The sequence below is a fragment of the Perca fluviatilis genome, chromosome 11 (assembly GCF_010015445.1).
Source record: "Perca fluviatilis chromosome 11, GENO_Pfluv_1.0, whole genome shotgun sequence".
NCBI classification, from domain to species: Eukaryota; Metazoa; Chordata; class Actinopteri; order Perciformes; family Percidae; genus Perca; species Perca fluviatilis.
In genome coordinates, this window is record NC_053122.1 from 29,482,958 (window position 1) to 29,627,136 (window position 144,179).

At 40.4% G+C, this 144,179-nt stretch overlaps 2 protein-coding genes and 2 long non-coding RNA genes across 6 annotated transcripts; 2 read left to right on the plus strand and 2 right to left on the minus strand.

The window, feature by feature from the left end:
- Positions 1–25,690: 25,690 nt before the first annotated feature.
- On the minus strand, positions 25,691–27,840 carry LOC120568801. 3 transcript variants are annotated; one of them, XR_005640788.1, is made up of 5 exons: positions 27,822–27,840; positions 27,357–27,410; positions 26,995–27,077; positions 26,628–26,797; positions 25,691–26,375 (listed from the first exon to the last, which is right to left on the minus strand). It is a non-coding gene; the product is annotated as an uncharacterized LOC120568801 (long non-coding RNA). The 3 variants fall into 3 exon arrangements; XR_005640789.1 differs by lacking the exon at positions 27,822–27,840 and adding an exon at positions 27,569–27,786; XR_005640787.1 differs by lacking the exon at positions 27,822–27,840 and having other exon boundaries at positions 27,357–27,786.
- A 5,342-nt stretch (positions 27,841–33,182) lies between these two features.
- LOC120568652 (palmdelphin-like) lies at positions 33,183–63,092 on the plus strand. Its single transcript, XM_039816304.1, has 9 exons — positions 33,183–33,215; positions 45,216–45,261; positions 45,417–45,497; positions 46,375–46,478; positions 50,293–50,407; positions 50,515–50,539; positions 50,620–50,691; positions 53,762–53,922; positions 59,352–63,092. Exons 2-9 carry the CDS (start codon positions 45,217–45,219, stop codon positions 60,351–60,353), a joined length of 1,605 nt encoding a protein of 534 aa, XP_039672238.1. The 5' UTR covers positions 33,183–33,215; position 45,216; the 3' UTR covers positions 60,354–63,092.
- Positions 63,093–70,501: 7,409 nt separating this feature from the next.
- si:ch211-153l6.6 (cyclic nucleotide-gated cation channel beta-1) lies at positions 70,502–103,106 on the minus strand. The gene is made up of 8 exons (XM_039814653.1): positions 102,975–103,106; positions 93,187–93,550; positions 92,150–92,742; positions 89,432–89,646; positions 76,108–76,317; positions 73,505–74,067; positions 72,844–72,935; positions 70,502–71,563 (listed from the first exon to the last, which is right to left on the minus strand). Exons 1-8 carry the CDS (start codon positions 103,104–103,106, stop codon positions 71,471–71,473), a joined length of 2,262 nt encoding a protein of 753 aa, XP_039670587.1. The 3' UTR covers positions 70,502–71,470.
- Positions 103,107–104,687: 1,581 nt separating this feature from the next.
- LOC120567627 lies at positions 104,688–105,589 on the plus strand. Its single transcript, XR_005640599.1, has 2 exons — positions 104,688–104,720; positions 105,362–105,589. It is a non-coding gene; the product is annotated as an uncharacterized LOC120567627 (long non-coding RNA).
- The last annotated feature ends 38,590 nt before the right edge of the window (positions 105,590–144,179 follow it).

A 144,179-nucleotide genomic window follows, 5' to 3' on the forward strand; every position in this document is an offset into this window, starting at 1 on the left:
CCACTTAATTTCCCTTCAGTAATCAGAAGAAGGTTATGTGGTAACCTGGTCTGACTCTCATCTTTAACACTGAAATACTTAGTCCTATTTATTAGCTCTCTCCTCTACACAGTAATAATAACTTATTGTAATCTAGAAGGTAGTGATGAGCCAAACTATGTATTTTTAGGTGGAAGAAGTTTCCATGGGTTATGCCTCCTGTACAACAGTTTGTTTTCAATTCAATGTTAGGAGTGATATCAGTAATTGTATAACATGTATGGTCTACTTGTATATGGTTATATATATATCTCATAGGCTTCTCATTGGTGAGTGTGCAACGGTGGAGCGTATATTGGCAGTGGGCTGTCGGTGATTGGTGCGCGCAGGGGGCCCGGGGGGCGGTTGTGCTCATAAAATTTCTTCAAGGTTGGCAGGTCTGCAATGACAATCTTTTCAGGACTTTTAGTAGAGGTCATGACATGTAAGTAAAGCTAATTGGGTCATTGTTAGACTTTACAACACTGAGTTAAGGGGGGGTGCAGTCTTATTTTGGCATTGGCAGACTGCTGAAATAAGACTGCACCCTCGTAACACATTACATATGTTAAATATGAATCTGATTTGTTTTTATTGACAACATATCTTTACACAGACAAGTGGATTTGGTGAAATAAAAAGTATTGCGGTGTCGTCACGTCGGGTGCAGTCCTATTTCAGCAGGCAGTCGTTTTTAATATACATAGAATAAAACATCTACTCATTTGATGGTCAAAAAACACAAACAATCACAAAACTGGAACAACTAGTTATTAGGGGTCGGGGATAAAAATCGATACAGCAAAGTATCGCGATATTTTCTGTGGTGATACTGTATCGATATATAGACGAATATTGATCTATTATTATATATGTGTTGGTCAGTTTGTCTGCTCAACAATCCCATTTTTCAGCAATAAAACTGAAGTGAGAAGAAACAGAGAAATGTATCTTTTTAGATAAAACAGATGTTGACAAAGTTTCCTTTAGGGGACATCATTTGAAATTGGGAAAAATTTGAAGCTAGAAAAAAAGATAATAAATTGGAATATATTGCAGAATATTGCAATATGTTTAAAACTGCTATAACATTGTATCGTGACGTAAGTCGTATCAAGAGGTGATTCCCACCCCTAGTAGTTAATACATAGAACATTAATCAGAAACTATTTAGCTTATTTATTTTAATCAGGTAACTTAAAACAGGTTCATGAACATGTTTGTTATAGTGTTTAACATGTTTTTTTTTAAACTTTATTTTTTGTTTTTTGACAAGAAAAAAAACGAAGAAAAAGAAAAACCAGACAGACAGACCAAGGGACAGCAAGCAAAATTGTCATTGATTAACAGAAATGCTCAACATCTTGTAAAACAGGAAAAGAAAAGGAAAAAACAAAAATGAAAAAAGGGGGATAAGACATATACATCTCACTTTGTATTCAGATACGATGTCCAGTTTTTCCAATATACTTCACATTTCCTCCTGACATGTCTCAGAGAGAAAGTCAAATGTTCCATAACATGAATTTCCCGAACTATTTCTATCCATTCAGCAATTGTCGGGGACTCTTTACTTAGCCATTTCCTAGTTATTGCTTTCTTGCTACCTACTAATAGTATTTGTAACAGATATCTATCTGTCTTTCTCAGCCCTGTTGGTAGATTTCCTAAATACATAACGCTGAAATTAAACTCAAGCTCTGCACCGATTATTGACCTAATTGCCGTCACCACCTCAACCCAATACAAACATTTCTTTCATATTCCTTATTTTTAAGTAGTTTGTACCAGATGTTAAGAGGGACTGCAATCCAATTAGTTAATTTGATCAGATGTTTCTTCAGGAGAGATTTTTCTCCCAGTATAGATTGGAGAGGTATGCTTATTTGACTTTGCTCTAGGACCTTCCCTTTTGCATCACACTCAGGGTCACACCAACAAATCAGAGAACGTAGCTGTGCTGCTCTATAATAATCTTCCAAGCACGGTAGAGCCATACCACCTTTGTCCTTGGGGAGATGTGATGTTTGAAATCTAATCCTTGGTTTTTGTTTTCCCCAAATAAAAGATGAGATAATTCCATTCCACTCACTGAATTGTTTGGGAGGCACTTCAACAGGCAGTGATTGAAAAAGAAAAAGTAGCCTGGGTAGTATATTCATCTTTATAGCATCTATTCGGTTGTACATGTTCATTGGTAATAATGACCAACTATTTAGGTCTGCTCTAACATCAGCTGTTAAAGGAATGTAATTGTGGCCATTAATGGCAGAGACTTCTTTAGGTATGTGTACCCCTAAATATTTAATTGTATTATTTTTCCATTTAAATTGACAGATTTTATAAATGCTTTCTTGTGGTTCGTAGTTGAAAGTAAGCGTTTGAGTTTTATGCAGATTTAATTTATAGCCGGAATATAAACCAAATTCTTTAAGAAGAGATAATAATTTGGGCAAACTTGCATTAGGACTGGTGAGTGTCATGAGTATGTCATCCGCATTTGCACATATCTTATATTGTGTGTCTCCCATTAATACCCCCGTTATATCTTTGTCTTCTCTAATAGCCTGCGCCAGAGGCTCTATGAAGAGGGCGAAAAGAGTGGGACTGAGGGGGCATCCCTGTCGACATCCCCTTTCAAGACATATTGTTTTGGATAGGTCCCCATTTATTTTAATTCTGGCCATAGGAGAGGCGTATAGGGAGTTCAAACATATAATCACCTGGTCATCAAAACCAAAGCGCCTAAGGACCAAATATAAATATTCCCATCGGACAGAGTCAAAAGCCTTTTCGGCATCAAGACTTATAACTACAGATTCCATGTCACTGTTTCTCATATGGTCAATGAGGTGGAGACCCCGTCTCACATTGTCCTAGGTTTGCCTGTTTTTTTACAAAGCCTGTCTGGTCTGTGTCTATCAGATCTGGGATTATGTTTTCCAGTCGCTTTGCAAATATTGACACATATAATCTATAATCTATGTTTAAAACTGATATAGGTCTATAAGAGCTGCAGTCTGTTTTGTTTTTACCCGTTTTAGGAATTACTGAGATTACTGCTTGTCTCCAGGACAACGGGGTCTTGCCACCTCCCAGAACATAGTTAAAACAATCTTTGAGCATTGGTGTTATTGTTTCCCTGAGGGTTTTATACCATTCTGATGGGTACCCATCTGCACCTGGCATTTTATTTCCTTTCAATCTTGATATTGCCTTGTTTATTTCATCGTCTGTTATCTCCTGGGTTATTATTTTGTTCTGTTCTATTCCTACAGATGGTAAATCCAAAGATGTTAGAAAGGATGATATGACAGCTGACTCAGTTGTCCGAGGCTGGGCATATAATTTTGTGTAGCACGTTTCAAAGGCATTTTCTATGTCTTCCAAATTATGGTACATCTCATTGGTCCTGGGTCCTTCACTTTATGTATATAATCTCTCAGCCTGTTGTTTCCTTATTCTCCTAGATTTAGGGCCATTCTCATAGAAATTTTGTTTAATTAGTTTAGCTCTCTTCTCTACTTGGTTTTCATATAGGTTGTGTAAAGTTTGTTTAGTCTCCAGTATGTTATTTAGGATATTAGTGTCATTATACTCCATATGTTTACTCTACAGTGATTTTAACTTTTCAATCAGGTCCTTAATTTGTCTTTCTTTTTCCTTTTTCTTCTGGGCCAACCACATCATGAGTTTACCTCTAATAACTGCTTTTGCAGCATCCCATAATGTACTAGGAGACACTGCTCCATTATCATTATGGGTTATATAATCTTTAAATTCTGTCTGTATATACTTTTGACACTGAGGGTCATTCAGAAGGCTAGTGTTAAGTCTCCACAAAGTCTCTTTGGGCTTGTTGTCTAAATGCAATGTTAAGTACACCCCTGCAGGGTCGGAAATGTCTCTTACCCCTATATCACAATTTATAATCCTGTGTCTATCTTAATTTAGCATAACAAAATAGTCAATTTTTGAATACACGGAGTGAGGGTGGGAAAAAAAAGTTAAATGTTTATGATATGGGTGGAGATCCCTCCATATGTCTATCATTCCTATTTCTTTAAGCAGTTTTTTTTAACATATAACGCTTCAGGTCTTATATTTTTTGTTCTATTTGAGGAGTCCAAGGATGGCTGTAGCTGGATGTTCCAGTCCCCCCCCCCACATATCAACACACCTGACGTTTCCATAGAGATCATATTAAAAACGTTCTTGATTAGCTGTTTATCATGTCCTGGTGGTCTATAGACATTCATTAATGTAACTTCTTTATGGTCGATAAAACCTTTGAACAGTAAGTACCGCCCCTCTTTGTTAGTAATTTGTGAGGAGAACTGGAAATTTACGTTATTTGAAATTAGTATAGCTACCCCCCTCGCACCTCCTCTTTCGAAGGAGGAGTAATATGATTTCTTTTAATAATAATTTTTGAAACCCATTTTCGGCAACTTTTCATGTTCAATATTTGAAAGATGTGTTTCTTGCCAGAAGATTGTCTTGTTTCTCCCTTTTCATCTTGGCAATTACTTTACTTCTTTTTATAGGATTATGTAATCCGTTTACATTAAGGGTGATTATTCTGTATTTTTGATGAGGCTTTTCAGTCAGTAGAAAAGAAGAAATGTTTACCAAAATGTTTAAGCATCCTTGGAGGGCCTGAACAAATGAACTTCTGTCTGTGAATCAAAATGAAACTTAACACATAAACACGAATGCTTAATATTAGTGACTTCCATCTCTGAAGTATAAATTCTACTTCCAAAACAGGAGGGGAAGCCCTACATCTGGAAGGGGCCCCTCTAAGTGTGGACCAAAATGTCTGACTACATGAAATCAGAACAGTCCACATAGAAAAAAAGACATAAATTCCCAGATGTGGTCAGTTTCAATTGCTCAAGCTTATAGAAGGAAAAAGGTCTCATATTACCTCCTAGAAGTACAATCCGACGTAGAAATATGGTAGGCTACACTCTTACGGCCTTTTCAAAAGCTACTCAGTCACTCATAGCGCCTTTGTTGCATTGAAATCCTTTTAGTTTCTCCCGGTTGTGTTCCATGCGTGCCTCCCGGTGACGACTTGATGTAGCACCTGCCGTTTCCCAGGGAGGTTGTCTCCGTCTTGCAGTGGGTGTAGCACCGTCTTCTGCCGAAGTCCTGGTTCTGCCGTTCAGCATCAATCCCCTTTTCTTCAGGTCATCAGTCGCCTCTGATGCGCTGTTGTAGATAACTGCACCGGTGTCGAGAAACACTCTGAGTTTTGCTGGGTGAAGAGTCTGAAAACGGAGTCCCTGTTCTTTAAGCGCCTTTCTGATGGTGGAGTAAGCGTTTCTTTTCATAACTATTTCCGTTAGGTAGTCTTGTTCGAAAAACACTCTTCTCCCGCCGCATTGGATGTTATTCTTTTTCCAGGCAGAGCGGAGCACCAGCTCTTTGGTTTTATACTCCAGGAAATAGACAACCATAGACCTCGGGTTAGCACCTTGTGGTGGTTTGGCTCCAAGGGACCGGTGGCAGCGTTGTATAGCAAGGGTGGCATCGGGGAGGGACAGCTCCGCTTTAATAAATGTCTCTAAGAACTCCTGTACATTGTCTCCCTCGGTCCCCTCTGGGATCAGGTGGATGCGTATGTTGTTTCTGCGTGAGCGAGATTCCAAGTCCGTCAGCCGGGCTTGTAATTTCTCTTGGCACTCCAAAGTGTGGGAAAGCCACTCACTGTTTTCCCCCTCTCATGCTATAAATGACAACTTTTCCTACATGTATAACCAGTATTTATTTCGGGGGAGTAAGACCGTCTGGGAGCCTCTAACTTATGCTGCTGACCGCGTATGCGCCATACCGGAAGTCCCGTGTTTAATATGTTTTATTTTAATTTTCTACCACCATAAAAAAAAACAGCAGAACCATCAATGAGATTAATTTGTTTCTTTGCTCATTAAGTCCAAATTTATTAATTTAATTCCACTTGAATTCATGTCATGGAAATGTATCTGTACCAAACTCTTGCATAGTAAATTGGGTTTGGACGGCCCTGTCCATGGTGAGTATTTATAAACCTTACTCACGCTTCGTGTTGCTCTTTCATTTTTAAGGTAACATCCCTGTTTCTGGTCCAGCCAGTGTGGCTAACTGTGGTTAGCTTGGTGCAGCTCTCCTTCAGCTGGCCGCCATGAACAATGTTCTTTTTCTCCAGAGACATTTCCAGGACAAGACACCGGGCAGCAGCCGGGACTTATGGCCCGCTTGTACAGTCAAGATGAATATCTTCTTCTCCCATTACGGTCCTGAATGATGCAAGATAAACACTGAAACATGTCTGTTTAGTTCCATCTCCCCCCACCAAACTCCATTATAAATCTAACAGTATAATGTTGCTGGACTTACAGGCATGTGTAAACATTGTTAAACATGACAAGAAGGAAGAAGAATTATGACCAAGAAAGTCATAAAAAATCAAGTCCAAGCACTCAAGGTTGGTTACATAAAGTGATAAAAAGGCCTTTATTAAATAGAGCAAGACATTAAAAATACACCAACGCGTGTTGGCTTGAGCCTTCCTCAGGGTGTACTGACACAAAAGGAACATCAGAGTGATTATAGCTTGCAGGTGTGTATAGGTGAGAGCATGATATGCTCACCCTGGCCTCCAGGGGCATAACACCACAAACCCAATACACAACACATGGAACAAAATGTAGCGCTTAGGCCCCCATCTTCGATCAAGTAAAATGCAGAGTACAGCCAGCAAAACATGGCAACATATACTTCAGTGTTTTTAGAAACATATAAAGAGGATGGATGAATTACAAAAAAATTGTTAAACATGAATTTAAGTTTTTCTTATGAATCGTTGCTGCTTTCTGATTAATTCAGCATAGCTTTATTTAAAAACACTTTTCTTTTCACAGATAGAATCATAATGTGCTTTATATAAAAACATAAAAGATAATACATATTAAAAACTAAGTAACACAAAACAAAGTGAAGTACAAGTAGAAAGTAATTCATTCAAGTGCAGACAGTTTAACTGCCGTACTTCCCTAGATGTTGTCTTTATAATCTTTATTTTGTTTGTCAAAGAGGACACTATGCTACGAGATCTAATGGATCGATACCCACATTGTTGTGTGACAGTATGAACAGAGACTTACGTTTGAGATAATCTATTGATTGCATTAAAGAAAAGTCATTTTTTTGGTTGGCTTGTTTTTAATCGGCATCCGAAATCTGCAGAAACCTAAACAGTTGGTGAACAGACTGAACTTTGATTTAAGCAGCTGATCTTCAGTCAGTGTTTCTGTCCACAGGAGAGACTATCAGTTCTGCAGAGGACACAGAGACACTGAGGAACCATAGGGGACTATAAACCCTGGATAAAGAGGTTGAGTGAATGTGGTGTTCAAGGTGTGGAGGTGGATCAGTGAGTCAGAGGAGACTGTGTAGAAGGACAGAGTGCCAGCAGGACAGTCCACATACACTGCTACTCTGTTAGAGACAGAGGAGCAAGTGAGGGCTGTTACTCTGTTATTGTGCCTGACAGAGTAACGTCCATCAGAGCAGAATAGACTCCAGGACTGATCATTCGCTCCAAACCAACAGTCATTAATGTTTCCTCTCCTTCTGATTTCTCTGTAACTCACTGATATATGAACCCTTTCTCTCCTCTCGACCTCCCAGTAACAGCGACCAGTCAGACCATTTCTACACAGCAGCTGAAACCAGATGTCTGGATGATCAGGATATGACTGATCCTCTCACACATATGTCACCTTCCTGTTGTTGTCAGACAGTTTGAGTTTTCTGTTTACTGTGTTTGTGTCCAGTTCCAGTTCACAGACATCTGATGGAGAGAACAAGACACAATACAGCTGCAGGTTATCATCTGTTGATTTATTAACAACTTCACTGACAATTACTAAAAGAAAATCATTTACAGTTTAATTTCATATTCAGCTGTGAATGTTTAACAAACTTTAACTTCAACAATCCAGTTATAACAATTCATGCAGTTTATAAATACATATGATAGTGATTTACAGATTTACAAGTTTTAAAAGTATTTGTGGTATTTGTGCATATGTGTCATATCACATTGTACATCTGGTCCCAGGTCTCAAGTCAGGGAGGAACTGGAAGTTAAATCCACCTCAACTCACTTTATTCTATATCTTTGTGATATCAACTATGTCATGTTGTGTTTGTGGCTTGTAGTTGAACAATGATTTATTAAAAACATCCGGAGAAGAAAACTGAAGGAACACATCAACTTATATCTGTCAGACTTGTGAAGTATGAGTTTAACCGTGTCAATTTAATGTATAATTTCGCCACTATAGGGCGGTGTTTACTAGAGTCTGAAGTGAAAAGTGCCATGTGCATTGCTATGCCTTCAACCTAACACAATAAAATTCAGTAAACTGATACTGGGGTCCTGTCAAATGCATTCTGACCGATGTACCGAAGCTAATATTCATACCAAAAATCTGCAAATACAGTTCATTAAACTTCCTCCAGTTTAGTGACAGTCTAAAGAAACAAAGTTTGCTTTCTGTTGGTTAGACTATTAAGGAAATATATTAATTATTTCTGTTGGATGACTTTGTTCAGGTTGTTGCATTTGTGGATTTTAAATTTGTTGATTGAATTCTAACATCTTTCCAACCAGTCCTGACAGAAAACAGATCCTGACTGAAACTCTGGGAGAAATTTATCATTGTACTTCACTCAAGAAAATGTACAAATCTAGTGTAACATGCAGCTGAATTCTCATGAATCAAACTTTAAACACACTCACACTTCCTCACACCAGGTCTCAGTCTCTGCAGTCCACCATGGTCTGTCCTGCAGGAAGAAGCAAAGTCAGAATCAACTTCATACACCTTCACTTAGATCCTCCATTAAACATGAACTAGAGTTAATCAGTTAGTGACAGATAAACAGTGTGAGAGCTGCTGTTGTCTGTCCATCTGTCCATACATGAGAGTGTCCAGTCTCCAGTTTGGATCCCTAAGTCCAGCTGACAGCAGCTTTACTCCTGAGTTTCCTGGATGATTGTAGCTCAGGTCCAGCACTCTCAGAAGGGAGGGGTTGGAGCTCAGAGCTGAGGCCAGAGAAGTACAGCCTTCCTCTGAGACCATACAGCCTGACAGACTACACACACACACACACACACACACACACACACACACACACACACACACACAGTCACTGTAAACTTTCTAGATTAAAACAATCCATGTTAGTCGTTCACATCCATCCACTGTTTAAAAATGACTCTCACACTAACGGAGCACAGTGTTGGTTCAGTACCCTCTGTAAAGGAGGAAGGGTTAGAAAACTCAAAGGAAACCTAACCAAGTACTTTTACTTGAGTACAATATTATAGTACTCTCCCCATCTCTCTCTGACTGACACTGATGAACTAACTATCTACCTATCTACCTACATGCAGCCCCAGAGAAACAGATGCATAGCATGTTGTCTATATGGGGTCCTAGTATCAACCTATATGCAGCCCCAGAAAAACAGATGCATAGAATGTTGTCTATATGGGGTCCTTGCATCAACCATGATTCCTGCATTGTCCCTTCAACGCTCATAATGAGAGCCATTTCTCTAGTTAGAGCGCTAGTTAGAGTTTACCATTGTCCTGATCACCGCTGTGTACATTCCGCCGGATGCTAACGCTAAGCTCTCTGACTTTTTAAATAGCAGCATTAGCTCCATTAGCATGTAATGTGTGCAACCAGGGGAGCTAACACACTGGACAAGGACTACTAAAACATCAAGCGGGGCTACAGCCTTAGCCCATTACCACAACTGGCCCAGTCTGACCACCTGTCACTGCTTTCAGTCCTGGCATACACCCCTCTCAGGAAAACTGCTCCTACCATCACAAAGACTGTTAAAACATGGCCTGATGGAGCCTCTCAGCTGCAGGACTGCTTTGACAGGACCTTTTGGGACATTTTTGAACATCCAGACCTGGATATGTTTACAGACAGTGTTCTGTATTATATTAAACTAGTGCTGTGCCCATTGAAAACGGGCTGATTACTTAGCCTGTGGTGTTTAGCATTTATCAAATCCAAAGTGTACCCCAAAATGACTTACAGAAGGACCCTGAAGCACTTAATATGCAACTCCACTGTATCCTACTATCTATTGACTTAGCGTAGGCTACGTCTACATCAGAGGAAGACATAGGCGCCAATACCGTGGGTGCTCCGGAGTTCGAGCACCCACGGAAAATACCAGCACCCACTGAGCACCCACGTGTGCCAGACTGCCAGTAGGCTACATTTATTTAAAATTAAACATTGCAATTGGTGCTAAGTGGAGCGTCTGTCATAATGTGATTGGTTATGTCGCTGTCAGTCCCCTGCTCCATATCCTATCCACCAATCACAGCATCTCTTGGATGAAAATGCCTCCGCTCCCCCTGTCCGTTATGAGAGCTAATCAGCACATATCTGCGATTATCAACCACCAGAACCGGAGTGTGTGTGTGTGCGCGCAAAGAAAGACAGAGAGAGAGAGAGAGATACACACTGTACAGATACGTCTGGCTTTATAAGATAGATAGCCTGCCTATAAGTGACATCACGCTCTGTCTGCACTTGTTGTAGCTGGTTGTGCCTTGCATGTGTGGGATTCTGAAATGTCGTGAAATTCGGGAATTGTCGTTTGTTTATTCAAAAGTCAAAGACAGTCCAAAGTAGTGCTACTTTGCACACATTTTAGCTGCCAAAGCTCCGCTGCTCTCTCTCTCTCTGCTCCTGCTCACTGCTCACTCATTGAGCAGAGGGGGAGGGGCCAGCGGCTAGAGCGGCAAAAGCTAATGTGTGCTTCTTTTACCTGTATATTTAAGCAAAATTTTGCATTTCTTATCCAAACAACGCCAAAGTTGGCACTGCACTTACTCGTGCCCATAGCAAGACACCTGTCAAGTTTGAAATCCATCAGACTAACGGTTTAAGAGATATGCGCTTATCACCCAGACAGACAGAAAGACGTTCCTGGAATTATAGATAGCTAGATAGATAGATAGATAGATAGATAGATAGATAGATAGATAGATACTGCATAGACATTGGCCCTCATTTATCAACCTAACGTAGAAACCAGCACAGATATGAGCGCAGAAATCATCTTAAGACAGGCTTCACGTGTGATTCATGAAACGTTCGTATCACACCAATCAGAGCATAAGAATGGTCATACATTGATAAATAATGCGGCTGGAAACAATCGTAATTTAAATATCACGTCCCTATATATTCTCGGTTTTGAGGCCTCGCCCCTACAATTTACGACATGGCTAGACATAATCCAGCTAAGAAGCGGCACTTTTCAGAGGTGGAGACTGAAACCCTGATGTCTCAGGTTCATTTGCACTAACGTGTGTACTATTTGGCAGCCTGAAAACTGGTATTAAAGGCTGTAGAAAGAATGTGGAATGGAAAGAGATCACTGATGCCGTCAACAGTGTTGCCGTAGTAAATTGGACTCCAGCTGAAGTTTATTTAATTTATACATCCTTGACACATGTATGCTATAGTCCTAATAGTATTATACAGGCTTATATTGCAATTCCTTAGGCCTACATGGTGTACCTATATTTAAATAAACACACATTAGCGGAGTTTATGCAGTGTCTTTTATTTTACTCGTGTTTTTTCATGAGTCAGAGCCAGGCAACAGCTGTGAGGGAGAGCTCGTGTCCTCCGCCCCCCGTGCTGGACCACCACCTCGACCCTGTCTCCTGACAGCAGAGGGGCTGGAAAAACAAGCCGAAATATGTTGGTCAATGGCAGAAATAAATCGTTCACTATGGTCATTAACGACACTTTAAATGAGAAACGAAAACCTGAAGAATAAATAAAAATGTCATGTTTCCTGTATTGAGTATCGTTGCCAAACATAACACTATACCTTTTAAAAGCGAGGAATAATATCCTGTCTCCTTCGTATAGCCCCCAGTTGGGGCTGTGCTGGACACTGCTCTCTGGGCATCGGGTCATCTGGCTCCATCGCTACATTTATGGCACCCTGTTTTCCTGCGAGATGTTGTGCAGAACCCTACAGGCTAAGACAATGTTGCAGACTTTTTCTGCCGTGTATCAACTCATGACTTCTCCTTCTCCTGTTAAACTGATTATATGCTGCACCGCACGTCCACACTGACTCGAAAACTTGCGTACACAAGTTCAGACCAGACATGAGATCGCAGCCTACTCTCACGTTCAAATTGATAAATGCCTTGTGTTCGCCTGTCCTACGCCTGTTTTAAGTCATACGCACATTTCATAAATGAGGGCCATTGTCACAGTAGACAAACGCATCCAGGTCTACCCCAACCAGAAGCCCTGGATGTCAAGGGAGGTCCAGCAGTTGTTAAAGGCGAGGAACACCGCCTTCAGATCAGGTGACGGGGCTCGCTACAGCACAGCACGTATCAATCTGAAGAGGGGCATCCGAAAGGCCAAGTCGGACTACAGGAGGAGGATCAAGGACCACTTGGACAGCAACAACAGCAGACAGGTGTGGCAGGGAATCCAGCACATCACCAATTACAGGACCAACCCCGGGGCTGCGGAAGGGATGCCTTACTGGCGGAGGAGCTGAACCACTTCTTTGCCTGTTTCGAGGTTAAGCCACCAGAGGCAGCCACACCACATCCAGCAGCCCACAGCGACACCATCCTCATAATAGAGGAGCATGAGGTGAGGCGTACGCTGCGGGCAGTCAACCCGCGGAAGGTAGCCGGCCCTGATGCAGACGCACACTAAAGGACACTGTGGACCAGCTGGTGGGGTCCTTCACTAAGATCTTCAACCAGTTACTCTCCCAGCTCCATCAAGTCCTCCATCATAATCACCCTGCCCAAAAAAACGAACATCACCACTTTTCAACGACTGCCGGCCAGTAGCTTTGAAAAACTGGTCCGTAGTCACATCATATCATTCTATCCTCCCCGCTTTGATCCACACCAGTTTGCCTACAGACTTTAGCTCTGCTTTTAACACCATTGATTACACAGACTGGTGTCCAAACTGTCCGACATTGGAATACCACACTCCACCTGCCTCTGGATTAAGGACTTTCTGATAGACCACACTCAGAGGGTAATACATCCACAGCCCTCAGACTCAGCACTGGCAGGGCTGCTTGCTGAGTCCCCTCTCCTATACCCTCTACACCCACGACTGCACCCCTGCTCACCACAGCAACACCTTCGTCAAATTCGCTGATGACCCCACGGTAGGACTCTGTAAAGCCTTGTCCACAGCACTCTGGTAGAAACGTGTTGATTTGTCTCTGAACACTTTAGACCACCAGGAGGTTGTTTGTTCTTCTGCCAGCAGGTTGACTCCAGACTTGATGAATGTCAGATGGACACGAAGAGCAGCAAGAAACTCCTGAACACTCAGATGGACGAAGCAGAATACCTTGTCCTGGTACAGTCCTCTCTCCTCTTTAAAGATCTGTGTGAACACTCCTGAGTACACTGAGGCTTCTCTGATATCGATGCCACACTCCGTCAGGTCTGATTCATAGAAGATCAGGTTGCCTTTCTGCAGCTGCTCAAAGGCCAGTTTTCCCAGAGACTTGATAATCTTCCTGCTCTTTTTATTCCAGTGTGGATCTGTCTCATACTTGATGTTCTTCACTTTGGACTGAACCAACAGGAAGTGGATGTACATCTCGGTCAGGGTCTTGGGCAGCTCTCCTCCCTCTCTAGTCTTCAACACGTCCTCCAGAACTGTAGCTGTGATCCAGCAGAAGACGGGGATGTGGCACATGATGTGGATGCTTCGTGATGTCTTGATGTGGGAGATGATTCTGCTGGCCTGCTCCTCATCTCTGAATCTTTTCCTGAAGTACTCATCCTTCTGTGGGTCAGTAAACCCTCAGATCTCCGTCACCATGTCAATACACTCAGGAGGGATCTGATTGGCTGCTGCAGGTCGTGTTGTTATCCAGAGGGAAGCAGTTTCCCCCTGATGAGGTTTGTCAGCAGCACATACACTGAGGTGGACTCTGTAACATCAGTCAGGATCTCAGTGTTGTGGAAGTCCAGAGGAAGTCGACCCTCATCCAGACCGTCAAAGATGAACACGACCTCTTCAAACCTGCAGATTCCTGCTTCTTTGGTTTCACTAAAGAAGCGATCAACATGTTCCACCAAGCTGTACTTTTCCTCTTTCAGCACATTCAAGCCACATCACCCCCCCACTCACAAGACTAACAAATCATATGTTGCTTTGTAAATAATCCAAAAGGTTCTTAGCTGTTCTATGTTGTTATAAGGGGAAAATTATGTTAAATAATATACAATAAATCGCTTAACCAACCTTGTGTGGCATATCATCATATGTCAGGTGAGTAAAACCCTTTTCTTCTATGTTATTTTCTCCACAGGTACTCTCATGTTGCTGTATCTCAGATAAGTATTGTATGAATAAAAATGTATTTATAAATTTGCAATAAATTGCTTGTATATGTATATCTTACATTATTATCTTTTCAATTTTCCAGGTAAGTAAAATGACATTTCTGCTGTGTCACAGGTGAGTATTACCTATTAGTAAATCATCACCTTTCTGTAGTCCCAGGATACCCTTTTAATCACTGGAACAAATATGTAATCTTCCTCTAAGGTGTCTCCCTGTCCGTCTCTGGTCCCAGGCAGGGCAGGCCGAACATGGCCCCCAGCAAGGGCGTGCGATGAGCGGGGCTGTTGTTGCGGCTGACATCATCCCTCTGGTAGAAAACAACGGGCCGTCGGGCAGTGGAGCGGGCCCAAACAAGGCCCCAGCAGCGGTCTTCCCATAGGCGACCCCCCTGGCTCATCATGGCGTACCGGTTACCTTAGGCATTTTTGTTTGTTTGTGTCTTCGGCACTTAAAAAACTACTTATTTAATGCATTACTCCCAATTTGCTTATCAACATTATACCATGGGTGTACATGAGTATTCGTTTATATTTTTACCACAATATGTGGCAGTAACTTTCAATGTGAATATTTAGCTAATATTTGAACAATTACGTTATTAGACTACCATGTTCATTTTTAGTAACACGTGGTAAAATTAAGTGTTTGAACCTGTATAATAATATCAATATCAACTTTTGTGGAATACAATTAAAAATAAATACAATTAAAAATAAATAACATACACCTTCTATTTCATACTGACTCTAATCACAGGATAAAGTGACAGTGGGGCTTAGGTGGTGATTAATAGCAGGATGAAATGTTGGTGACATGTCTCAACAGTGATGTTGCTAAAAGGACAACTAGCATAGGATTAAGGGGGTTACATCTATAGCTTCTTGGTGTTAAACACATTAATCAGTAATGCATCTCTAATATAGAGTATTAGTCTGTTACAATTTTGAACTGTTAATTTAATAATACATTTTTTTTTAAATCCATAACTGGGAAATAGGTCCTGACAGAACAAGATTGGCCATAATTGTTAGATAAATGTCTTTATAAATGTTTTTTTTTTTTTAAATAGTCATATTCTGACTTTGTCTTCATCTTCCAGATTCAAAGTCTTTGGAAGGGTAAGTCTACAAATTATGTTAATGATATGTATTATAAAATTCATATTCCGTTCACAAATTACATTCACTGAACTTATTGCAAAATCAAGCAATTGCCTCTTTACTGTTTTGATCCAATGTATGATTGAAGTGTTACCTTAATTTCTTTGAGCGGTGTATAAATTGATTTTGGGGGTAGTCTGATTTTACTTAACATTTGCATATCTTTTCTAAATGTATTCATAAATGTTAGAATATTTATTGTTAATCTAAACAGGATCTGTGCATAAACACAGGAAAATTATTGTTATGATAATTACATTACAGGGACATTTCTGATGTATCACGGGGGCAGATGTGAGAGTGGCTCCATTGACAATGCAGTCACAAGGCCAAAAAATGACAACGCATACATGGTTAGAAAATACTATATGGGGAGGAATGTGTGCTCTGTTCAAAATAACTAACTGGAGTTTCAGGGAGAACGTATTGGAAAGCGAACTCTGTATCTATGTATCTTCACCATGATGGGTGATACTATTCCCCTGCCCCCCTCCAGGCCAAATCCACCAGTCCTGATTTCAACCTCTGGGCCTTAGCAGATCCCAGGTAGTCAAAGAAAGAGTCCCAAATCCTGAAGAATGTGAAGGGTTTGTCCTTTAAGGCTGTGGAAAAGGCTTCAAAAGGGATGATGTTTGTCACGGAACACAACCATTGATTTAGGGTTGGGGCTTTATCAGAGATCCACATGAGTAGAATACACTTCCTGGCACTGTGCAGCAGACTATGCACCAGTTTTGTGTTACGAAGATCAGCAGGTAACTCATCAGGCAGACCCAACACACAAGTCCTGGCTCCCAGATGTAAAGGGCGCTTAAAGATCTTATCAAGTTGTTGAGCAATTGTGATCCAAAACTGCTGGATATGGGGGCAGCTCCACAAACAATGAAAAAGTGAGCCAACAGCAGATTGACATTTAGTACAAAGATCTGATATGGCAGGATTCATTCTGTGTCTGACCTCAGGAGTAATATAAAGACAATGTAAAATCTTAAATTGTCTCTCCCAGGCTGAATTAGAAGCTAAGACATTGGATGGCTGGTTGCACAGGGCAGCCCAGTCGACAGTGACTTTGTAATTTAAGTAGTTGGGCCTTCACATGATATCTTTTTGTACATAATAAACTTTTTATAACCTGTTTTAACAATCTCTGACACACTTCAGGAACAGAAGGCACGAGGGGTTCCCACTGAAGAAAACAATTCTGACATGGAGCTGGATGAGTCTGAGGATGCTGAACAAATACCACCTGAGACACAGTCACCTGATTTAGAGGTTGGTGTCTTTTAGTTGTGTTTTGTGAGATGTTGTAAACACTGCCTTTTGTCCAATCATTTACTGATGTTCAGAATTTAACAATATTCCTCCATAGACCTCGCATCAACAAGATGTAGAGGAAGAGCGCCTACCAAAAGCTGTCATCACAGACATGGTACACGTCATCGTCACAGACGAAGAAGACGATAAACAACTAGATACACAGTCATCTGATTTTGAGGTTGGTGACGTTAGTTTGCGAGATGTAAACACTGCTTTCTGTTTTTGATTAACCATGTAGCTGCAAAATTTGATGCAACCTTTTCTTTAAAGATATGCAAATCTTGTCAGTGCCAAGTTGTCAAAGTTACATATTGTTATCTTGCTACTCAAAGTGCCTGTTGCCTGTTTTATAGTCTTGTTTGATGGCCTAATATTATGAATTAATTTGTATGAAATGTTGATATCTTAACAAAGTCCAGGAGGACTGAAATCACTGCTCCTCTGTCTTCTATGATACTTATACCTGCCTCCTAAACCCCCCCGTCACACAGTCCAGCATTATGAATTATCTGTCTCCCACCCCCCATTACTCCACCATTTAACCTGAGACTTTCTAATGAGGAGACACAGCACTCAGAAATAGAAATGCATGGGGTTTAGTTACTAATGCCAATATGGCAGTTGTCTACAAATATCCCGCTCCTTCCGCGGCCAAAAGTCGACATGTCAATACATCGTTCCAATCATGTGTTTTTATCTCACCGCTGCCGCGAGGTTGGTGTCGCGAAGTCTTGCGCACACACAGTTATGCCCAAAAACGATGCCCGATAATTGCCCAAAATGCGTAGCAATATGGCCGCCGAACGGAGGGATGTGCCTAAAAGGAGTTTGATTTAACTATTGATTTAACTACTGATGTTCCCTTTATCCACAGGGGGGTGCCAGTGGACATCACTCTCTAGTTAGCTCTGCTTTAAGCATTTCAGGACCAAGGCCATGCTAATAAGCAGCTACCAGGGGTTATAAAGTCTTTATAACCCCTTGTAGCTGCTTATTAGCATGCAAAGGAAACAAGCGGTTCAATTTAACAGTGAAGACAACTAGTTCAACGTGTTGTACCCTGCTACTTTCTTTGATCCTGACAGTGCTAACAGTGGGAAGTTAAGTTATTTACAGTTAATTCCAGTGTTGTGAAGTCAGAATTCAAGCATACAGTACACTCCTGAATTACTGGCACCTTTGGTAAAGTTGACTAAAAACAGGTATAAAAATAATCTGTTGCTGAATTTCTTGTAATCTCAAAGTGGGCAAAGTGTTTATCTTAAACACATTTATTTCTTTATATTTTCCTTTTTCTCAGAATAAATTTGCGTCCCTTTAACATTGTAACATTCATGCTGAGATTAGAATCAATAACCCCGAAAAAAACATGTATACCTGTTTTAGTCAACTTTACCAAAGGTGGCTATGATTCCGGAGGGTACTACAGTGCCTTGCGAAAGTATTCGGCCCCCTTGAACGTTTCGACCTTTTGCCACATTTCAGGCCTCAAACATAAAGATATAAAACTGTAATTTTTTGTGAAGAATCAACAACAAGTGGGTCCCAATTATGAAGTGGAACGAAATTCATTGGCTATTTCAAACTTTTTTAACAAATAAAAAACTGAAAAAGTGGGCGTGCAAAATTATTCAGCCCCTTTACTTTCAGTGCAGCAAACTCTCTCCAGAAGTTCAGTGAGGATCTCTGAATGATCCAATGTTGACCTAAATGACTAATGATGATAAATAGAATCCAGCTGTGTGTAATCAAGTCTCCGTATAAATGCACCTGCTCTATGATAGTCTCAGAGGTCCGTGTAAAGCGCAGAGAGCATCATGAAGAACAAGGAACACACCAGGCAGGTCCGAGATACTGTTGTGGAGAAGTTTAAAGCCGGATTTGGATACAAAAAGATTTCCCAAGCTTTAAACATCCCAAGGAGCACTGTGCAAGCGATAATATTGAAATGGAAGGAGTATCAGACCACTACAAATCTAACGACCCGGCCGTCCCTCTAAACTTTCAGCTCATACAATGAGAAGACTGATCAGAGATGCAGCCAAGAGGCCCATGATCACTCTGGATGAACTGCAGAGATCTACAGCTGAGGTGGGAGACTCTGTCCATAGGACAACAATCAGTCGTATACTGCACAAATCTGGCCTTTATGGAAGAGTGGCAAGAAGAAAGCCATTTCTTAAAGATATCCATAAAAGTGTCGTTTAAAGTTTGCCAAAAGCCACCTGGGAGACACACCAAACATGTGGAAGAAGGTGCTGTGGTCAGATGAAACCAAAATCGAACTTTTGGCAACAATGCAAAATGTTATGTTTGGCGTAAAAGCAACACAGCTCATCACCCTGAACACACCATCCCCACTGTCAAACATGGTGGTGGCAGCATCATGGTTTGGGCCTGCTTTTTTTCAGCAGGGACAGGGAAGATGGTTAAAATTGATGGGAAGATGGATGGAGCCAAATACAGGACCATTCTGGAAGAAAACCTGATGGAGTCTGCAAAAGACCTGAGACTGGGACGGAGATTTGTCTTCCAACAAGACAATGATCCAAAACATAAAGCAAAATCTACAATGGAATGGTTCACAAATAAACATATCCAGGTGTTAGAATGGCCAAGTCAAAGTCCAGACCTGAATCCAATCGAGAATCTGTGGAAAGAACTGAAAACTGCTGTTCACAAACGCTCTCCATCCAACCTCACTGAGCTCGAGCTGTTTTGCAAGGAGGAATGGGCAAAAATGTCAGTCTCTCGATGTGCAAAACTGATAGAGACATACCCCAAGCGACTAACAGCTGTAATCGCAGCAAAAGGTGGCGCGTAAAAAGTATTAACTTAAGGGGCTGAATAATTTTGCACGCCCAATATTTCAGTTTTTATTTGTTTAAAAGGTTTGAAATATCCAATAAATTTCGTTCCACTTCATGATTGTGTCCCACTTGTTGTTGATTCTTCACAAAAAATTACAGTTTTATATCTTTATGTTTGAGGCCTGAAATGTGGCAAAAGGTCGAAAAGTTCAAGGGGGCCGAATACTTTCGCAAGGCACTGTATGTATATATATATATATATATATATATATATATATATATATATATATATATATATATAGTCAATGCTTGAATTCCGATTTTCAAAACACTGGAATCAACTGCCCACTGTTAGCACTGTCATGATCAAATAAAGTAGTAGGGTACAACACGGACTACTACCTATAGTAGCAACTGTGCGATAACTCATTAAAGCCTTTGAGATGTCCCAATATACGTAATTAATGGAAAGTTCTTTGCTTCAAACATAAATTTTGTATATCGGGACACTTCAAAGGCCATTAGCCCTCACATCACATGTGCTCTCTTCCTCCATGATTCAGGAAACACTGCCACTGAATACGCCCCCACAGCAGCAAGAGAAACTTTACTGCTTATGCCGCCAGCCAAACTACGAACATGACCCCTATGTAGAATGCAAGAAATGCAAAGACTGGTTTCATCCATTTTGTGTTGGAGCACGGACTCATGAAGATCTGCAATGGATTTCTCCTTGGTTTGTCCAAATTGTTCTACTCAACCCCCAAAAAAGCCTAAGAAAGCAGCTCGTCGACTATTCAGTAAACAAGACGGTACATCTTCCAGTAAACAAGAAATCATAGAAGACAGGGAGGTTTGTGGCAGGGATGAGAGGATAGAAGACACAGACAGCAACACATCTAGCGCTGAAGTCTCTAGAGGGTCAGACTCTAGTGACGAGTGCTATCCGGTGTTGGATTCACGTAGGGTACAGATTTGATCATTGGCAAATTATCAAATATTAATAAAGTTATGAATATGGTTATTAATAACTTTATCAAATCGACAAACAATCAAAACGGGGCACCACCTTGCAAGTCAGGGACCAATAATCAAACTGTGGAACAGTCTCATTTCTGTAAAAATCCTTTAAAAGGAATTAAAGGAAGGGGTGATTTCGAGCACGACCCGTTCGACCAGCAATTATCACAACAAATATACAAATAATCACCAGCAACTGCTAATTAAGTATAATCGAATTTATTAACGTCACAATTATCAGTAGCCAATCAATAATCCTTCAATAATAAAACGTATATACATTTTACAATATCACAACCAAACAAAGCAAAAACAAAAGCAGCATGTCTTGTGGACACGTCTGTGTCTGTGTGTGTGTGTGTGTGTGTGTGCGTGTGTGTGAGTGTGTGTGAGAGAGAGTGAGTGAAAGAGGAGGGGGCGGTGTCGAAATGTAGTTCTAATACAAAAACAAACTCCAAAAATGGCTACTCCTGTGAGCTGCACAAAACCATTTAGCCTCAAGAGGGCAGTCGTGGTGCTGAGTGCACAGAGAGGAGCTGAAGAAGCCAAGGTGGGGGTTGCTAGGCAACGCGCACGTTTATACCATATGCTAAATCACCCATTAGCTCTATACAAACCCCACGTGGTTAAGTTTGCAGCGTTAGCTCGGGAGCTACGTGGCTAGCTTGTATGTCCGTGTGTGTGTTAGTAAAAGGAACAGAATAAAAGAGGAAAAGAAAAGAAACACTCTGATCTTAGTTATAGATAATGGCCAGCTCCCTCAGCCACCCAGGTCTGGACCCCACGTGTAGTTAGGACAGACTGAGACTTTTGATTTACCGAGGGAAACGGCCATAACCAGTGGCTAACAGCTGATTCACCGCGATTATCTCGCGGACAGTAACTGTCAACTACTTAACACAACAAAAAAAAACGTGAAAAAAAAAAAACACCCCCCCCACAGATTAATAACCAGATATGGCCAATACATGATTACAATCAGATCACATTAATGGCACAAACGGTATCGAACCCTTTGCTCATTAATAACAAACCAAAACGCACTAGTTCTAACATCTGCCCAGAACTGTGTAAAGCCTTACGGTGTTCGTTGTTTGTCAGTTAAATCTCTCGCCAGAGTTTAACGATCCGTTTCGCCCAGAGCAGTGGACGGGACGTAATCCATGTCGACAAGCAAGAAACAGAACGCTGTCCTTTTCTTGAATCCAGGCTGATTAAAACCGCTGCAGATAGAGGGAATACCCGGCCAGTATTTCCTCGGATCCCCTTTGTATATCAGACCGATAAAATTGTCCCAGCTCAACTCGACCAGCGAGGTGATGCTGGCTAGCTAGTCCGGACTAGAGTGCTTCCTGTAGTGACCTGGGTCACCATGGAAAGAGCGAAGAAACACACAGTGCCGACAGCTTTTATCCTACCTCCGCCTCCTAGTGGCGGGGTGGTGCATTCAAAGACCCGACAGCCAATGGGAAAGCGCAACCTTCTCACAGGTGTGAAGCAGTTCTTTGTCTCACCACCAGTCTGCCTTGCCCTCCACGTGTTGAATGTAGAATCTCCATCTTAGGGACTCTGCTTCCAAGTAGCAGCCTGTAGGAGTTTGGTGAAACCAGCTTCTTGGTCCCCAACACCGGCGTGTTACCAAAACCCTTTTTCACGAGCTGAGTGGGAGGATATCAAACTATCATCCTTGTTAACCTTATATGAAACAGTTGATTTACGTAATACTTTAATTTAACATGTTTGATAAGAAAAGGGAAATATTAACTGTATTATTGCTTTAAACTTCCATCACAAATCTGACTGTCTCTATTTTGTATCATGAAACATGAAGAGGTGGAAAATCACAAATTCTTTAAAACAATTTTAATTAATTACATTTATTTATTAATTTACAGTCATGAAGACCTCCTGGACCCTGCCATCCGTACCAAGTGTGTGAAATCATGACAAGCTCCCCAGGGAAGATCTTTTCCCACAACTCAATTGTAATGACTTGCTCTATATAATGGCCGTGGGGGCGTTGTTTTACTGGGATAAAAGTCTTATTCTAATCTCTAAGTGATATCTTGTGGTATGTTGTGGAAAATCTCTTTGGTGTTCGGTGATGAAGCTGGAAAATAAGTTTGTCTGACACGCTGGAGTTCTCTAAGTTATTTTCTTTATTCTTTTGCAAAAGAAGGAGACAGTTTAACAGACTGCAAGCAATCTGAGAAAGTGTGTCAGTGAACAAAGAAACTTCAGGGTTTTTATAGCTGAGCATGAGATGGGAGGGACTGTTTTCCTGCTGACACTGCTTCTTGTACTGCTGAGTCTTGAGCTTTCTGTGGAAGGCTTCCTCGAGTTGCGGAAAACCTACTCGTGTAGAGCTGAGCTTTGAGGCTTTCTGTGGAAGGCTTCCTCGAGTTGCGGAAAACCTCCTCAGCCCTCTGCTTCATGTAGAGTGTGCATGAGGGAGACAGAGGGGGCCGCATAGGCTTGCATGACAGATACAGGAGAAGCTATGATCACTTTTTTAGAATAATAGAGTACTATACTAAATCCTTATTATATTATATAGAAAACAGAGTAAATATTGTATAGTATAAAGTTAATATATATAAAATTATGAGAATATAAAAAAACATGGAGTAATGGATAAAATATGAAAGAAATATCACATCAGTATGACAGATAAAAACTTTCCACTACAGATACCATGCAAATGTTTTAAATAATACATATTTAATAAGAATGTAGTGTTAATGCTTGTTTACTGTGAATTTTGAACAGGTTTGTTCTTAATCTGTTAGTGAATTATGTTTTTTGGGTATTATTACATCTACCATGGATCTTGCTTACAGCAAATGTCTCTTTTGAGAGAATCTTCAGCACCAGGGGGAGTTCAACTCAACACACACAGACAGGATCAATCATTCCTAATATGGAGACAGGTTCTTCCCCAGTTCTTTTACTTTGCTTCTGTTAAGGAACGACACAGGAGGAGGGACCCAAAAGCAGACGGCCAACACAAAAAGTAAAGGTAAATGTTTTAATGCGTGAAATATATACAATAAAACGTGCTGGTGCCGTAGAGAGAGAAGGGCAGGTGTGAGGAGCAAGCAGGCAGGCAGGCAAGGAAACGAACGAGCAAGGCAGGCTGTAACCTGAGACAAACAGAAAACTAAGTTAGCCACACAAGCAAGAACACAGAAAATACAGGGAACTAGGATTGCCACTATACCACACTTGTAGACTGTACGATCTGGCAACGAGTGGCTCACAGAGCCAGCCTTAAATACTGCAGGAGGTTGATGAGGGAATGAGCTTCACCTGGAGCCACCTGCCAGCTGAGCCACACCCACAGCAATCAGCACAGGCTGCCATGATGACATCATGACAGCTTCAACCATCCGTCACCATTTACACTGCAGCCAACTCAGAGCTGCTATATCACTAAAGTTTCCCTACAAACAATATTGCTTGCACCCATACAGGCTCACAAATACGCAAACACAATATTGTGAAATATGTAATGTTTAGGTGAAAATGTCCCTGCTGCTATTTTTTATGATCCGCATAAATTTATGCTATTGCAGCACTTAAAGTAAAGGTATATATATACCTATATATAGGTACTTGTATTGCAACACTGCAGTTCAAATCTGCAAACTGGATAAAGAACCTTTATATTGTTGGGTAGTTCATTTATAATAAACCATATTTAATATATATATGTGTGTGTTTTCTGTGCAAAAAATCTTGATGACTTGTGTGCTATGATTATATGAAGTGAATGCATAGACCCTCTGAAGCCTAAGCTATTTTTTTTCCATATTTGGTTCGTCTTGTCTCCCTGTGTAATAATGCTTGTATAACCTCAACCCTATTATGCACAATCAAGTTCTAGACATCATTTCTTTCAGGAAGACCTGGGCTATCAGGATATGTATGCTGCAGGGATGTCACATGAATGTATACATGGTAAATGACTATAAAGACAAAAGAAAAGACTAAACGGAAATGAAATCTCACAGAAATGTATTTAAATCACACAGAGAACAATAAGGATAACATATTTTCCTTCCTGGAGCCTCAATATGTGGGTAAATCTATCCATGTCCTATATGTCTTCTACTACACCTAGCCAATGTTCCTTTGTAGGTAGGTCTGCTTTGTACCATGCTCTGGTTATAGTTTTCTTGCTTGCGGCCAGCAGTGCCTTGGTCAGGTACCTGTCCTCACCCCGTGTGATTCCCTGTGCCAGATTCCCCAGATATAACACTGAGCCGGTCTTAGGCACCCCTTAACCTAACATCTCCTTCAATACTCCCCATACTTCTTCTCAATAACCTTTCATCTTTTGGCACTTCCAAAATATATGCGTGTGGTCCGCCCCTACACTGTAAGAAGAAAACTGTGAAATCTACAGCAACTAGCAGGCAGCAATTAGCTAGTTGCTAAGTTGCTGTAGTATATTCTACAGTATGCTTACTGTACATCTAATCACTGTAACAGTAACTGTATTTATGGTAATAATCACAGTACTGCACTTTTAATCACAGTACATATTAGACTACTGTGGTAGGTATTACTGCATATAATTATTTACAGTATTATTACTGTATTATATTTACAGTATTTTATTTTAAATTTAATATATTATTTTATTTATCATTTTAATTTATATAATATTTAGTTTTAATACATAAGGGATAATGTATAGAACACTGGTCATTATCGGTAAAATAAGTCCCAGTGGACTTGAAATCATATTCAAATCAATGGTGAAGAGCCTTATAATAAAGTAAAAATAATTACATACTGTGAAATACCTAAACACCTAGCTGGCTGAGGAATCTGGCCAAAGGCAGACAGTAATATTATCAATCAATAAGAACAGAGCATACATTTGGACCCAAGCAGAAAGTGAGGTTTAAAAACTTTATTCAACTATTAGAATTCATAAAAACAAACGGTAAAACTTCATCCAAGCGTTCACATTCTCAGATATACAGGATATGACACATAGACATATATATGAAAAGCATGGTCTATCAATGTATCATACTCTACTAGTATTAGTAAAAACCAACAGTAAAACCCAACATATCGGAAAGATATGAGAGAGAGGAGCATGTTGTAGTTAGACAGAAGTGTGTGCGAGGGAGGTAGAGAGAGAACATGCATGTGTGACAGAGTAGTGTGTGTGTTTGTGTCCATGTCTCTGTGCGTGTACATGTGTGATGTGCTAGTCAGAGAGGAAGGGATAGAGAATCCATGTGGGCAAATACATGTGTGCGCATGAGTGTGTGTAAGAGAGTCAATGTGTAGTTTGTAAACAAAACCCAACCGGTTTGTGTGTGTGTGTGTGTGTGTGTGTGTGTGTGTGAGAGAGAGAGAGAGAGAAAGAGACATAGAGAGAGAGAGAGAGAGAGAGAGAGAGAGAGAGAGAATGTGCGCATATGTTGTAGTGAAGTCCTACCACAAGAACAATAACTTCACCCCAGCATCTATCAGTGTGTGTGTGTGTGTGTGTGTGTGTGTGTGTGTGTGTGTGTGTGTGTGTCTGTGTGTATGAAAATGGAGCCTGAGTGGAGTGGACGTCTTCTTTACTGCAATGGAAAAAAAGGTAAAAAGGAATTAGATGCTTATGTAGAAATGTATAAGCAAGACTGACTTTCTCATGAAAAAGTCCACTAATTGGCTCTCCAATGTAAAAAAATGTAAAATTTGAATGCATGAAAAAATATAGAATATAAGAATATGATAAATGTAATGTAATAAATGAAGGTACACAAATAAATTGTTGGAGGATATTAAGGCAAATGGAATACTTCAAAGTACACTTCATAAAGGGGTCTTACCTGGCCTGCTCTAGGTATTCTGCCAGTCATATTCAATGAAGTCCTGGATTAGAGCGGCGACATGTTGATTCAGGGACTGATTTTTCCGTTGAACCTTCTTTCCCGTGCTCTTGCTGGTCTGGAATTTAGCAGCACATTTACTCCGTTCTGGATTTATCTGGACAAAAAAGCTGTAAAAAAAAAGAAAAGAAAAAAACGATATTATACATCACTATTTTTGCCACTTTATCACCACACAACAGTAGTCCCATATATTAATCCAGTATTGAGTCTGCACTATGACAGTGGTAGCAAGAAGACTGTAATGAACATTTAAAGTGAAAATAGAAATATATAAATAAAAAAAAGACAGTCAAAAAGCTCTTACCGTTGGACAAATTCAAGGGACGTGGCTGCCTCCAAGCATGATTAGCCTCGGAGTGCTAGGCAGGGAAATCTGTGCTTCAACATCTGCCGGTGTGAAAGTTTAAACAGAAATAAACACAAAATGTTGTTAGAAAGTATGCAACTATAAGGCAAGACATGCTTTTTGTACATGTGACTCTGTAATGCGCACACTGACTTAAGGTTACAAGGACATTTTGCAACACCACAAGGAAAATTTACATTTGCACGGTTTCTATGCACTTTCACGTGTTTTATGCAGCTAGGGATTGTGTCTGTAGAGAAAAAACAGTGCTTGCACTTAAACCCCATGACTAGTTTTAAACTGTGTTGTGTGAAAATTACCTGAGTCGGTGTTGTCTTTCAAACAGCCTGTAGTGTCGTTATCTCTAGTGGAACCTAGCAATGGACAAAAACGATTAAATTCTGTTAAAATTAGGTAACTATCTAGCTAGCTAGCTCTCCAAAAAAGACAGATACTGCGTATTGACACACAAAATGAGCGAGTGAATGGGGCTAGTTAGCTAGTGGGTAGTACTGATAGATTTTCGACTTACACGAATAAAAGATCAACACACATCACACACACGCAAAATATATCAAATCTTGGGTGCCAGCAGGAGTAAGTGGAGCAAATGTGTTTGCTAACATTAGCTGGCTAGCTGGCTACACAAGCACACAGCCACCCACTCGCGCTAGCAGGAGTAAGCTTAGCTAATGTGTTTGCTAACGTTAGCTAGCTGGCTACACAAGCCCACACAGTAGGGTGACCCAAACGTCCTCTTTTGCCCGGACATGTCCACTTTTTACCTACTGTCCGGGGCGTCCGGGGGGGTTTTATAAATTCATGAAAATGTCCGGTTTTCACTGTTTTTCATGGGACCATTAAGCGTGTACTTAAATTGACTGGCGCTTTGCACAGTGTACTACGGTACTTTGTTGTGTGACGTAATTCCCGAGCGGCTGCTTTGTGGGCGGCTCTGCGACGCGCACATACACAGGGACCAGAGCAGACAGCGGAGCAGCATTACACACAAAATGCTGCAGCGTTTCCTGCTAAAGTTTTCCCACCGTGGTCAGAAAACACAGAGGAGACCCTTTGTTTCTCTCACTATGACTCTAGAGTCGTACTCGCTCGCCGTCACTCTCCCTTAATTCTTCCTCGCTCTATCACCCACTCCCCACACACACAGACATGCCGGCTCGACACACACACCAGCGCACAAGTATTAACATCAGGCTACGGCGAAAGCTCTGCGTGGAGCAACCATAACAAACATAAAACAAGACTTAGTGCAGCTTAACAGTTGAACTGCAAAAAAAAAATGTCCCACGTACCGTCCCGGTAGGGACCGGACTAGTGGGAGGCAGAGTGCACCGTGTGCAAAACTGGCATATATGTTTTAGGGTCTTTATTATTTATCTTATTACATTGAAAAGGTATTAAGACATATTTTGTTGTAGCTGGATTTTCTAACACAGAAGAGGTCATATTTAGAACATTATTTCATATTATTTATTTATTTTAAAAGAGAGATATTATTTTGTTACAGGTTGTTACAGATTTTATTTTATTACAGAAGTTATTTTTGCACCATCGAGGCATAATAAAGCATGTTCATTAACCATTAATTAAGCCTGTCTGAATTTTTGTCTCGAGGCCGGGCCAAGCGCCTCTTTTTTGGAAATCAAAATATGGTCACCCTACCACACAGCCACCCACTCGCGATTCAAACTAATTTTCGACTTACATGAATAAAAGATCAACACACATCACACCCACGCAAAATATAACAAATCTTGGGTGCTAGCAGGAGTAAGTGGAGCAAATGTGTTTGCTAACATTAGCTAGCTGGCTACACAAGCACACAGCCACCCACTCGTGATTCAAACTAATTTAAAAAAATCTAGCTAGCTATATTAATCCAGTCTGATGTATATTATTATGTTATAAATTAATAAAATCCATAGATATATATATGGTCCGATACTCTTAGCTTATTAATGCCGTATAACTTACTAACTGTCACCAAAGTGAGGAAGATGCTACTTACATACTCTAATGCAATCTCTGAAGAACTTTCCGGCTGCGTGGCTTGGCTGTGGAAGTCCGATAGATCCCGCTCAAAATTACTGTAATATGATTCACAGGATAATTGTATTTTACACCTTTTTATCCATGATCGCGTGAAAATCTACAGCAACATACTGTATACAGATATGCAGTAGGCATTTGTTCAGTATACAGCAATAATGCTGTGAAAACTATGGAATCTTGTTACAGTGTATCTGTCCACATTGCCTCCAACACCTAGTCTGTTCCGGGGTGAACCTTCCTTTCGTCCTTGGGGTTATGAAATATTTAATAATATTCGTCCACCCAAACTCCCTCCATACCCTTGAACTAGTGGTTGAATTCCATACAATGCACATATTGTACCACTCTTCCTCCGTCATCTCAATCCCCAGTTCTCTCTCCCACTTTTCTTTTATGTGCGTTGTTGAGTTCCCTCTACTCTTCAGTAAAGCTTAATATTGCATCGAAAACTGCATCCAGGCAGCAAGAAAATGCTACTACTGAGTCTGATAAAACATTGTTGTCTCTAAATGTTCTACAATTATAATCATCATTGATGAACGTATGGCAAAGAAGTTTATATAGTTTCTAAACAGTACTCTGCGTTAAAAATTATTATTTTCCCTTGTGGATGCAATTCTCGGCAGGGATGTAAAACTTGGCACAACACCTGTTCCCATTGATGACAGTCCGTCTGCGGCTGCATAGTCTCGCTTTGCCAGACCATCCACACGCTGCGAAGTGGAGGAGGGTCTGGCTAGCCTACATAGCATTCAGGGATGGGAGAAATATGTGCTCTGGTTTATTGGCATTTCTTTAAACCAATCACAATTGTCATGGTCAGTGCTAAGCTCGGCGTAGAGCCGCTGCAAAATAGTTGTGCGAAAGAATACTCAGATTGGACACATTGTCTAGCTAGCTGTCTGGATTTACCCTGCAGAGATCTGAGGAGCAGTTAACCATAGTCCTCAGAAATCCAGCAAATTTTAAATTCCAACACAAAGAAAGAGGAAGGAAATGGAAAATACATGCATCCGGCAGAATTTCTTGCGGCACCAGAGCAATCCCGGAAGTGGAACGTCAAGGATATAGACTAGTGGCTGCAGGACCTGGAGCTCACCGCTATAGCAATAATACACAAAAATATTAAGACATTTCTGTGATATAAGTCATTATTACAAAATACTGACTGGTGTGTTTTAATCCAATAACGTTAGTCGAACAGCTCCACTGTAGTCAGTTTATGCTGTACCAGTATGCTGACCAACAAGTGTTGTGTTAAAGAGATTTGTGTTTCCTGCAACTTGCGATCTAATTGGAATCAGATTTGACCTTAAATTTTCCGATTGGTTGGTTTTGTGGCACACTTGTAACGCTGTGAAAAAAAATTTAGAGAGTGTGTCAGAGTTGAGTGGGCACAGAGTGAAGAGGTTGACAGAGAGGGAGACATGTATGGAGTTAGAATCATGCCAAAACCTCACACACACACAAAACGTGTTTTACTCACACCCAACGATTCACAAACAAACTCAGTGTGGTTTGCAAATACAAAACATCATTCACAAACTAATGCATTTTGTTCTGCAAATAAGAAACCTACCTATCAAACAAATACAGTATGTTTTACACATACAAAGAAACGTATTTCTTCAATGACAAAAAATATCCTGCAAGTACAAACTAAAATCTTTCAAGTACAAAATAAAATCCTTCAAGTACAAAACAAATTCTACAAGTACGAAAAAAAAAAATTCCTTCAAGTACAAAAAAAAATCCTTCAAGTACAAAACAAATTCTACAAGTATGAAAAACTGTCACGTGACTTTTGGCGCTAACTTTCCGCCTTGCTGATCCACACACAAATGAAGGTACATTTTCTAACAAATGTCCTGTAATTTGCACTCCACAACAGCAGGTGGCACTGTTAAGTCAATTTAAGCCTACCAGGACCATACATATATACACACAGATTTTTTTAAACGTTATTACGGTGCATAACTTACTGGAACAAAGCTGAGCAACGTGTTGTTGCTGATGACAAAACCACTGATTATATAGATGTATATTGAAGCGATACTGGCGTTAAAGACCCGCTGATCGTTGTCTGATTCTCTGAAATGAATGCTGGCATTGCATTGTGGGAAATCGGCTTTGCATGCGCCCAACTCTGATCATATCTGTTCGTCTTACCGTACATACTGTAATATTTCACCAGTAATAAGACCAAAATAATATTATTAAAATAAAGAAATGCATATTATGATAATACATATATATTGCTAGATGTAGTATTATAGTTTAAAAATATCAAAACAACAAAGCAATCCAGCTTCCCTGGCCGAAATAGACCGAAATAATAACATTAAAGAAATACAATTAAACTATGATAAGATCTGGTGAATAAATGTTGATTAAAACGAGCGGGTGTTGGGCGGTAAAATTCCAATAATAGAAAAACTGTATACAGCTTCTCTGTACAGTAAGAAAAGTGCTGTGATCAGGGGAATCTGTGCATAGACCACGGATGATGATGTCATTGACCTACGTACCGCATCCGTGGGCCCGTCTGAAGATTTTCCGTGAATCTGTGAAACTGCCACAGTTTTTGAGTTAAGGGGCCGTGTTCATTTCGCAGAATTCTGGGAGACGGGCGCGCCTGTAGGCTACTACGAGCAAGATCAACATGCTGGATTTCTTTCCAGTTACCCGGCTTCACATAACCTGTTGATCTTGCGGTAGCCTACAGGCAGCCAGTCTCACAGAATTCTAATAGCCGTGAATGACCACTGCCTTTAACTCAAAACTGTGGCAGTTTCACAGATTCGCCGAAAATATGTAGCGACCGGATCGCGATGCATGTAGTGTTATCATCCGTGTCCTGAATTCCACTCAATCAGAGCACGTTTCTTTCTGTACAGAGAAGCTGTATACAGCTTTTGCTATTATTGGTATTTTTAGCCCAACAACCGCTGCTTAATCAACATTTATTCACCAGATCTTATCATGGTTTATTGTATTTCTTTTATATTTTTTTTATTTTTTAGGAGGAATTTTTTTTTATTTTTAAACTATAATACTACATCTAGCAACATATATGTAGATATTATCATAGTATGCATTTCTTTATTTTATATAATATTATTTTGGTCTTATTACTGGTGAAATATTACAGTATGCGTATAAGACAGAAAGATGTGATCAGAGTTGGCATGCAGCCGATTTCTCCACAATACCGGACATTTCAGAGAATTATTAATTTAACGCCAGTATCGCTTCAATATACATCTATATAATCAGTGGTTTTGTCACCAGCAACAACACGTTGCTCAACTTTGTTCCAGTAAGTTATGCACCATAATAACGTTTAAAAAAATCCGTGTGTATATATGTATGTTCCTGGGAGGCTTAAATTGACTTAACAGCGCCACCTGTGGTTGTGGAGGGAAAATACAGGACATTTGTTAGAAAATGTACCTGCATTTGTGTGTGGATCTGAGGGTACTATTGTGTGTGGATCAGCAGCGGAAAGTTAGTGCCAAAAGTCCAGCACGTGACTGGTACAATTTGTTTTAATTTGTTTTTTTGTACTACTATTTACAAGGAATTTTTTTTTTCGTACTTGTAGAATTTGTTTTGTACTAGAAAGATTTTAGTTTGTACTTGCAAGATATTTTTTGTCATTGAAGAAATATGTTTCTTTGTATGTGTAAAACATACTGTATTTGTTTGATAGGTAGGTTTCTTATTTGCAGAACAAAATGCATTAGTTTGTGAATGATGTTTTGTATTTGCAAACCACACTGAGTTTGTTTGTGAATTGTTGGGCGTGAGTAAAACACGTTTTGTGTGTGTGTGAGGTTTTGGCATGATTCTAACTCCATGACTGGAGTTTTTTTTTGCGAGTGTATAATTTCTGTTCAAAATGTAATGTAATGTGCTTTCAAAATATAGTTCTCTGCGCTCAAAACATACAATTACTCGCTCAGGAATAAGGCATATATTTAACCCCATAGCCTACCAACTGTCAATCAGCTGTAATACCGTAGCCCCGCCCACCTGCACCTGCAGCCTGCTGGTCTCGAGCTTCCCCTCGAGCACAGCCTTGCAGCCACAGAGGGAGAGACAAGGTAGGCTAATTGGTTCTCTTTTATAGGAGCACTGGAGTTAGAATGTGTACCACTACGTTATTTTTAACATGCATCAACATTGTTTCATAGTTCCAAATAACTTTTGGAGTTTATTGTTCCTCTCTGCCCAGCAGAGGAGTACACTTAATGAATATTGGAGTTACATAAAAAGTCATGGCAGGTTTTAAATAAGAAACATGTGAGTGGATGTGATGAAGCACACTGCGGGACTGTTTGATATTACAAGAGAGAGAGAGAGAGAGAGAGAGAAAGAGAGAAAGAGGTAGAGATTATGTTCAATTTCTCCTGGCTGGGGCTTAGTGTGTAGACACTACAGCTCCAACAGGATCTCAAACCTTACACACTTCCATTCTTATTGTGACAATGGTAAATTGACTTCACACTAGGGCTGCTCTCCATCACAGAAATTCTATATTTGCTATTTATATTTCTATAGTTGATTTAATGGACAGATCTGTAAAACAGAGTTTCTCCACAAAGAATCATGCAAATGCACCACTTTACATCTTTACATCTTGTGTTTACTACAGCTGTGCTCAAATGTTTCTTGGAAATAAGTAATGCAGCACAAGTGTAAGAGTAGTGTAAGATACATGAGGCAGCTGGATTTGGCAGGTATACTGCGTGCTTATGTCCATACTGACAAATGACATTTACATGTTGAAAAGTGTGTGTAAAATATACAGATATACAGTGGATGTTTGGTGTTACAGAATTATTGACACTTTTATTGAATTTTATTAAAGTAAAAGTTAGGTTAGAGCCCTGTGCAGTGATAATATGATGCCAGTGACATAAAGGAAATGCTCTGTGAAGCCATAGATAGCAGATAGTCGCTACAGAGCGCATTGTGTGTGTTGTGGAGCAGATGGCTAACAGATTAGCAGCCTCAGAGCAGATTAGCTCACTTTACCCATTACTTTACTCACTGACTCATATTATCTCTACTCTGCTTTTATTTTGTAAGAGTGATAAAAAAAAAAAATAGAGCTGCACAATTATTCGCAATGTTATCGAAATCGCAATATGGAATAGTGCAATATCCAAATCGCAGGGCAGTTATGTTAAAGGCAAAATCTGTGTCAAACCATTCTGAGTTAAGTATTGTGCTGTAGAGACACCCCAGCCTATGCATCCTATCCTACAGACTAAAGAATACATCTTTGCTTGGTACAGATCCTCACAAAAAAATCACTATAATCAGTTACTCTGCTCTGGTTGTAGAACTGTGTGAGTGACGGGGGGGACAGGGTGCCTTGTCTGAGGGAGTTATTAGGACAGGAAGATGTAGTCCTCTCCTTCACGGTCTGTTAGGGGACCTGACCTGAGGCAGTGGGTCAGTAGCATGTTAGCATTGTGTTTGTTAAGTAGAGACGTACAGTATATGTGTCTGAACCAGCCACATGGAAATAGAAGCAGTAAATGCATATGTTTCTTTCTAAGAATAGGCTCCACCCCTGACCCCCTTATTCATGTTTAAACCCCCACTCCAAACACTTCTGACCCACATCTATATGAAGCACTCTCCGCCTCTCCCAATAAATACAGCAGACTCCCAAACACTGGTCCATTGAACGTGTGTTTAGGAAGAAATCAAACATGGAAGCTGGACTTCATATGCTACATGGAGGTGTAACAGACAGCTTTTGAGGTGACAGTGCGCGTCCCACACGTCATATTAAAGTAATACTCAACAATAGACCGAAATCTAGGCACAATACAGTAAAAAAATCTTAGAACAGGGGTCTTTAACGTTTTTTAAGCCAAGGACCCCTTAACTGAAAGAGAGACGGATCAGGGACCCCCTACTACATATATTGTATAAAATGAAGTTGCATATTAATCTGGTCCTACAATAACTTTTAGGGCCGCCTAAAGCATTTATAGATACCTTTTTTGCATAGAATACAAAGCTATTCAAATAGCCTAATAATTGTTGGCATGATTTTATAAATCATGTTTTAATGTTAACCCTTAAATGTGAAACAAATGTGAAACAGTCAATCCTTTGGGATGAACTGTATCTGTGGATGGCTACCTTAGTGACTACATTACCTATAGGCCAGTAAGCCTACCATCAGTGGGGATTTATATTTGCTAATAATATGTTGGAATCATGTTAAGACTTTTTAATTTTTGAAAAAACTTTAAAAAATTTACAATTTGGAGACCCCCCTGGATTGACTCGGAGGACCCCCTGGAGATCCCTGTCTTAGAAAGTTAACAACTGTCTTGTACATATCAAGCCTTCTATGTCTGTCCCGCTTAGTCTAAATGCACCCCATGTGCATTTAGACTCCACGTTCTCAAATCCAGGATTTGGGATTTTTACATTTAAACATCAGGAGCTCCAACATCAGAAACTAGATCATGTTAAAATCAGGCGGAACCAGATATATTGGTGATCACTGAACCATGGTTAAAGCAGTGTGCTAGTTTTCTCAATCGCTTTGGCACAATCGTCCAATGACTACTACAAACTATATGACCATTTATATGAGCATTAGGTCAGTTGTTCTCATGACTATAGTCATTTATAATTGCAGTATTGAATAAGCCTTGCAGAGCAAAATAGTTTGCATTCATTTGCTATTGAATAATTACTCTCAAATGCAATTATACACACGTTCATTGTGCAAATCCCTACATGCAAAATAGAGCAACCAACAATCACAATAAGCTGTGTCACACACACACACACATATATATATATATATATATATATATATATATATATAAATAAATATTTTATATTTAAATAAATATTTTATATTTAAATAAATAGATTGACTATTAAGCACAAGAGGCGTCACTTAATGTAGTTTTTGTTGTCCAGTGGGGAACTAGAGACGGGAAGAGCACTATTTTGGTGTTGAGAAAAGACTCATTTTCCGATGAATGTATTAAGCTTAAGCGACTTTTAGTTGCTGAACTCGGTCAAACTATATGACCATTAGTGTTGACGAACTGACCGAAGAGCCAGTTAATTAACCCGACTCTTGTCACTGAACCGGGAGAATCGAGTGCCATACGTCAATGAACCGACTCACTCCTGTTTTTTTTCTTTTACTTCATTCGTGCCGTCGTGTGTAGCTGGTAGTAATCTAGCTCATTAGCGCCTCCACTGGAGTGGTGGTGGTAGAATCAATCAGGAAATGAGCTACCTAGATGCCTAGACCGCGCACCAGGCTACTGAACGAGACCGAATGTAACCGTGCAACTGGCCGGCCCGCTCAAGTCTAATGTAACCGTGCAACCGGCTGGCCCACTCGAGTCTAACGTAATCAAGCGGTGTCTTGGTTCTCGGCAAGTTTGAGTTATTAACCAAGCCTTGTTTCTGGTGCATCTTAGATGATTGTGTTCATGGCAATTCACACATTATCGATGGGGAAGTACAGTACATCACATACAAATACACGTCATGTTATTTTGGTAGTTATGTTAAGTTAAATGTTAGAGAATGTTGCTACGTGGTAGGTAGGCTGTCACGAGGAGACCGCTCACTAGGCTACAGAACGAGACCGTAAGGACAGTAACCGAGGGTAATGCATGAGTCTATATTCAACCGGGTGTCTAGGTTCTCGGCAAGTTTGAGTTATCAACCGATCCCAGAAGCCTTTATTTCTCGTGCATCTTAGATGATTGTGTACATACAAATTCATAGACTACATTATCGATGGATATCACATACAAATGCACGTCATGTTATCTTAGTAGTTGTGTTAATATAAATGTTTGTTACATGATAGGTAGGCTGTCACCAGGAGACCGTGCACCAGGCTACTGAACGAGACCGTAACCGTGCCTAATGCATGAGTCTATGTAATCAAACAGGTGTCTAGGTTCTCGGCAAGTTTGAGTTACCGATAGCAGAAGCCTTTATGTCTCGTGCATTTTAGAATTGTGTTCATGGAAATTCATAGGTTATTACCAAGGGGAAAGTATTATATCACATACAAATACACAAATGTTATCTTGGTAGTTATGTTAAGTTAAATGTTAGAAGTGAATGTTGCTACATGGTAGTTAGACTGTCATGAGGAGACCGCCCACCAGGCTACCGAATGTAACCGTGGCCAGTGCGTGAGTCTAGTGTCGGTCAGTATGAGTGTGTAAATAATATGTCGAGACCGACTGTAACCGCAACCGCTCGAGTCTTCCGCGGTGTCTTGGTTCCTGGCGGGGGAACGCGATTTATTTGTCAATTAATTTCTCCAATTCAGAAAGTTTTAGTATCTTTCTATTTTTCTTATGATGGTGTCACTTCTTTTCTGTGTTCTTTTGTTTTTTGTCTTTGTAATTTGAGTAGATGTCATTGAAAATAAGGGTCGACCCTCAATGATCTTTGAAGAATCCCTCCAATGTGCTTATCAGATTAGTTGTGCGTCTGGCAGTGCAGTGCTGGGGAGTATGACACGTAAATTAGGGTTAGGGTATTTTTAAGATTCTGGCGGTTTCAAGGTCATCACGGTATTTTTTTCTTTTGTATGACTGGGCATTTATATAGGTTTGTAGTTTCTTATTCTACTGTCAGGAGTACTATATATGTATATGTATGTATATATATATATATATTAGGGCTGTCGCGATAAGATTAAAGGCAGAGCATTTTTTTTAATCACATGCCGCCATTTATTAATTTATTTTCACTTCACTCGGCTTCACGTCGTGCCTAACAGGCTACTATTTTGAACCTTTGCCGCCCTTTGCCATACTTCCTTGTAACACATCCTGCTGCTGAAGTCTGCAGGCATGATGGAAAAACACTGCAGCAACACAATTCTGAATGGCGCTTTTTATTTTCCAAAACTCCCAGAAAGCCATATGCACATTGTGTAAAGCCGAATTTAAATATCACCGAAGCACGTCAAGCTTGAGCTACCACCTACGAGCTAAGCATAGTACAGTTAACGTGACTCAGGTTGATGCTAAGTAGCACTATTTTGGAGAGGGCTACTTGCCGACCTGCGGATGGAACCAAATCCCAAAAAATTACTACCGCTCTTGCAAAATGGGTGGCAACTAACTGCAGACCTGTCAGCATCGTAGAAGACTCGGGTCTTAAAGACTACGGTTGGCATGTTCTGACCTGTCTTATACCTTGCTAGATTCACACATTGTTCTTCTGTTTACAGTAAATAAATAAATAATAAACAAATACAAATCTTAAAATCAAGTTCATGAAGTCATATTCTTTGCATTCATTTGATTCCCAATCAAGATACACTGGTAAGAATTGCTTTCCATTGTTAATATGTACTTATAAACAGTTCTGAAATGCAAAATAATAGAATTTTAATCACGTGATAAAACATGTGATTTTATTCACTATAGAAATTCACTTTTTTTTTTTTTTTTTTGGCTTGACATTGAATAATATATATATATATATATATATATATATATATATATAAAAACAATAATACTATTATATATATAATAGAAGTATTGTTTTCTCTAACTTAAACTCTCATCAACAATACCTTGAGACACTTGAGGCATCTCAACAGACTCAATTGTAATTTTAGATAAATCTTTACAGTATGATTTTTTGCCACTAGATTTTTTTATATTCAAAGATATTTTATTTAATTTGAACCATGTAGCATAGGCAGTTCAACCATCATTAGCATTCTGCATTAGATAATTTAAATTTGAATGAGATAAGACTAGGGTTGTAACATCTGCGAACATGTTTGGAGAAAGGATGTTTGAAACATTAGTCAAATCATTAATATAGATAAGTAATAATAATGGTCCAAGAATAGACCCTTGCGGAACCCCACAGAGCAGTCTGGTTTTGCAGAATAGTAACCCTTTACACACACAAACTGACTTCTATTAGAAAACATAACTTTTTAACCATTTGTATGTAGTATCATGAAATCCTTATACAACTTGTCCAATAGAATGTTATGATTGACTGTGTCAAAAGCTTTGGAGAAATGTATGAAAATACTACAGGTAAACTCATTATTGTCAAGTGTAGCGGTATCTTTGTCAATCAGGTGAATCAGAACCACATAGGTAGAATGATTTTTCCGAACACCATACTGATGTTTATAAAGAATAGAATTAGAATTAAGATGGAACAGAATCCTTTTATATATAATTTTTTCTAATATTTTTGAAAAACATGGTAAAATAGTCTGTAGTTAAACAACACGGATCATCTGCTTTAAACATAGGAATTACTTTAGCAACTTTTAAATCTTCAGGCACTACCCCTGTTTTCACAAACAGCGAAAATATGTGAGCAAATGGCTGCACTATAACCTGTTTCACCTGTTTGACAATACATATATTATCATGGCCAGCAGAAGATGGTTTTAGTTCATCAATTTTGTTACTTATTTCCTGAATATTTGGAGGCTTAAAGTAAGAAATAATGGGAAAGCTCCTATGAATAAAATTCACTGGATTACCGTTGCGGTAACTCTCAAGATAGAGCCTTACTTTCTGTTTTGATACAGAGGAGTTATCAGCACTGTTACGTTTCTCCGCTATGTTTCATTCATAAAATAGTGATGCCATGGCGGCAGTAAAAACGGGGATACAACAAAATATATAGTTTTTATACAGACTTTTGTATACATTATATATTCTAGTGTATTATCATAATTTGTTTAACATGTGCAAATATTTTTTTTTTTACCTCAACCTCAAAACAGATAAAGACTTGCGCCCCCCCTGTGATCTTTGCCGCCCCGTGATCTTTATTTTTTGCTGATCTAATTCAATGAATATATTTATTTCTGTAAGACTTTTAAACACCATGTGTAAGGGGTGTGGGATTTGAGATATATTTTCGGTACATTTTATTCTTTTTCCTCAACAGTTTTAATAACTCAACTGTGAACCAAGGCTTATTGAAATCTTGACTGTGTTTCTTGGTAAAACTGCCAATTGGAAAACCTTCATTGAAACTACAGCTAAAAACTTTCATTAAATGTTTATATGCAAGTTCAGCATTATTTTCCTCATATAGATTATCCCATGAAAAGCTGGCAAGCATGTCTTTAAATTTCAAAATATTTGACTTACTTATAATTCTTCTGTGTATGTTTTTTTAAAGATAATCTTTTGGGCATTTTCGGCCTTTATTTTTATAGGACAGTTGAAGACATGAAAGGGGAGAGAGAGGGGGAATGACATGCAGCAAAGGGCCACAGGTCAGAGTTGAACCTCTATATATGGACACCCGCTCTATTTCCTTGGTATTTTTACCTCAATTTACTTTTATTGAAGAGTACTGAAAGATGGGGAAATGATCTGACAAGTCAGAATACAAATCCCCAGATCTCATAACTTTGCTCAAAGAGCAGAGATGTTATCAATCAAGGTTGCTGAGTTTTCTTTGACTCGTGTAGATTTGTGTATAACAGCAAAAAAGTAACTAGAATAGAGGGTATTCAGAAAATCAGTAAGGGTATCTACTTTGTTATTCAAGAGGTTAATATTAAAATCTCCTAAGATATAACAACGTTTTTTCTCATTATTTATCAGCTCAAGAGAACTAACCAGACTCTCATTAAAATGAGATTGCAGAGTCAGGTGGGCAATAAATAACACCAACAATAATATTTCTTCCACCAGAGACACCAGAGAGCGCTAAAAAAACCAGATTCTACCTCAGCTCTGTCTGAATTCAGAGAAAGATTATCCATGATTTTAAATTCATAATCAACACAAATAAACAGTGGTACTCCACCTCCTGTTCTATTCTCTCTTACATAGTGAACTGAATTGTATTTTGGTAATTTAAACATTTCTTTTGTGCTTTCTGATAAAGCAATAACAGAGAAATCATGTTTGAGTGAAGATAAGTAATGAAAAAATGTATCATAATTGCTCGAGAGGCTTCTTATATTGAGGTGAAAAGTAGAGAAAATATTAGCAGGCATAGAAACACATAAATCATTAAATTGGTTTGAGGCTTCAGATGATGAAAAGAAATTTTGGTCTGGGTCAACATCAAAATTGTAATTGTCAATTGTAGAAGGATCAAAGGCAGTGTTTCCCACAAATTAGAAGGCAATCTGCTGTGGTCACCCCGTGTCTGACCGGGGGGGGAATAATTCCTTCGTTCATAATTCGTTACACAGAACTTAATTTTCATCATCTAACATCTAACACATCTAACACCCTATACAAATTCCTCCACAGCTGTACAAATTTCACACTTTTTTTAAATTTAGTATAACAGCCTACTTGCTGCAAAAAGTTTCTAATGCCCTATAATAAGGGAAGGCCTCAGGACAGGGTCCATTGATGGAGATCCTCAGGTAAGCTGCCAGGTGTTCTCCTTGAAGTTGGTTCCTGAGGTCTGTTTTCACCTGAAGATAAAGCAAAATGCTAATTGATATGAATACAAAATGCACCAATAAAAGACATTGGGAATTTCAATATATTGCTATTACCCTGTTCACTGTTGAGAAATCCCTTTAGCAGTTTACAGAGGAAACAGGGATAACCAGAGCAATGCTTGCAAGAAGGCTCAGCCCGGGGTAGAGGTTGGCCCACTCATCAAACTCACTCGCCAGTAAACTCAAGAGCTCCTCCTGGTTCTTGTTCTTGAAAGATAAGGGTTTGTCATGGCATTAGTGTGTGTGTGTGTGTGTGTGTGTGTGTGTGTGTGTGTGTGTGTGTGTGTGTGTGTGTGTGTGTGTGTGTGTCGGTGTCGGTGTGTGTGTGTGTTATGACCAGTCAAGTCAATTCACTCACCTTGAATATCCCAGTAAGGACATGGTTCTTGAACAAGAGTCACTCCTGAATGACTTCCTTCTCACGTTGAGGGCAACATTTCCTGGAAAAGTGTCTGCAGATGAGAGGTGTTCATTGTGTTGTCTGTTAGTGCAGCTGCTTGTGGCCCAAAGACATGGAAGGCTCCAAGGATGTCCAGATTATGGAATCTCTTCTCCAGATTGGTTTCCAGGCCAGTTATGTAAGGGTGAATGAACCTACAATGACCATATCAGCATCTTTTTAGGAAGAGCCTACACTCAGTTTTGATAATAGGCATTAAGTGCCAAACCAGAGAGTATGTTCAGGACTACTACTTATCTTTTTAAAGGTTTTAAAATGTACCATTGAGGCCTGCACTAATCAATTTTTAATCTTGTCACATCTATGTGAAGACAGTGAAGTGCATGAGAAGTAGCTTCACTGTCATTTTATATGAAAGAGCTCATCGATAAACAACTGAATAAAATACATTTAAAAGTAATGATTAGTATACTGTGTGTATATGTATACAGTACAGGCCAAAAGTTTGGACACACCTTCTCATTCAATGCGTTTCTTTATTTTCATGACTATTTACATTGTAGATTCTCACTGAAGGCATCAAAACTATGAATGAACACATATGGAATTATGTACTTAAAGGAATATTTCACCGCTGGAAAGCTGAATATATCTTTAAATTGGGTCACTTATGTAGTAGAAATGTGAAAAAAAAATTGAAATTGGTGCCTTCTAGGCCGAGAAAAGCCAGAAAATGTGTTTTGGTCTTATATGGATGAAAAACACCAAATCCCAGAATGCACCTGCTTCGTTGCTTTGAGTCCACTCCCAAGCCACGCCTACCGCTTGACAGACCCGGACAGACCGACAGAAGCATTCAACTCAACTCAAGCGTGTTTTATTGTCATTTCAACCATATACACGAAACAACGTTTCATCGTGACTCAAGTGGCGTTACACATTTAACATATATAAAAACGACATTATATAAAAACGACATTATATAAAAACGACGAAACAGGCTACATTTAGTACACACACTTTATAGGCTCCGTAAAGTTCAGCTAACGCATACTAGCATTAGCGCTTGGTGGGCTGTAAACACCGAGCATAAACACAGCCGTGAATTAGTGTGTAATGTAGAATGGTCGGCATTTAACAGTCACAAACTCCACCAGCAGTTAGCAGTTAAATGGATACAAATCACCACATTTCTGTGCCACTCGGTGTTAACACAGCCCACCTCTTTTACCTGGCGACAGAGCATCTCTAGCTCGGAGGGCTAGCAGGCCTGGTAGCTGGACAGTCCGGTACACTATTCAGGCATGTTTCCACAACAAAAACACAACAGTCTCTGAACTCACGTTGGGAGTGTCGTTGAAGTTGGATGTAGTCCAGTTTGTGGTCTAAATGAGCGGACACTTGAAAGCAGGATCCGTAAAGTTCAGCTAACGCATACTAGCATTGGTGTAGCTAAACACAGAGTATAAACACAGGCGTGAATTAGCGTGGAATGTCGAATGGTCGGCATTTAACAGTCACAAGCTCCACCAGCAGTTAGCAGTAGCTAGTTGGATTTTATTTCTACACCAGTCCACCTCCACGGGCGGGGGCAGCCTGGTAGCTGGATAGTCCCGGTTCCGGGTACACTGTTGTTCAGGCATGTTTCCACAACAAAAACACAGCAGTCACTGAACTCACGTTGGGAGTTTCGTTGAAGGAGGATGTAGTCCAGCTTGTTGTTTAATGAGCAGACACTTGCAAGCAGGATGGCTGGGACAGGTGGACAGCTAGCGTTAGCTTTCCACCTAGCCGATGAGGATGTCCCCTAGCCGGCTAGCGGCATTGAGCGACACCGCTGGTCTCCGTGCAGGCGAAGCTCACGTAGTGTGCTGAGTATTCCGTCTGTAATAACGTTTCCTCCATGTTCTCCGATCTGTACCGATGTATCCCGGTGTTACACACGTCCGGTAGTTTGAATGCAGATAATTGTTGTAAATGTTTTCTGCTGAAAACCGAGAGCCTGTTTAGCGAAGATTCAAGATGGCTGACAGTCCTTTTCATTCGGAATACCTCGGCCAGACTCGGCAGTCTAACCCCCTGTGGGCGTGTTGAAAACATACGGAAGTAGATCCTACTACTGGCTGTAGTCCTTTGCCTCTGGCCCAAAAATCTTCCAATGACGCAAAAATCGTCATTTTACGTCATCGGAAGATTTTTTCCAGGCCCCAGATGCAGAAGTCTCTCGTCTCAGGGGGACATGAGGGAGGGAGGCACGGTCATTCAGAAATACTATCGGGTTTCTACTGATACAAAGCTGAATGCTAAATCGGTGAAGTATCCCTTTAACAAAAAAGTGTGAAATAACTGAAAACATGTCTTATATTTTAGATTCCTCAAAGTAGCCACCCTTTGCTTTTTTGATAACTCTGCAAACCCTTGGTGTTCTCTCAATGAGCTTTATGAGGTGGTCACCTGAAATGGTTTTCACTTCACAGGTGTGCTTTGTCAGGGTTAATTAGTGGATTTTTTTCCCTTATTAATAAAAAAGCAAAGGGTGGCTACTTTGAAGAATCTAAAATATAAGACATTTTTTCAGTTATTTCACACTTTTTTGTTAAGTACATTATTCCATATGTGTTTATTCATAGTTTTGATGCCTTCAGTGAGAATCTACAATGTAAATAGTCATGAAAATAAAAAGAAACGCATTGAGAGAAGGTGTGTCCAAACTTTTGGCCTGTACTGTATATATCCACCTGTTTTTATTTGCATTTTCATTGTGAGCATATAAAAAGCCTGAGTGGAAATGCCATAATTTCAAAAAAAGTCCTGAAATATAAATTATATATAAGTTAAGGGGGGGAGGGCGGAGGTGGTTCATGTTAGAATTAATAAAATAAACATGACAATGTTATAAAAATGAATGAAGACATCCATTTTGGGTTGGTTATTACATAATGCACCATATTACAGTTTCGTTAAAAAGAAGTGCAACTCCCACATTTTGTAACAACCACCGCATTGTGTTATCGTTTATTACAAAATGCGGGGAAATCTATTACATATTGGGTTATGTTTTTTTATTACAAAATGCAGGAGATTATTACGTAATGTGGGGGTTATTACAAAATGAAGTGAATAGTTATTAGATTTTGACATTGTTATTACATAATGCGTTGTAACAAGGTGTGTAAGAAATGTCCCGTGTGTCTCTGATGTGTCCTGCAACAGAATGGAGGAGGCTGCCCTGCTGAAGGAGAGGCTCCACGCCATCACCGTAATGCTTTTCTCTACTCATACCTACTATCATTATCTGCTACAGTAAAGTAACGGTTTATATCTGCACCACTCTGGTAACTGTACTTTCCATGTGTTGGAGTCCTCGGTCCCCACTCTCTAATCTCATGTGAGTGTTTGTCTTTAACGGAACAGGAGAAGCGTCGCATTCAGGAAGACATCAGGCAGAGGAAACTGGAACTGGACCGAGAAAAACTCAATCTACAGCATCTAAAGGTTCACTACGCTCATTTACACGTTAACATAGTCTCAATCTATAAATAGTCAGCAATAACACCAGATTACCCATTTGGGATTATCTCTTATTAGCATGTATAATCATGCTGTCCATCTGTTTGTCCACAAATGGTCCTATCATTAGGGATGTAACCATACACCCAACTCACAATTCACTGCCATTCACGATTTTAAATTTTTTCACGTTTTTCTTTAACTGAATGAAATGACTCAAAAATATTCCTTTATTTATATAAACTGCAAGACAGCAGATGTGTCCTCTTATCATAAGTGCAACTGAAATAGTATTTTATCTTAAATAACAAAACTAAACAAAAAATTAAACAGTCAGCTTTTTTATTGCTAAGGCCATATGCTCAACTTTAAATGATTTATTTAAAATGTAATAACTCATAAGAACAACTCTTTCCAACAGTAATTTCCTGTTAAACAACAAAATGAAAAGGAACACTAGATGGCAGAAGGGTGTTTTACGACAACATTGAACGCAACACAACCTTACGAGCCAAACTCAAACACAACACCAGTCCCGTCGCCGTTATTATCCGACAGTGGTGTTGTCCATGCTGTCTCAAAGGTCAGCGAGACTCCTCTGTGTCTTTAGCTGCAGACTGTTGGACGACGCTGTTGGAATCCTTTCCAGTGAAATGCATTCACACTTTACACCGTTTAGCCGTCATAATTTTAACCGTGTTAAAGTCAGCTAACGTTACTAGCTAACAGCAGGCTAATGTTACCTGCTGTGTTAGCTAGCGTCACGGTTCGCTAACAGTTTGATGTACTCTAACATCTGGTAGCTGTAGCTGGGAACCTGAATTAATCCACATAACTGTGTTCTTTCTTCTGAAATCATCAGAAGAAAGCTCTGAGAGAGCAGTGGTTGCTCCAAGACTCAGCTTCCCACAATGCAGCAGGCTCTGACCATCAGCAGACCAGAGCACTGCAGCTGAACATCAACAGGTACACACACACCCACACGCATTCACACACACAGACACACACACACACACACACACACACACACACACACACTTTTGTTTTTATTGAATGTAGTTTACAAAAAAATCAGGTAAGCAATGATAGCACGTGAACAACAAGTGCACAAACTTATGAAAATAATAAAATAAAAAATATATATATATATACATATATAGAAACATACGAAGCAATACAAACGAGAAATAACAAAAAAATATAAAAGAAATAAGAGACAATACAAACAACAACAAAAATTAAAAAATTAAAATAAAATAAATAAATAAATAAAAAGTACAAGAAGACATAAATTTACAGTTAGTCAGAGGTTTAAGGGGAAAAAAAGCGCTACAGTTTCCACAATTTTAATAATTTTTTTGTTATCCAATGTTCTAAGTGACTTCAGTAGAGATTTAATTACCTGAATTATCGTAGAAACATATGATCTTGCACTCAGCGCAATTGCCTTTGTACACCGATGCATGTATCATTTCTATTTTGCACCCGACGCACAGCGGACTTTTCCCTCCACAGACGCAGGTCGGTAAATTAGGGAATGTATTTGTGCTCCCGGGGGCGGTTCAGCGAAAAGAGAAGGCGTGTTCCAGTGCAAACGTTCTCTGGTGCTATTTTGCAGTTTCAGAAAACAATTCCGCCAGGAAAAACCTGGCCTAAAGTCAGTGGCGCTAGTCTAAAGTCAGTGGTGCGTTATTCAGATGCTATTTTAGGGGCGCATGCTTGGCCATAATGTAGCGTGTGCACAACGCGCATATACTTCTCTCATCTAAACGGACGCAGCAGTTCCCATTTTTGCAAACCATACATAATTACAAAGAAAAATATTACTGAAAATGCGCTTCAGGTGTTTGGATAGATCAGGAGGAACTTTACAGTACAGTCCTCAAAAAGTCGCAGCATTCTTTGTAGCTTGTTGTGTTTTACACAACATTTCCATGAATCATGGATGTGTTGATGACCTAAATGAGGAAATATTAGAGGACTTAAGGAGACGTGATGTTGAACTACGGTGGGATTGGACACTCCGGCGGAGTCTGGTCTGGGAGTAATGCGCGATGCGCTCCTGGTGGAGCGGGTGGACGGAGATGGAGTGGAGGGAGGAGGAAGGGGCACAACAAGTGCAGGTGGTGCGTTTGGAGGCCCATGCTCCATGGCTGCAGCAATCCTCTCCAGACTTGAGGAGATGTGCCCGAGAGGCCGCAGCAACATCGCAACCCGGCCAAGACAGGTATTTATTACTGTATCTCGGACAGCTCCTGCTGGCGTGTGCCAGGCATATCCGCCATTATAATAGCAATCCGCCATGGAACAAGCGCGCCTGCTCTTAAAGGGAATGTGAGATGACGCTCTAATTGGTTATTTTCACGTTACGCCCAAACCACACCTAGCTACTTCAGACCAACCCATTTTAGATTTGCATCGGGCGCAAGAGTCATTTATCCCGCCGGTATAATAGCAACAGCACCCGAGATCCGCCCACAAAGCTACTTGCATTTTGCGTTTCATACTTGCGTTTCAGATCGTTAAAATATGGCCCAATATCTTTAAGGTTAAAGGAGTAGAAAAAGTTGGTGGGTTCAAAAAAGTGAGACTCCAAATCTGTCCAAAATCTTTTGGAGATTTCACAATATCAATGTCAATGTCAATGTCGGTAAATCTTGTTTCAATATTCTGTTTACAAAATGTACAGGAAGAGTCAATGTCGGTAAATCTAGCAACAAGGTGATTAGTAGGGTATATGTTTTGTAAAATGTTGAGGTGCGCTTCCTTAGCTTTGTTAGAAACATACACACACACACTTTTTAGAGCGCTTAGTTGCAGATGACATCATACGCTCATTTGCATATTGGTGACATCATAGCTTAGTGATTGTCGGTTGCAGCGAGGGAGAGATAACTAATACAAGAAGCAGCAGCTTGTCACTAAAATGAGAATAGCTGGTCCACCTTAAAGCCAGCCCACCTTAAGTTAGTGAGCCTGAGCTGAAGTTGTCGTTAGCTCCGCGGCTAACATCAGTTAGCAGCAGGACACAGGAACTTGTCTGTGGTCTTGGACATTTATTCCACGACGGATAAACTGTACAGAGACTGCACTGCTACGCTAACAGCATTAGCATTATGCTTCACACTCACCGACACGCACGCACCTCCCTCTCTCTCCACACGCTGGCTAACGTGCGCCGCTGTGTGCGCAACACACATGTTGTGTGCGCAACACACATGTTGTGTGCGCAACACACACGTTGTGTGTGTGACGCTTGTGTGTGTGTATATGTGTGTGTCAGTCAGTGCTGTAGTACTCAAGACGGTTTTTTTTAGTTTCTCAGACTTGTCCCAGACTTGGCCATTGGTCTCACCAATTCCAATTCTACTGTGGTTGGTCTGGACCGAGTCCAGCACTATCTGCAACATCCTCCTTCAGAACAAAACCGTTGATGAAGCACTTCTTCATAGAACAGGTTTTGGTTTAATTCAGAAAACATCTCCATTGGTCACCTGGTAAATACCTGGCTGCTTCATATGAGGAGGCATCAATCATTTTCATTTTGGCCGCAGACATTTTCCATCAGCAGTCCAGAATGTTCTTGTTCCACCAGAATTAAAAGACTTAACATCAAAAATGTGAAGTTGCACTTCAGCTTTGTGTGACTTAACCCTTGTGTTGTCTTCCCGTCAACCATTTTTCCAATGTTTTGGACGCCTTTTTTTCCACAGTTTTTGCTTTTTCCAACGTTTTAACCCATGTGCTGTCACATTGACCTGTTTTCAATTTTTGTTTTATATCATAAAATATGGGACGTAGAAATAAGAAATAATTTAACAATTTAAAACGTAAAACAACTGTCAAAAACGTGAAGGGTTAAATAGTAAAAGTTTTCTTCTTCACATGTTCAGCGCTTATTTCTACGTCCCGTATAAAAACTATATAAACGATATAAAACTAAAATTGAAAACGGGTCAATCTGACCCGAAGTCAACACAAGGGTTAAATCAGGGGTCTTCACCCCCAACCGGCACCGTCAGACACCGCCTACCAAGAGTCTGGATCTGTTCAAGGTTTCTCTCTAAAAGGGAGTTTTTGCTCGCCACTGTTGCACTGAATGCTTGCTCTTGAGGGAATTACTGAAATTGTTGGGTCTTTGTAAATTATAGTTAATATAATTATCTGTAAAGTGTCTTGAGATAACTCTTTTTATGATTTGATACTATAAATAAAATTGAATTGAATTGAAATTCAACGTGTTTTAGGCCAGGGACACCTTAGCTGAAAGAGAGACCGAGTAGGGCCCCCCCTACTGCACAGATTATATACAATTGAGTTGCATATTAAACTGGGCCGAATGGATGAAAATAAATAGTTATTATTCATGCATCATGTTGTAAATAATCTGGCCTAATTTGATCCTCCAGTGTTGTTACTCTGCACTTGCTTTTTGATCATTACAAATAATAATGCAACATGATCTTATAATAGGAATGTCTCTCTCATCACATAAATGATCAACAGGTAAGTGACTGTCTCCCATTTGGACTCGGTCTTGTCTTGACTTGATACTGGATACAGGTAGTCTTGACTCCAGCTGTTGTGTGTGTGTGTGTGTGTGTGTGTGTGTGTGGCTCACACAGTTTCTCTCAGATGCTCTCCACATTGTTTTTATTTTCATACTTAGGCACTGCGCCTAAGCTGTATAATGGCAGGGTAACCTGAACACACATACACACACACACACACACACACACACCAATATATGACCTAAGGAACCTGCGCTTTCTCCCATTAGGATAGAAATGGAGGTGGAGTCTCTGGAGGGACAGGAGTCGATGATTTCTGCCAGGGAAAGTTTCATCCTCAACAGACTGAAGGCTGTGGAGAAAAGTCCAGGGGACATTATCAAGGTACACACACGCACGCACGCACACACACTCACACGCACACACATACACAGAGCTGTATTTTAGTGTGTCCATTCTGTTTTATTTACTGATTTGTGTCTGTCCCGTAGGAGGCCCAGGACAACTTTGTTCCAGGTAAGTGATGACATCATTTGGACATTTTTACCAACACCAAAGATGGATCTGTGTTAACATTTCTGATTTCTGTCCCACAGAGCCATTCCATGTCCCAGAATCCCTCTCTCCACCAGCCAACCAACTCCCTGAACCAAACACACCAAGAAAGAGTGAGATCATTTTTACACATTCCTGTAAAGCCATTCAAAGCTCATTGTACTTCACTGCTTATGAGTTTGGATATACACAGATTTATAAGTTCAGGGTTCACTCATAACATCCTGAAGTCTGAAGGCAAACAACCGTAAAGGAATAGTCCACTGAAAACCTGCATTTTGTAAGTATCAAACACAGGACAGCAGATGTAGCCTCCTTGGATTTAGTTACAATGGCTTCCAGTTAGGACCAGGTTTACCTTTGTCACTTATCGTTAGACAAATGTAAGCCAACTACGCTAACGTTAAGCAGAAGCTGTGTATTCTGGCAAAGACAGGAGTGTTCAGAACATATGGAGCATACTGGACAGCCGAGAGACGATTGTTCTGCAGATGTTTCTATGGACATGTCCATACTTTGTTCCTGAATATAGGCCAGCACTAGAATCTACGTAGACTGATCACCTGTTCACTTTAAGGAGTGTTGTAGCTTAATGGGTGGTTCATTCATTTATATTTAATTATCGTAGAATGCCTGCACTCTACTTTGGCTATCAGAAATAATTTGTTGACTATTTTAATATTGATTTTAACCAGGATTTACCCAGAATTAGTTTAGTACACACTTAAAAGATTAATAAAACTGATAGACCATGTTGATTCAATTACATGATCTGAATTTTTGTTGCAAAAGTAAGTCCATAACTCGGTTAAAGGTGGCGTAATATACTTCAAACATACAACATTTCTGTAAATGTAGCTCTTTAGAAATGAAGAATTCATTTAACTACAAAGAATATACACTCCTAAATAAACACATGCATATATATATATATATATATATATATATATATATATATATATATATATATATATATATATGTGTAATGAAAGGTGCTATACAAATAAAATTGACATTGACATCTATAGATGAAAGAATGAAATAAATGAAACTGAGTTGATTAGACTGCAACTTGAATGGTCGGCCAAGACATAAAACTGCAAGGCTGTAATGTTAGTAAGCTTTTGCACCGTGAGGATTCTTTAAATAGCTTCTGTCTGTGCCATTCTTCCTAAAAGAAGTTTAGTGATGCTGGACAAGGCTTCATTTAGTGACTCCATATTCCCAGATACTCAGGGTTTGAATATCACCGTGCTTGAATACCAGTTCTGTACATGCTACCTTCAGCCAAAGGTTGCTCACCAACTTTGAGTTGCATATCATGTTTACAAGGCATGGCTATTTATATCCATGTTAGGCTTGGGTGGTATCTATTTTTTATACCTTCATACCTTCTTGACTCTATTCTTAGTTTACTGACTGACTACCAGTTGAGGGGGGCCTCTGCCAACATGGCTGCCAGCGATCAGAAACCTGGATGAGATGTTTACTCTCCACAGTATCCTGGTTTCCATTCCAGTACTGCAGCTTGCTAGTTGGCTTTCTCAAAACCAGGATTACGGCTTATCCAGATTTAGATGGACAAACACAAAATGATCATACTGCAAACACCTGAACCTAATGTTGCGTTCCATTTGCCTCGGAAGTCAGAGATGAGAACTTAGACTGACGCCACCCCCCACGTTAAATGCATTCCAGTTAGAAGTCAGAAAAACGGGGTAGCGGGACTCTAGCCAGGTTAGCCATTGTGAGCAATACCAGTTGATGACAACATATTATCCGGTATTTTGTGTGGCAACATGATTATGGATAGACAAAGATGGACAGTACTGGTTTAATGAGCCTGGCAAACTGGAAAGTAAGAATTTATGAGTCCTTAGCTGAAAATGTGGAACGGCCCTTGAAGTGGGATTTCCGACTGTCCAACTTCTATCTGTGGACATGTTGCTAAAATATGTGTATGCAGAAAATACAGCATAATAGGGCTGTGTATTGGCAAGAATCTGGCGATACGTATCACGATACGATACGTATCACGATACGTGGGTCACGATTCAATATATTTCAATATATTTCGAATCTGTGCGTAAGGCGATATATTGGGATTTTTTTTTAAGTATAATCTTAGAAAAAATAATATTTAAAAAAGACATGATGTTCATAAAATTCAAAGAAGTTTACTTTAGGTTAACAGAAAATCAAACTGGCAGTTTGGGATTGTGGTTCACAGGTTCTAAGGCCGGTTACACACTGCCGGCGTGGCGTAAGCGTGGTGTTTCTGTTGCGTGTCAGCTGCGTGGATTTTTCTATGTCTTTACACACCAGAAACGTGTCTGATGCGGCGCTGCTGCTGCTAGCCTTGTCTGGACACATGTATGTTTCCCATTGATAAAATGGAATACCATGTTAAACATAAATATATACTGATTTGATTACAGCAAAGACAACGTCGGCAGTATTGACGGCAAAACAGGCTGCAGAATATTTCGTTTTGTATTGACAGGTGCAATATTAGAAAATCGATTTTGTTTTTTAAATTACATTCATATATCTGTATCTCTCTCTCTCTATATATATATATATATATATATATATATATATATATATATATCAAAACCTAGAGGCTTTCAAACATCAACATGTCATTTATTAATATGCATTCATGTCTAAATGACATATAAACATATTTTCCTATTCTATTTTGCCTGGAAACGCTTCCAACACGCTCGCGTCTCGTGTGAAAAATAGGCGTCGGTCCTATTTCTAGCAGGCACGTGAGCGTCTGAGACGCGCCTCTCACGCAGGCAGTGTGTAAGCTCTAACCTGTTAACATGGGAGCTGAAATATAAACGGACATGCCACGCAGCTGACATGCTTGCGTGACGTGTCCAGTGTGTAACCGGCCTAAGTGAGCTAATTTTGATATGCTAAAGTAGGCCAAAGTTCAGCCACAGGTTGTTAGCTTCTAGCAAAAAGTCAGGCACTGCTAGGCACTGTTAGGCACTGCTAGGCACTGTTAGGCACTGCTAGGCACTGCTAGGCACTGCTAGGCAAGGACACTAGTGGTGCGTCTCAGCATAGCCATCTAGCGGTAGGAGGTTTAAACACAACATAAACGTGAACCACTGTCTTACATGAATATTTGGCCAACATAACTGTGTTTGTCTTCCTTCTGTGTCCCAGCTCTATTTGCCATGGAGATCAATGTGAGTAAAAACCTGCTGACTGGGACGCGCACGGTGCTTTCTACTGCAACAGTTCCTCCGGAGGAGTTAGAGCAACACACCGGGCGCAAGGTCTACGACGATGGCAGGAAGTGTGTTTACGCCTTGAATTCACAAGAGGTATTCATTTATTATAACCTATATTTATGTAACACTTTTCAAAACAACCTTCATAAAAAAACTAACATAACCCAAAACTATAAAAATAGCAAAGATTATGCGACCAAAGTCTTGCATTTTGCGACAATTTTTCTCAGACAGTGCAAGTATTTTTTTTCAACCACTCGTGCAACCTGCAAATTTAACAACTCAAAACTTTTTTTCATTTAATGTTGAAATAACGATGTAATTTACAGCGCAAACAGTCCAGCGGCCTCCAAGCCCCTCCCTCTCGTGATGACAAAGCGCCAACGCTTCCCTTCAGGCTCAGAGGCTAACATCAGTAGCAGCATGCTGTTAGTGTCAAAGCACCCCGAATGTCATTAATCAGAGTCTGCTTGTTCACTCTCCCCACGGCAGAGCTAACCGGAGCTAATCGTTAATCGTTGCTACTGAGCCTTCTGTTCCCGTTCTCTCCGTACCAATTAACTGTATTTATGGCATGAGCCCGAATAAAATCCGACATTTTCTTAAGCTGGCTGTAAAAGTTTTAAACTGCAACTCAGAGTTGTTTGAACAGAACTATGTTCAGATGAGAGTGCAACACGACACCTGCATAGTAAACGTTACAAAACAGGATCCCAAAATCATGGATTATTTAAAAACAATGATCTATAACAAAATGAATACACTTTGCATAGACTTAGTCTAATATGGTTTAACAGGAGTTAGGAGGAAACATGCACAGTGTTGAGATTTATATATATATATATATATATATATATATATATGTGTGTGTGTATATATATATATATATATATATATATATATATATATATGTGTGTATATATATATATATAAGCTAACAAAGAACTTGAGTTTTCAATTTGAATAAATAATTCTATATTTTCATTCAGTTCATAATGCTACTTGTTCTGATGCTGAAACAGTAAAGTGACCACTGACCACTTGAATGTGCATTTGTTTAATTAAAATGTGACTGTGAACATAAATAAGACATCAGGTTGTAGTTTCTATATTTATCATCAAAGCATTATCAGTAATACAATTAAAATGGGGGAAATGTGAAAAATTGCGTTGCAGGCCCCTAAGTTTTCTGCCTGTGCCCCTTTTCACATTTTCATTTAGAGGCTACAGTACTCCTAGTAAAACAACTTAGTCTGGAGCCCTGGTACAAGACAGAGTAGAACTTAAAAGTTACAGGGCACATAGTCTTTAAAGTTTATGAAAATGAGTTTTACATACAGTATGTACAGTGCTCAATGTGTATATATTTAAACATTTCTGTCTTAAAATGCATTAAAATAACATTTATTGGGGTTAGGGTTAGGGTTTTGTTAGGGTTTTCTATGAAGTCGCTTAAAAATATTGGTAGTCGCGGGTCACATTTTTTTTTGGGCTTGTTTCTAAAGTGTATTTGCTTATTTGGGCTTGTTCCCAGCTCCAGCAGATATTTTCTGTATGTTATTTAAACGTAGGAGTTTGTCTTGCCTGTTCCCTCTGTCCCTCCCCTTTCCCCATACACACAGGAGACAGCAGAGTTTTTTTTTTCCCCACCCACATCCTGCTTCTAATTGGCTCTGACCCAGATGGCAACGAGTACTAGCCAATCAGAGGCAGAGCAGGTCAATCTGTTTTTTTCTGTTTAGGAAAACGTCAGTGAGTGACGTTTAAATGAAAATACGCTTGAGTCGCGACTGATGGTGACTGGACTGTAGAAGAGTTTTTGGAGGAACAAATGTCCGGGACAAAGTGCGCAAAATACGGGAAGAAATATAACAAAGACTGGGAGAAAGAGAAAGGAGTAAAAGAATGGATTCAACCCGTAGTGGGGGACGACTCAAAAGCACTGTGCAGAGTATGTAAGTGTGAAATACGTGGCACACCATGCAGACCTCGTACAACATGCTAGCACAGAAAAACATAAACAAAAAATGCAGCACCGTTCTCCACAATGAGGCTTATGGAGATTGGGTTCACGGTCTCCAAACAGAACGAGTAAAGACGGAGAGCTGAGCTGAAGGTAGCCACCTATGTAGCTTAAAAATAAATAAACTACTGTGTGTACAGTTTTGCAAAACTGCGCACAGTTTACCAATCTGTCCACATGGTTATAAATTGACAATCTGTACCCACAGTTTAAAATCCGTCCCCACGGATTGTAAAACCGTGCACACAGTTTATTTAATTTTCTCTTCCCGGAACCTAGGGGGGCTCCATCGAAAAAGTCGCTTGTTTTGGGCTTGTTTTCACAGGCCTGCTTATTTGTCTCGCAAGATCTGGCAACACTGGCGGTCTCACGGCAGTTTGTGTAATGGTGATGTTAATTTTAATCTATTGATACATGTTCACGGGGACGTTTTTTTTTCGTGGTGGCCAGCACGAAATGGTCTATACGGAGATTAACGGGTAAAGCAAGCGCCACACCCCAGGGGAGGACGCCTCACACGCCGGGAGACGGCAGCGGGTGACGCACGACAATAACGGGACGGTTAACGGGGAAACAAAACGCCATACGCGGGACGCGATCCCGGCCTCCTGGGTGAAAGTCCAGAATTGTTTGACCCATCCACCACCCCAACCAACCTCCTTAAGCGGATTTTCGGCATTTTATACTACTCGCTACCGTAGACGTGCTGTGACCACGACATATGCTTCCCATTTAAATACATTAGTTTACATTTTTGTGCTGGCCTACACGAAACAAATGACAAAAATGTCCCCGTGAACACGTATCAATAGATTCAAATAACGTGACCATTTCATGTACTGCCATGAGACTGGGTTGGTCTATATGGCTAGACTATGGAGAACGACTGGGAGACTGAGGAGGTGGGAAATCATCAAATTCTTGACGAACCACAGCCTTACAATTTTGAACCAGTCAGGCGTGAGAGAGGGGAGGAAATGCCAGAAATCATGGCCCTCGAAGAGTTATAAATGCATGGTTTGAGGAAAATGAGTGGAGGGTTGGCCAGGTGTCCTGGTGAGTAAGTAGCTTACTCTCATTTCAGGCAGGATCACGGTACTGTTTCACCTGTTATCACTTCTTAATCCAAAAAAACATATAACCAACCTTTCTGCTACATCCCTATCCCTAGGCGATACAGTTATACATATATATATTTATATATATATGATTTGAATGGCCTCGTTTGGATGAAGATTAGCTTAATTCCTTTTTTCAGTTTTTTAACAGTTTAGTGGTATGTTTTTTTTGTTATGAGCTTACATCCCCCAACTAGTGATGGTCAAATGAAGCTTCGCAAACCAGTGTCTTTACTTTCTGAGCTCACTAGATGGCGCTCTCTGTTCAACGAAGGGTTTGAAAACCCATTGAATTGCCATTCATTTACCTTTTTCTTTGAACAGAGAGTGCCATCTAGTGAGCTCAGAAAGTAAAGACACTGGTGATATTTCGAGCCTTTTTAGTGGTATTAGATAACGACTTAATTTGAGTGTCCCTATGCCCCATATAACTAGCATTGTAAGCTAACCAGCGGTCCGCGGTAGCCTCGTCAAAGCTCCAAACTCATTCGATTAGCATGAAAACATGTCCCAGAGAGCAACAGAATAGGTACACCTCAGTTAATAACCCCTAGGTTCGTTTTGCGCCGGAATTGTCCTTTAAGCCTTAACAGCAAACACACAATCTCCACTGTTAAAAGTACCAACTTTTCATATTATATTCAGCATTTTGGTATGAGAAACCATACAAAACAATGGTGGCTGGTTCTAATCTTTATGTTTAATAAGCACATTGCATTAACTTTGTAGAAAAACGAGCGCCGTGTAAATTCCCATACTGTCTATGGAGATTCCACGTTGCACGGCGTTCGACTAGTCATGACTGGATTCCAAGATGGCTCCCGCAAGTAAACATGAACGCGACTGTCTTTATAATCTATCTTTTTTGATAAACTATCTGTACACTTACAATGTTGTCAATGCTTTGGTTCACATTTAGGGACCCTAAATATGCTAACGTTAACGTGTGGTGATATTTCGAGCCTTTTTAGTGGTATTAGATAACGACTTAATATGAGTGTCCCTATGCCCCATATAACTAGCATTGTAAGCTAACCAGCGGTCCACGGTAGCCTTTCATTAGCATGAAAACATGTCCCAGAGAGCGACAGAGTAGGTACACATCAGTTAATAATCCCTAGGTTCGTTTTGCGTCGGAATTGTCCTTTAAGCCCTGACAGCAAACACACAATCTCCTTTATGTTTGGAGACTAGATTAGTGGACTACAAGAGCAGTGTTTTTTGTAAGATCTGAGGTTGAGTATGCTGTAGGTACATATGGGCACAAATGTGTTGTGATTTCTCAGAGACCCAAACACAGACTCAGGAGTGATGAATGAAAAGAAATGTATTGTGATGAAACAGCAGATTGGAGGTGGATGAATGATGAGGCTACATTTTGAAATCACCTAAAGGCCAACTGAAAGAGGACAAAGTGGGGGTTATGCGAACTCTCTTTCCTGTTCCAGTCTGTCTGTAGCATGCTTAGAACATTCTCAAAGTCAGAGAATGCTAAAATGATTTGGTTTTGGTTCCATCTTGTGTTGATCATTCTATGTATTCTATTTCCTCTTATTTTCATTAGTTTTTGCTATTGTCATGTGTTTTATTTTCCATTAATTATGGTATTCTATCCTGTTTTTACATTGATTCCCTGTTTTTATGCTCATTTTATGTCATGTTATTCCGTTATTGTAAAGCACATTGTGCTAAAGTTATTATTATTAACATTATAATCAAAAGTTGGATTGAGTAAGATAGATAGAGGATAATTCCTGCATTTCTGCACTAGGGTAAACAGAGGATGCCAGGTTATCAAAGGTTTCATCAACCCTTGTGTTGTTCTCCCATGTCAAAATTAAAACATTTTTTATACGTTTTTTGTAGCATTTTTCGACGTTTTCTTCACTTTTTCCCCCCACTACCACCAGTATACACTTCCACCAATTTGTTACCACTATTATTAAGTTTTTTTTTATAGTTAATAAACCTCATGTATCCTATATGAAATTTGTATCTAATTTTAGAGTTAAAAAAAATGCAGAAAGTATACATTTTTATGACTGATAGTTAAGATCAGGGGATGCTGTATGGATAATCACAGACTGTTAAAGTTTGGTCAAAAATTGATTGAAACATCCAAAAGTCAATGAGTATTGAACCGATCCTTACTTTTACTTGTGAAGAGCGTTTCATGGAACCATCTGTGTTAACTTTTGGACAATTTGGTTGAAAGAAACCCACATTTCTGATGTAGAAACTTTGAAAACAGGTCAAATTTGACCCAAGGACAACATGAGGGTTAAATTGTGATGTGTTTAATGTCTTGAACAGGATTGTTTCAAATTGTTGAGTTGTTGTGTTCTCCCAATAATAACCCATGTTCCTTTCTACTTGATCAGAGCTGTGAGTCGGAGCTGTCAGCCAGCGAGGTGGAACATTTGCTGAGAAGCGCCACAGTGCATCGCCAAGCAAAGCAGCTGAACCCCGGCGGGAGGGAGGAGCATTGCTTTTACCACCACCAAGATGAGAGAGACACAGTGGGAAGGCTTGACCTCAGAAAGCAGCGAGCATATCTGGCTAACCGTCTCCTCGGGAACAACATGGCGGAGAAAGACTTGAGCTGCAGGGAGACGTGGCAGAGGAAACCAGGGCCAAAGCATCGCTGTGCTCAGCTGGAGAGCCATTACAGACGGCCCCAAGAGGGGAATAACCACAGCAATAACCTTGGCAACCACAAGGGGGCGGGGCAGCACTATGGCAACCAGAACGATGGCCACTCCAATTCCTACCTAGTGAGAAACGGTCACCGTGTTGCTAGCCACCACGCACGCAGCAGCAGCATCCCAAGCAACAGTATGGCCAAGGGAGGCCCTCTTCCCAGGTCACATGACCAGGAAGCAGTGTCTGCCTACCAACCGCAGCTCTGCTACACTCCAGCCAATCATATTCCTCTCAGCGATTACATCAGCGTGGACGAAGAAGAAGTGTACTGCTACTGCAGCCACGATGCTCTGTGCAGCGGCAGAGTGCCCTCCCCCCTCTACGCAGACGACCCCACCTACACCATACTCAACACCATGGATACCACTGAGCCAATCACGGCCATCTTCATGGGCTTCCAGACGGCGCAGGATGACAGCAGGCCGGCTAGGGAGTGTGAGGACTCGCTGAAGGCAGAGCTGGTCATCATTGAGGACACCGAAGACAGCGAGTACGACCACAGCACGAAGGAGAACAAGTGCTACGTCCAGCCTGGGGACAAAAGTTATTCAACAGGAAGCTCAGCCAATGGAAACTTTGGACGAGTGGAGGGAGTTGGAGACAGATGGACAGAGAGACGGATGGGGCCAGGTATCAGAAAGATCCAGAAAAAACACAAAGCCTGCTGTACAGTCTGCTAACAGCACTGACTGACACATGGCTGAGTGTCCAGTCTACTAACAGGACTGACTGATACATGGCTGAGTGTCCAGTCTGCTAACAGGACTGACTGATACATGGCTGAGTGTCCAGTCTACTAACAGGACTGACCGATACATGGCTGAGTGTCCAGTCTGCTAACAGGACTGACTGATACATGGCTGAGTGTCCAGTCTACTAACAGGACTGACTGATACATGGCTGAGTGTCCAGTCTGCTAACAGGACTAACACTGACTGACTCCACTCATTAACACCACAGCATTCATTCCATACATGCACTGCATTGTTTTGCTTGATTAGTTTCCTGATATTTTGTGAATAATCTGCTACTATGAACAGGTCTGACTCATGTTGTGTGTTAAGGGTTTTCGGCGTAAGCTATGCAGTAGATGGAGTACATGCGCCTCCTTAAACAAGTAGCTACACATCGGGGGCTACGGCAGCACCACGTCACGACAACTACTGTGATTCGTTACTTTTGCTCCAGGCTAACTTTTTTCCTCCCGCAAATGTTTGAAATGTAGCAAATAAAACAAGGAAGGTGTGTTTTCATCCACCTGTTTTTATTCACGCTTTCAATTTAAGTGGGTAAAAAGGCCCGGGAACTTAACTTAGACCCAGTCCCTGCAGTCCAAATACAATGAGTTCCCCAAAAGGTTTTTAGTCCCTGGGGAAAGTTCCTGCGGTTCGAAGGGGCTTTAGAGCTAAGCTAGTGAACATAGTGGAGCATTAATCAGCTAAAGAGAATATCAGACTTACATCATCAGGTGAACACAGACATGACTCCAAATAAATGCTTGTTTTGCTCCATGTCTGCTTGATATGTTAAAAATATGCGTTTGTTTCCTAATATATTAGCCTTAATAACTTTGTAAAACGTCGCATCTGGCAGCGTGTCATGGACATGTTCTGCCAATAGGTGGCAAAAAAATCTATTAATGCAGATCAAATACAACATTACAAGGTACATACAAAGGTATCCACCCAAAAAACCCAGTACCAAGTATTATCAAAACTTCTTCAGTCAAACCATACCAGCATCATATCTTTTTTGGACCCAGAGCTAGAAAAAAAAGACCATCACCGCAGGGGTTGTTTATTTGAATGCGGCGTGTGATTGGCCCAATACTGCAGCAGCTACAACCCAGACAGACTGATGTGGTGGTGAAGTTGAGCATGGTGATTTTTTTCCCCCAAAATTTGTATTATGAAATACGAGGACTTCTGGTGATTGGCTTCGGTTTGGCCCTCTTATTACGCATATGATACATTAGCACAGAGACTGAGTGTTCATGACATTGCAACTCTCCAATCTTTAATAACAAACAGCTGCTCATAGGGTGTAGGCCAATTAGTTTTTCACAATGGGAAAGGAGAGGTATCCATGATGTGACGGGATGGTCTCAGATAATTTCAAGACCTTAAAGACAGCTATAACTTACCGGGCACTTCATTCTTTTTTTATTTACAGCTTAGGGCATCCCTCAAGGCTCATGGTATTCCGTGGAATCAGCCCCTAGAACAACACCCATTCCATAGAACCATCAGTTCCAGAGGTGCCTCTAAAGGTTTAGCCTCCACACTTTACTCAAAATTGCTTGACACTTGTTATAAGACTCTCTGTAGACAGGCAATGGATAGGTGACATCCCAAACGATCCCGACCATCAACAAATTCAATTATGTGCACAGAACTTACCTAACTCCAAGGAGAATGCACTTCATGAAAATTGTACCTAATTCCCTTTGTTCCTTATGTTCTCTGGGGGTCCATGGAGCCTTTATCCACATGTTCTGGGAGTGCCCGCCTGTAGCTCAATTTTGGAGGGAAGTAGCCATATCAGAAGTGAATTGTTTTGGCAGGCTTAACAGCGGCTAAGAAACTCATTGCAATGTGTTGGAAACAACCTGACAAACTTTCCATCACTCATTGGGTTGTCACATTTCTCGATGTTATCCACATGGAACAATCATATGCTCGTACAAATGGGGTTAAGGCAGACAACCTTGATCAAAGGCTCTGGTGTAATCAGTAGGTGTGTTTCCATCCAATTGTCAAGCAAACTTTTAAAATGTTGCAAAAAATAAAAATAAAGAAAATGCGAATAAGAAGCTTTTCTATCAACTGGTTTAAAGCGAATAAACTAGACTACGCAAAGCGTAGTTTCTTCACAAGTTGACGTTAAGCATGGTTGTAGATAGCAAACCGGCTTGCTAAATCAAAGAGAAGCTAAGTTCTTTGGCTAAATTGAGAGAGGTAGCATTGTATAAGTGGGCCACCTGTGGGTTGTGGCAGAGGTGTCAGCAAGACAACTGTTCATCGATGTGTATACGCGGTGTGCAGAGCCACACGATTCAAGCTGTTGAAACAATTCGTCAATTTACCCGAAATGGCTTCCCCCATCCTCAGTCATGTGAGTTACATGTTCGCTACGTCACAACTTATTCGGCAAAGCTGTTTCCATCTCCCATTTTGCACATTAACTTTTTTTTTTTTTTTGAAAAAGGCAAAAACCACCTCAAGTGAGCGTAAAAAACGTTTGCGAATTTGAGGACGTTTTTTTGAATTTTGCCATTTCCATCAACATTTTCTAATGCGATATTTCAAAATACGGCTAAAAATACGTTGATATAAAACACAGCTTCCATTAATCAGCAGGTCTTTCATTGTGACCCTGGAGGTCCTTGGGATGGGGTGGGAGGGTTTATTTAATTTTATTTTTATGTATTGTTGTTATTGTTTTAATTGCATTGTTTTCTCTGTCTGTTTTCTGTCTTTGTATTCCTACTAAAAAAATAAAACCGTGATAATACAAACGTAGTATAATTACAGTACTGTGTCTCACAATGTATCAATAGAAGAAAGTTTAAAGGTGGAATCATACTTTTCAAATTCTTGAGTTCTTATCAGAGTTAGCCCGCAGTGAATATTGAATCTTCACTGAGCCTCTGCATTGCACTGCATTTTAAAGGAACTACTAACGCTCCGTTAGTAGTCTCCCCAGTGTTTCCCACAGATTAGAAAGCAATGTGTGTGAGTAAAAAATGACATTATTATTTATAATATGTTTATTTGATACACAACTGCTACATATAGTGTTTTGACCTCGACAACCCAACTGCATTTTACCGCAAACTTGGGACTAGTTAACCTTCTAAAGCAGGCGCAATCGCTTGTTTGCTAAGAGTCGCTTTAACACACTGACAACATTGTATTCAGAATATAAAATATTTTTATACCACGTTTTAATATGTAATTGTGTAAAGGTGTTCACGAGATAGATACCAACCTTTCGTGAACTTGTGAATTTCGCCAGCCGTCTTTATGGAGACAAACGCTGTGTGCACAGTGGGCTCAATGGTGTTTTAACTCCAACGTCGCCTTCCGGTCAGCTAACAATCACCTTAACCCTAAACGTAACTTCTTTGACATAACCATTGCCGCGCTGCCTGGAAGGCGATGTTGGGGGCTAAAAACACCAAAAACCACACGGTAGGAGGAGCTGTGTGTGTGTGTGTGTGTGTGTGTGTTTGTGTGTGTGTGAGCGAGACACAAGTGACAGAGAGACGGAGGAGAGCAGGGAAAGGAAATGCAGAAGAACGTATTTTAAATAGCGTTTAAAAAAAATAAAATAACGAAACGCAATGTGCGATGGCCGGTGTTGATAGTGCGGCGCACCGCCACACATTAGTCTTTGTGTGGGAAACACTGCTCCCAGTGAACAACAAGATGGTGTCCTGCTAATAAGGAAGTGAAAGAGCGCTGTATATTTGACGGAGTGGGCAATTCAGTGTGGCAAGATGCTTCCATTCATATGTTGGGTATCGAAAGAAGTTGGAATCAGTATCACTATGGTAATGACAGCCAGCCCTACAGTGAATGTCAATAGAAATAAATTCTCCAACCACCTGCACCATTATGCACTTCTCTGCTCTCTGAATGATTACCTATTCTCAATTAACGCATATTATACTTCTAATGAATAAATGCATGTATAGAGTGCACTATGAAAATGACTATAAACAGAGTATTGAGGAGCTTAAATTTATTGTCATTGTGCGACACATGATAATGAGATGATCAGTGTAAATAAATAGAGCAGATAGTGTGGCTCCCTCTGCTGGTGCTAACACCTAATAACTCACAGTTGACATACAATAGATTTCTTCTAATTTCTATGATGAGCTCAACAAAGTGAGACAGGCCTTTATTTCTAATTCCATCTGTTTGATAAATATAATTGTTTTAAATAAACTATTTGAACCCTTGTGTTGTCCTTCGGGTCACCAAGGAAAACGGGACGGGTCCCGGTGACCCGAAGGACAACACAAGGGTTAAATTAAACCATAGCGTTCCAGCGGAAAGAGATCATTCATTTTTTAAGAAACATTTGCAAAAATATCGCCATATACAACAACAACCAGAAGGGCGACAAAGCAATTTGGGTCAGAATTAATCGAACACCACCATTGTGTCAGTTTGAACCCTGTAAATGTATCAGGTATTTATTTCAAATACAGGTACTACAGTATTGCTGGTAGATTACAATAAGAGCATATAGTAGTTTTGTAAAAACACATTGCTGGTTTGCAGCACACCAGTATCTGATTAACGTTACAGACGGTAGCTATTTGTTTCTAGCTCCAGGCTAACTTTTTTCCTCCCACCTCCAGCTAGCTAGCTGTGCTCTGCTCTTGTCAGCTAATCTTGTCAGCTCATCCTTCTGTTTCTTCCAGTATCGGATTCTCCTGGGGTCAATGCCGAAATGTCTCGCAGCTTTTCCACCTGAGTTTTCCTCTGCATACTTTTAAACTTTTTAAAAAAATTTTAAATAAAATTTTCGTCTGGTTGCCATGTTCCTCGTTTTCAATAAGTTGTTGAAAAGTCCGTCACTAGCACTAAAAGAGACCCGTGTTACATACAAGTAGCTACTGCCATCTATTGGCACCTGTACGTTACTCCAAACTACACTTGGCTGAGTAACACATACAGCCGCATTGACTAAAATACCAGTAGGACAATAATACTTTAAATGAGTACCCATAATCCAGAAAAACAAAGTTTGGAAAAAAACATGAATATATTGTTGAATCTGTTAAATTAAATTGGTAGAAATGTACATTACGATGAACTTGAATTTTATTTGTGCTTAATATTATATGAAAGGCACTTAGGAGATTATCCACACAATTCTTTTGCCTTTATTTGTCCGTGTTGACCACGCCCCCGGCCACTATCAGAGGCCCAGCGTTTAATTGACTACCGTTTTTTATTTGAGGAATTAAGGTAATCCAAGAACTCTTTTTCTTTTGTTTAGACTAATAGCTTTTTCCAGTAACTGCTGATGATGTCACGCTTTTAAACTAACTTCAGTCTCCCTCTTTCATTCCTTCAACCAGCTTATCCAAAAACCTGTTTATATCCAAGTCTTTGATAATGTTTAAAAGTAGCTGTGTTTCTCCTTCTTTTCCTTTGGCCATGCAGCTCTACTCGGCTGGTTGGTTTGTGTCCAACAACCATAGCAATGCCAACTGGCCGTGAACTGTCACAAACTTCAGTAAAATCCCTGATTGGGATGCAGATTCTGAATGTGTTGTATACATGTCCAAAGAATGCTTCTAAAACCTGAATAATATCGGCCTATCCCACGTCTTAATTGGAAAATTCTAAATTCGGAAAAGAAGGCCTTTTTCAGAATATTAAAACTGAATATGCTGTTTACATCTATCAAATTTGGAATTTTGTCATATTCCGAATAATAGTGGAATATTGGTGTGGATGTAAACGTACTCTACGTTTGAACTGTGTATGTCTACAATTTCTACAGTATGTGTAATGACGCTAATAAACTTTCTGTGTACTATGTGTGTGTGTGTGTTCTCTCTGTGTGTGTCTGTCTGTTCTGTGTGTGTGTGTGTGTGTGTGTGTGTGTGTGTGTGTGTGTGTGTGTGTGTCAGGTACAGAGGAGGAGTGAAGAGGAGGCCTTGACTGACCCTGGATCATCTTGCTGGCTTCACATAGCTTCAGGTTTTGCCATGATTGCAAGAAACTAACAAACCATATTCTTCCATATTCCAACGATCCTGCTTTACCTACTGTCTCTGCCCAGATTTTGTAAGATTATTTTTTGGGCATTTCCAGCCTTTATTTTTGACAGGACAGTTGAAGACATGAAAGGTGAGAGAGAGAGAGAGGGAATGATATGCAGCAAAGGGCCACAGGTCAGAGTCGAACCCGGGCCCGTTGTGTCGAGGAGTAAACCTCTATATATGGGCCCACTTACCAACTGAGCTATCTGGGCGCCCGTCTTACTCCACTTCTAATGTTGCTGTTCCGTTCTGTGCAACCTCCATAATACACTCTGTTCTGTTTGTGTGACAGCTAATTGTGAATCACCAGAGGCCCCACCATACCATATTATCACCATCATGTCAAGATACGCTATTTAAACTTATTGCCATATTCTGCAATATATTGCAATTAATTACCTTTTTCACAACTTGAAATGATGTCCCCAAACATCTGTTTTAGAGAAATTTGTCAAACATTTCTCTGTTTGACAAAACAACTCAACTGCACCATCCAGTGGACTGAAAAGGCAATTGATTTTATCATTCTTGCACCAAATTTCAATTCTCCTGGGCAATTTATATGATGAAAGAGAGCTTCTTGGCGTCTGTGTATCGATACAGTATGGCCATGTAAAGTATGGTCATGCTATGCTGTATGGATCTACAGCTAATTACTCTTTGACCTCTAGATGGAATGACGGAGCCTTCTTTATCATTGCTGGCTGCTGCAGGCTGTTTAAGAGTAAAGTTGCTTGTGACTCCCATCTTGGCAGTACACCTTCAACAATAGTGATGTACTGTAGGGTAATGACATCTAGGACTGGCTACATGTGTTGTCAGAATGATCCATGTACACTGGTGGTGTGACATGTCCAACATTTTAGAGGATTAAAGTGTCCAGAGAAGAAACTTTGACATGTTGTAATTTGGGAGTTTAGGTCAGATATATTTGGTTTAGTCAGGAGTCTCTTCTCTGCATGTAGTATTTTATCATTAATATGTTATCACACACTGAACTCGGAGTCTAATGGCACCATCACTGACCAGGTGATCAGCTTCCCACTGCATGTTCCCTGTGTGGTTTGGATGGATTTACTTATAGCACCATGCGTTTGACTTTGTCATGGTGTACATTAGAGCTGTCAGTCTTCCTCTATAATACCATTTAAATAAACATTTTTTTTTAATTCGAATATGTAATGGTCAAATGCAGCTGTTTTTAATATGTACTACACTACTCAGGCTTATGCATTGTTAATGCCACTATCAGCATGTGGTAGTTGTTACACGTTCTGTCCCCTAGAGGGACTTCTAACATTGAAGGGGACCTACATCATGGCGCATTGCACGCAACTTTGTTAACATTCATTTTCCACCACGAGCATGCAGCGACAAACACAAATCAACACATTTTATTATTATTATTTTTATTTTATTTTTTCTTGTCTTATTTCACTTTTATATGTTGTATTACATATGTGACATATATGTAATTCCTATGTTCGTATCCAGAGGGTGGGTTGGGGTGATGGGAGGGAGAACAATGTGAAAAATGTTTGCTGGGTTCTGTATAATTGTTGTACACTGTATAACTTGATGTGATTAACAAACTGAAATTCAATAAACTCATTGGGAAAAAAAACTAAAAAAAACACAAATCAACAGAGAACTCTGTAATGAAACATTATCTAACAAGTGTACTGAAGCGGCTCTGTCATAAGAGCTAACGGTGCTCGGTTAGCACAATGACATGTTAGAAAGCACAGCCGAAACGATTTGTCATAAACTAGCTAAGTAACAAACAATACATTGAAAACTAAACCAGTGCTGTCACTACTATTTTAGTGATTTATAAGCAACCCGTTTCTTGCGGATTGTCACGTTACTGAGAATACAGCTGTTAGAAGGTAATATATGAAGTCAAAGCTAACTCTGACAGCTGTAGGGCAGCTAATGTTACTATAACTTGCGACGCAGTTAGGAAACCAGAACGAGCTAACTAATGTTAACATAATGACTTTGGTTTGATGGATGTCGATTTTGAAGTCATGTTAAAACTATTTCCCTGTCCTTCCGATTTCCAGCCGCCACCTGTCACTCCCGCGTTATTATGGATCCCGCGTAACTTCAATGCAAGTCCTGCCCTACGAAGCAGCTTGATTGGTTGTGGTTAGGCATTGAATAAATCAATAAAAAAAAAAATTCAATAAAGACACAGGGATTTTACTACCTGCTTGGATATCTCACATGCAAATTCAGAGTTGTATGGTGTAAGATGGGTCAGGTAAATCAATGGGACTTGTACAGCGCTGCCCAGACAAAGAGAGCATCTGAAAAAGTCAGACTGCTGAAGCCTCATTAACTTCAGCTAAACTCTGCCACAATGAGGACTACTTTGTTCCTTGCCCCTAACAGTGTAAGCTTATTGCACTTCAATCATTTTTTAGCCAGAATGAAGAAGACAATAGCGACCAACAACTCTTTCAACAGCAATAACAAATGGATTGCACTATGATAGATTTGAAGAAATTGAAACCTAGTCTGGCAGAAAATACAGATCCAGCTACATCGTCAGGTTGCACAGTGACACACAGCTCAAATCGAGTAAATCAGCTATCAAGGTGGTTTGATCCCTTGTAGTATTTGTCTACTGTAACACATCAAAGCTTACAGCACATCCAAAATATAGTGATGCTAAATCTCCCATTTCTGAGTTGACTTGAAGGCGTCTTTATTGGACAGCAGAAAGAAGTTGAGTTTATTGAGGAAAGCAGAGAGTGAGCCTGTTCTGGAGCTACAGAAGCCAAACTGATGTACAGTAAGGAGGATGGATTACTATAAAACACACATGCACACACAGAAGTCATCTCCTATAAAACATGTCAGACTTCCAATTCAATTCATTCTGACACAATATATTATAAACCTTTTACAAATAGAAGCTTTAAGGATTCATAAGCGTTGCTCAAAGTTATAAATATATGCAGCAAAAATACAGTACAAGAAATCTCTTTTTAGGATAGGACATAAAAATATGTAAAACTCTTTACTAGACTAGAATAGAATATGGGATTCTCAGTTATAGTAAGCTATTTTGCTGAAAGAGCAGAGCCACAGACACACAGAGTTTGGCCAGGTTGTAGCAATCGTATCTGGACTGTACTATATGCACCATGCCTACACTGTTACACCATTTAGCTGAAAATATGTGGTAATGACAGCTCGTTTTAAAGCTGAAGTGCAGAGCATTTGTCTCCTCCCTCTGGCAGTGACAGTAATAACACAAACACCGTTGAAGTGCTTATAGTCTGGCTTAGTTTCGCTTTGCCAGACCTTCCTCCACAGCGCTGCGGAGGAAGGTCTGGCTAGTCCACGTTTATCGGTGTTTTAAGCCCCCAACGGAAGGCACTAGGATTAGGCAATGTTTATGGTTATGGTTAGGGTTAGGGTTAAGGTTAGGGTTAGGGTTTGGTGCCTTGAAGTCAACTTTCGCAGCGCTGCCTGGAAGGAGACGTTGGGGGCTTAAAACACCATCGAGCCTAGTCCACACAGCGTTTCGGGATGGGAGAAAAACATGCTCTGGTTTATTGGCTTTTTTTTAAACCAATCACAATCGTCTTGGGTGGCGCTAAGCTCTGCGGTGCCTCTGCAAAATAGCCTGGGGAAGGAACTTGTTTTGGTGGAACGTGTACGTTCAAAGGTTGATTTAGTCGTGCAACAGAAAACTCAGATTGTACAGATAGTCTAGCTAACTGTCTGGATTTACCCTGCAGATGTCTAAGGAGCAGTTAACCATAGTCTTCATAAATCCACCAGAGTTAAAAATGCCAACACAAACAAAACGGAAGGAGCAGACATCGAGTGAAATCCGCCGGAATTTCCGACAGTAAGATATAGACCAAGGCTGGCTTGGTGTTCAGACTGAATGGGAATATTCCCCTAAATATTCACATACATATTTTTGATGCAAAGTCAGAGCCTGCATTCACCTTTCTTCAGAAGCCAATGGGCAAACAGAGTGTAACAAAACTAATGTACCATTAGGCAACTAGCTGATAAAGGTTTTACTGATCAGTTTTATTCAGGTTCAGGGTGTCCATGCCCTGGTGCGTACGCCATACATTCCATGCTAATAAAATGGTAAATAAAACTAGCATGACTTGCAATTTTGAGACTACAATATCCTCAAAAAGGTTTTTCATGACCCCACAAAACTGCTGCCCATTCTGGATTTATCTGGGTTACAACCAATCTCTTCCAAAGAAAAGGCAAACCATCTGGTCTGTGCGACTGTGACCCAAATGGTATTCAGTTAGCAGCTAGCACTGTTTAGCCAACATGGCTGACATTGAAACCTGGAACATCCAAACTCTTTTGATCAATGGCTCATTAAAACGTTTCACTAAGGCAGTGATTTTCAAAGTCTGGGTTGGCACCTTTAAAAATAAAATACAAATTGAAAAGAACACAACATGCTAAACCATTTTGCATGTACCTTCTCAAATCTCTGCATAGCTAGAACATTTCTGAATAAACGCTGTACGCTATTAATCTACTTTAAAATACAGACTGAATTAATATCTGAAATTAAAATGACTGCCCAGAAAAAGTTTGAAAGTCACTGCATCATATTCAGTCAGTCATAAAAATCCACAAATATCAACAGTTGAACTAGTCCCATAATTCATAAACACCCACAAATCAAAGTGCTGTAAATATTAAATATTGAAGCAGAATACTGCTAAATTTACATAAAATCTGGGTCACACGTCAAAAAGAGTAGTATTATTATGATTGCAATTTTATACTCAGTTATTATTGGGACAGGGATTCTGGGAATACAGAGGTATCATATATAAGAAACTGTGACATACTGTTTCCGACATCATGCAACAGACTTTTCCAGACATTAAAGAATAATGGAAACCCAAACTAGATAAATGAAGAAATAGTCCTCTTCTCATGAGGCATCCTATAGACACTGCACTGCGTTTGAAATGGCTGTCAGTTGAGCGTGGTCGTTGCTTACTCCTTCTTCTGATTGGCTAAGAGGGAGGCCTCCCATCGCTGCGCCATGGCATTCTGTCGTCTTGGCACAGAAGAGAGGGAAGAGGGGAACTGGAGGGAGGGGGAGATTTAGCTGAACCACTGAAGCCAATATGGTTGGATAGGTGGATATGGTCAGATGGATTATAGGATGGAGGGGTGATGGACAAGGCAAAAGAGAAATAAACAAAGGATGGGACATTTCCAGGAATTATTAGACTGATGACTGCAAGAGTGATGGGTTGATGAGTCAAATTTGCTAAATTGTGAACTTATGGATTAAATAGTTAATCAGTCAACTGATTAACAAATCAGAAAGTTCACAATTAATAAATGTAACAAATGAATGAGTAAAGGAAGAAATCGTCACCCAACATGGAAATTGCAAAAGAACAAATTTGAAAATGTTATGATTTTCATGCCATATTAAATGGACTGTTCTTATATAGCGCTTTTCTAGTCTCAACGACTACTCAAAGCGCTTTAACATTGTACAGGAACCATTCACCATTCACACACATTCATACACTGTGGCCGAGGCTGCCGTACAAGGTGCCACCTGCTCATCAGATAATCATTCACACACATTTACACTCCGATGCGCAGCATCGGGGGCAACTCGGGGTTCAGTGTCTTGCCCAAGGACACTTCGACATGGGACTGCAAGGCCAAGGATCGAACCACCAACCTTCCGATTGGCAGGCAACCGCTCTACCACTGAGCCACAGCCGCCCCTAACATTCATTAACATGAAGCAATCCAACACAGTGAAATATAACCAGCTACTGTGTAACACTATACATTCCAGAAGTCATTATATTGCATCTTTGTATCAAAATGTTGGAATAACTATCACTGTAAATCAAATGTTTCCTACCAGGTGTACTGTGTATGCCATTAAAGCTGCACCCATTAATATTTCTGTATAATTCATGGATCAATGCAGAGCAGTTTAGTGTTGAACATCATGGATAATTTAACATCTAAAAAGCCAAATATTTTTGTGAGGAGTTGGATGGGGATCATTAAAAGTATGTCTTTTCTTTCTACTAAGTGGCTTTCTACAAATGTGCATATATGCATGACAAAATACAGACTCTAATGCCTGCAACAAAGTCAAGTCAAGTCTGTTAATGGTTTGAAATCTTGTCCATTAAATCCTGATCGATTTACAGATTGAGTACTCTTTATCCCATCACTTAAGTGGATATACATACAGATTTTCAGACTTCCTATTCAGCTCCAAACAGAGGCTGCAGAACGCAACTTTGTCTCCAGATAGACAAATACTGTAGTGTGTGTGTGTGTGTGTGTGTGTGTGTTTGTGTGTGTGTGCGTGTGTGTCAGCCAACCTTGTGGTCACAAGACATACTGGATCGTTCCATTTTACGGGTCCTGGAGGGGGACGAAGGGGAGGAGACACATCTGTCTGAAACCTCTGGCACTGGAATAAAAACAAAGGGAACAAAAAGACCATTAAATCACACTGGGAAAAAACAATTATCTCATTAACCCTTGTGTTGTCCTTCGGGTCACTGGGACCCGAAGGACCACACAAGGGTTAAATGATAATTTAATAAGATTATCATCCAGATTAAAAACCAGATTTGGTATGGTACAGCAACTTTGGTGCAAACTAGCAAACATAAGATCTCCAAGATGTTAGAATTGCAGGGAAGGTGATTGGCAACGCACAGAAACTACTTTGCAGTATATTGCAAAGTGCTGTACACAGGAAGGCTAACAGAACTGCAGATACCTCACACGTTTAACATTTCAAAATGTGGATTAAGAATGGTAAAAACACACCATCATCTGCAAACCTTTGAATTATTACTGACACTATTTGGATTCCCCAACTATAAATTCATGGAGTTAAGGCAAGGGACACAAAATGGCTATCACTAATGGTGTGGAGGGGAGGAGTTATACATTGTTGGTTCGGGTGAAATCTATGAGTGCTCATTTCAGCGGAACTACTACGCAACAGAAATGTTCCTGATACTTACGTACCGTTGTAAGTGATGTTATCGCTGAGGCCTGGAGACACCAGCACAGTATCGTACCTCTCTCTCCCTCTCCTCCACATCTCCTCCCTCTGCCTCCTCCACTCCTCCTCCCTCTGCCTCCTCCACTCCTCCTCCCTCTGCCTCACCATGCGGATCTCCTGCTCCACCAGCGACTGGCTGCTGAGGGAGCGCAGCTTGAAGAATGGATTGGACGAGAAAGTGCTTTCCTGTGTTTCCATGGACACAGGGGCGGAGCTTAGGCAGAATTCAGAAGCGCTGCGAATGATGAGATTGGAGGTTTCCACGACGATGACATTGGCGGAAGACACCGCATCCTTGATTGTGGACCAATCGGAGAGGCCCCCGATAGCAGAGGAGACTAAGCGGTTCCTGGAGGCGGAGATGGAGCAATCGGGCTCCAAGATGATGACATTATTGGCTGTCATTTCATGGTAGACAGATCGGGGAAGGGAAGAGGAGCAGGAAGGGGATGGGGAGATGGACAAGGTAGGAGTGCGGCAGGCTGGAGGTCTAGGTGGAGATCGTCCTGTCTGCGGGGTCGAGCCTCTGAACACAGAACAATTGGACAGGTTTCAGTTCAAAGGCACACTTTATCTGTTTCCCAGTAGAAGGAGACAGGCTTTTGAATTCTGATACTCCTTTTGTTGGATATTTGATGCAATATTCAATATCCATGTTTTCAAATCTTTTTACATTATATAAACAGTGGATCTAATGCGTAATGTGAAAGGTTTTACTCAAAGTGACAAAGCAACAGAGAATTATCATGAACTCAGCAGTTCTCTTCAGACTACTTCAGTTTGTTTAAACACAACAGGCAGCTGTTTTCAGCAACAAAAGCTCTGATTTTCCCACAATACACAACCTCATACCTGCAAACTCAGAAGGGCTGAGAAGGAAGGAAATAAAGGGAAAAAACAACATTTTCCTAGTGATAAAACAATACATTTAAAACGGTTCCTGAACTGAAAAAATTATATACAGTACAGCCCAAAAGTTTGGACACACTTATTAATGGGGTTGGAACCATCAGTTGTGTTGTGCAGAAGTCAGGTTGATACACAGCCGACAGCCCTATTGGACAACTGTTAGAATTCATATTATGGCAAGAACCAATCAGCTAAGTAAAGAGAAACGAGTGGCCACCATTACTTTAACAAATGAAGGTCAGTCAGTCCGGAAAATTGCGAAAACTTTGAATGTGTCCCCAAGTGCAGTTGCAAAATTGAAGGCATACTGAACCAGCATGGCTACCACAGCATCCTGCAGTGACATACCATCCCATCCGGTTTGCGTTTAGTTGGACCATCATTTATTTTTTCAACAGGACAATGACCCAAAACACACCTCCAGGCTTTGTAAGGGCTATTTGACCAAGAAGGAGAGTGATGGAGTGCTGCGCCAGATGACCTGGCCTCCACAGTCACCAGACATGAACCCAATCGAGATGGTTGGGGGTGAGCTGGACCACAGAGTGAAGGCAAAAGGGCCAACAAGTGCTAAGCATCTCTGGGAACTCCTTCAAGACTGTTGGAAAACCATTTCAGGTGACTACCTCTTGAAGCTCATCAAGAGAATGCCAAGAGTGTGCAAAGCAGTAATCAGAGCCAAGGGTGGCTTCTTTGAGGAATCTAAAATATATATATGTTTTCAGTTATTTCACACTTTTTTAAGTACATAATTCCATATGTGTTCATTCATAGTTTTGATATCTTCAGTGAGAATCTACAATGTAAATAGTCATGAAAATAAAGTAAACGCATTGAATGAGGTGTGTCCAAACTTTTGGCCTGTACTGTATATATATAAAATTAAATGATTTATTAAAAATGTAACAACAATAACTTATAACAATAACTTATTTCACCAGTAAATTCCTGTTAACGACAAAAAAAAAAACACTGAATGGGAAAAGGGTATTTTACAATTACTTTGAATGCACCACAAGGCTGGCAAGGCGAGGCTGAGTTCACTTTTTGCGAACATGCCATAACAACTTTATAATTGTATACGTCAGTGTTGTGTGCTCGTTCCCCTGCCATCAACTGGCCAAATAAGTTATAAAAAAATGGTTAATGCAGTTTTAGTTTTAGTATTTTCCCAAAGTTAAGCACTAATGACAGAATAAGGAATACCATTTACAAACAATGCAGTATTTATCAAATCTTTACGATAATCATGTCATCACGCATTCAATTAGCTGTGTACCACACTGTTTTTATTACAGCCTGATGAAAACGAGGGCTCTTGGAATTGTCTTTCACTCATGAACTAAAGTCAAACTGGTTTCATTTCAGAGCCTGTGTAGTTTTTATAGTGATTTTAAATAGTATCCCTACCTATACACATGTACAGGTACAGTAAAAACAGTAATGTTAGTCATCCTGTAAACATTTCACTGCAAATATCCCATTACCAATTCATGTCACAAAACCTTCCGTTTCCCAAAGGCACAAATGGCTTAGATGATCTTGGTCCAATTTAAAATCTGTGAGCTAAGCTCATACTCTTAAAATGCTTTAGGTAAACACCACCAAGACTACATTCTGCTGCTTTGTAGGCTTCTGCAACTTGATAATTTGTTACCTGGGTGTAGTTAGGCCCTGTGTAATCATCCCCCTCTCCCTGCGGTGGTGTTCCTCTCTCTCCAGAGTCAATCGGATCTCTCTCTCCACCGCACTCTCTGGCTCGTCCAGCGGGCTGCGGTAGGACAAATCATCCAGGCCCGAGTCCTCTGAACTGGGGGACAAGGTGGAGGACAGGGGCGGCTCCCTGGGCACTGGTGGATGGATCTCCCTTTAAGAGGACAGGAGGAAACCAAGCTTTTTTCTCTTCTGATCCACATGTACAGTAGTAGCCATGTAAAATGTTTGCTCCCAGCGATTATCCACTGGGAGTGTCCCCCCTCATCCTGTCCTGACAAGGCGTGTCAAGGTTCCACAGTTAACACGGCCATCCAAGCGCCATTCATTCAGTTGCACCGTGTCACCATGAGAAGGCGCTTCCTTGCCCTGTTTTGGCCATGTTATTAACAGGATGTTTCCCAGACTTTCTGTAGTTGCTGAAACTTCAACAATGTTTGCCGTCCCTCAGCTGTCAGTCGTTATTAATCACATTTCTTTTTTAGCTTAATTTACCTTAACTGAACAGCTTCAGAATCATTGGAATGGTTATATGATTTTTTTCAAGTTGAATGATGGTCGTCTCGCTTCCCCCTAGCGCCTGTGAGCGCAAAAACCACCCTTACAACTTTCGGCCGGCAAGCCACCGGCCTCAGCGTCAGGAAGTATGGTGTGATATCAGGTCTCGCGATGTAACAAATTGCTTCACGGCACTGCACACATACGCCCATTCAGGAACCGGCTAACAAGGTAGCGATGGAGTTTTTCGCACTACCGTCATGGCTGAGCCAGTACAAAATAAGCAGAAAGCTAGGAAAGCATTGTCTGAGGAACAGAGAAAGAGGAAACAGCAGACTGACCGAGCGAGGAGTCAGACACAAGTAAACATAGGAGCTGCTAAATATCTATTCCGAAGCTGTAGGGGGAGCTCTATAGAGAAACCTGCGAGCAAAAAGCCAGAAAACAGCGAAGAAATGGCCAAAACTGCATAGCACCCCTTTAACAGCGTAAACCCTGGACGTGCCTGGAACACCTAACTAGCGAGGCGCCCAGGGGGTATCCTTACCAGAGGCTCTACTCTTAATTCCTCAAGGATGACTGAGCTTCTCATCCTATCTCTAAATGAGACGCCAGCCAGCCACTACTGAGAAAACCCATTTCGGCTACTTGTACCCGGGATGTATCACCCAGCCTTCACGACCAAGTCTTTCTCTGTCACGACAGAGGCTGGAGCCCTTCAGGCCCAGCGGTACCCTGCGACTGACTCCAGAGTCTGCTTCTTCAGTCCGATGGCAGAATACTCCAACCAGATGGGGGCCCCAGGCTTCCTCCAGGCATGGTGTGACCCTCCTCCCAACCAGGGTCAACACATATAGAAGTTCAATACACCCATGTAAATACTCACAACTTCCTGTCTGTCTCTTTCCTATCTTTACCTTTACCTAAAGACAAATAATCTAATGTTTAGAACAGGGGTCTTCAACATTCTTTAGGCCAAAACCCTAATGCCAGGATCAGACTACACAAATTCAGCCAGATTTTGACCTGACAAACACGTCGCAGTCAATTGTTCAAAGTCGTGCCTATGAGACATAGATGCCTATGAGACATAGATGAGTATCAAAACTTTTGGTAATGAAGAGAACTGAATACTAAGTAAATAAAAGCAAAGCAGCTTTTTTTAATTTTATTTTACTTTTAGGACCAATGTCATCTGTTACCAAGTATATTTTACAAACAGCTTGACAAAGCCAATTCAAAAATGTAGTTCAGTTGTAACAAGTACCGTATTGACCCGAATTTAAGACATATTTTTTTCCTATGAAGATATCAAAAAAATCATGGTTGAACTATATTTGGGGTCTAACATTTTAAATACCAATATATATCCACAACAACAGGTGGCGCCAAATAGCCGTAAACTGAATGTGCTTCTCATGACCAGAGCCGTCAATCCAAACTCACACAGTGTGAGGAAGCCTGAAAGACAAAACGGCTCAAAAGTAGGCCAAGTTAGCAAACAAATGAGAATTTTTTTTTTATGCTAACTTTAAAATAATGCTGATAAACCTAGCATAGTCGTCAAACAACTGCCAAGCAGCCAATAAATCTGGTGTAGCTGAATGTAATGTACAGAGATGGTGAGTCCAAAAAGACCATCTTAAAAGGTCCCATGGCATGAAAATTTCACTTTATGAGGTTTTTTAACATTAATATGCGTTCCCCCAGCCTGCCTATGGTTCCCCAGTGGCTAGAAATGGTGAGGGTGTAAACTGAGCCCTGGGTATCCTGCTCTGCCTTTGAGAAAATGAAAGCTCAGATGGGCCAATCAGGAATCTTCTCCTTATGAGGTCATAAGGAGCAAGGTTACCTCCCCTTTCTCTGCTTTCCCCGCCCAGAGAATTTGGCCCACCCATGAGAGAGAGACATCATGGCTTTCAAACGAGCAAAGTGACAGTTGGCCACCTTGCCCCCCCCCCTCCTCCTCAATAGCTACAGACACAGAAATGGCACATACTAAGGAAAGCTCATTGTGGGACTGGCTCTTGTGGCTGTAATTCTGCACCAAGGCTGAATTTTGGGAAAGAGACTTCAGATACAGTATTGGGGGACCTCTAAGATTTATATAAAAGCATCCAAAGAGCACCATGTCATGGGACCTTTAACGCCAACAGCCAAAGAGAAGCATACCCAAGTCACCTAGTTTAAAGCCAGCCTTGGCTTGTGCGAGCGAATGATAAGCTGTAATGGGCTGTGTTTGCGGCGGAGGACAAGTCTCGGCCTTTAAATTGCAGAGAAGCTGCTGTCTTTCCAGCGCTTTGATTAACTTAAGAAAAAAAAACTCATAACCCCTAGATTCGGCAATGCTGACTAAACAACAAACAAGATTTGGTCTTCAAAAAGTATTTTTCCAAAACTGAGTTTTATCCAACCCTAATCCATATTGAAATGAACACTGGTAGTCAATCAAGGCTGGGCCACATGACAGGGGTGTGACAAACCAGGAAAGGACATGTCATGAGTAATAATTTCCGAAGGTCTCCGTTTATGCCCGTCCAGACTACTGTACAAAGCAACCAGGGACGGACTGACAATCTGTGTGTTCTGGAAAAGTCCACAATGGCTGTCCAACCGACGGCCGTCGGCACAAAAAAAAGTCTATTAAAGCGATATTAACAGCCAACAGCAGGGGGCGCAAATACAATCACTAATATGCTACGTGTAAAAAGAAAACTGAAGAAGAAGAGTAGGCCTACATCATTAGACGTGAGTTAATTTCACATCAGCAATAAGGCATGGATACCCGCCCCGAGGCCGACTGGTCCCGACGGTCCCGGACGGTTCGGACAGATATTTAGAGATTATGGTCGGGGTCGGGTCGGGCTCGGTCACATCAGCGCGATAAGGCATTTGTTGTAAAATGGTGCTGCGGCTCCTTTTAAGAGAGCTCAGTGCGTTGTGTGTGTGTGTGTGTGTGTGTGTGTGTGTGTGTGTGTGTGTGTGTGTGAGAGAGTGTGTGTTGTAAGTGGGCAGAAGATAGAGAAAGAGGAAGCAGACGTGTTGTAGGCTAGATGCAACCGGAGCCGAGTTGGTGGATATTCATGTTATAACGTCGGCCCTGGAGGTAACGAGTCTCCGCTGGTTTTCTGATCACAGTCGGAAGCGAAGCGTTCAGGAGAGGTTAACCCATTGAACATTTTAACAGCTTATTAACGTGCGCTTGTTGCCCCGTGTGCACTGATGCGCTCATCTGTTGACATTTCCGAATGCCTTCCTACAGTTGCTTAAAGGGGTGATAGAATGCAAAACCGATTTTACCCTGTCATAGTTGAATAACGACAGTTCGGTGGGTAAATAGGACATACATAGAAGTTCAAAGTCCCACTGACACCCCTTTACTATGAAAATCTCATATTTTGAAACTGCCGCTGAAAACGGGCGAATCCCAACAAAGCTGAGTTGCTTACGCAAGCGTCTCAAAATCCGGAACTTTAAGAGAACAGTCACGCCCCAATATTTACATAGGCTACACAACTGACCTGAGATCAGGTAGTCTTCTGAATCTAGCTAGGTCACGCAGATCTCTGCTATTCCATTACAAAATTCTCTTCTGAAACTTTTTTATGCGAGAAATCAACCATATAAAGCTCAAATATGGGCCGCTTTTAACGAAAAGAAGGCTAATTGCAAATTTTCTCCGACTGTGTGTCGGAGTTTAGTGCCGGTGTTGGTGCTGCCTGGGTTGCTACATCGCCATCCTGACCGCAGTGTCAGCGAGCTTGTTATGCCCGCAATCTTTTACCGCAGCCCACAGGTTCCAGTTAATCTTATAATGGGTATGTGTGTTGAGTTATTTAAACAAACAATCGGGGAAATAAAGCCTCTTGTCCGCGAGTCTCATTGATAGAGCCGCGGTGAGATGGAATCCATCAATGAGAGCTAGCTAGCCTCCTCCTAACTCTGACATTCACAAAAATACATTCAATTGATATCCGAAATCGGACAAGTGTTAGCTAAGCTTTGTAAGACCTTGAGGAACCTGTAATATTCATGCCGTGACGAAATTCAAACTGTAAATATACTTTAGTTATGCGAAAGTGAGCAAGCTGCGATATTTCCCCATTGTAATGAATGGGACATATAGCAAGCAGCTGCTCGTCCTACAAAGACGCCTTGCGTTCATAAAAATGCCTTAAAATCAAATCGGACACAACGGTTAGCTTTATAAGACATTGGGGAATTATGTTATATAAGTGGCGTGACGAAATTCAAACTGTAAATATAATTTAGTTATGGCGAAAGTGTAGCTAGCTAGCTGCGGTATTTCCCCATTGTAATGAATGGGACATATTGGAAGCTGCTGCTGGTCCTACAAAGCATTTCGCGTCCGCTCATAAAAATGCCTTAAAATCAAATCGGACACAACGGTTAGCTTTATAAGACATTGGGGAATGATGTTATATAAGTGGGGGGCGAAATTCAAACTGTAAATATAATTTAGTTATGGCGACAGTGGCTAGCTAGCTAGCGGTATTTCCCCATTGTAATGAATGGGACATATAGCAAGCAGCTGCTGGTCCTACAAAGACGCCTCGCGTTCATAAAAATGCCTTAAAATCAAATCGGACACAACGGTTAGCTTTATAAGACATTGGGGAATGATGTTGTATAAGTGGCGTGACGAAATTCAAACTGTAAATATAATTTAGCTATGGCGACAGTGTAGCTAGCTAGCTGCGGTATTTCCCCATTGTAATGAATGGGACATATAGCAAGCAGCTGCTGGTCCTACAAAGACGCCTCACGTTCATAAAAATGCCTTTAAAATCAAATCGGACACAACGGTTAGCTTTATAAGACATTGGGGAATGATGTTGTATAAGTGGCATGACGAAATTCAAACTGTAAATATAATTTAGTTATGGCGACAGTGTAGCTAGCTAGCTGCGGTATTTCCCCATTGTAATGAATGGGACATATAGCAAGCAGCTGCTGGTCCTACAAAGATGCCTCGCGTTCATAAAAATGCCTTAAAATCAAATCGGACACAACGGTTAGCTTTATAAGACATTGGGGAATGATGTTGTATAAGTGGCGTGACGAAATTCAAACTGTAAATATAATTTAGTTATGGCGACAGTGTAGCTAGCTAGCTGCGGTATTTCCCCATTGTAATGAATGTGACATATAGCAAGCAGCTGCTGGTCCTACAAAGACGCCTCACGTTCATAAAAATGCCTTAAAATCAAAGTGGCGTGACGAAATTCAAACCGTAAATATATTATAGTTATGACGGCAGCTGGCCGCGGAGCCCCGTAGTGCAGTATCCACAAAGGGTGACTTTGCCCTGGGTATGGTGCCCAGCAGGCTGCCGCTTTCTCGTCAGACTGTGTGGATCTCCTAAAGTCCGACACGTCTTACCAAATTTGCAATTAGCCATCAAATTTTGTAAAACGGCCCATATTTCAGCTTTATATAGTTGATTTCTCGCTTAAAAAAGTCTCAGAAGTGAATTTGGTAATGAAACATTGCAGTGTCTGGAATATGAGATTCTGTCGCTTCTCTAATGTATGTGTATTGGGGATTCGCTCAACCAATCAGCGCGCGTCTCTAATATGTGCGTATGGCAAGTCGCTCAACCAATCAGCGCGCAGCTCATCTAAATATTCATGACCATACCATATTTGGAAGAAAAGCTCTTGTTACAAATAGGGCCAAAACACAGGGATGCATAAGGGCCAATAAAATATCAACCAGGCCATTTTCAGCCCAACCAATGTTACATACCCCATTAGGAGACCATAAGGAACAGTGTGAAATACCCTATATAATCATTCTATCACCCCTTTAACAAAAGCGGGCTTTCCACACAAACAAACATAGCCTACATGTGTCATTAGTATGAGAGGAAAAAAAATGAGATTTTAACTGTGTCGGGCTCGGGTCAGGCTCGGACACAAATTTCTTAATACCTGTCGGGCTCGGGCCAGGTTCAGTCACGGCTCTGTCTGACGCGGGCCGGCCTCGGACAGAAAAATTCGGCCCGATCCGAACTCAAATCAGCAATACTGGTAAGTGCCAGGAGCAGGAAACATTATAGGCTGCCTTTATCCCTATCTTAGCAAATTGCATAGTCAGCTCAACATGAGTATGCATCATGATTATGAAAATGATCATGCCATTTAGTGCTGTCAAACTTAACGTATTTAATAATTTCTGTTAGGTTAATTTTAAACATTAAATGCGTTAGAAATGAATTGCGGTTGACCATGATTTCACTTCGTTGTATATGAGAGGTTGTAGTGTGCTCAGTTTTGCTGCTAGGATGAAGATTATGGTATTAAATTAAACGGGAAAACATCAGGCATGCATTGGTACCACTCTAAACGTGCTAACAAACAGGGAAAGGGGCTAAATAATTCACCAAATTTAACCAAAAGTTTAACCAAAAAAATCCTAGCTTGCACTTTCTGTCTGTCTTCCATCAGTTTGCAGTTTTTCCTTGTCTTTCATGTTTGCGTTTACTATTGTGGAACTGGCAAAGACCTGGGGGTTGTTTGTGAAACCTTCACAGACAACATTGATAGGGCCTAGTCATTTTCATCATTTCACAGCCTTAATATGAATCAAAAGTGTAATATGACATTGACAAAATATTAAATAGGTTATTCAATGCTAATTCTTTAACACAAAGCAACATGTTATATACATTTATATTTGAATAGTTATAGTATATAGTAACTAACACTCAGTGTAGTTTTGGTATAGGCCTACAATATATCTAATCCCCGTGTTCAGGTACAGCAAGTAGCCTACTTTATATCTGAAAGTGTTGCCAGAGATACTCTACACATAATTACAAGTTTGTGTAATTTGGGGTTTCTGTAGCCAGTGACATTTCATTATTTGTATTTTATTTTCAATGCAGATGTAATGGCATTATACATTAGTTTTTATTTGAAGGCTGAGGCTTCATTAATAAACACAACCCCAATTATCATCATTGGTTTTGAGATATTACTTGCTTTGAATACCTTGTCTGATAGGCTACAGTATTGTGGCATAGTATCAGGACTTCCTGGCTAGTGTCTGTCGCGCACGGCTAGGGGCGAATGGCCGGATGATGGGCCTATTTGGGAGAAAGTCCAGGGCTGTTTTTTAGCCCCAGTCCATCCCTGAAAGCAACCCCAGAGATTTAAAACCCAAATGGAGTTAGCAGTGTTTCAAAATGTGCCTTGTGTTGTTATGGCGGCAGTCAACAGTATGCTACTTTTTGAAACATGCTAACATTAACGTTAAGCTGATTGTACATCTTGAACGACAACACTGCCAGAAAAAATTCTGGCTGAGAAACCTCTAATCAAAAAGAGAAAAAAGGGGCTTCCGGTGTAATGGCGTAGGGACTAGACGTGCTTGGTGATCGCTCTCCAATTTTGATAATCTTTTCCACCATACACTCGAGACTGGTACATTCATTTGGGTGATTAAACACGCAATAGGTGGATCGAGAAAGGAAGAAGACGGTAATTCAACGAAAATGCCACGCAGAGCAGCAAGCTAATGCTAACTCAGCTGCAGATGGTGTTACAGCGAACGTCCTGCTACAAGCTATCGAATCACTCAGAACCGAACTGAAACAAGACAACACCAGAGTGAGACAGGATATTACTTCTTTACAGCAGGAACTAAGCGGCAAACTTGATACGATGGCGGAGGACTTGAGACTTGAGCTTGAAGTGGCAAAAGGACTTTCAAGACAAACTGACCGATCTGGAGTCAAGATCCCGCAGAAATAACATCAGGATCTTTGGAGTTGACGAAGGAGAAAAGCCGACGTCAATGGCAAAATTTGTTGCAGATTTACTATAGCGTCAGCTAGCATTACCAGCTGAGTTGGACCTTAAAATACAGCGAGCCCAACGAGCCCTTTCCAGGCAGCCCAGTGCCTCACCCAGACCTATCATAGTCAATTTCCAGGAATTCGCAACTAAAGAGATGATACTAAAAGAAGCGTGGAAAAAGGGAGCAATTCAACTAAGCGGCAGGAACATCTATTTTGACCACGACTATGCATCAGAAATTGTCCAAAAGAGAAAGGAGTACCAAAAGATCAAAAAGGTGCTGAAGGAGAAAGGCATTCGCTTTCAAACGCCGTACACAAATATGCGGATTCACTGGGAGGACGGTGCTAAGGTGTACTGCTCCGTGCGCGAAGCGGGGTTAGAGCTAAGGAGGCGAGGACTCGAGGTGGAGTTGCCGCCTGAGACGGAAGAGGACGCGGAAATCTGGCTCCAAAAGTTAGACGTACGGCAGCGGGAGGGCCAGCCATCCAAGGAGTATGTATCTACTACAGCGTGAAGGGCAAAAGCGAGGCTGAAGGAGTTTCAAAGAAGCGGAATCTGATTTCTAGGATACGGACATTTTCATAATCACAAATTAATCTCTCAGTCTTCGCTCATTCATTCTCTAGGCGTTATAACGTTGGACTTTAAGGATGGAGGGGATTTCTACACCTCTCAACCCTTGCATAGGGTCCTCCTTTTTTTTGAGATCCATCCCTGGACCCTCCAACGGGGTCATGGTGGGACAGACAATTTACCCACCGAATGGAAGTCACAGGTATCGTTCAGCTCGTATTGTTTTTGAAGTTAATGTTCTTAGTTCAGGTTTGTTTGCAGGGTTTTCTTTTACTGTGTTCATTAAACATGAGTGGCTTGGGTGAACTTAAAATTGTTTCATTAAACGTAAATAGTCTTGGCAATCCAATTAAGAGAAGTAGGTTACTAACTAAACTTAAAAGGTGTAAAGCACAGGTGATCTTCCTCCAAGAAACTCACTTGCCAAAAGAAGAACATGATAAATTTAAAAAGTTTGGATACAGAAATTCTTTCTCTAGTGCTTATAAAAATAGCAGGAGGAGAGGAGTGATCACCCTTGTTTCTAATTCTGTTAACTTTGACTTGATGGAGGAAGACTGTGATAAGGACGGTAGATTTGTCTTTGTTAAAGACAGGATTGACAATTCAATTGTTTTTCTAGTGAATGTTTATGCACCTCCAGAAGGTGATCGGAAGTTTTTTCAATTACTATTTGATAAGATTACTTCCAACAGTGAGGGAGTTTTGATTTGTGGAGGTGACTGGAACTCTGTTTTAAACCACGCTAAGGATTCAACCAGCAAAAAAAAATATATTAGTAATAAATCAAAAGATCTCAAACACCTAATAAAGGAGGCGGATCTGTTCGATGTGTGGAGAGCTTTCCACCCAATAGAAAGTGACTTTACTCACTATTCAGCAGCTCATAAGGTCCACTCTCGGATTGATTTTTTCATGATGAATACTATTGACCGGCATTGCGTCAGAGACTGTAGCATAGGAATAGCAGATATTTCGGATCACAATGCTATCCATTTGACCGTTCATTTAAGTAATCTAATTAGAAAAACATGGATGATGAATGTCAGCATCATCAATAATGATAAGGTGGTGCAAGAATTGAGAAAAGAAATTCAAGACTGTATTTCTGATAACAAGGATGATCAAATAGGATCAACAATTTTATGGGACACTGTAAAAGCTGTTATGCGAGGAAAATTGATATCAAGAATGGCACATATGCATAAAATGAAAAGACTAACTCAGGCCAAATTAGAGGAACGACTGAGAGAACAAGAAATAAAACGGCATTCAGATAAAAGTGAATCGCTGGCTGAAAGTATTAAAGACTTAAGAAATCAAGTCAGATCTAGCAAAAGAAGAGATTGTAATGAAAATGAGATTTATAAAACAAACCTTTTATGAATCAGGCCCGAAGGCGACAAAAATATTGGCAAGACGTCTTAGATCTCAACAAATGAGAAATTCAATTAATAAAATTAGAGATCATTCAACTGGAGAGTTAAATTATGACCCAGGGAAAATTAAAGATACCTTTCAATCCTATTATAAAACCTTGTATGACCAATCGGTTCAATTTAAATAGCAAATGTTAATAGTGTTTTTCTTATGCCCTGTTATTGTAATCTATATCTGCCAAATGGGACTACAGATGGAAATTAGCCTTTGGGCTACAATCTGGCACTTTTACGTGTACTGCTGTACATGTTCATTAAATGTGCATTTTCCTGAAAATAAAATAAATTCAAGTAGACGATATCGAAATCCAGGATTTTTTGACAAATCTAGATCTCCCCTCCATAGGGTCTGCCCAGAACGAGATGCTATCTAGACCTATTACTAAGGCAGAACTTGATAAGGCAATAAGTAGATTGAAAAGCAATAAAAGCCCAGGGAGTGACGGTTTTCCCAATGAATGGTATAAGGTATTCCGAGACGACTTGACACCTTTACTGCTGGACTCATTTAATTATACTTTAAAATATGCAAAGTGCCCCCCTTCATGGAGGGAGGCTATTATCTCAGTCATACTAAAAGAGGGGAAGAATTGTGACCATTGTGAATCATATCGCCCAATTTCCATCCTAAATGTTGATTTTTACCTCCATTATAGCTAAAAGATTAGAGTCTTTCCTTCCTGATTTAATAGACGAGGATCAGACGGGATTTATTAAGGGACGCCAAGCCCAAGACAACATACGACGTTCCTTACATATAATTAGTGAAGTTAAAAAACAAAATATTCCGACAGTCTTGGTTAGCCTTGATGCCGAAAAGGCTTTTGATAGAGTCAGTTGGAACTATCTATTTGCGGTTTTGAAAAGACTGGGATTCAATGATTCTAATATTGAGTGTATACAAGCCTTATACCATAAGCCGTTGGCGAGAATTAAATTAAACGGCGACTTGACTGATAACTTTGAGCTCTTCAGAGGAACCAGGCAGGGCTGCTGTTTAAGCCCCTCCCTCTTTGCCCTGTTTATTGAGCCTCTGGCCCAATATTTTGCGACAAACATCAGAGCTCGAAGGGGTAATGGTGTCCAATGAAGAACAAAGAATAAGTCTCTTCGCAGATGACGTAATAGTATATTTTCAAAATCCTGACCAAACATTCCCCAAACTTTTAAACATCTTAGAAGACTTTGGAGAAAAATCAGGCTACAAATTAAATATCACTAAGACTCAAGTCCTCTGTATTAATTACAGTCCAGCTGATCATATTAGGGGAAAACACAAACTCAAATGGGACTCAGAACAAATTAAATATTTAGGGATTTATTTGAATTCGAGATCTTTCGTATTACTACCGGGGCGAATTATAGTAAAATAAATGAGGTAATACAGAGGGACCTGACAAAATGGACAAACCTAATTTTAGATTTTAATTCCAGGATTGAGGTGATAAAGATGAATCTGTTACCCCGATTGTTATACTTATTTATATCTCTACCAGTTGTAATACCCGACTCTCAGTTTGCTAAATGGGATAAGCAAGTGAGTAGATTTGTATGGAAAGGGGCAAAACCAAGGATTAGATTTAAAACGCTTCAGTTGGAGGAATTGAAAGGGGGGTTCTCCCTTCCAAATCTCAAAGATTATTTTACAGCTGCCCAATTGAGGTATATTATCTATTGGTGCTCACCTAAGTATTATTCCAAATGGAAACAAATTGAAATTAACTATATTCCAACGTCTCTACCTCAATCAAGACTGGGTGATAAAACTAGTATACAGTTGAAAGAGGGGAGTCCCATAGTCGAAACAACCATCAAGTTCTGGTGGGACACTGTGAAAAAATACAAATTCGATGGTGATTGTAAATTCTTGATATGGCCTTCTTTCTCTCCTGATTTTAGAAGTGGTCAACTGGACAGCACATTTAGAAAGTGGATTGGAAAGGGAATCACTGCAGTGTGTATGCTAACCAAGGGTTCAGTGTTTAAGTCATTTGAGGAAGTAAAGAGGGAATTTGGCCTGAACAACTCTGACTTGTTTAGGTACCTCCAGTTGTGGCACTTTTATGATTTAGAGATAAGGTCATCTGTCACCGGAGGGCTGTGAACTGGTAGAATTGGTGTCGGGAGCATACCAAAAATTACCCTCAAAAATTGTATCTAGACTGTATAAATGTCTGCAAAACTGTAACGGTACTGATTCACTGTATATAAAACAAAAGTGGGAATCTGAACTACAAATCAAGGTGTCAGAGGATGATTGGCATTCTATTAGTCTATTCCAACACACTTCCACCAGCTCAAGACAGTGGAGAGAATTTGGCTGGAAAAACATTATTAGATTTTTTATTACACCCCGTATCAAAAGTAAGCAACTCAAGACCTCCCAGCATTGCTGGAGACTCTGTGGCAGTATGAATGCCAGTCATTCTCATGTATTTTGGACTTGTCCCAAAGTCAGACCCTTCCGGGAAAGCATAGCGATTGTAATAAGGGTTGTCTTGGGCTATGCGTTTCCCACTGACTTCCAATCTATGTACCTTGGTTTACTTTCCAATTCAGCTATACGACCTGAGGACATGTATCTCTACAAAGTTATGTTGATGGCCATCAAAAAAACTATTACAAGGAACTGGCTGAAGAGTCTCACTTTAACATTGTCACAATGGACAGAGATAATGGAAGAAATCTATACCATGGAAAAAATCACTCACTTTGTGAGGCTGAAATCAGCTAATTTTAAACAGAGATGGAAGAAATGGATAACCTATAAGACCCAAGTGTGAAAGGGAATCTTTGTAACATAATGCCCTGCTGTTCTGTTTTGTTATGTTTGTTATAATTTGAAAATTGAATAAATAAAGAGTTTAAAAAAAAAGAAAAAAAAAAGAGAAAAAATAACAATAAACTGTTACTGGTAACCAGTATGTCCTACCTGTGTTTGAGTCGGGGGCTGCGAGTGGGGGGGTACAGAGAAGTGTGGGTGCCCTGGAAGCTTCCCTGAGCTCGGAGCCCTGGTTTGGGGGTTGGCTGACCTTTGACCTCCTCCTCCATCTTCCGCCACTGCTGGCGGGCCAACAGAAAGTCCACATGCTCAGTGGAGACATTTTCACTGTAACTCTCTTGTGGGACACAGAAATCTACAGGAAGCTGTCAGGAAAGATGAGGTTCAGGATCAGATAACTAAAGATGTTTTCAAGACAGTTGAAGGAACCCATTTTAATATACATACATTATTACTATTAAACAGAGGTGTGTTACATGATGTAGTCTATGGAGGACCTCAGTGACATGGAAATAGAGAATTTCTTTATTATTTTTCTTTAATATTAAATTGTACTAGCCTAGAAATCTAGACGCACCCTAGCGGCAGAAAGTTTATTTTGCAGCCGGGGGGGTCTAGGCACTCTCCGTTGACTTGCGAGCTGGAAAAACCAAATTCTGGTCAGGCCAATTACATTGTGTATAGAGTCGGTGGGCGGGCTTATGGCTGCTGCTGCTGGGAACAGCGGCCTTCTGGAAGACTCCGAGTTAAGCGTTTCTTTGAGAAATCACCGTCACTCTCCACGCGCCGCTGCAGGACTCAGCCAACACGGGGCGAATGCTTTTACTTGGGTGAGCTAGAGGCTGCCCCAGCATGGTTGTATTTAAGCCTGCTTGCATGTTTTTGTAGCCCAGAGCAGCTTATATTGGTAGAGAGAGCAACAAGTTAGCCGACTGCTGCGGACTGCCGAGGACTCCTCTGATTTGTCTTTACTCAGCTGCTGGACCGCTGTGCCGCTCTAATTTACGCTACTCTCGTAATAGGGGGGTGCGGCTAACCGCCATACCGCGGTGATACATTGCTCCTTCACCGCAGTGAGAGAAAAATCCATACCGTCACAGATGTGTGTGCACTCCTGCTAGGGCTGGGTACCGAATTCAATACTTTTCAGGCACCGACCAAATTGCCTCTGAAGTATTGAGTATCAAAAAAATGCCTCGTCATTCAGTACCCAATTTCAGTGCCTTACGGTAGGTTTCCTTCCACACAGCGAAATTTCGCTTTGCTCCATTGAGGTTGAATGGAGACGAAATTCGCCCTGATTGGGCAAAATGAGTGCAAATCGCCGAGGCAAGCAAAACAAAGTTGACGAAATTTAACTTTATTCAAATGAGGACCACTCGAGAACCAATCAGGTCCGTGTGTTTGTGTTTGGAGGCGGGAGTTACAAAAAAAGTCTGACCAAGATGGCATAGGTTATCAGAGCTGTATCGTGAAAATTTGTATGTGATTAAAATGTTTCTACACAAACATTGGTACTTGTATGAACACGAATTGTGATTTATATGACACACAAACTTAGTCAGGGCATATACACCACTAAATAGACCAATGTTAGTTTAAACACTCAAACTTTTCAGCTAGCCGACAGGTCAGCCGCTAGCATGTCCGGACATTGCATTTCATTGTAAGCATAGCAAGGCAGCTAGGCTACATAGCCAGGTTACCAGAGCATTTATGAGCTAACATTTTACAGATGGTTTGCCGATGTGCATTTTTACCGCCTAGCTACAATAGCATTGATAGCTTGCTAGCAAACTACCTGCTAGCTACCTATGCTACCTAGCTTCAACCCTGTTTCGCTGTGTGGAAACCTACCGTAAGGAGTAAATCTCATCAGCATCAGTAAGCCAATATGCATGCAGCATGCTTTTACCAAGATCTAATAATGTCTGTGATTGGCTGTCTAATGTTATAAGTTGTAGAGGCATGTAGGAAGAACTCTACGTTACACAGAGACAGGGCTCACGTAGTAGGAGCTGAAAAATAAATAAAAAGATTTTTTGTAGTAATGTGTAATGTTGTAATTTCTTTTTGTTAAAATGGATTTTATAAAATTGGTAACAGAAACATTATCGTTTAGGAACCGGTATCAAAGTCACGGTATCGGTATAGACATTTTTTGAACGATACCCAACCCTAACCCCAGCACTACATGGACATTCATCACCCAACCCTCGACCCTGACTTTCCACCTTGCTACATAATGGTCACACTACTTCCTGGACTGGGACGGAACATAATTGTGCGCTGCAGCATCTGTCACTGCCCAATGTTAGTCGGATGCAGATTTGAGTCGCGCATGCGTCACTTTGCGACGAGTGCAGATGTGAGTTGCGCATGCATCACTTTGCGACAAGATGCTAATGGATTTTTGAGCTAACGCACAGTCTATGAGCTAACGTTAGCAATCAAACAATCATAGCTAAAACGTTTTTGAAATGACTGCTGCTAAGTTAGCAATCAAACACAACAAAGGCTATCACTTGAATGGCGTTTTGAGCTAACATCAGCAATCTAACAATCATAGATAGCTAAAACATTTTTGAAATGATTACCATCTTCTGTTATTGTATGTAAAGAGAAACGTTTATTATTTTATGGATTTCACAAATTTCAGTAAGACGTTATGCAGTAAACCATTGAAATCTGAGCATGCGCCACTCACATCTGCACTCGACTCATATTGGGCAGTGACAGCATCATTCAATAAAAGATAAGTGGTATAAAGTTGACCTTTAACCCCTTCACTACCCATCCAATCTTCTGTGGGGGAGATGGATTAGAAATGTACTTGTTGAAACCAAAGTTTGGGCTTGATGTACTTACCTTCCTGTCAGGGTCTGTGGAGCTGGCTGTGGAGCTCTGCTCTTCATCCTCATCATCCCTGCCTCCCCACTTCTCCTCCTCCTCCTCTACTTCCTCCTCTCTCTGCTCCTCTCTTCCAGTCTCTACTTCTGCCTCCTCCTCTTCTTCCCCTTTCTCCTCTTCCTCTCTCTCTCCAACACAGATGCTATCATGAATCCCTCTGTCTGCTCCTTCCTGGTTGGTGACATCACAGGGCGGAGAGCTGGCCCATTGGTCCTCCCCTGCATCACTGTCCGAGTACACAACAGCCAGCTCGGCTTGGAGACAGTCGCTGAGGTCATCGGTGTCGCCAAGGTGCTGAGCCCAGGCCTGCTCTGAGAGATCTGATTGGACGACCAGGAGCGCTGACACAGCATTGTCTTCCAACTCTCCCACTGTCTCTTCTATCCATTCTTCCTCTTCTTTTGTATCTACTCTTCTTCCATCTTCCCTCTCTGTTTCTCTACACCCTTCTTCCTTACCTTCTATTTCTGTTCTTCCTCCGTCTTCTCCCTGCTCCTCTCCTCTCTCTGTGTCTCCTCTTGCTCCGTCTTCTCCCTGCTCCTCTCCTCTCTCTGTGTCTCCTCTTCCTCCGTCTTCTCCCTGCTCCTCTCCTTTCTCTGTGTCTCCTCTTCCTCCATCTTCTCCCTGCTCCTCTTCGCTCTCTGCGTCTCCTCTTCCTCCCTCTTCTCCCACCTTCTCTCCTCTCTCTGTGTCTCCTCTTCCTCCATCTTCTCCCTGCTCCTCTCCGCTCTCTGCGTCTCCTCTTCCTCCCTCTTCTCCCTCCTCTCCTCTCTCTGTGTCTCCTCTTCCTCCATCTTCTCCCTCCTCCTCTCCTCTCTCTGTGTCTCGTCCTCCTTCACTCTCACCTCCTACATCTTCTACCTCCTCCTTTCCTCTCTCTGTGTCTCCTCTTCCTCCATCTTCTCCCTCCAACTCTCCTCTCTCTGTGTCTCCTCTTCCTCCATCTACTCCCTCCTCCTCTCCTCTCTCTGTGTGTCGTCCTCCTTCACTCTCACCTCCTACATCTTCTCCCTGCTTCTCTCCTATCTCAAAAACAAGATAGTCCAACTCATCTTCATCTCTTTTCCCATTTTGCTTCTCTGCATCCCCTTCTTCCTCCTGCTCATCCCGGATTGGCTGCTGCACCCCGTGGCCCTCTGGGTAATGGAGCTCCTCTACTTCCTGGCTGCGCCAGCTGACCACGTTTTCTCTCTCCATGTGGGTTAGCGGAGGCGATGAGCTGATCTCCATGGTTACTGGATCCGTTGGCTGTATAGCAGTGGGAGAGTCGTTGACAGGGTTATTGTTGCTGGAGCCACTGTTGTCGTGGTTACCGTCTGTTAACTCAGCTGTTGTCCTCCCTAGCCCAGCTGTTGCTCTCTGTGGACACAAAAACAGTCAGTGGTTATTCATACATAACCACATACATAAAAGTGAAGCATAAAGCCTGGTTCACACGGGACGATTTTAAAATTGTTGGCCGATTTTCCAATCCTGAGAGACCCCACACATGGTGATAAAAAATCACGGGTCTAATAGTTTTGGTCGTACAGTGTGTGGTGCGCAGCACACGGCAAAATCAACACATCACACACAAACCGAATTGACTCCCGAGCATTCCCAGGTCAGACGGGAAATCTCGCAAAATCCCTCGAGATCAAACGTGACTTCAGAGTAAACAATCATTGCGGACGAAAAGGATGCAGTAACGATAGTTTGTAGTGTGTTTTTAACCGAAAAGAGACGTTATCAAAAGAAAAGGCGATGGTCAAAGAAGACAACGCGAGCATGGACTATACTTGCTACATCATGATATGGAGGTGATTTGTTTTTTCTCATAGAAATGTCGTTAGGTATTACACAGATTAATAAACGTTCATATATTCGTTTCCATGTACTCTGGTGGACTGCAGTTGTGGATGTAGTTATGCCCATCGATTTTATTTATTTTACACAGGCTGCGTGCTCGTTTGTCCCCGGGGGACACCACACACAAGGAGAAATCGGGCCAAATAAATCCAACATGTTGGATATCCCCGATTTGAGATCGGAGCGGTCCCGACGTCCTTCCGAGCAGACAAGAACAGTCTTAACACACCACACCAATATCTGATCAGATTATTTTACGATAATCGGAACATCCTTAAGATTGTCGGGAGGGGTGAATCGGGGCTAAAATTGGCCTAATTATCCTGCCGTCTGTACCAGGCTTAAGCTTAACCAGCACCAGTAGCCTATAAAATGTATATAAATATAAAATGGGGTTTAATGGATAGGACGGCTGAATATAGGAAAAGTGGGACATGGCATGCAGCGAAGGGCCAGGGGCAGAATCAAACCCCGGCCGCTGTGCTAAGGACTGAGCCTACACGGGGCGCACGCTTAACCAAGTGAGCTACCAGGGCACCAAAACATCTCAGGTCTTAATGGAAATATTAGGAATTTGGCCGGATTGTTTTAATGAAAAGTTTGTGCCACTGTGAAAAGAAATAAAAACTGTGTAATTTAATCTGCAAGTAAAATACAGTTTGGGATGTACTGTGTTCCTGAAATGTCTGCCAGAAGGGTTAAAGGTGCAATATGTAATACTGTCCAATACAGTCCAAATTCAAAATACTGGAGAGAGTCGTCTCCCCCGCCCCCTCCTCCCCAGCCTCGTATGGGATTATTTTTGTGCCTTTAATTCCAAGCAAAACTTCTGAAGTATCAAACAAAAACCATTCAATTGGAAACTTGACAATTTACCAATAAAGTAAAAAAAAAAAAAAGTTTGCCGACAATGCTGAGGGCAGACGCCTCGCAGCACACGCAGCGGCTGAGCAAGAGAGCAGAGAGGTAGAATCGGCAGTCGCCTAACTTGTAGCTTTCTCTAATATAACCAATATACTGTAAGCTGCTCTGTTTAGGCTACAAAATATTCATGCAGGCTGAAATTCAACCGTGTGGTTTTGTTGGGATAAAGCTATAAACAGAAGGAATCTCTGCTAGCTGCTAGGCTAATGTGCAATGGTAAACACACAGAATATGGTACACGCACATAGCAGAGCTTCCAAAATGTGTGTTTTTTGTCGACAATGCGAACGTTGTCAACATAACTCACTGGAAAGCCAAAATACTTCCACGCCGCCGACATTTATGCTCAAGTTCTGTCGATGGGTCTCCAGCATCTGCAGTTGCCATGGTAACTTTTGACCGGCTCTAGCGAAATGAACTGTAAATGTAAATGGACTGTTTTTATAAAGCGCTTTTCTAGTCTTAACGACTACTCAAAGTGCTTTTACATAGTACAGGAACCATTCACCATTCACACACATTCATACACTGTGGCCAAGGCTGCCGTACAAGGTGCCACCTGCTCATCAGATAAACATTCACACACATTTACACTCCGATGCCAGCATCGGGGGCAACTCGGGGGTCGACATGGGACTGCAGGGCCAGGGATCGAACCACCAACCTACTGATTGGCAGGCCACAGCCGCCCCGTTACAGGAGGTTGACTGACTCGCAGCACCTCAACACGTGCTTTTGTCCGCTTGGCAAGCCGACCGGACGTGGCATGGACGGGGGCGTGGCAGTATCGACGATTCCATTATTTTTATTTGATCTTCAAGAATGTGGCTTAATTTCGATCAATTTCGATTTAAAACTTGACTCCCGTAGCTAGCACACAGTCGGCGCTTTCTCTTTCACTTTATTTCATCATTGTCAGGTGACAGTAAATGCCTAATGCTCTCATACAGGAGACAGAGACTGACAGCTGCACACGGCACCTCATCCATGCAGACTGAGGTTTCACTGCGGCACTAGCCCCCCCACCCCATAACTTTATTTAAGTTTTTTTTTCTGAACAAACCTTTTTGACTGAAATCTGTGAGGCTAAAATAAACTGAACAATACACACATGCCCTGGACCGTGACTGGTCGAACAGTTCAAGTAAAAAATCTTAACCGCTTCATCAGTCAATGAAGAAAGAATTTCATTATGATATATTGACAGACATTCTGTTAATATAGCCTAATTAAGCAGAACGCCCTCAACCGTTACTTGACTTGGTTTCTCAAGTGGTAGCCTAATGTGGCACAAGTTACAGCGGGAAGGGTGGAGGAGAAACAGCATACCGGTAAATGGAAGCTGTAGACATAGGACATTTAGACACTGATGAAACATACAGACATTAAAGACATAAGATAAGTACAGGACAATGATTTATATTGGTCGGGGAGGTTGAATTTGGCTAGTGTTGTGCCATGGCACGTAAGGTGAGGTTTTTTTTTATAATGAGGATGACTACTGATGATGAGAGATTCATGGTATGGAGGAATAGTATTCTGCCAGACCAAACACAAAGAAAGAGGAAGGTGAGGGACGTCTGACATATCTTCCGGCAGCACTGGAGCAATCCCCTAAATGGATCGTCGTTGATATAGACTAGGAGAATAGTAATGAAAACAGAGGATGTGGCTGATGTTTAACTTGTGGGCTTGTAAATTGACCACATAAGGCCTCTGGAGGGCCATGCATCGGCCTCCGTTGTAAAATTATTGGTCACAACAGCGGAGATGAGACAGTGAAACAGTTTAGAGAGGAGGAATCAACCTAATATGAAGTTATAAGTCACATTTCTAAATAATAAAGGCATAAGTTCTCTACTTATAATAATATAAAGTATTCAGATTTTACCGATGCAAAAATGTTAGAAACGATGCATTACGATTATACATACGATTATAGATACATTATCGGAGCACTCCGGGGTTATTATAGTAAACTAAAACTAAAATAAGCAGTGAATTTTTTTAGTAAACTGAAACTAAATAAAACATGTAAACTATATTGTTAAAAAATGAATACAAATAAAATTTAAATAAACGTACATCATCTGTTTTAGTTTTTACTGAAAAAAGGAGACAGCAGGAATTTCTGTCAGCTCTCATGACATTGATCCACAGAAACTGGTCGTACTTTATATGAGATGGCGCTGAGATCACGCTGTGCTGTAACTGCTTCACATTGGACATGAAAGTAGTATAAAGATTAAACATTAAACACCACATCATTACACATATAGACACACTCAACCACACACAGTAGAGCAGAGCAGTACTGTGTGTGTAAAGGTTTGATGGGCTAAACTCAAGCCTTTCATATTGTTACCATGGCGGCAATGCGTGAGTGGGTTAGCAGATTATTATGGTCTGATGTTCCAGGCATGTGCTGGTGACAGACGAGGGGTGTTGCTATGGTAACGCTACTGTAAGTATAGCTTCAGAGGCAGGCAAGGGGCTGAAGTCAGTTCTCTTTCAGTTAAATCACAATGTTTGGTAGAAAAATCAAATGAATTATACGCTAAATTATGTTGACCTCTCACATGGTCTCTTGAGCTGCATATTAGGAGATGATAGGAGAATGAGTGGAAGACTGAAGGTTACACTTTAATCCATACGGGTCTCTGAATGACTAAATGGATCCAGCTTAAAAGAAGAGTTAAACAAGGTGATGCTCTATCTCCACTACCCATCAATCTCGCTTCATTGGCCCACTTCTTCTCTTACTGGACAAACTTGGCATTGGTTTTTAAGTGGATGATATGAATATGACTTCCCTGGTGTTTGCCGACGATCTACTACTACTAAGGGATTCATGGGATGGAATGGTAAGGAACCTGGCAATATTAAAATGTTTTGCAACATGATGGGAATAAAGGTAAACCATTCTAAATTTTACAACTTTATGATAGGGATTAACAGCCTTAAGTATGTAATTAATAACGGCCAGCCCTGGAAATTAGACGGGGTTCCACTTCAACTCATCGGTACCAAGGAGTCAGAGAAGTACCTTGGGAGTTAAGATCAATCCTTGGAAGGATCATTAAGCCACCAATAAGAGAGATCATCAGGGACATGTCCCACTTACACCCTCACAAAATTTGAAATTACTAAAAGTATATGGTATTCCCAGAATACTGTACGGGGCGGATCTTGGAAAAGCAGGCCAGGGCCTGTTGGGGCGAAGGTGACAGAGATATCCTCACCCAAATTAGGAAATAGTTACATTCGGCACCATCTACAGCAGATTGTTGTATTCGAATCCCAAAAATTGGGGGCCTGGGAATCCTTAAACTAGTGGCCCAAATTCCCATGATCAAGCTACGTTGGCTGAAATCTCTACATAGTTTGACTAATATGCTAACTCAAAATCTGGTTGGAGTGGCCATCCCAGAGTATGAAGTGATGAAACTCTGGCAGATGGTTGGATGTGAGAGGGAAGTAAAGTAGAAAATATTGGCCCTATCTCTGCAACCTCATGGAAGAACAACTCAGAATTCTTTATGGCTCTACAGTTGCGAACCAGTAACCTAACACCAGATCCTGGTTTAATAGAGGAGCAGAAAGGAAGACCACAGATCTTCAATGCCGCCTTTGCCATAAGGAAAAAGAAACTATTAGGCATGTGGTAGGGACCTGCAGAGGAATGCAGAAAGATTGTATGAACAACCATAAAAAAATCTGCAAGTTGCTTAAGACTGAGGGCACAACGGCTGGGACATTGGGAGTGAAAAATGGCTCACTGCAGACAATGGCAGAGTAAGAGTCCCAGACATAGTAATGGGGAATAGGAATTAGGGATGGGCATTAAGAATTTGTCAATCACGTTAATTTTTTATCGATTAAACTAATGCTGGTTGCGTTGCGTAGTGTGAGTCTTGAAGCAATGAAATTATTTTCACAGTGTGGCAGCAATTAAACATTTTACCACCCGGGGGCAATATTTGACTCCATACTCAGTTACCTGGCTGCTAGTTTCCGTTTTGATTTCAAAAGTAATCATGAAAAGGACACGGCAAAGTGTGGCGTGGGACCATTTTGATTTTAAAAAACGACTTAGTTCACTGCAAACACTGAGATGCCGTGTATAAGTACAACACAGCCAAGACTCAAATGATGTAGCCTACCACTAAGGAGGAGCTGTGATGCACAACAAGCAGAGAAAATTACCCAAGGGACCTGCAACTTTATTGATATGGATATTGGAACCAGCATATCACATTCCGTCACGACGTACCATTGCCAGACTGGTAGAAACTCACTACGAAGAACGGAATAAGGTTCCCCGGGCTGGCCAAGTTAGCGCAGAGGTACCTGTGCATCCTGGCAACGTGGCTGTTTTCGGCGGCTGGACTGGCGGTCACAAGGTAGCGGTCTATGAAGTATGACCCCAGATCATGTCAACATGCTTAGCTTTCTGAACAAAAATCAGTAGGCTGGTGCAGAAGTTGTATCTGAGTTAGCCTACTGGTTATTTTTTATTAGGCTTTGTCCATGCCTTGGATAGTTTTGAGTTACATTTTGACAAAACCTGTCAGATCTAAAGTATTATTATGTTTTTGGTTAAGTTATTATTTAATATGATTCTTTTTATTTATTATTTTGTAACAAACGAGGGTCTCTGTTTAAGAACGCCGGCTCGCAGCTGCAGGTTTTGCTGCTTCAGAGCACCACACTGCAGCGTATATATCTACAATCTATATCTATACAGTGTTCGAACTACACCGTGGCCTTTGAGGGAGCCCTTTTTGGGGTGCGCTTGCGACTTACAATGACTGAGCCTACAAAGATACATAACAGTGTATGCACTATACAGGATTTACCCTATTATACTTTATCAACAGGAATAGATAGGTCAAACAGCCACCCACAAAGTATCAGGCTGTCTTTGAGATTTCATATGAACAACGGTTAAAGTTACTCAGGCTACCGAAGAATACCATAATTCCTCCATTCAATGAAGCGACGCACCCCGAGCTTCCATCCTTAACAAACAGCCATGTATATGGGCTCTTCCAGTCTCTCCTCTGCTGGCTGTTCCAATTTAACAGGAGAGAGGAGCAAGAGGGGTTAGGAAGGTTGACGAGCTTACCACCACCATGATCAGCCAGCGAGGACGTTATTTCTTCAGCTTCTTCTTGCGTTGCCCCCCCGGCGGGAGGTGTGCCAACAGAACAGAGCTTGCAGCAGGTGAATTGGTCGCGCTATTAATGTACACAATTTAAATGAATTAAACTGCCTTGTTTTTTTGCAATGGCTATATGATGCTTACTGCAGAATGGATTTCAAGGACTTTGCACGCCGATTAATGGCCTCCAACGTTTATATTTTTCGTACAAATCTTTGAGTTAACAAGTACTAAACAGGAGTGGAATTTGCACCGCAGCGCCGCCACGCCTTGATGCTCATGACACGAATAGAATGTATAGTTATCTTTATTGAAGTGAATTAGATTTAAATCGCCGTCATGCATGAATGAATATTTTTGCAATTTTACACATTATAATCCATGATGATCACGTTATACAAAACTGAAATTGCACGTCAAAGTGACACATTGTCAATATTTTTAGAGACCCCCCAAAATTTCACAAATCATGTTTTCAGGGGAGCCCATGTGTACTAAAGATCCCTATTTTTATCTTATTCTGACATTTTCTTTTCACATTTACCTCACTTCCTGTACCTCACTTCCTTTTCTCCCCTGTCTTCATCACTGGCTTTTGTTTCCATCCTGATTACCTGATTGAGTTCACCTGGTCACTCCTTATTTAAGACTGCACTCACTCTCAGTCAGTCTCTTCAACACCTTCACATGGGGCGGCAGCTGGTAAGATGAAGTTTACTTTGCACCTTAGTTCTTGATAACATGTTTGATATTTGCATGACAGCTTTATTTGGTTACTTTATGATTATCATGTGAGGATATTTATTTTGTTAAGTTGTAATTTCTATTTTGTTTCTTCCCAGATTCTCCAACCCATGTGTGTCTGTTATGTTATCCAGTATCATTTGCCTCACCCTTTGCTAAATAAATCTTCATTGAATGGACTGAACTTCTCTCTGGCTTATTCATGCATTCTGACCGATGCCCCATGACGATGGCAATCAACCTCTAAACCTGAACCCTCCTAAACACCATGTCTTATTAAGGGGAGCCGAGCTTCTTGAGAGGACATGCAACATCTTTCCAAAAGTCAATGAGTAATCGTGTTAAATAATCATGATTTCAATATTGACCAAAATAATCATGATTATGACGATTGCTTAGGGACTGTCTACAAACTACAACACTGAAAAGAGATACAAAAATATTTTCAAAAATAGGCCTATGCTTATTTTTTAAAAGTGAGTGCTGTAGTACAACTAGCAGGAGGCACGTTATAATTGAGGTAAGTTTGGAGACACTACCTTATTTAATCATTAAATTAATAAATATTGTATCTCTTTTCAGTGTTGTACTGTGTAGACAGTCCGTAAGCACTCGTCTTGCCGTCTCAACACCGGAACTAAACATAGCTGAATTAGCACAACTTTTAAGAATTTCTTTCACATCTACTGCAGTCATATTCACTGTGTTCACTCGGAAGGAATCCCTTGACATGTGTAGGCACTTGTAATGACATTTCGAACATGTGAAGAGGCTAAAAACACATTTAAAACTTGCCCGGTTTCAGCCTCCAGGGTGCTAACGCTAGCAGGAGGATAACATGGTGTAGGCAGCACCGATTGTTTTTGTTTTTCTCGCTACTGACAGCATTCCAAATTTACGAACAGAGCTACGTGTTGAAATTTACCGGAATTCTCCTTTAATATTGAATAAAAAGGCGTTCCATAAACGTTAGGCTAAAGGTTACTCCTTATGGCAATCACTACACAGCATTTTCCTCGCCAATGTATGGTCTCTGGCGGGGAAAATTGATCAACTGTGGCTGCAAATCACCACTAATAAAAGGATTATGGCCTACTGCTTCAAACAGGATTGGTGAGCATACATTGTGAGCGAAAAAAAAAAAACATTTACATTTTCACCAGAGGATTTATAAAGAAGATTTAATGACAGTGCATAGATGTTTCTTCTGTCGTTAAATCAATTTATTCTAAATATAGCCACATCTTCAGTTCTTCAGAGAAGTCACAACATATGGGGAAGGATTGGAGAGTTATTAGTTACACTGCTCTCATCTCTAATCCACGCTTCCAATCATTGTCTGCCTGGATTTGAACCGGGAGCTTCGGGGATCGTTGGCGGTCGTATGATCTAGCCTCTGTCAACCTACACAACTTTTCTTTGAACTTCCGAAAAATATATGAAGGCCAGTTTCTACACAGAAAATGTAAGGGAAATTAACTTCCAGCGTCAAACCTCTGTTTGTCCCACGTCAACAGCTGAAGACAGCCCAGCCTCATCAGCACCGTTTATTCAGACGTGTGTGTGTGTGTGTGTGTGTGTGTGTGTGTGTGTGTGTGTGTGTGTGGCTTTAGACGTGTCAAATATGAGGGATAAGTGAAGGTATGTTGCCTCATCATTAGTAAGCCACTATTCACTAATTTAATCACTGCTGGTGTTCTTTATTTAAACAGACGTGTTCCATTATGTTCTGTTCTACTTTATTCATCACCCGGTGTTACATAATGATAATCTTCTGTTCTGCTACATTATTCTATTCGCTCAGAAGAGTGCTGAGTCAAGTGTGTTATATAAGACGTCATCCTAAAATCGGGCAGAGCATCAAAATCGTGACAGATAAGCGCACGCACCGAAGCCAAGGAGAAGCAGCCTCTGATGGTAGCTCAAGCTAAGCCAAAAGCCCCGTACACACAGCTCGCGCATATGCTTACAGTGAGCGCCAAAAACCTCACCAAATCTCCAGCGCACTGAGAAGGACATAACCCCCCCCCCCCCGGGAACGTATTTATTGTTCAAAATAAAGACGTTGTTGGCGTGTGTCGTTGGGTTTGTTAATTTACCTACCAACAGCTTCCAGCACAGCAGCCAAAACGAGATCATCTCCAGGCGGCCGCGGCGCGCGCATTCCTCTCCGCCTCTCCCCAACGACAGCGCGAGCAGCCAGGCGGCCACCCGCTGGCGCGAGGACGGACGCATATACAGCTGCCGGCTGCGCGCGCGTGTGTGTGTGTGTGTGTGTGTGTGTGTGTGTGTGTAGTGTGAGAGAGAGAGGTAGAGTGAGAAGAGAGAGGAAGTATCGACCTGGGCTGTTATGTTCACGGTGAATTAGAGCAGAAGAGATACATCTGTATTGGCAGACTATTCTCTCTCTCTCTCTCTCTCTCTCTCTCTCTCTCTCTCTCTCTCTCTCTCTCTCTCTCTCTCGCGTGCTGCATCCGGCCGTTCCCGCCCTCCAGGCTCCATCCCTGTAAAAGATCGCCATCTTAACAAGTAGCTAGGCTAGGCTAGACCTAAAGGGGATGTAACGTTCACTAAATACACGGTTTGACTGGATGCAATACAATATTTTAAACACATAAGTAGCCTTGTGCTCGACAATATTTTATCCTGTATTATAACAACCACATTTAAAGGGGAGTTAGGCTGTATAACCATGGGACTTTAACTCAGATGCCAATTGACAAATATAATAGAGATTAAAAAAAAGAAAAGAAACCCAATACCAACAAAAGCCTATCTATCCCAGTATGGATGCTTTCACGGATGTGTTTTTATGCTCTTTATAGCCCAGGGTGTGCAGTTTTCCAGACAGCAAGTCAATATGGCAGCCTGACACAAAGCAAATCCACTGCTTAGTGTAACAAAAAGTCAACAACCAGTGCACTGTACTAAGTTAAAATTAATAATTTTTTTTCTATGGGTAAATAACACTAATGGCTTGTTCCCTAATGGCTTGAGTTTGACACCAGGATCATGCCCAGCAAGCAATAGCCGTCATTTCAACGTCTCGGTTAAATATAGACCCGATATAGCCCGGCTATGTGTAACCCACTTTTAGCCCAAATAACATTTAATCTGAATAAATGTATTTTTTTCAAAAATAAATTGTGAGATGTATGATATTCCATCATGTAAGCAAAGTCAACTGCGATTACAAGTTGTTTGTTTGCTTTATTTTACATGTTATATGTGTAGGCTATGCGTAGCCACGATTTAGCTCATATTCAGACCCGGCTATATTGTAGCCCACTTTTAGTTAAACATTATTAATTGTAGTTTTTGGCCAGACAGTGCATGAAATGGTTGATATCCCATCATGTTCGCATTGGTAATGATATCTACAAAGTTCAATGCGTCATTTCACGACATGGTCGATCTATAGTCACGTATTAGCTCTGAATTGGACGGCTGCGGTCTGCTTTAGCCCACCTGAGTCATCTGGTCTACTTACGGCTTGGCTATAGCCCTGATTCAGACCAGCAATATAGTATAAGAATAGTATAAGAATATTAGTCTCAAAAATGTTTTTGCTCACACAGCAATGTTTGCTGTCACACATAAACATAACATTCATACACAATCTACGATATTATTTAACTATCGTTTCATTTTAAATTAAATGCAATTGCATTTCTCAACCGCTAGATGGCACAATCGAAACACTAATGACTACTGGCATTGCGCGACTATCACTTTAGCCAGATCTCGCGATAAACATTTCCGCCATTTTAAATTTTATTACACGAGGCAGCTGTCGGAGAGAAGAGCAACGGGCGAGTGGCACTCTGAGAAAATTTCTACTTCGATCTTGTAAGTATGCGTGTTCTTTTTGTTATTTTCATTGTTTAATCACTAATTCATTAGTTTAGTTTTTAGAATGTGTAGAAACCGTGACATTTTAACATTACCATTGCATTGCAGAGTAGGTTAGGCTACTATTTTTCTCCAGCAAGTTAACGTTAACGTTACCAGCACGTGTTATTGCAACTGTGTGCCCTTAATTTAAAATATATCTAAATTCAAGGTGGTAAGCATGAAACTATAAAACTTATCATTACAATTTTTATTATTATTAAAGATACCAATATATTTTTGTTCTTAGATGAGATAATAGTTGATATATATATATATATATATATATATATATATATATATATATATATATATATATATATACACACATATTTTAGGGATGCACACGCGCACGCATGCACACACACACACATAAAAGTGTGTTTGCATCACCATTATGCAGGCAAAATATTTCAATTATTGATATTCATTTATTAATATTGATTAAAATTATATAGTCTGAATCTATATTCTGTTAACTCTATATTGGCCAGCTCTAGTGTGCATACAAGCAAAAGTGAATGACTGTAATTAGTTAAAAATGATTGTCAACAATGCTTTTCTTGAGCAGTCATTTTTTTTCTTTTTTCATTTGGCAGACGCAGTGATGACCAACTTTCCATCGGCAAATGAATGGGAAATTAAAAATGCAATTTCTTGGCATTTCAAACAAGCACCAGGGAGAGCAGGGGGTGGTGGATATGGACAAAGATAATTAATTTTTGCATCTTAAGTTGTTTTACATATTTTACAATATTTTATTTGATCATTTTTATGTTTGTTTTCTAAGTTGTTAATATTGTTCTAAATAAATCCTTTATATTCAATTAGTTTGGATGGATTTTCATTTGAGAACCTGTTATATTTGAGTGAAAAGAATCCTTATGCTTCATTTTGTTGTCTATTACATTTAAATGTAGTGTAATTGATGACTGGTCTATTTTTGGGCTATGGTTAGACGTCTATTAGATTTTCACTGACAGCCCAAAATTAGCCTTGTTTTAGCCTAGACCCATATTGCCTGTCTATTAGACGTTTATATGTAGTCGTTTAATAGCCGTCTAAATGATGACTAGTCTATTCTTGGGCTATGGTTAGATGTCTATTAGACGTATATATGTAGTCATTCAATAGCCGTCTATTCTTGGGCTATGTTTAGACATCTATTAGATTTTCACTGACAGCCCAAAATTAGCCTCGTTTTAGCCTAGACGTCTGGGCTGTGTTTAGACGGCTATTAGACGCAAAATTGCTTGCTGGGTGTTTACCGCTGTCTCTGCCCGATGTGAGTCGAGTGCAGATATGAGTCGTGCATGCTCAGATTTAAACGGTTTACGGCATAACGTGTCATACCCGATGTTAGCCGAGTCAGACCGGCTCTGGTCGAGTGCAGATGTGCATGCTCAGATTTAAACAGTTTACTGCATAACGTGTCTTACTGAAATTTGCGAAATCCATAAAATAATAAACGTTCGTTTCTCTTTACATACAATAACAGAATCATCTCAAAAACGTTTTAGCTATCTATGATTGTTTGATTGCTAACGCTAGCTCATAGACTGTGCGTTAGCTCAAAAAGCCGTTAGCATCTTAGAGGCTACTTGTCGCAAAGTGACGCAAGCGCAACTCACATCTGCACTCGTCGCAAAGTGACACGTGCGCGACTCAAATCTGCACTCGACTCACATCGGGCAGCGACAACCGCCTTCTCCAGGAAGTAAACATTATGTCTGATGTCTGCCACTTCCAGCGCGACTTCAAGTACAGATTGTGCCGTTTTTTAATTGCAATAAACGGATAAAAAGTATGCCGAAATAACAACACCATGATGCTGATTTGTAAAAAGTCAAACTTTATCAGGTCTGTCCGCAAGACGACAAGCAAACTTGTACTTTTAAAAAAAAAAACTTTTAAACTGCTTGTTTTCTGGATGGAGTTCTGATCGATCAGGGCTCTGCTAACATTGGAGCCGCTCCATAAACACAGCAACATAGCCTACATATCATTTTCAGTACTTAACAAACTAACCCTCCCAAAGAAAACTCGGTAATACGGTAATGTGTTCCTCCATTTCTGCTGTAACAACGTCAGGACATCAGGACAATCTAAACACTGATTAGCTTTTGCCACACATCTACACGCAAATTTCTCACTCAAGTTGAAATATTTCAACTCAAGCGAATTTGCGCCTTTTCGTGTCTTTGCATTGACTTTGTATGCAATAGCTCCGCCAAATTCACGTGAAATATCTTTGGTGGGAACACGCCATAAGGCTTGTTTCTGACTTGTTATTGAACCAAGGCGGAAGGGATGGGGTTAGGGTTTGAAGAAAATAATGCATGTGTGCTTCACCAGAGCCTCTAAACAAAGTTCCTGCACACCATCCCACACTGTCCGTTGTTTGTACTCACCTAATATTTTTTATTTATTTACATAATTATTTCATTTCATTTTGTTACTTTGGACCAAAGGTATTCAATATCCCAGTATCCCAGGTTGGCCCGAAGGAAGAGATGTGAGACAAAAATGCTGCGTGAGATGACATGTGCATGCTGGGATTCTAAAAACAACAGGAAGATAGTTCAAGTAGTTTTTCTTTTAATTAAGGTTTACTTTCATTTTCAAATATAAACAACCGAGTTCATCTTCTAAGATTAAGAATTTGTCATCTCAACTTTTCACCAAATAATAGTGAAGTATCAATAATGGTATAGATAAAGACTCTGATTGTTAAGCAGTCTAGAAAATGGTAACCATATCAATAAAAATGAACGATCCCCATCCCTAATTCCCATAATGGTGTAATTGTAACATTCCGTCCGTTTTTTCAAAAACAACGTAATGTAGGAAAGGTCCAGTGCAGTAGATGTTGTCACATACATGTTGAGTTACATTTAGCATTAAGTTAACATTAATGTTAGCTAATGATTGATTACATAGCAGTTTCTTGACTGTCAAAACTGATATCTTTTTCAGCAGAAAAATTTTTTTATAAATATATATTCAAATATAATTAATCAATTAGTTAAATAAATATATTAAAAGGTTTTACTTTTAATTATTTCATGAAATAAAAGTACCATGAAATAATTAAAAGTAAAACCTTTTAATATACAGTACAGGCCAAAAGTTTGGACACACCTTCTCATTCAATGCGTTTCCTTTTTATTTTCATGACTATTTACATTGTAGATTCTCACTGAAGGCATCAAAACTATGAATGAACACATATGGAATTATGTACTTAACAAAAAAGTGTGAAATAACTGAAAACATGTCTTATATTTTAGATTCTTCAAAGTAGCCACCCTTTGCTATTATTAATAAGGGAAAAAATCCCACTAATTATCCCTGACAAAGCACACCTGTGAAGTGAAAACCATTTAAGGTGACTACCTCATGAAGCTCATTGATAGAACACCAAGGGTTTGCAGAGTTATCAAAAAAAGCAAAGCGTGGCTACTTTGAAGAATCTAAAATATAAGACATGTTTTCAGTTATTTCACACTTTTTTGTTAAGTACATAATTCCATATGTGTTCATTCATAGTTTTGATGCCTTCAGTGAGAATCTACAATGTAAATAGTCATGAAAATAAAGAAAAACATTGAATGAGAAAGTGTGTCCAAACTTTTGGCCTGTACTGTATATATTTAATTGATTCATTTGTATATGAATTTATGTATTTCAAAGGCACATTTATTTATTCATGTATTTATGTATTTATTCATTTATTTATTCATTTATTTAATATTGAATAAAACGGCATTCCGTAGGGAAAAACAGAAACTTTTGGCCCTTGTAGAAAAGTGGACCGGCTTGCCTTGCACATTGCATGTCTTCCATGGCTCCAAAATAGCACACCCGTATAATGAAGGGTTGGGCCTTTCTCCAGGTCGGGGGCAGCGGTTGCTGCTGCAGCTGTAAGACATCTTTCAGCAGGTCGGCGATAAAAATCGGTTTAGCGTGTTCCCTCTATGCTCTCACTCAGGCCAATGATCCTCAAGTTATTTCTGTGCGACCTTCCCTCCAAATCCTCACACTTGTCACCTGCTTGGTGAGGTATTGTAGTTTGGTCTCCAGGGATGTAGTCTCACTGCCCACTGATTTGTTCCCATTTCCAGGTCTGTGACGCGGTTAGCCAAGGCCCCGGCCCTCACTGCTGCTAGATCGCTATGAATCTCAGTCTGTACCAATGCCATTTCGGACCTCAAACATGTTACTAGTGTCTTTTTTAGCATCCACAGAAGCGCAGATGGCATTTTTTAGAGTCGCCAGCTCAGATGCTATTTCAGCTCTGTAGTGTAGTGTAGCAATTGCGCTGAGGACAGCATTGTCTGAGGTGTTGGGGTTAGCTTGGTCGGCGCTAGCTCCCTCAGCACGAGGGTTGTTAGGACTTCAGAAAAGTATTCCCGGAACACTTGTTTGTCCCCCGCTAGCAAAAATGGGCCGTAGAAAAGATTATTTTTCAAATTATTGAGCTGTTTACAGGGAGCTCCAAAATCTTTTGCGTTACTTACACATCGCACCACCGGAAGTCCTTCTAGTTAATGTAGTTGAAGCTGCAGCAGTGGCAGTAAGATACTTTAAAGCTCTTAGCTCTGATTGCCAAAGTCCAAAGTAACAGAAAATAACATACTGCTGGGCGCCTGTATAGCTCAGTTGGTAGAGCGGGCGACCATATATAGATGTTTACTCCTCTATGCAGCAGGCCCAGGTTCGACTCTGACCTGCGGCCCTTTGCTGCATGTCATTCCCCCTCTCCCTCCCCTTTATTGTCTTCAGCTGTCCTGTAGGAATAGAGGCTGGAAATGTAAAAAAAAAAGAAGAAAATAACATACTGCCAGCCTCGTTCCTCAGTAATACCATTTTCCACCCATTGCTATTTACAGAAATGTATCAAATTACATTCTTGCCCTTGTTGCAGCCATAAGAGAAATGATGAATGGAATTAAATGACCCTGACTGGCGTTTGATTCCTGACCTTAAACACTGACAGATTATGTCATTGTTGTGTGTGTGTGTGTGTGTGTGTGTGTGTGTGTGTGTGTGTGTGTGTGTGTGTGTGTGTGTGTGTGTGTTTAGAGAGAGAGAGAGATTGAGACAAGAGACCAGTGCCAGCCACCCTGGATAAAGACTACAGATTAGAGAGAGGGGTACAGGCAGACAGACACACACAAAGAAAGACAGACACACACACACACACACACACACACACACACACACACAGACACAGACAGACAGGAAGAGAGAGATGAGTGGTCCACTAGGGGAAGCTTACCCCAGATATGACCTTCAGATAGGAAATGATCATTGAACTGCCACTAAACCAGACTGTTGATGTAATGACTGGCATCAATCTGCTTCTAAGCCTCTATAGTAAATTATGACCTTGTAGTGTATTGGACAGCTCTGGAACTTTTTTATAGATTACTAATGATTTGACTTTAGTTCTTCATATGACAGTATTGCTGCAGTTTACAGTGTTCATTCCTGTCTTAATGTTTGACTGAATGATTTTTGTATTTATTTAGTGAGAGGTGACACAAGACCCAACAAAGTTTCATTGTTACTATAACAGTATTTAACTAAAAGATAGAGAAGAAAACAGATTTACTATATGATAAAAGTAATAATCAATACTAGTTTGTAGTGGTTGATCTTGCCAGGGTGCCAGTCAAAGTGAAAAAAAAAAAAAAAAATATATATATATATATATATATATATATATATATATATATATATATATATATATATATATATCAGCCGTTAATGGAAAGGACAGCCAGATATGAACGGGTAGAGAGAGAGGGGGAAGACATGCAGGAAAATCGTCCAGGCTGGACTCAAACCCTAGACCTTCTGCGTCAAGGCATACACCTCCATATATGTGCGCCTGCTCTACCAACTGAGCTTATCCAGCCACAAATATATATTTTTAATTAAAAGGTCAAACCTACAAGGACCCATGCATTTCTTACATAGCCTCTAACAACCAGGATGTCTCAAAAGGATTTAGCAGAGACAATTGGCCTTTACCAGTTCCCAAATGTGTACCTCCTCGACTTTTCGATCCTTGACCCTTCGGCTTGTAAAATAATAATTAATTAACGAGGAAAAGATTATTAACATTCTCTAAAATGTGAACATGTCGGACAGACATCTGTAAGTGTGTCTCCAGACAGACGCTCGAGAAACAGCAGCTTAACTTCATTGTGATTATTTCAGAAGCTGAAGGTAGTTTCCTCCTTTCCTGTTTCCTTTATAAAGTTTTGCTGCTTAAATGTCCCACAATATCAGCTGCAGGGACAATTACTGCGTTTACAAGCAGCATCTCTAATTATTAAAGTAAATCGTTATGGAAAACACTCACACATTAATGCTATACAATACATCATTTAAAAAACAACAGCCTACAGGGACTGTAGAGGGACAGTTCAATTTTCAGGTGAGTCTCTAAATCAAAATTATTCTTTCAGGTGAGTGGAGGTAGATAGAACCCTCTATGGGCATTTTCACACCAAATAAATACAAAGCAGCACTTTGAAACTGGGCAAAACAATCAGCACAACTTTATTTAAACTACTATGTATTTAAAAAGAGCAAGACAATACAAGATTCAAGTTACAAACATAATAAGATAGTGACTCTGACTGAGTTTTTTTTAACTCACAACAACAGAGTAACTTTGTTTAACTGTAGTGTTATTTTTTTTTTCCTGTCTTCATTTAACTCGTACCTTGGGCATGAAACAAATTGCACCCACAACCAGTATTACTTTCAACTTGAGATTATGCAAAATAATCTTTTACCAGAAGTCTAGCATGGCTAAACTAAATTATTCAGTATGGTAATCAAATTTAGATAGGCCAATTAGGTTCAAACCCAATGTACTCAAACCACAACTTAAATATCAAAAACCCAACAAAGAAAATAAAAGATATAAAACCAAATTAAAAACTGATAAAAAAGCCCGTCCCGTTGTTGTGGCAGGCGTGTGGCGCCCCATTTCCCCGTTGTAGCGTCCCCCCCGAGCAGGTTCGAAAATCGTAACCTGTACACATTCAAAAGTCGTTGTGTGTACACAAAATAAACGTCAAAATCGTAACCTGTACACAAATTAATAAATCAAAATAAAGTGACTATTACACGACCTGGTGTGAGACCGGGTTGCACATTCTTACATACTACACATTTTAACCACATTTCACTTAAACATTTTAGCATAAACTCAATGCTATTTGTCCATCTTAATTGACTAGCTTACAGAAAAAATAGCAGTCACAACTAAAGGACGGAAAATACATACGTGTCTGTAGCTGAATTAACCAACAGCTAAGTTAACATTTTCCTAAATGTACAATAACAACAATTTCAATATTAACCATACCCTTTTATTAGGTAGCTAATTCTTTAAAACACAAATCAAGCAACAATTCTCAAGGTTAACAACACCGATAGTAGTAATCTGCTGTTAGCTAGCTAGCAGCTAAGATAACTCACCGGAATATTCTATTCACACGCCGTTTGGACAGAGTCGGCAGCTCCACGACGTTGTATAACTTCTCTTTCACACTTTCAAGAATCCCTCCTTGTTTTTTGTTGCTAGTTTTCTACTTTAATTAAAGTGGTTAGCCCATTTCAACAACACAAGAGCTATACCTGCTGGCGCTACTATTAGGCTCGTTCAAGATGAGCCAGGTCTGCAGAATCGATCACCGGCGATCGGCGCCCAATGCATGCCGGACGGATGTCATACACACGTGGGCAACGATAATCTCACGAGATCAAGGCGGCCGCAGGTTTAGAGCCAGGCGCCGCAGTTGCTCTCCACCAACTGCAAGACCCAGGCGGACCCAGGGCATGCTGGGAAACGCCGGCCTCTTGGTTCAGAATCGACTCAACATGATGATGTTTTATATAAACTTTTTATTGATTTTGAATTGGAGGGATTTTAACTGCTATTTGTCTGATTTAAAGGCTTATTCTGTACAGAACATGTTGTGTGACTGAGTTATGTTTAGAAGTCAGAGAGACTAAATCTGTTCAGATTACGGATCATCTACAGTGTGTTGTTAATTAAAATCAGCACGAGATTGCATGTAAAGCATTTTGAGAGCTACTCTGTCATAATAAAAACAACTGGAGACTGTGTACAAGCAGATTTATGGGTCTGATAACATTTTATTAAATCGGAATCGGACCATAGTGTTTCTGTCACTTCCTGTTCAGCCTGAAGGCTGCTGGAAACAGCTGGAAAACTGTCCAACTTGAGAGCGGATTTTTGTCACCGCCCCTGGCTGCTCTCGTCCACTTTACAGGCGACGCGCAGTTCATCTCGAACGAGCCTATTGTGTCCACATTCTCTCTCCAGTAGCGGCCGTGGGAAGAGTTGAATGACAGGTATTGAGAACCAATCAGATTGGATAAAATAACATGTCTCCAATTCTGATTCGCCAGGGACGCAGCGAGGTGCGTCTGGAGGAGAATCTTTAAGAAACCAATTAGAGACCAGCTTCAGGTCACATGCTGGCCGAATGTTTAAGGACTCACATACACATCCATTTGGACGGCGTCCCTGCAGCCGGCACATCGTATGAGTAAACTATTTTATTTTATTTTTAATTTTTTATTTCATTTTGTCACATTTATATTTCTGGAATTTTGATGGGGGCGGTGCCCCAGCGGCCTCTATTGACAAGCCACCACTGGTTGGTGAGAAGAAGGTCCTGTGTTCTGGACTAGTGCATATTTCTTGCATCTCCATGGTCAAATCAGCTCATTTCATTAAAATGATCAGACATTGTTTCGCGAGAGACGTTACTACGTCTGCTCTGGTCACCGAGACTTATCTCTGCTCTGCCGGTGTCTGTCTCCAATTTTAGCGGCAGCTGTGGTTTGTGTTCGCGGGCGCTCGTTGAGCCTCTGTCTAAAACCCTGCCATTTTGACCAGCTGACAATTTGTAACAAATAGATCATATTATTTCTACAGTTTGTAGCTGACTTCACAAGCTGACTACGCTATTGACTGTTAAAACAGGTGACGTCTCTTACGTTCTAAAACCAGCCACTAGCAACTTGACCAGCTGAGTCGCAGGCGCCACCAACAGCCGGTTTGAGTCGAGCCGAGACAGGGTAGTTCAGACCGCTCCAACCATTCCCTGCAACGTTCTAAAGCCCCTCAGTGAAGACTAAATCTGCAAAGGAGTCTTCTGATGAAGATGATGACTCAGAAGAAGAGGTCCCACCTTCAAGGAGGGCTACTCCAGCTCTTGTATGCCCGATTACAAATCTGGTTGATTTGCCATTCAGCCAAACAGTTGTTCCATCAGCTTGGAAGGTGGCTGCAGTTACCCCAATCTTTAAATCTGGGGGAAAAACAGATAAGGCTATCTAGCGGCCAATCAGCACGCTCTCTGTTATATCAAAGGCCACTGAGAAGAGGGTAGCAAAGCAACTGTACTAACAGAACATTTAAATAAAGGGTACACCTATCTGCATCCCATGCTATTTGGGTTTCCGTGCCCATCATTCCCCAGAATCAGCCATTTGTGGCGTTTCTATGGCTGCCAGCCAAGATTTTACTTTAGATTTTTACTGCCGTTAGCATGTACGTAGCTACATGCGACAATATTAACACCACTGCAGTAGCTTGAATAAAAAAAAAAACACTACAATCCTGCCTACCTGGAGCAGATTACCAATCATAGCAGTTGCGTAACACTCAGCAGAGAGTAGAAAAAACTGTTGAAACCAGAGCGTTCAGAACAGTTGGAAATCTGAACGTTTTAGCTCACGTGGGGATTTGTCTAAATACTTTTATCTCATTATTTGAAGTTGTGGCCACATTTAACATGAAAATCCGTCATTATAAGCATTAAAAGCATATGTCCACTTTAAAAAGAGAGCTGGTGGTGGCATTGGCAGCAGGACCACCACTGGAGAGGACTGTGAAGTGCCACACACATTTGGACAAACTGTGCTGTCAGTAAAGGGAAGTAAATATTGGATAGCCTACCACTTGCAATAAGGGAGTGCCCTACATATTCCACTTTTAAGAGTCATCTCAAACAATTTTAAGGAAAACCAGAACTGCGATCACTTTTAACTTGACATAATTGCATAATGTTTTCTCCTCTTCTACGTATGTATTGTATACTTGCATCAATATATTATGTCATATGTTACATGTAATGTTCCTTCTTTGTTACCTAGGGACTACAGATCAAATACCCCTTTTAATCAATGAGTCCCAAAGGCGGAAATGTCACACATCAAAATGGCTTCATTGTAATTGTATTGCATGCGGTGGAACAGTGGACAGTGTAAATCATTACATGCTTTTCTCTTGACTAGTAGATGACACACAAGGTCACGGCCACACACACACACACACACACACACACACAAACACACATACATACACACATACACACACACACACACACACACACACACAGTATTCCCCCTATTCTAGGGTGACCAGATTTCCCGGAGCTAAAACCGGGACACTTTGCACGTGACCGTAGTGCTCGTGCACGCTCACGCTTTTTAACGTGAACATGTGCAAGCCCAGGTCAGACATATACACAGACAGTAACTTCAGTATTTTGATCGTAGGCTCCTCATCTAATAATAACAGTGTTTTTTCCTGTAAAATTAACAAAATTGCAGCAACAGCCTTTTTCAGTTTATGTTGAGATTTTTTCTAAAAAAGATTCTTTGAAGTGTTATTTATTCCAATAACACCAAAAGAATTAAAAATTTATTGAAAATTTTGAGCATAACCACTTCATTTCCTGCATTCTGGTGAATTTGTATGCACATATTTCTACCTGTTTCTGAATCAATCTATACTGCAACCTGCAAATATCTGTAGCCTAGGCATCATTTACCCCTCCCTCCTCTTTGGCGTCTTTTGGTGAGGAAGGAACCTCCTTAAATGTGCATATGACAATTATTATATGTGTTTGAGCAAGATTTCTGCTCATGTCCAAAACTTTGTGCACCTTCAAAATACAGTATATCTGTGTTCTCTGTGATTTGGAGGAGACGATGAGTTGTGACATTTTGAGAAAAATAAAGTTAGGTTAGTAGGCTATTACAAGAATAAACTCACTATATTTCAGAAACTAATCTATACCTGCTGTGCATTACGTGATTGCTCTGCTGATACGGTAGATCTCAGACATTCTGACAGACACAGAGCCCCGTTTGAGACTCTGGTCTCTGAATGAGACAAATAGTTTAGCTAGAGAAGTAACTGAACGCTGCTCTACATCGGAGGTGGAAAACGGAAACTACAGAAATACACGGAGCACAAACGCAACACATCTACCGCAGCATGCCCACAGCTGAGCGCGTCCATAAACCTGAAACTGCGCTGCATTTTACAGAAAGAGTGGACACAAGCAGGTCTGCTTCAGAGCTCCGTGTGTCTGATGTCTGAACCGTAGACTGGAAAATTCACGTCACAGGAACTTCAAACTAAATCATTAGCATTACGCTCCTAAACTTTGTGTTGATGGCATTAATGTATTAGACTGATTTGGCTAGGATTCCTCCCAAAACTTCACCCGGCTTTCCTCACGGAGAGACGGTTGCTAGGTGATAGCAACAAATACGGCATGGTCGGACCCCGCACGTAGCTGCCCGTTATATTCGCCTCGGAAAAATAAACTGGACAAAGTTACATTCGGGGCTAAACTCAAAAAATTCGGGGCTGAAGACCCGGCAAAATCGTCTGACTCCGCTCCTGGTGTAAACCGGGACATTTCTGGGACAAACAACTGAAAATCGGGACTGTCCCGGTCAAATCGGGACTGTCCCGGTCAAACCGGGACGTCTGGTCACCCTACCCTATTCCACACTCACAGATCACTCAATCGAGCCATGGGGCAACTGAATGTACCCCCTGGGTTAAAAGATAAAATCAGTTACATAATATTTTTCAGATGTAGGTATCATAATGACACATAGATGAAATGCTGTTGTTTCTCCGTTGTTGTTATTAAGCTTTGTATAATTTCTTGTGAAAATTGGTAGTTGTATGTACATAACAAAAGGATGTCATGCATGAATATGGAAAGAGTAATCAGTCAATTTGAGATATATTAGCATAGAAATAAAATGGATAGAAAGGCCATTTCCATTCAAATCAACGTAGCAGAATGGTCAGAGCTGCAGCCATTTTGATGTGTACCATTGCCATGGTACTGTATGAACTTTCGTATAAGCCGACTTCCGGAAAGTCGCAGAGCTGAGGTTTTGCAGGAACGGACAAACGAACAGTGGAGTAGTAATGTTACGAGGCAGAGAGCCAGCCACTTAAATGAGTCAAATTAACTTAATGCTTCATCAACACAAAGCACACTGCCATCGCCACGAGTGACCACTTTATTCAGCTTGTTTTCTGTGAACAATATGACCCATTGTTGCTTGGTCTAACGTTAGCAGTTCGCTGACCTGTTGCCGTTTGGTCTAATGTTAGCTGTCTGCTGACCCACTGTAGCTGGCTCTAATGTTAGCCGTCCGCTGACCCACCGCTGCTGGCTCTAACATTAGCCGTCCGCTGACCCACCCCCGCTGGGTCTAACTGTCCCTCCTCCTAACTCCCCTCAGTTCCGAGAACGTCTACCAAGCTGTGTCGGGTGGCTCTCCTTCCAGCGAGCTGTGACATAGCTCTCTGTACAACAAAGGGTAGAAAGCATACTGAATTGCCATTTCTTTAACTTTTTTCTTTGAACAGAGAGCGCCATCTAGTGAGCTCAGAAAAAAAAGACACTACTAACCATGACAACTAAATACAGCCACCATTTTGTTTTGTACCAATCAAATGACCAAGGCAAACAATTCAATGTCATTTCTATCCTCCTTGTATTGTATATTATGTATATAAACATTTTGTAATCTCCTCTCATTGAGCTTCAGTCTCTTAGTGTAGAAGATACCTAATGATTTATTGCGCATTTGTGCACCAATTCTTCTCTTTGCCTACTTCCACCTCAGTTAGTAATTTCCTACATTTCCCAGAACACCTTTTGACATCCACTAAAGACAAAACATTCTCCTGAGTGATCACATCAGTCAGTGTTTTCAGAGATGCTCAAATGTAGAGATGGTGTATTGAGGCTATAAACTCTATTGATGTTAAATTAGCTTATGTTATTACTGGATTCAAAACAATCAATCAATATAAATCATATTTATATATATCATAAATCTCTGGACCGATCCCCTGTCTCCGTCGAGGCAGAGGTGTATAAAGTACTAGAAACCCATATTTGAGTAAAAGTGCTCTATCAAAAAAGTGACTTGAGTAGAAGTAGAAGTGCTCTTTAAGCACCCCACTTAAGTGGAAGTACTAAAGTATTCAACATTTTTTGTACTTAAGTATTGCAAGTAGTTTATTTTAAAATGTACTACTCAAGTACTAAAAGTAAAAGTACAAGTATTGTGTTATGTAGTTATTAAAGAAAGCAGTAAAATTTTGTATATCATATTGTTGGAGTTCAACTTTTCACTTGGTATTAAAAGGCGGTGCATTGCAGGCAGTCACAAGCTGTACTTTGCTGGATATGAAGGAAGTATCTGAAATAAACCCAAAAAGGTACATTAATGTCACAGCTGTTATAACTACTACTGTCTGATATAACAGAGGGTTATTAATCACGTATTAACAAATACTGAAACAAAATGTGTGATGTAGTGGAAAGTTAGCAAGCTAGCAAAATACAGATAAACTAGCAGCTTCACATCACAGGGTGAAACGGTTAACATTCAGGACTCACTGCAGACTGAAACAACTCAGGAATAGATTCATCTGCTGCAACAATAGCTAAATAGAAAGAGTACAAACTTACATCGTCTCTGACTTCTGAACGGGCAACTGTAATGAAAAGAAACAACGCGATCTCGGGGATTTCGTACGAAACTAACGTAGCCGTAACTACACACACTGTAACCTACACAGTCTCCGTAGCGTGAGGAATTCACAACAGTAATGAGTAACGATACAGCACATAAAAAATGTATCGGAGTAAAAGTATTAAACTCTTCGAAAATAAACTCAAGTAAAAGTGGAAGTAGGAGAACAAAATATAATAAATAATGTAGAGTACAGATACAGCTTTTTAGTACTTAAGTAGAGTAGTGAAGTAATTCTACTTTGTTACTATAGAGCTCTGCATCGAGGTGCTAGGTGTTTTAGCAGGCTGCTAAAACCCCCACTTGGCTACAGTCAGAGTGCTCCTCACACAATGCAGTTCTAAATTATCATGTTAATCTTTTCTGGGAGTGTGCATATTTTTTTAACACAGATGGCATTAACATCAGTCCACAGGGTACCAGTGTTCTAGGTGGGAACATTCTTTATGCTATGTCCACCACTAATCGCACATGACAAATCAGTCCTGAAGCACACCTGGGCTGCATCTCATCGCCGTTATTTAATAGCTCCTCGACTTCTCGGTCCTCGGATGAACCGGATGTTGTTCTGTCCGACCTGAAGGTCATCTCAATGCTTTTATTTCTGCCCCGAGGAGCAAGCATCAAGGAGGGATCACCGAGGAGCTACAGCCGAGGATACACAAAAGCAGCCTTCCCGGAAGCCGTGCAGCTAAAGGAGTTGCTAACTCTGCCCAAAAAGGCTGACATATTCACATAACGCTTCAGAGGAAAGGGCTTCTCATCCCTCTAAAACACATTTCCTCGGTTCCTCTCCCCTCTCCACGAAATTAACACTACCACACAACTCGTGCAATCATGTTTTATCATCTTAGAAAGTCTTTTTTTCATGCTTTTATCTCATCACGCCTGGGTTATTGCAGCAACCTTTTTCCTTGTTTGAACCAGAAATCTGTGAATGGACTCTAGCCTATACAGAACTCAGCTGCCAGGCTTTTCACCAGAAGCAAAAGACGCCATCACATCACTCCTGTCTTGGCCTCTTTACACTGGCTTCCAGTAAGTTTTAGAATAGATATTAAGATTTAAAGAATTTTTTAGGGGGGGGCTTTTCCGCCTTTAGTTTTGACTGGACAGCTAGGTTTGAAAAAGAGAGGGGGAAGACATGCAGGAAATCGTCACAGGTTGGATTCCAACCCTGGACCTCTGCATCGAGGCATAAACCTCTCAGTATGTGTCCTGCTCTACCCACTGATCTAACCCGGCCACAAGATATTAAGATTTTACTGATCACCTTAAAGCTTTTCATGGCCTCATCCCCTCGTATATCTCTGACCTCCTGGTATCGTTCGCGCAGGTTGAAAACTAAAGGAGACGGACCTTTGCAGTCAAGGCCCAGAGGCTCTGGAACAATCGGGCCGAGGCTATCAGGTCAGCTGAGTCTGGGGTCTCCTTTAAGTCCCTTCTTAAAACATACTTGTATGGAGAACCTTTCCGGATTTTATTTGAGCTTGAACTCCTTGAACTCCTTGAACTGAAAATTCGAACCGACACTGGGTTCCGCCATCCATTCCAACATACCCCCACTCTGACATTGACGTCTAATTGTCGGAGTGGCGGCACTTCCATTGTGTTCAGACGTCCCACCACTCCGACAATTTTAGTTTCCATTAGGGTTAGGGTTAGGGAATAGCAGCATGTCAGAATAGCGGCATGTCAGACTGGCAGCATGTAACCACCGACACTGTACATGTGTGTTTATCTGTGTTTTTTGCCCCCAACAGTGCCTTCCAGGCAGCGCTGCCTGGAAGGCACCGTTGGAATGCACTGGTTATGGTTAGGGTTAGGGTTAGGTGCCTTGAAGGCAGCGGTCGCAGCGCTGTCTGGAAGGACCAGTTACTCCATCGAGCGGTTTTAATACACCAAATCCTTTTTATTTGTTGTTTTAAAAACATGATGTTTTTATGATCGTTTTTGTGAAGCACTTTCTAACTTAATGTTTGAAAAGTGCTCTATAAATAAAGATTATTATTATAAATTATTATTATTATTTGAGATGTACTGTAAGGGATGTACTTGATTTGTGACATTTATACAAGAGTGAGTTAGTTGGATGGAAAATGTACAGACAAAACAATGCCATGCATTATGTTAACTATGAGTCTTTAAAGACAAACTTGAGCTGCATGTCACTATTCTACACATCAGACTGTGTTGTTATTTTTATCCCGACAGGTTGCATCCATACAGGTATCATAACTCTCACGCTGAGCTTCACAACAGAACACCTTGAATTAATCTATTTTCAATTGTTTCAAGCACACAGAAAAGCATAACAATCTCCTGTAGCAGTTGTTAATAGTCTTGTCAATTGTGTTTCGTCGGCCTCAGAAACTTTTTCAAGCCAAGCCCAGCACTGAAAACAAAAGGAGAGTTGTCTTACCTGCTGTTACAGCTGTTACAATGTTAACTGGTTGCACTGGTATGTAAACCAAAATTATTTTCTGTTTCCATTCCTATACCACAGTTGTTCTCTGGTCCCTTGGATTATTCCTGTCTTTCCCCTTTATATCCCCCACTCGCTCCCTCTCTCTCTGTGTCTCACACGCACACATCTCAGTGCCAGCGGGGTGCATATTGAGTGTGCGTGGGCAGCAGCCAATCAGAAAGCAGCAGCTTAGCGACATTTGCGACACACACATGTTCAGCCTCACACTGACACACTTATTATAGAACGATAGAAAGGATACAGACATACACAATGTTCTTTCTCACACACACACACACACACACACACACACACACACACACACACACACACACACACACACAAACAAGTGAAGCACATCTGTCATCTGCGACCGTCCTATCCAACCTTTCAAAGGATTAGTGTTTTTTTGACGTAGAAACTCAACATGATAATCTCCCACACATTGTGATTATAATGCATCATTGTGATTTTGTGTGGGATGACGTTGCAGCGTATCAGTCCTTGTGTTCCATATAAGGAATTAAAAAGCTGTGATTTGTGATGTCATGCGGATTTACTTGCAGTTTGATCCTGGGTTAGGAATGTTATGTAATGCACTGATGTATAATAAGATGTCATGCCAACGCAGTATTTTTATTCAAAACAGCTACAGATAACAAGACAACACTGGACAACATAAGCATGGGGATTAGGGCTGGGTACCGTTTACATTTTTATCGATACCAGTACTGATACCGGTACCTGAAATTCAGTTCCAATACTCAACGGTACCTTTTTTCGGTACTTTCCCTCTGTAATTACAAAAATATATATTTCAGTTGTAAAAATAATTCCAAATCTATTTATCCTATTTACTTAGCACATTATGTTATTTATTTAGAATATTTTACACTCTAAAGAAATTAAATGTAAATGGACCTTTTTTATATAGCGCTTTTCTAGTCTTAACGACTACTCAAAGCGCTTTAACATAGTACACGAACCATTCACCATTCACACACATTCATACAAGGTGCCACCTGCTCATCAGATAAACATTCACACACATTTACACTCCAATGGCGCAGCATCAGGGGCAACTCGGGGTTAAGTGTCTTGCCCAAGGACACTTCGGCATGGATCTGCAGGGCCAGGTATTGAACCACCAACCTTCCGATTGGCAGGTGACCTCTCTACCACTTAACCATAGCCGCCCCTTAAAAAAAAATTAAAATAAAACCCATCCCTCTCTCCTCCCAAACCCGTCCCTACAACCTACTAAATTGAATAATTATTAATTTCTTACTCACTGTAATTTTTATTCTTGTATTTGTATATTATTCTTTTTTAGCCTGTTTTGTTTTCATCATGACCGTTTTTAATTGCTCTTTAATGTTTTATGTAAAGCACTTTAAATTGCCTTGTTGCTTAAAGGTGCTGTGGAAATAAAGTTGCCTTGCCTTACAACCTCAGCCAGTCAGTCACCGCGAGCGCTTTCGGCTCGCCATTAATATCATATCACAGTGAATGGTGTCTGCGTGAAGTTTTGAAAAACTGTAACCACACTTGAAACCACTTCATCGGCATTGCCATGACTCACTGTGACTTCAACAAAACTGTAGAAGCAACGTAGTTTGCTCGAGTTTACGTGTGTGTGTGTGTGTGTGTGTGTGTGTGTGTGTCAGAGTTCCGCTCTCTGTCAATATGCAGAGAGGACAGATAAGCTTGCGCTTACTCTCTCTCAGGTACCGAAATTTGGTACAGATTGATTTAAAATGAATCGGTCCTCGGTAGTACCGACGTAATTCGTCGGTACCCAAAAAAGTACTGAGTTTGGTACCCAACCTTAATGGGGATACTAGTGGTCATATAGGGGCAGACAGCGTGTTGTTCCTGGTATTGAGGGGTAAGCACTATATCCTGCAACTGACATTATCTATGGAGCTGCAAACTGACGTTAGCAGTGCACTTTTCCCCGCCGAGTGTTTGTCTCGTTCATCAAGCTGAGGTGCAGGACAAGACGTGTGTTCATGTTAAAGGGATGTTTCACCGTTGGAAAGATGAATATGTCTTTAAATTGGGTCACTTATATAGTAGAAATGTGAAATCCTTTTAGAAATAGGTGCCTTCTAGGCAGAGAAAAGCCAGAAAATGTGTTTCTGGCTCATGTGGATGAAAGACACCAAATCCCAGAATGCACTTGCTTCGCTGCTTTAGAGTCCACTCCCAAGCCACGCCTACCGTTTACAGACAGACAGACAGACAGACAGACAGTGAGACAGTCAACTGAACTCAAATGTGTTTTATTGTCATTTCAACCATATACATGAAACAACGTTTCACTGTGGCTCAAGTGGTGTTACACATTTAAAATATATAAAAACAACATTACATAAAAACGACATACAAAACAGGCTACATTTAGTGCACACACATTATAGGCTCCTTAAAGTTACTAGCATACTAGCATTAGCGCTTGGTGGGCTATAAACACCGAGTATAAACACAGTCGTAAATTTGCGTGGAATGTAGAATGGTCGGCATTTAACAGTCACAAACTCCACCAGCAGTTAGCAGTTAGTTGGATACAAGCACCCCATTTCTGCACCAGGCAGTCCGTGTTAACACAGCCCACCTCCACTAGTCTTACCCGGCGACAGAGCAGCAGGCCTGGTAGCTGGATAGTCCGGTACACTGTTGTTTAGCAATGTCTCCACAACAACAAAAACACAGCAGTCTCTGAACTCGCGTTGGGAGTTTCATTGAAGTTGGATGTAGTCCAGTTTGTTGTTTAATGAGCGGACACTTGCAAGCAGGATTGATGGAACAGGTGGCCGGCTAGCGTTAGCTTTCCATCTAGCTCTAATTCCTGCACACCACTGTCGAGGTCCCTTTCCCCGGCTAGCGGCATTGGGTGACACCGCAGGCTGAGGTGCTGGTCTCCGTAACAGGCGAAGCTCGCGTAGTGTGTCAAGTATTCCGTCTATAATAAAGTTTCCTGCATATTCTCCGATCTGTGCCAATGTATCCCGGTGGTACACATGTGCGGTAGTTTGAATGCACATAATTGTTGTAAAAGTTTGCTGCTGAAAAGACAGAGGCTGTTTAGCGAAGCTTCAAGATGGCTGACACTCTGTTTACTTCGGCAAGCTTCAGGTAAAGACAGTCCCACCCCCTATGGGCGGGTTGAAAACGTGCAGAACTAGCTGGCTGTAGTCCATTGCCTCTGGGCAAAAAATCTTCCGATTACGCAAAAATCGTCGTTTTCCGTCATCGGAAGATTTTTTCCAGACCCACAATACAGAGATCTCTTGTCTCAGGGGGACGGGAAGCACGGTCATTCGAAAATACTACCGTGTTTCTAATGATACAAAGCTTAATGCTAAATCGGTGAAGTATCCCTTTAATAATAATAATAAATTGAATTGATATAGTGCTTTTCACGAACTCAAAGTCACTTTACAAGGCAGGTATAGATAATAAAGACAAACAAAACAAAACAAGATTCAGGCACAGATGAAAAGGGAAAGGGCGTGGAGCTATGGATAGGCAGTGGTGAAGAGATGGGTCTTGAGGCGAGACTGGAAGATGGTGAGGGACTCAGAGGTGCAGATGTCTTGGGGGAGGGAGTTCCAGAGCCTGGGAGCTGCCATGGAGAATGCTCTTTCCCCAAAACTGCGGAGGTTGGACTTTTGGATACAGAGGAGACCGGATGAGGTGGATCTGAGGGACCTTGAGGGTTGGTACGGGGAGAGGAGGTCAATGAAGTATGAGGGGGCCAGACAGACTGGAGTTGATGTGGGAGAGGGGAGGATTGTGGGGGGATTTGGTGCTGAGGTAGATCTGGGTGTCATCGACGTAACAGTGGAAGTCCAGGTTGAAGTATCAACGGAGTATCTGACCAAGGGGGAGGATGTAGATGATGAAGAGGAGGGGGCCGAGTACGGAGCCTAGGGGAACACCTTGATAATAAGATAAGAAGGAGACATTTACCTCTTGTGTTGTTTAGGTGCTGTCTGGCTCAGTGTGACCATCTGCCGTGATAATGCTGTACAACGCTGAAATCACAGCTTTGGGAAGGATTTGATTGGCAGTATTGAAATAAGGTCTCTATCTACATGAATGGATACCGAAACCATTTTCCATTGAATTAACAGAAAACTAAGGGGCACCATGAGGAAACCAAAAAATATAAAATTGTAACGATTCTGGTAATAACTTAGACTCAGGCGCAGAGAAACACAGGACACAAGGTTACAGTTTCTTTCAATTGCTAAACAGTGGTCACAACTGAAGGCACACATCACCTGCAAAACTCATTCCAAACAACACAACTCTTCACACATGATGTGTGTGGGTGTGTGTGTGTGTGTTGATTTTATAATGTGTAACTGACTCTGAGACTGTGATTTTAACTGGTTAAATAATTATCCAAAGAGTGGCCAGGTTGGCTCAGTGGGTAGAGCAGGCACACATATACTGAGAGGCTTATGCCTCGACGCAGAGGTCCAGTGTTCGAGTCTGACCTGGGATTGTGTTGCAGGCATCAAATTCAAAATGAGTGATTATTTGCAAAAAAACAATAAAGTCAATCGTTTGAACATTAAAGTTTAATTCTGTGTTGCTAGCACTGATTTGGCTGTTTTTTTCTATCGACAGTACTCGCATATTCATAGCGATCAAGATTAACGTAAAAATTGGCCAGAGTTCTCCTTTAAATATCTTGTCTTTGTAGTGTATTCAATTGAATATAGGTTGAAAAGGATTTGCAAATCATTGTATTCTGTTTTTATTTACGTTTTACACTGGAATTGGGGTTTGTAGTCGCCAATTACTTTCTAGGTAACAATAGTTCACTGAGGATTTTCAGTCAGGATTTAGAGTTCATAGCACAGACAAAGGACATGTCTCCGTACTTGTCTTAATACAGATTAGTGCTGCATTCAACACTATTGACCATAGCATCCTGTTACAGAGACTGGAACATTTAATTGGAATTAAAGGAACTGCCCTAAGCTGGTCTAAGTCCTATTTATCAGATCAGTCTCAGTTTGATAATGTTAACAATGAATCCTCCAGGCACGCTAAAGTTAGCCATGGCGTTCCACAAGGCTCAGTGCTTGGACTAATTCTTTTCTCCTTATATATGCTTTCTCTAGGCAATATTATTAGGAAACACTATTCATTTTCACTGTTATGTGGATGATACCCTATTATTCCTATTGATCAAGCCAGATAAAATCAGTCAGTTAGTTAAACTTCAAGCATACATTAAGGACATAAATCCTGGATGACCTACAATTTCCAGATGTTGACCTCAGATAGAACTGAATTTATTGTGCTGGGCCCTAAACACCTCCGAACCTCATTATCTAAAGATATAGCTACTCTGTATGGCATTGCACTGGCCTCCAGCATTGCTGTCAGAAATCTCTGAGTTAGTTTTGATCACGACATATCCTTTAACGCCCACTTAAAACAAATCTCAAGAACAGCCTTTTTTTCCCTGCATAACATTGCCAAAATTTGGCACATTCTGTCTCAAAACAGTGCAGTAAAAATAAGTCCATACATTTGTTACTTCAAGGCTGGACTATTGTAATTCTTTATTATCAGGCTGCTCAAACAAGTTTCTTAAGACTCTCCAGTTGATCCAGAATGCTGCAGGGTATGTACTGACAAGAGATCACACACACACACACACACACACACACACACACACATATATATATATATATATTCCACTCTGCCTTTGAGTACATCTCCAGCCGGCCAGCCCCCTGCCACCCCTGCTCTTGCTTGAGACATTTATTGTTCGAATAAACTCTTTTTACTTACCAACCACTTTCTGTTCTTGTTATGGTTTTGGTGTTTTGGTCTGTGTTTTGTCTTATTTTCGTAGTCTGTTTTTCTGTTTTTTATTTTGCTCCGTTTCCTGTTTTATTTTGACGGTCTGGTTTTCTGTCTTGTCTTACTTCCTGTCTTTTGGTTTTTCCCACTCTTGTGATTGGCTGATGTGTTTCCCAGCCCTTGTGTCACCTGCCTCTTGTTACCTCGTTCCCTTCTGTATTTAGTCTTTGTGTTCCCCTTGTCCTGTGTCACATCATGTGTTTGTTCCTGTTGTGTCTCCCAGTGTCAGTTTCTGTGCTTCCTTTGTTTCCCTGGTTTTTGTACTTCTCTTGTTTGTTGGACTCCCTGTTCCTGTTTTCTGTACTTTCGGGAATACGTTTTTTGCCTGTAGCTCTCTGTTTGGTTTGTACTTTTATTTTGTGTGGAATAAACCCTCTTGCTCATCCCACTCGCCTGCTCTCTGCTATTGGGTCCTCCTTTTCCTGAATACCCTAACAGTTCTCTGCTTTGGGGTCCAAACGCCACTAGTTCACAACAGATGGCTCTCCATCCATCCATGGCAATGTAGTTCGTTGCACCAGAGTAGCAGAGTACAGATAAAGAGTTAACATTAACCAGACAGCCAATTTTATAGTTTAGACAGTTTTATATTTGCCTTTTGGCAAATCACTGTCTCCATTAATGTTAATTAACAGCAGCTAATGCAATTATCCACCTCAGGAGTTTGATGTACATTAAGAGTTAATTCCCTGCTCAGTTTTCTTTATAAGATAATATATAATAAGATCATATTAATCTTTGGGCTTTGGGAGGACATCAAGTCATTTCTGATCAACAGGTCCAAATGAAGTCACAAGTCCTTGGCGTTTAAGTCAGGGAGACATTGCCGAGGACTAGAGTCAAGTTTTTATCTAACAAATATTGGCGTGAAATTTCCCCAGTTGATTACAGACATTAAGACAATTGTTTTTTGTATTACAAGTTTTCTGAAATGTTGTGTTTAAAAATGCAAGATGAGGCATCTTATTAAATATGCATACATTTAAGAACATAAATCTGAACATTGGATAAAGCCAGGTTTTTTTTCCAATTAATTTTTGGTATCAAATCATAACAGACCTTATCCTACAGAACAGCTTTACATTGTTTACCCATTTCTTGTTCCCTGAAAAAGGCCTTTTTGTAAAATTCTGAAATGTACATTCTTTTTCAGTTTTAGGTAACCTTACTTTCTTTTTAAACTCAGGCAGTTCACCACTTACCTTTGTACCATTTCAAGCTATTCAATGGAATTGAACTGCTAAATCCTTTGGCTTGGAAAAACAGGACTTTTATCGGTATTTACAGACAAGGAGTTATTATAACCAAGAAATTAAACAAAAGGATAACCATTATAATCCTCTGATCGAAATCTTTATTAAGGCATATAAATCAGAGCTTTCAAGGGGAATAATATCAAAAATATACAAATGTCTTAACAAATTGGGAAATCACTCGACTCAATATATTAAAAATAAATGGGAAAGAGAAGGCAATTTCACTTTGACTGATGAGGAATGGGAGAATATATGTACAACACAGTGGAGAACCACGAAATCACATGTCTGGAAAGAATTTTGCTGGAAGAATGTATCTCGGTTCTTCCTAACACCTTGTCAGAGCACCCATTTCTCACAAGGAAATGTTGAGTGCTGGAGAATGTGTGGTTGTCAAGAGGCGCATCATTACCATGTGTTCTGGGATTGTTTGGTGATTCAAAAATACTGGTCCGAAATCAACAAAGCACTGCAAATTATATTTGATGTCCCCATCCTACTGGATTTCAGAACTATGTACCTAGGTATTAAAACTCTTAACATGAACACAGTCAATGGATATCTTTGGACTATACTTCTGGCTGCAGGGAAAAAAGCCATCACAAAAAAATGGATGACGCAGAATGCTCCGACAATTAGGGAATGGGTGGACCTTATTATGGACATAAGGAAAATGGAAAAAATCACATTTGGATTACGTTTACAACTGGACAGATTTGAATCACTTTGGAGCAAATGGGACACTTATATTGAATTACATCTGTCTTAATTTCCTTTAGATGCATTGATCTTGATCTCTGGTCATGTTTTGTTTTGTTCTGTTTAAAAAAAAAAAAAAAAAAAGGAATTGGAATTTCAATAAAAAAATAAAACAATTGGTGTTCTAAAACTTTTGACCGGTAGTGTATAGTGAAACCTCACCAGGTCGCTAAAACTTAATTTACAATAGAAAAAAATATGACATAAAATAATTACAACTAAAACCTCTATATAGCGAAAATATTTTAAGCTTAATAAGGGAAAGGATAGATCCCTGGTGGGAAGTACATGTACGTTATTCGCTGGCGTTACCCAAGCTGACTATGTACTCCGGTAAGACAGTCTCTGCAACCTTCAGTTGTAGTTCAACATATTTATTGACATCCAAATCCAGCAGCAAAAAAAAGCTTCTTGCTTACAATACTACATATTTGTGTGGTTTTCTGTAAAATAACTAAATACTGAATATGTAAATACAACCTGTACATAATGAATGCACATATATACAGATTAAAGATCAATAAGCAACAAATCACTCTGCAATATACATAACGATATGCAATATCCTACAACCCAATGTAGTAAACAATATATATTTAATTGTGTAGTAATATTTATTGGCCACTAGATGGCGATCTAAGACCACAGCAGTACAATTTCATTTCTGAAACCTGCATGCTTGCTTTGAACCAGTCCTCTTTGCAAATAGATAGTATTTTTTTTAGGAGGGATTTGATTTGTACATGGAGAACAAACTGCAACACAATGGTTCAGTCAGACTGACAGCTGAAGGAGAGAAATCCATTGTTAAAAGAAAAATAGGAAAACATCTACAGAACACCTGACTCCAAACTTTTGAATGAGTGTATAGTATAAGAATTTTCAAGAGTGGCAAAGCCACTGCAAAGAACAGGAAGCGTTGCAAAGCCAAGTACAACAGCTCCAGCAGGAGCTGGAGGTGCAGCGCGGAACCACTGCATTCAAGAAGGATGGTAAGTGTTAAGTTGTCACTAATACGGTCTGTTAAAAAAAATGTTTTTTGGCTGGAGTGAGGTAAATGGGGGGCCAGACCTACAGTATAACCATAAGATAAGACAAGACACACTTTATTAATCCCACACTGGGGAAATTTCCTTGTTACAGCAACTTAAAACAAATTCACCCACATCAAAATAACACAAATACACGTAAAATAGACATAAGCAAATTATACATAAAGAATTACAATACATTTGATTTTATGTAACCTTTATTTAACCAGATAGGACATTTAGAACTGGTTGTCATTTGTAACGGTGAGCTGGCCAAGAATAAAGCATGAGCGTGCAACACAACATACAGTTTCACATTCAATACAAGAATACAGGCTACAATACAATAGGCTACATAAAGTACATATTAAGTAGGCATTACATGGGCGGGGACATGGGCACAGAGGGGAATGTGTGTGTGTGTGTGTGTGTGTGTGTGTGTGTGTGTGTGTGTGTATGTGTGTGTGTGTGTGCGCGCTAAGCTCAACCAATCAGCATGCAGCTCATCTAAATATTCATGAGCAGACCATATAAGGTAGAAAAGCTCTCGTTTCAGTCCAGTCCTATTTAACAGGGTAGCATTAGGGCCAAAAAAACAACAAAAGAGTCATTTTCAGCCCAAACAATGTTACATACCCTATTAGGAGACCTTAAGGAACAGTGCGAAATACCGTATATAACCATTCTATCACCCCTTTAACAACAAATTTCACAAGCAGCAGTACAGAAAAGTGAAAATTAACATTTACCATCCAGGAATTCACATTATAAACAACTATCTACTTAACAATTCACCCACAATTTAGCACATGTAGTGTGTGAAATATAATGGTTTCTTGATAAGGTTATTAGAAGATTATTGTGATAAAAAAACAAACGCATAGTCATAATGCATGTGTTTTTATCTTTGTTGCAGATGTTATGGATTCAGAGACACAGACTGGAGGGGAGCAGGGAAACCAGGAGGATATATCAACAGTACAGAAAGGTGAAAATTAATTTACAGTCTAGGAAATCATATTATAAACACAACTGACCCTCTCTAACAATTGATCCACAATTTAGCACATGTAATGTGTCATTTGGGACGGCAATATAGAAAGTGTCAAAATATAATGTTTCTTGATTGGCTTATAAGAAGATTATTGTGATAAAAAGGCAAAGTCACAGTGTATGTATTTTATCTTTACTGCAGATGTTGGTGATGCCGAGATGCACGCAGGGGCAGAGCATAGAGAGCAGGAGGAAACTATGCCTTAGACTTTTTTGTTTTTCTTTAAAGTCGTCATTATGTTCATTTTCAGGTTCATAATTATATTTGGAGGTTGTACCAGAATAGGTTTATGTGGTTTAATTTTCAGAAAACACCATATTTTTGTTGTACTGCACATTGCTGCAGCTCCTCTTTTCACCCTGTGTGTTGAGCTCTCTGTTTTAGCTACAGAGTGAGACATCTTACTTCTGTTCCATCTTTGTTGGGAGTCGCACATGCACAGTAAGTACTGCTAGCTAGTCAGTTGCAGAGCATGAGGGAGTGCCATGCTAGCAGCTAGGCAACTTTAGAAGTTGTTACGAACTAACATAAGTTCAAGTAAAGGCTGGCCTACAATAGAGCTGTTTGGAGCAGTTTGTGGACAGTGTCTTCTGTTGGAGATGTTAGGTCCCTTTGGTTGGACTTTGAGCATTTTTCACAGCCAAAAAGCATAATAGGAGCACCTTTAAATAAAGGTTTTGTTGATAATGACTTCACATGATCACATGGTATTGTTTGGTTGGAGTTGGGGTTGTTGTCAGAAACCTATCATCATACTGTGTGTCAAATCCCGGTCAAATTTTGTATCAAATTACACCATAACTACAAATGTTTTTCTTAGACAGAAAACGAACAGATACACCTTAATTAAAGGCCAAAGGCCTAAATCACGAGTGGGGAACCTTTTTGACATCAAGGGCCATATCAGTTTTTAAAACTTGTTTCACAGGCCACACGTCTTTTTATTGCCACCGAGCTGAGCACACACAGACACTTTTTAATCTAAAGGTGAGACCACAACAAAAGAGGGAGTCGAAAGGTTGGATTTTAACAAAAATATGGATTTGTTAATCAAATTAAATCAAACAAACAAACAAAGAGTGAGATGGGACCAAGTCAGTAATGCATAGATGTTGTATGTTTTAATGTATCTGAGTGCTGTGTTCCAAAGTAATAATGGCCCTCTCAACCAGCCATTTTACGTGGACATCTACACAGGTGCAGCTTATCAGCTCATTAGTTTCTGAACACAAGAAGAAGGTGTCACACTATTATTATGGGGAAATTTGCCATTGCATTTCACTACAGACTTTGGAGCTCGCACTTAGTCTAATTTCCTGACGTTTGCCTCCCCACCGTCAGGCTTTGGTTTCCGCTTTCGCACGCTCCCTGGGGCATCAGGGGCGACAGGCATCGGTGGCTTGGACCCTGTCATAACTGCTTGCAGTTCTAGTGGTAATTCTAATTAAAACAGGTAAAACATATTGAATAAAGCAGTTAAGCAGAAAGTTCAAATAAGTGTTTCTCCTTTGGTGTTATTTGATTTGATTTTGATTTGAAAAACTTTATTAATCCCGATAGGGAAACTGGTTCGCCACCAACCATACAACCATCGAACACAATACCCAACAAACAGACAAATAAATAAATAATTCTGCATTAGGAGACTAATAGACCCTGATTAAGAGACACAGTTTTAACAGTTAACTGCGTTGGTTAAAATATCTAACCGCTGCGGGAACAAAAGACCTCATGCGCTCACTAGAGCACCGAGGCATTACCAATCGCTCACTGAAAGAGCTTCTGAGTCCTTTGAACAAATTGTGTAGTGGATGGCCTTCAAAAAGCAGGACAATTTTTAATTTTGAACTAATCCTCTTCTCTACAGTAACCTCCAGTACGTCCAGGTTAAGACCAATAACTGAACCAGCTCTCTTGATTAGCTTATTTATCCTATTTTTGTCCTCAATATATATACTGCCCCCCCCCCAGCACAGTACAGCATAAAAAAGAACACTAGCTAAAATCCTTTGATAAAAAAACATTTAAGAGCTTTGTGCTGATGTTGTCTATGGGTCAAAGTCCAGTAAATCATTTACAGTTGAAGTCATTATTAAGGCCCTGTTTACATGAAGACGCTCGCGGGTGAAAACGAAAAAATATTTTATCGGATGTGCCTTTCGTTTATACGGCGACGGCGTTTTTTGGGCTTAAAAACACAAAAAAGTGAAACCACCCTCCAGAGTGGAAATCTTAAAAACGCTCCACCGTCGCGTAACCGTCTAAAGGGTAAAACGCGAAAGTGTCACGAAGAAGGTGGAGACGGAGAAAAGGCGGTCCAGGTAGTCTGTTGTTACAGAGTAGGCTACAGAAATTATAGGCTCCTGTTATCTAAAAGAATTTCAATGTAATGGCTCAATATTTAAATGATCTCGACAATGTGGATAAGGTTGTTATAGTTCGATGACGATATGTAGGCTGTTCATTTGAGACAGAGTAGGCGACAATGTTGCGGATGAAGAGAGAGAGAGAGAGAGAGAGAGAGAGAGAGAGAGAGAGAGAGAGAGAGAGAGAGACACAGCAGCCAGCGGGCAGAGGATGGTCTGCTTCAGTCTCCTCTGCCCGCTGCCTCTCGCTCTCAAGCAGCAGCTGAAGGACTGCGAGGCTCAGGGTATTGGTAGTGCTCCCGTGGGTGCTGTGCTGTGGCTTATCACGGTCAACTGTGCCGGTCATCATCAGACAAACATGCAACTCCACCTCCTCGTCTTTCCAGACAAGCTTTTGTTGTTCGCTTCGACATGTTTTGGTTTCGCGCTACTAAGGAGAGAAGTAGAAGGAAGGTTCTACGCAGGCGCGCTGACTTGGTGGTGTTGTGTGGCAGTGCCACCTAGCCGCCTGGCGTGCATACTACATCGAATTTCACACACTTTTGCGTCACCATATGCACGCAGATTCCCCCCCTAAAACTCTCGTCTAAACGCGGAATAAAAAGTGAGAACGCATCGCCACTTTTTTGTTTTCTCTTCAGATCGTTTCCATCTAAACATAGCCTAAATCACCGGAGTCTGATATAGAAAGGCAAGAGGACTTTTTGACTATTTTGACAACTTCCGCTTTATACCTTTTTTTTTTTTTTTTGTGGTAGCTTTACTAGGATGCTTTAAAGAAAATTTAACGGAATTAAAACACACAATACTTTTATTTCCTAAATTCAAAGAAGGTAAAATTTGGCTAACGTTCTATCACAATATCTGTTCTAATACAAATATAAATGATCTTTTAATGTTTTCAGTTAATTTAATGGTGTTAAACTAAAGTGTAAGTTCTTATCTTTCTAACTGTATATTGTTTTAAAAATTTAGTTAAGCTTTTACTTTATAAGAGCCGGCTAAAGTATGCTAACACCAATGAATTAGCCGTACGCTACCCTTGGCCATAACTGGACACCCCTATCTCCTCGCTGTAAACAATGGGCGCTGCTTTTTTTTCGGAGGTATTAAGTCGCATCAATGCTGTCAAAACTTCAGGGATCATACTTCCTAGGCCTGTAGCGACGCGTCAATGTCAAAATTACGTCAACGTCATATTTTTGCATCGACGCTTGGCCACAGCTTGCCACACACACGAGACCAAAACATTGCAGAATGGAGGACGAAACAGCAACCTCCTCACAGAATTCCCAACAAAGCCCCAATAAAAGAAAAAGTCCTAAAAAAACAGCTCGCCCTAAATCATCGAAGGTATGGAAACACTTCAAATTTAATCCCAAACGTAAAAGTGTCGTTATTTGCGCTCTTTGCCAAATGGAGTTTGCATACCACACCAGCACAACAGCATCTGAAATGGAAGCACCCCATTGTCACTCGTGAAGGAGACAATAACAAGTACCAACGTTGGCTAAAATAATTTCATGTTTGTGTAGTGTGTTGTGTAGCTTGAGTGAACGTTAGCTACCTAGCACAAACAAACTGGACTCTCAGGAATGTCTATGCTGTGCACTGCAGTGTTTTTTTTTTTTTGCAACTTTTGAATTTTTTGAACAAGAGAGTTATCTTGGTACTGTAAAAGAGTAAACAGGCTGGCCTTTCATTTTGTATAACAGTAAAGTCATTTTATTTATTTTATTTAGTGTAAAGCAGAAGATGTGCGATGTGTAGCGGGAGATAGAGGACCCAAATGTAGGTAGAGGCAGGCAGGCAGGAGATGATTGGAACTCAAGGATTTAATATAACAAAAACGGCAGTACAGAGACTGTAAAAAACTACAAAGCCCCGCAGGGAGAGATCCAAAAACAACGGGATACAAAGTGCTGAAACTGACGGGACAAACTGACACAAGACATGAGCAGGAACAAACTGGAATAAACACAAGGAAGCAAAAACGATCTGACGAGACACAAAGGGATTCACAGAGGTTAAATACATGAGGTAGGGAGCAAACAAGGAACAGGTGGTACAATCAGGTGAAACACATTAGGAATAACAGAGTAATCAAAAAGGGCGGGAAAACACAGGAAGTAGAACTAGACGAGATTAGACAGAAAACCAGACATAAAACAATAAAACAGGAAACAAACCAGAATACACAGTACAAACAAGACAGAAACAGAACAAAATACAAGGCACAACACCAAACCATAACAAGATGTTGTTTAATAAAGTATATTATTAAGAATTTTTTGGTATTTATTTGAGATACATTATGGTTTTTATTAATCGAGCAACAGAAAAATAATCGTTAGATTAGTCGACTAATCAATAAAATAAAAGCCCGATTAATCGTTTAATAAAAAAATCCTTTACCCCCAGCCCTAATACTTCCGTCCTTCACAATAAAATTACACACTTCAACAACTCTGAATTTTGCAATAAAAGCTCCTTAATTTCCGTTTTGAGCCTATAGCACCACCTGCTGGGTGTTTTGTTAAACTACCAATTCTAATTTTTGATCACTTACAACTATTGCATGAAAATAAGCAATTATGAACATACATACACTACTGGTCAAAAGATTTAGAACACCCCAATTTAGTTTTTTATTGAAATTTCAGCAGTTCAAGTCCAATGAATAGTTTGAAATGGTACAAAAGGTAAGTGGTGAACTGCCTGAGGTTAAAAAAAAAGAGTAAGGTTACCCAAAATTGAAAAACAATGTACATTTCAGAATTTTACAAAAATTGCTTTTTCAGGGAACAAGAAATGGGTAAACAATGTAAAGCTGTTCTGCAGCAATGGAGGTTGATCAAGCTTTGAAAGTTGGTGCTACCAATTCCCACAGGTGTTCCAGCTTGTCTGGATTACTTACAAACCCCTCTGTTTGTATAAAAGTATTGTTCGAACACACTGTGGTACCGTACCCTCGTGAGCATTATTTGAACAGTATTGTACTGCAGAAAGTAGTGTGTTGCCATAAAAATGGCGGGAAAAAGGCAATTAACAATGGAAGAGAGACAGACCATCATAACACTTAAGAAAATTGTGAAGAAAGTCAAGGTGTCAGTGAGTACAGTATTCTTCACCATCAAAAGGCACTTAGAAACTGGGGGAAATTCTGACAGGAAGAGGTCTGGCAGACCCAAAGCCACAACAGAATCAGAAGACAAGTTTCTGAGAGTCAACAGCTTGCATGATAGACGGCTCACAGGACAACAGCTTCAAGCACAGCTTAATAGTGGTCGTAATAAGCAAGTCTCAGTTTCAACTGTAAAAAGACTTTGAGCTGCAGGTTTGATAGGTCGAGTTGCAGCAAGAAAGCTGTTGCTAAGACGTCAGAATGAGAAAAAGAGGCTTGCCTGGGCCAAGAAACATCGTCAATGGACTACTGAAGACTGGAAGGTGTTATGAACTGATGAATAAAAATTTGAAATCTTCGGTTCATAACGCAGGATTTTTGTACCCCGTCGAATAGGCGAAAGGATGGTTCCTCAGTGTGTGACATCAACTGTCAAACATGGAGGAGGAAGCGTGATGGTCTGGGGCTGTTTTGCTGGATCCAGGGTCGGTGATTTGTACAGGGTGAAAGGCACCCTGAACCAAAACGGCTACCACAGCATTTTGCAGCGCCATGCAGTACCCTCTGGTATGCGCCTAGTTGGTCAGGGGTTCATCCTACTCCAAGATAATGACCCAAAACATAAGTCAAAGCTATGCCAGAACTACCTTAGGAAAAAAGAACAAGATGGTAAGCTTAAAAACATGGAGTGGCCAGCACAGTCACCAGACTTAAACCCCATTGAGCTGGTTTGGGATGAACTGGACAGAAAAGTGAAAGCAAAGCAACCTACAAGTGCCACACATTTATGGGAACTTCTGCAACAGAGTTGGGAAGAACTTTCTGAAGAATAGGGGCTACTTTGATGAGTCAAAAAATTTGAATACATTTTGGTTTATAAATTGATTCCATGATTTATTTTTTAACTTCAATTATTTATTTGTTCTATTCTTTCATTTCAGAGTACAATAAGAATAAAACCTGGAAAAATTGGGGTGTTCTAAAACTTTTGACCAGTAGTATGTGTGTACATGTACAACGTATCATAGAAACTTGATTCATACAGACCATATCAACATCGCTAAATATTGGTTATCAGCCAATACGTTGATGTGCATCCCGAAAATGTATTGTTAGAATATCAGAGCTACCTGTGTTTGGGTTGTAGGCATTTCAAATGTTGGTGATAACATGTTTGAAGATCAGGGTAGTGTGCGTGGGAAAGGGTCCAATAGTTGCTGATTCACCTCTAGCCAACAGAGAAGCTGAGAACGCCAGCTGTCGGACTGAGAGTAGTAGTAGTTTATTTGAACATGTAAAAAAATTATATATATATATATATATATATATATATATATATATATATATATATATATATATAGTACAGGCTTGAAATAACTGAAAACATGTCTTATATTTTAGATTCTTCAAAGTAGCCACCCTTTGCTTTTTTATTAATAAGGGAAAAAATTCCACTTATTAACCCTGACAAAGCACACCTGTGAAGTGAAAACCATTTCAGGTGACTACCTCATGAAGCTCATTGAGAGAACACCAAGGGTTTGCAGAGTTATCAAAAAAGCAAAGGGTGGCTACTTTGAAGAATTTAAAATATAAGACATGTTTTCAGTTATTTCACACTTTTTTGTTAAGTACATATTTCCATATGTGTTCATTCATAGTTTTGATGCCTTCAGTGAGAATCTACAATGTAAATAGTCATGAAAATAAAGAAACACATTGAATGAGAAGGTGTGTCCAAACTTTTGGCCTGTACTGTATATAAAATTAAAATGACGGATAAATAAGGACATGTACTTCTCAGCACAATCTACCAAAATGATTTTAAGTAATTCAAATGAGAGAGAGAGAGAGAGAGAGACAAAGACAGAGAGAGAGGGAGAGAGAGCAATGTTATTTATTTTTTTAAAGATTCTATTAATGATTTGGTTGTTGTTTTTGGTAATAGAAAAATGGAAACGAAATATGTAGATTCAACTAAACAAGTGTTTCACTTAAAGGTGCAATATGTAATATAGTGTGTAATACTGGCAGCTAGCGGTTAAAATAGTTACTGCAGTACAAATTCAAAATACTGGAGAGTCGTCTCCCCCGCCCCCTCCTGCCCAGACTCGAAGTTCACGGGGGTTGCCAGGCTGAGACCGCAGCATTCACAACAATGTTGCTAGACGCTTGTCTCACATAGCCAGACTTTACTCCACAGCACAGCGGAGTAGCTAACGGTAGATGCTGGCTATATTGACAATCATAAAAGCCTGTGCTCATTCGGAGCTCTGTAACCAACTGACAGACACACTTTTTCGGCTTAAAATTACAGTATGAACCGCTAAAAACACAACAACCTCACTGTCCTCTCCACACGCGAGTCAGGCACACTTTCTCGGCTTAGAATTACAATACGAACCGCTAAAAATACCACTACCTTACCGACGGAACACACTTTATTGGCTTAGAATTACGGCAACAATCGCTAAACACACTGCAAACTCACAGTCCTCTCTTTCCGATTTTACAGCCCCCCTCCCGTGGTTTAAAATAACTCACCGTTGTCGGCTCCAGCCGCTGAAGAGGCTACACGCTGTAAACAGCCATGGGCTGCTTGCCTGCCCGGTAACGTTAGCAAGGCGGCGTTAGCCAGGACCAGTCGGGATCACTTTAATGGCTATGTCTCAATTGTTTTTGCGAGTAACCAACTCGGTTACTCTAGCTAGCTATATAATTCAATGTGAGTACACAAATGTTGAAATGACAAAAAATGCCCCTAGTAGCTGTGATAAATTAGCCTGAAGCTAATGCTTACCGGTTCAGGAGAAAATAAGCCAACTCTGCGTCCTTTTGGGCTCTAAGCTGTCTCCATCTTTCAAATACATCTTCATTATTTACCAGGGGGTTGTTACGTCTCTGGTCACGCAACTGTTAGAAACATGCTGTTTTCTTTTTTTTAGGTCCGGTAGAATCTATCTCCGTTGATCCTGTTCGTTTGTTTGCTGCTTTCATGGCTGTACTACCGTTACAGCTGTAGCGCGCTGGGTTTACGTTTTTACAGGTATATCTGGCAACCCGGCCTGCCTGTCAAACTGGGCCGTTGATAACAACACACAGATCAAAACATAAACATAAATTCCGTCACGGAATGTAAATTTCAAAAAGAAAAATACTGAAATTAGCATTGTTGTCAGAAAAGATAGTATTTCAGTTTAACATGTTTCCTTAATATCTGATGAGGCATTGGTGTCATTTTTGGATTTATTACAGTACAAATATTACATATTGGACCTTTAAGTGAGGTCACGGAGCAAGAAGTCCTTAAAATTTTACAAGGACTTCAAAATTCAAAGTCAGGATTGTTGTGGTTTAGATTCGTGTACGATTAAAAGGAATGCTGCCACCCTATGTCAACCTATTACTCAGCTAAACTATCAATCCATCAGAGAAGCGGTCTTCCCTGACTGTCTAAAGAAGGCAGTGATTACACCTTTGCATAAGGGAGGAGATAAAGCTGAGCTGGCCAACTACAGACCAGTGAGTATCCTACCTGTAATATCGAAGTTAGTTGAGAAAGTATTGGCCAGGCAACTGATAGATCATTTGAACTATGGAGAGTACCCCCTGAATCCACTTCAGTTCGGTTTTAGAAAACATCATTCAACTGAAACGGCACTTTGTTATTTTGTTGAACAACTTAAAGCTGGGTTGGATAAAGGTGGGTGCCATATTTTTAGACCTGAAAAGAGCTTTCGACACGGTAAACCATAACATCCTGCTATCTAATTGTCCACTCATAATATTTCTAACAAGACATTACGATGGTTTAAATCATATTTAGAGAATAGGAAGCACTACACAAGAATTAAGAGCACCATGTCTTCTTTTTTGGACTGCCCAGTTGGGGTGCCACAAGGCTCCATTCTGGGCCCTCTTTTGTTCAGTGTTTTTATAAATGATCTTCCAGCTATCTGTCCTGACGTTCATGTACAAATGTACGCCGATGACGCGGTGATATATGTCCATGCAAAATCAGGTCAAAAAGCAGCAGCTGTGCTCCAGGGAGCGATGGAAAAAATCTCAGATTTGATGGTACAATCATGCTTGACATTAAATTTTAGTAAAACAGTCAGCATGTTCTTTTCAATAAGGAATACGTTTCACTATGCGCCGGAAATTGTGGTAAAAGGTACAAGGATTCAGGAAGTTGAGTCGGTCAAGAATTTAGGTGTAGTGTTGGATAGGACACTATCGTTTAAAAAGCATATTTAAAAATTGATAAAAACTGTAAAATTTAATTTATTACGGTTTAGATATATTCGTCCTCAAATGAGCACAGATGCTGCTAAGCTTTATATGCATGCGATGATATTTTCTCATCTTACTGCATCACAAATTGGACTCTTTCAACCAGTTCTGCATTACAACTGCTTCAAAACTTGTACAAGCAGGCACTTCAAATTTTAGATAAAAAACCTTTTTCATACCACTACTGTAACATTGTGAAGACATATAAATTATTGTTTGACAATTTTGTTGTGTTTTCAAATGTTAGTTTAGTATATAAGATTTTTCATAATTTGGCCCCACAGCCCTTGAGAAAGTTTGTGAAACCTTGTGAAGAGGCAGGTATTAGAACTACGCGAGCCTCTTCCAGAGGAGATTGTTATGTTAACTTTAGGTCCTCTACTTTTGGGCAGAACTGCTTTTCTGTGAAAGCCTCAGGGATGTGGAATTTGTTGCCAGTAGTTGTTGTTCGAGAGTGTTACTTTGCAACAGTTTAAAGTTAACCTCAAGAAGTGGTTGAAAGACGGTCAAATTTGTGATCATTAATACAAAACTGGTAAACTAGGGTACTGTAAAAATTTTTAGGTAGGCAATAATAAAAGTTAAAAAAAAAGACAAAAAAAAACTGTAATAATTGTACATACTGTAAATATTGAAATTGCATGTTTGTTGAGGTGATCCTTGTGTAGGTGCTGTATCTGTATTTTATCTGTATTTTATATTGTGAATGAACTTATTAGTAGGAATGCTCATCATCCACTGTATATACCTGCTGTCACTTTGCCTCTGCCCAGGGACTACAGATGAAAATTAGCTTGTAGCTATCTCTGGTCTGTGCAACACATTTGTTGTGCAATGTCCCTGTCAAATAAATAAATAAATAATTTTAAAAATAAAAAATTAAACTGATCATTTTGAGTCCAATGTAATCAATGTGTTTAATTTACTACATTCCTAACAAGTTTTAGTATTTAGAAAGCAGGACATGTGTTTAAAACAGAAACAGAATATTTAATTAACTTTTGAGAATGTTATAGTTATGGGCTCATACATAGTCAGAATTAAGTAAAAATTCATAGATGGGGTTGTTTTCAATCAGGATATTATCATGTATAGGTGTCAAGATTTTGACCCTTCTCTGTTCATATATTCAGTTCAGTTTCAGTTTATTCACATGTCAGCTTCATGTGACGTCTTTAAGACTCAAATTCAGAAGATACAATGTTCATATGTAGAACGTGCAAAATGGGTTACCCAAAATAAGCTATTGAAAGTTTTTCGAAAGGGGCAGCATATCATTAATAACAATAACAAACAAAATCTCCTCCAAAAAATGTCAAAACCATATAACCCATGCAAGCAGCATTGGATAGGCCCTCGCACCTCTTTGCGCGTCGGGGTTTTCCGGTCCATGTGGCCATGCATTTTTGCACTCAGTGGAGTTGGCAGCGTTGGAAATTATGTATTTCAAATGTTGTACCAAGTATAGGGGACTGGGCAAACCATCACCAATGAAAAGAGAACTCTCTACTGAGTTCAATGATACCTCACACAAGAGTCTACTTTAAATGGTTCAAAAGCCATAAAAGGGGGTGTGACCTGAGTACATAGGCATGGTTAAAGTATAGGGGGCGGCTCAGTATCACATGTAGATGACATGTTATGAGTTTCATGGAAATCGGATGATGTTTGTCATATAAAGCTGATTTCATGTTGCCTATAGGCCTCAGGCCTGGAACCTTGTCAATCGTGACAAATTTCAGGCAGATTGGACAACGTAGATTCAAGTTACAACAAGTTCTTTGTTCATCGATAAATGCTCAAAATGGCCGCCACGCCCAAACCGATACACGAAAACTCAAGATTTTAATAACTTTTCATCGTTAAAGTCTTGAGATGGAAGTTTGTGTGGAAATGGACAAAAACGCACAAATTTCATACAATGAATTCAAAATGGCCTACTTCCTGTTGGGTTTAGGGTATGGTGCCAATGAGCTTTTTTGTACGTCTTGACATGATTGATATGTGTACCAATTTTCGTTAGTTTAGGTCTAACATACTGCAGGGGCTATATTGTTTTAGGCTTTGTAGGGGGCGCCAGTGAGCCATTTTTTCACGCCTATCTACGAAAGCCTTAAAATATAAAAAATTTCACCAGGCCTGATGCCTTCGCTGCTGTCGGCGCTCGGGCCCTTATTAAAATGATCTCTAATGGAGCTTGATAGTTAAAAGCATTTCATCGTTACAGAACCTGAAAGCAGCAGGGGTTGCAAACATTTAAATTAAGAGGAGACACTACAGGCATGAACATTTTAGTTTATAGTTTTTGTACTCTTTATCTTCCCTAAAATGCCTTCTTCTTTGGAGGCCCTTAAGGACAAAACAACATTTTACAAAACACAACATTTGTGAAATGTGTTTTTTCACATTAACCCACAATGAAAATAATCAGTAGCTATGTGTAGCCCTACTTTGCCCCAATACATAGAAAAATACATATTTCTCTCCTTTTCGATATCTCTGAACTGCTATGACACGATGCAAACAGTTCATTACTGTACCGTGATTCTGCAGGAATCTCATGTCCGCCTTCAGTTGAACCAACAAGGCAGTCATCTCTCTCAGCGCAGCATAGATATCTTGAGGAAAAGTCTACAGGAATTCAACATTTTCACTTGGGGAGACGCGCCGAGCAGCAACAACAGCGTAAAACTCACAGAGATCTTCATTCTTGCACTGGCAGCTTACTGGTGAACTGTGTCGTCTGTAAACCAGTTTGAGCTTTATGTAGAAGCAGGGCTGGACTGGGACAAAAAATTGGCCCTGGCATTTTTGGCCCAGGCGGCCCACACCCACCGTGATTGGTCAGACACATTCCCTGCAGACAGTCCTCTTAAAATATGCGTGCATTCTATGATATGAGTTGCCTAGTGTTCAGTGTTCATGTGATCGTTTTGGATCCTTCAAGAGGGGTCTCAAGACTTATCTGTTGATCTTACATAAATCTTTGATCTTAAATAATTAATTCATTCTTAGAGTTACGAATTTGTATATTTATGGTATTTTTATTATTGATATTTGATATTGTTATTATTACTATTTTGCTTAATATTGGCTTAGTAACTTTAAAAACTAATTAATTAATTAATTTAATTTAATTTAATAATTTAAGATTCATATTTTGTCGCTTTGGACACAAGTGTCTGCTAAATACAATAACCATAACTATAACCCTTCCCAAAAGCTACAATAAAGCTGAGAGTAGTATAT

Bases quoted from the DNA above. Each gene is read 5' to 3' on its own strand.
- LOC120568652 (XM_039816304.1), top strand. From the start codon at position 45,217: ATGGAGGAGGCTGCCCTGCTGAAGGAGAGGCTCCACGCCATCACC. The intron at 50,540-50,619 runs GTAAGTGATGAC...TCTGTCCCACAG, and splicing joins CCAGGACAACTTTGTTCCAG to AGCCATTCCATGTCCCAGAA. The intron at 53,923-59,351 runs GTATTCATTTAT...CTACTTGATCAG, and splicing joins ACGCCTTGAATTCACAAGAG to AGCTGTGAGTCGGAGCTGTC.
- si:ch211-153l6.6 (XM_039814653.1), bottom strand. From the start codon at position 103,106: ATGCGTCCGTCCTCGCGCCAGCGGGTGGCCGCCTGGCTGCTCGCGCTG. The intron at 92,743-93,186 runs GTGAGAGTGAAG...GAGGAGACACAG, and splicing joins GCAGGGAGAAGATGTAGGAG to AGAGAGGAGAGGAGCAGGGA. The intron at 71,564-72,843 runs GTTGGCTGACAC...CCCTCCCTCCAG, and splicing joins GTATGTCTTGTGACCACAAG to TTCCCCTCTTCCCTCTCTTC.